The 144179-nt window shown below is 39.4% G+C and overlaps 1 protein-coding gene and 1 pseudogene across 1 annotated transcript; both read left to right on the forward strand.

The window, feature by feature from the left end:
* The first annotated feature begins 936 nt into the window (after window positions 1–936).
* LOC124606859 (TGF-beta-activated kinase 1 and MAP3K7-binding protein 1-like) lies at window positions 937–101349 on the forward strand. The gene is made up of 8 exons (XM_047138940.1): window positions 937–1077; window positions 45058–45164; window positions 50198–50435; window positions 65029–65161; window positions 96060–96300; window positions 97358–97514; window positions 100080–100179; window positions 100764–101349. Exons 2-8 carry the CDS (start codon window positions 45086–45088, stop codon window positions 101244–101246), a joined length of 1431 nt encoding a protein of 476 aa, XP_046994896.1. The 5' UTR covers window positions 937–1077; window positions 45058–45085; the 3' UTR covers window positions 101247–101349.
* Window positions 101350–117517: 16168 nt separating this feature from the next.
* On the forward strand, window positions 117518–117637 carry LOC124608913 (annotated as a pseudogene).
* Window positions 117638–144179: the final 26542 nt, after the last annotated feature.

Raw genomic sequence — 144179 nt, forward strand, 5'->3', positions numbered from 1 at the left:
CCCCCATTTAACTGTGCCCCTCCTAGACCCTACATCATAGCCATTCTCGACATTCTGGAGAATGTTCTTTTGCTGTCTGTTATTAAAGTAAGAGGTGAACCGATGCTGGGAAACAGTTTTATTGCTTTTGATGGTTTATTATTACGTTTGTGTGATTTTCCCTTAAGCTAAAGTTGTCGTGGCTAATTCGATACGTTAAATAATGTTGGTACCAGTATTATATTCCATATAGATTTCCACATTCACGGAATAGGCTGAAAGTGTAGCGAACCAAACTCTGCTTTGTTGGTTTGATATACGACGTATTTCTGTAAAAGGTCGGCACACCTGGTGTTTACTAGCAATTTATTGTTCTTAAAGGAAAACGACATTATTCAGTAAATGTCTACGTTACAAGAGAATCGTAAGTAAACTGTCCTGTCGTGCACCGTTTCGTATCTCCTAATGTCCTTAGGAAACTAAATACTCACAAATGCGTTGTAATTTTTTAGTTACTGTCGATTTTATGGCACTACCTACATTCCCTATCATAAAAAAATGATGTTACAAATCAATCTAAACATTAGGTTCGCCCTCATTCGATCTCGTATTCTGAAGCGTTGCTTGCTGGCCACTTGGAGCGCTGCTATCGCTTGGGTAACAAAAACGAGACAGGTTGCGACTGTTTGTTAGACTGTGGATTGTACTTCATTTGATCCAAAGAGAAACGAGCCGACGAGATAGTAGAAGATTGACAATATGCATTTTTGAAAAATGTACATTAGCAACATAATGTTACTCCTATAGGTGAAGAAATTAATGCATGAGAAAGTTTAAAGCTGTCGTGTAACCAACATTGGACGTCAGATTGCTGACTATGCATGTAAACTGAATTTTTTGCGCAACCTAGAAAATACTCGTCTGTGTTAATATAGGAATTTGTAACAAAATTGTGTTGGCAATCTTGATGGGTGGCTGCTATTGCCTGCAATTGTTTTCACATGTTTACATTGTGTAATGTGTTTGTAAATAAAAGTATAATGTGACAGAGTATGTTGTCTGCAACTTTTGCCCCTTCCGTGTAATTCGTTGCTGATGGTAAGTCATTTTCATGCTTGCCGTTATTTAAAAAAACTTTTATGTAGGGTGCAATTGCGAAGTCACAATTGCAGTATATTCATATGGAAAATGAGAAGAAAAGGCCTCACAAGATCTATAAAAGATTCTGTTAATCCTTTCTGTTTTAAATGTTAATTATATTTTTTTTCATTGCTTGACTGGTGAAAGTTCTTGGTAGCATGACAGGCATAAACGATAGATAGTTTACCGAGAACAAAATATAGTAGTTGCACGCTTTACCCCGATATGAGAGCCTAGCAAATATGAATTTCCAGTTTGAGCCGACGCTTTTCTGCCTAGTTTTACAATTGCGATATTTCATTGAAAACTGGTTTCACAGTGCATCTGAAACAATAATTTTACTATGTCTGGCCGATCAAGACTCTTGACCGAAATAGATATATAAATAAATCAATTGAAGTACTTGGATTGTAGTGAAGGGATTGGCATAGACCATACGAAAACTTAATTTGCTAATTATATGTGCAAAATAAACAGTTATTTTGCTATCGTTAATTAGACGGATCTGTTCCAATACAGTAGGCGTTCGTCAACACCAGCGAAAATATAAAGCGCTTGATTTAACAGATGAATAGCAAAGAATATTTTGAATTGACAGTGCAAAATCATTAATTATATTTAATATTCCCAAAACTTTGATAGCTTCTATGTATAATTTTACTCAGATATGTTTTGAATGCCGTGTAACTACAGCAAGTTTCGTCATATTGCTTTTATTTTATTTAACTTTTCCGTATCTTCAGCTGTACATATTGACACTGTAAAGGCTTTCTAATGCTGTTACTAGACTTGTCATTTGATCAGACTTTTAAAACGAAAACATTTTATTGCCCAACAGACTTTTGAGCCCCATTAACAGTCTGCCTAATGACAATTTGCTGTTGACTAATCCAATGCTCTTTGTAACTGTGCTGCAGACAGGTGGTTTGGTAGTGGGTAGTTTATCCAATATGTTATTATCTTGTCATGTGGTATGAAATTTCTTTCTTAGGAGGTCTATATTTTACATTCAGCATTCCGTTCTCTACCTTGCTTTACGTGTCTTATTGTGTCTAAAATTATAATAGCTTCCTAAACTGAAAGTTCATCAGCAGAAAGGGAAAAATGTAAGCAGTGATTTTAAATTCAAAGACGTCACCATAGAATAGAATGATGCTGTATGTATATGAAAGGAGTAGGTACTCCCTCATTGAAACAAACATGAGAGCCATAGATATATAAAGCACTGCATTAGAGCCATTGTAACTCATCATTCATTGTAAGCGCAGTTTACTCTCCCAATGAAACTTACAATGTAATGCAATAGAAACAAAATGTTTACCGCATATTACAGGTAGAAGTTTTGGACTTCCTTGTCTCAGCAATATTGAATGTGACATGTAATACCGTTTCAAGATTTTGTTCACAATTCTGAGACACAGTAAATGTTTGTTGTAGGCCAATACAGGACTGACCAAAAATTTACATTCCACAACTAGTACAAAATCTAATTTTAACTGCTTAATGAAATTGAATTATGTTTCCAAGTTCTTATAAGCAGTGCATAAAAGTGCTTCAAGAATTGCCATCTTCCAGTTGCCATCAAATTCTGAACATCTTTCTTCAGAAGGCAAATGTCAGCTGCATGGAAAAGCCTGAGCTGATATGAATCCAACTGAACTTGATTTGGACCAGCTGAAACTGGCATTGTGAAATTGCATGAACCCTCGTCACATGCTGGATGCCTTCAGTGGGGCTGATGTTCTCCTTGAGCAGCAACATCATGTTTAGTAAAAAATTTTCTCATTCTGGAATCTTGTTTAGTACTTATGGAAAGCATACCTAGCAACATGTTATTGAATTTACTTAACAACAGCTGATTCTGATTTCACAGATGTATGCTATTGAATGGACTGCTTTCATATTTTCTTGTTTGGACTGCTTTCATATTTTCTTGTTGTTTCATTTTTATATCACATTAAAAAAAATATTTATTTATTTTTAGTTTCCTAAAGCTTTTTCTTTCATTTCCAGCCTGCCTTGAAGTGAAACCCCTATCACTTATTGATATGCAGGTGGCACAACGTTCTCCTCCTCCTTTTTTGTATACATTTGGTGGTAGAAAAGCTACTATTTAGTTAGTTAGTTATGTGTTCCATTGATCAAGTTCACGGTAACTGTTATGATGTGTAATGTGTCAAGAGTATAAGAAATGCACACATGGATCAAGGTCTTTTAATTTTTTTGTTACCTATCCAATTCCCTTAAATGGCAAAATTCGTATATTATACATATAGATTTATTTATTCCTATTCAAAAATTCCTCTACAGTATAGAAGGAGCTGTGAAGGAGATATGATTTCAATTTATTTGTAAAACTATTACTGCTGTCTGTCAGACATTTTATTTCATATGGTAATTTATCAAAAAGTTGTACAGCGGCATATTTTACCCCTTTCTGTGTCAAAGATAGTTTAAGTAGAAGATAGTGTAAGTCTTTCTTTCCTATGTTATTACAATCATGAATGTCATGTTGTTTTTAAAACTGGTCCATGTTGTTGAGAACAAATTTCCTTTTAGACAGATGCCTACAAGATGTGTGATTATGAGCCCCACACGTTATTCTAACCATTCTCTTTTGATGAGTGAACACTTTTTGCCTAAGTGTTGAGATATGACATCAGAGAGTGAAAATATTCAAAGTATGTTAGCTTGCTAATTTCTATATCCTCAAAATTGGCAATTATTCTGATTGTAAAAGTTGCTGAACCTAGTTGCTTTGGGAGATCCAAGATATGAATTTTCCAATTAAGATTCTCATCTATATGTTCATACAAGAACTTAGTATGCTCTACCCTGGCTATCGACTTCTGTTGATGTGTTATATTTATTGAAGGAACTGTACTCCTTGTAGTAGAAAATTGGATGTACCATGTTTTTTCAAAGTCCAGAGCAAGCTCATTCACAGAAAACTAATCAATAATTTTTCCAAAGTCATTATTTGTGTCATTTTCTATTGGAGTTTCTTTGACTGAATTAATAATGATGTTTGTATCATCAGCAGTTAGAAGACAAAGAAGAAGAACTGCTATTATCATCTTATATTTTAAACTAAGCATGTATGCAACTTTACCCAGATGACTATCAGTTTTAACCTGTTCAATATGAGAATTAGCATTAACTGAAAGTTACATCTACAAGTCCGAGTATTCTGATGAATTATAGATAAGTTGGTTAATAAGGCACTTCTTTTACTTTGTTCCTAAATATCTGAGGATTTTAAATTGCCTGTCTGATGTCTATCAACAGCTAGCTAAAATGCATAATCTGATGGAAAATAAATTTATTTGGATTAAAGGACATGGAACTGACTGGACCAATGCTGTATTTCGGCAGGTGGACTGGCTGTGGTGGCAGTTGTGTTGGATGGGGTGAGCAGAGGGAGGCAGGGAGAGGGACTGGAGATGAGTGGCTAAGAGGGAGGCAGCCAGTTTGCAAGCTAGGAGTGTGGGAGGGAGTTGTAGCAGCTATATGGGTCTGGCATGTAGTGCATGATTGTAGTGGCCGGTGGGGAGCGATGCACACTGAAGGGGGTGTGGGGGCATGAATTGGGAGGGTCTAACAGGATGGAGGAAGGGGAAACTGTTGGGTGGGGGGTGCAGTAGATTACATGAGATCAGGCCAGGACAATTACAAAAGTGGAGGATGTGTTGTAAAAATAACTTCCATCTACACAGTTCAGAGAAACTGGTGGTGGAGTGAAAGATCCAGATGGTCTGGTTGTAAAGCAGCCATTGAAACTGAGCATGTTGTGCTCAGCTGCATCTTGTATTACCAGGTCATCAGTTTTGTTCTTGGCAACAATTTGGAAATGGCCGGTCATCCTGCTGGACAGCTGGTTGGTTGTCATACTTTGCAGTGTTCTCAGCAGCTGCTTTAACAAGTGGCCTTTCCTCTGTGGAGTGGGATAAGCCTGTGACAGGACTGGCCCAGCTTCTGATGGAGTAAGATAAACCTGCAACAGGTCTGGTGTAGAAGGTCCTGAGTGGGTGGATTGGGCAGATCTTACACCTCACACCCATGTGGCAAGAGTTTGGGAGTGGATGTGGCATAGGGATGGATTAGGATGTTGTGTAGGTTGGGTGGGCAGCAGAACACCACTTTAGAAGGGTTGAGAAGGATCTTGAGTAGAACGTCCGTCATTTCAGGGCAGGATGAGAAGCAATCAAAGCTCTGGTGAAGGATATGTTACAGTTTTACCAGTCCAGGGTGATACTGGGTGACAAGGGATCACTCCTTTGTTGCTGATTCTTGGCAGTGGTGGGAAGGTTGGGGGTGTGTGAGGCTATGGCACAGGACTAGGTTTGGGGGTATTGCCTGTATGTGAAGGCCTGGGCAAGGGAGTTCTCATCACTGCATATATACCGTACACTGCTCGCTAGGCTGTATTGGAGGGATTTTGTGATGTGCATGGGATGGCAGCTGTTGAAATGCGGGTACTGTTGGTGGTTACCAGTATATGCTCAATGAGGCGATAAGAATTCATCATGTTGTTGCAGTTGACTCTCAGACTTGGTGTCTAGTTGTAAACCACCAAAACTTTCCAAATCTACTTGCGTCCAGGATCCATTGTAAGCAGTCCTGTATTTGTCTTCACAACCAGAGCTTCTCTGAATCATTGTGTCCTGAAAGAACACTTTGGCTGTTTTTAAAAAGGTCATTCAATTTTGCATAATTCCCTGTTGAACAGCAACGATTTGGTAAGGCCTTGGATTCTATCCTGTGGTTAGAAAAGCATTTACTTAGTCTTTTGGTAACTCTGCAGTAGTCTTCTTTTTATCAAACCAAAGTGTTTACCACTTTACAAGTAAGGGTGTCCTCATATTAGAAATACAATTTTGATGCTATCTGATCTCTTAATGATGTGAATGACATAGTGGAAGTATAAGAACACTGCATAGTTCTTATGCTGTTCTGAGCTTGAGTCACAGATTTAAAAAAGAAATAAAGGAATGAAGATCCATTCATTCCTTTCTTCCCTTCCAGTGTAAGTGTAAAAATATTACACCACTGCTGAATATAACAATGTAGGAAAAGATAGATAACTACTTATCGTAAAAAAGACATGTCAAGTCGCAGACAGGCATGATTAAAAAGAGACTCGCATATAGCTTTCAGCCACAGCCTTCGACAGTAAAAAAAAAACACACACACACACACACACACACACACACACACACACACACACACACACACACACACACACACACACACACACACACGCATGCACAACTGCCAACTCCAGCATCTCGGGCCGGAATGCAACATCACATGGAATGCAAGCAGCAATTTGGAGGGAGTGGGGATGTTTGATGAATTTTGAAACTGTAAAATGATAATTGACACTTGTAATAAATATCATTAGTGCTGATATTGGATAGGGTTTTCTGATAATTTATCCATACTGCTTCATTTTCTACTATCTTTTTACTTTCTTACCTACTTTTTTGCTGTCTTGGATAAAACGTAAAGGCTTTTAGTTTGTGGACCTGGCCTTCCATACTAATTATTTTAATTTTATTTGTAATTTCTTTTCTTTTTCAGAGATATTTTGTTAAATATTTACATTAAAACCTTTTAATACTACTTGAAATTTGTCATATGTTGAGGAGGTATCAGTATTTGGTTACCCAAATGATGAGTTGAATTTGCTGCTAAATATTTTACGGTGTATCCCACATGCAACAGGAAGTTCAGGGTACTTTTATTTATATAGCTCATGGTGTCTTTTAATTGATAATTATTCTGGAAGGTAAATTCTGCCTCTCTTTCCCTTGTCGTAGTGGTCCTTTCTTCCCTTAAAGCACCTATGAAGTTTATAATGCTTGCCTCTTTTTCTATGGATAGTTTCCAAGGCTGATTAGCATGCATGCCTCTTTTGTCCTTGAGAGATATTCCAGTATCTTCATACTCGATTGTACAGTCTGAACTTTGCTATCCCATGAAAGCAATGCCGGCCTTTTGGCAAGCAGGAATTTCACTCATGGTATCATTTCATTTGATTCTTATGGTGCAGAAAGTTCAAGCTCTGACACTGAAATTGTCATGCCTTGACCTTCTGTGAGCAAATAATGTCACAGAAATGAAGCTGGTTAAATAAGAAGATTGTTCATTTCAGTTACCCAAAAAATTAAAGTTCTTGATAAGCTCTTCTTGTTTCTGGCACTTGAGTTGTTTGAAACATTCCAACAGTGAACATTTGCAGTGACTGCCAAACTCAGAAGACATAAGGTCTCTTCAAACATTACACATTCTATTATAACTTTTTCTCTTTTCAGCTAATTGATTAAAAAATGGCTTCTCACCTTCATCTTGCAGTAATGAGTCACTATTAATGTAAGAAACAACACTGAGTAAGAAACTTGACCAATCACATCAACAGTTGCAACCCAATAGGTGTAATGTAAACAGTGGAAGCAACATTGGACTTGTCCCATTCTTTCCAGGAGAAGACCAACACAGAACTTTTTTCTGTTGCCATTAAAAGTGACTTGCCACATCATTTGACAGTCTTATTAATTGCCTTGTAGTACCAACAGCTGGCTGTCAGAATGTGTTATAATTCATAATTCATTTCCTAATTAAATGGACTTGCCCCGGTTTTTACTTGGAGTCTTCAATTTCTTTTTGATTCAGTAATTGTGTTGCAATTTGTCTTAAACTGTAGGTACATAAAATTGTTTATACTATTGTAACAATTTACTATCAAAAAGATTTTGGGATAGTTTTTGAAAATATTTTTATTGTCTCTCTCTCAAATATGACGAGAGTTTTTCCAGGGCTTTTGGTCCTGCATATGGTGGCTTTGATTTGTATTCCATGGTGTTGTGTATGGGCACAAGGAAGAGGTTCCATTTCTTTGTGTCATGGTTGTGTTGTTCCTTATCTTGATTTATAGGTAGCATACTTGAAGTTTGTCCATCATAGGAGTTTGTATAGGTATATGCTGGATAGTGCTAATATCCTGTTACCTTTTAATGATTTTCTACAGAGAAAGCCAAATAGGACCTGTAAAGTGTTGTCCTAATAGAAGCTAACATGAAAATTATTCTGTTGGTATTGTGTGATTTTGAATTATATAGGAAGAATGAAAATATTATATCGTTAGTTCCACTTCCATACATGATGGGATCATAGCTCCACAATATAAAGCACAAAAGGACCTGCTGAACCTTCTGCACAAACTCAGAATAACAGAACATACAAAATTTCAGTCTATTAAGTTTGACTCTTTGTTTTCTACTAGTCCTTTATTTCATAAATGAGCTGTTCACAGGGAAAATTAACATACATTCCTGCTGCTATGTAACATTTTCACTTTTTTCAAAGGAAGAAAACTACACACTTTTGAGACTGTTGTACGTGCAACAATTTCTGTACATCAGTCTTCATCAAATGAGAAATGCCCCCACTAATAAAGATTTATTTATTTGTTTATTATTGTTATTATTATTCTTTCTTTCTTTTATCAGACGTTATGTCTGGTCAAAAATGGAAAGTGACGCGGACCTTGATCAAGCGTGATTTTCTTTTAACTGTACGGTATATGTTATATTGCATTTAGGAACTTCCGCGTGATTGAACATGTATCAATAATTACGGATTTCTGTAGTTGTATATATAAGTTTGGATGTAGCTGTATTGCATTGATGTACTGGTGGATATTGTGTGGTATCACTCCTGTGGTTGATAGTATAATTGGTATAATGTCAACTTTATCCTGATGCCACATGTCCTTGACTTCCTCAACCAGTTGGATGTATTTTTCAATTTTTTCTCCTGTTTTCTTTTCACTGCCTTGTGTCCCAGTGGGAAAAGTGTCTCAAGAGCCAGGGTCAATACTTCTAACATATAGGTACTCGTTTCTGTAATTATGCCTCTGGCTCGTTTCTTTTTGAATGCCCCAAATACATTGTTTGTGATTCCCTGTTCTTACATGTCAGAATTCTAAGGAGACAAATGAAATTTTTGCTTGATGGTCTCTGTATGCCATGCTGAAAACATTAGAACTTTGTGTCACACCAATCTGGAGCATGTTAACATTGCCCTACACTTAAAACTTATAGTTCTAAGTTTATGTGTTCCCAAACTCATTCGGATTTGCCTGAAACAGAAATGCATCACTGAATTCACAGTGTAAGGACAAACTATAGTTACTCAAGACAACTGACAACTGTAACTCACCAATATGATATGCTTTGGACATAACATTGTTGCTTAAAGTGTGCAGGAGGCTCTTTATTCTGATTTTACAGCAGTTTAGATTTGGAACAGCATTGTAGCATCAGAACCATGGCAACCAAAGTTGGAATCATCAGACACATGAACACAGTGGAAATTGTCTGGTTTGTTGGTGATGGGTCCCTGGTGAAGAAAAGTTTCGAGATGTGCGCTACTGCAACCAAATATGTGACTTCAAAGCTGCAAGTGATCCAGAATACATTTTGCTGGGTGATAATGTCCATCCACATTGAGATGATGGGATGGATCAATTTCTTGCAGGTGCTGCTATCCACTACAGTACTGGCAAGCTGGGTCTCAGTATCTGAATTCTATAAAGCATATCTGGAATGCATGTGGTAGAAAAACTGTGACCCACCAGCCGGGACTGTTCCAGACCTCCAGATCTATTTCTCACTTTTGTACGGTACTATGTGCCAATAGATTTCTTGGGGCCACCTTATAGAGAGCATACACTTATTAATAGGTTCAAAGAAAACTTGAGAGTCTGTGTACCATTGATATGTTGGTATAAAAAAACACGTTTAAAGTTAGTAATGGACATAAAACATCATCCAAAATTGTGTTAAAAATGCTTTCTCTGAAAATTATTTTCAACAGCTAGTTCACATGCCTACTCCAACTGTAAATGGTTGTGAGAACATACTTTATATCTTAGCAACAAATAATCCTAGGCAGATAGGAAGCATCATGACAGACACAGAGATTAGTGACAACAAGGTCATTGTAGTGAGACTGAATACCATAAAAACCAGAGGATATCTACTTTAAAAAGCAGATACAACTTCACTTGATGTTTTCCTAAGAGACAGACTCCATTCCTTCGAAACAAACTATGTAAGCGTAGACCACATGTGGCTTAAATGCTAAGAAATAGTGTCATTGGCAAAATGGTGTGGATGGCAATTGGGAGATTTATACCAAATAAACTAATTAAAGGTGGAACTGATCCCCCAAGGTTGGTTGAGTAGTTACTTATCATTTGCATGATAAATTGTAATGATGTGGGGTCAGTCATTTCACATTCACATCAAAAAGTAAAATATAAATATGGCTAAATGCAGAAGTTATGTCTTTTATAAGTAAGATATACAGATGTGAAATAGTGATTCCTATCCACCATATTTTACACATTACAATAACAGAAATTCTTCTGCGGGATAGAAGGAGTTATCAAAGAGAAACGTTGTCAGTTTGTTTTCATATTTTACTGTATGCTTTCTGTCAGACATTTTATACCACTGGGTAAGTCATTGAAAAATTTAGTGCAGCATTGTGCACCTCTTTTTTATGCTGGAGAAAACTTTGGTGTGGAGTAATGAATGACATTTTTCTTCTGATGCTGTAATTATGTACATCATTGTTCCTTTTGAACTGCAGTGGATTATTTACAACAGACTCCATGGTGGAATAAATATACTGTGAAGCAGTTGTCAAAATGCCTGCCTCCTTAAACTGTTGTCTACAACACGATTGTGTGTGAACACCACATATTATTCCTACAGCACATTTTTGAGCAATGAAGTCATTCTTCCTTAAAGATGAACAAAATCAGGAAAAGTATAGATTGCTACTCACTATAAAGATGACATGTGTTGCAGACAGGCGCAACAAAAATTATAATTAAAAGTGAAATGTTTTCCAGTGTTAATTCACAAGCATACACTTTAATGTGTTATTCACTACAAAATCTACTTGTCTTAATATTTTGAACTTGTATTCTGTCTTAATGTATGATACGCTAAACAGGTTAAATAGAAGCAATGAAAAAAGTGTGCAAAATGTAAAAGAATGCAAAATCGCCAAGACTGACAATGTTTTGCAGAAGGTCAAAGTTCTATGTGAACTTCAAAGTGAGATATTTTTAACTGTTTCCATACTGAATCTTTGTCTCGAAATGTGGCAGAAAATCCAGAGAGCCTGGTTGTATGTAAAGTACACCAATGGCAAGGCACGATCACTGCCTTCACTACACAATAGCAATGGTAATGTTACCGATGACATGCCACTAACGTGGAGTTACTGAACGTGGTTTTCTGAAGTTACTTTTACCCAAGAAGACTAGGTAAATATTCCAGATTTTGAATTAAGAACGGCTGAGAAACTTAGAAGTCAGTACCCTCGGCTAGTGAAGCAACTTAAATCACTTAATAAAGGTATGTCTTCCAGGCCAGATTGTATACCACTTAGGTTCCTTTCACAGTGTGCCAAATAATAGTTCCACACTTAGCAATCATATACAACACTGGCTTGATGAAAGGACTGCACCTGAAAACTGGAAAGTTGCACAGGCCACACCAATACTCTGGAAAGGGAATGGGAGTAATCTACTGAGTTACAGTCCCATGTCACTGATGTCAATTTACAGTAGGATTTTGGGACACGTGCAGGGTGTCCATAATTCAAGTTCCAGTTCCAAAATAGTGTAGAAAGAGCACCACTGCCCAGAATGATTTCAATTTGTGCATCATATTATTGATGCAGAACAAAACACATCTTTCAGATAACCCCACAGCCAGAAGTCACACAGATTAAGATCAGGTGATCTGGACAGCTAGGCTGTAGGGAAATGGCAGCTGATAATTTTAGCATTTCTGAAATGCCTCTGCATTGTCCACTCCACTGGCTGTGCAATCTGTGGAGGAGTGCCATCCTGCAAATAAATGATCCTGCTCAAACAACCATGCTGTTCAAGGATTAGAATGTGTTTACCAGTGATGATACAGGTGAGAGGACCCACAGAACCCATCTTCTCAAAAAAATGCGGTCCTAAGATAAACAATGCTGTCAACCTGCACCACACAGTCACTATTGCAGACTGAAGTGGTACCAGTTGATGTGCATGTGGATTTTCTGTTGCCCATACTCTGAAATTCTGTGCTTAAACATGTCCTTCAAGACGAAAATGGACGTTTTCTGTCCACAGAATGTACCATGACCGTGAATGCAAATGTCATGTGATTAAGCCCTACCCTGTTCTGTAACTTTCCCGAATTCCTACTCAGGAAATGTGCTTTCATTTGTGGATTGTGCTTTAGTTCTCAATGCTTGTGTAAAACACACTGCATATATGCAATTTCCTGTAGTTGATAACTGAAAATTATTGTAATGTAGAGACGTGGCACTACATCGCATGGGTAGCACTAAGTGTAGCTATGGCCAGGTCAAGGTATATAAAAAAGGAGGTAGGCCATTCCAGTCCTTGGTGAACAAAAAATTCCTAGATGTCCTTGCGTGCCGGCGCAGCATGCACAAAACCTGTGCATGTAGCAAAACATGGAAATCATGGTACATACAAGGAAAACAACTCATTTTGTGTCAATATGAGCAAGGATTATTGTAACTGCAGCCTTGGCACAATTCATTAATGTTGTTTGAGAGATGACAAACGTTACTTACCTTGGTTTAACCAAAAGTGAGCACTTGCAATATGAATGAAAGTGCGGGGACGCCACGAGAGAGGAACCTCTTTGACCATCAACTGTGTCCTTGCCAAGCGTATCTTTGTAAGGTGGTCTCAGTCCACATCACTGCAAAGCAACATAACGTGCTTTTGTATTCACATCAAATTTTAAATAAAGAATGATCTAACCTGCACGGTATCATTACTAATTGTCACCCTTATCTTATTCTGTTCCTTGCAAATACATGGACAATTTTATGTGGTGGGCAAGACGCATAAAATAATGTTATTTCTCAAAGTGGTGGCATAGCATAATGGCTAAGACTTATTCTGGTTATGCTAAAGATTGTTGGTTCCAATCTTGACAGGTATTCATCCATTTTTATTTTTAAATGTTTATCAAAATAACTTTGATTATTATTTTTATTCAGTTAATTGGTTTAACTTTTTTTTATTTCTAGTACATCACTTTAATCATCATACTATTTTATTTGCTCTCATTTTTTCTTCATATCATTTGCCGTTTGTTTGTAATCTTTGTAGATATAATTTTGATTATTTTTAGTTATCTATCACAGTATTTAAATATAAGGAAATGCAGATCTGTTGGCTGCAAAATAAAAGACAAAATAATCCCTTTATACTGGCTGTGCAGTTTTGTCAAAGATGTGTTTTTTGTTACAAGAAGTTCATCTCTTTGGATGGTCATCATCTTGCAGACACTTAAAACAGAAACTTGTATTGCGCTGTGGACAAAACAACACACGCAAAGATTTAAATGAAAGAAGGGATTATGAATAAAACAAAATACAAGCAACATGAGGAATAGAATGCAATAACATGGATGAAAATATGAAATGATAAAATGGAAATTAAAACAAAGTTAATATATAAAAAATAATTAAAACCACATAGATATAGATTCCAAATGAAAAAGAGCAAACAAAAAATTTAATATGATGATTAAAATGTTGTGGCAAATTATTAAAAATAAAAAATTACATTCCAACTATTTAATTCAATAGTAATAATAATAATAATAATAATAATTTAAAAGAATAGGCCTCCGGTATGTTCTGCCAGTCGTAAAAGGCGACGAAAAGAACAAACCACTAATAGGGCTAACCCCCCCTTTTAGTGTGATTACTTGGTTCAGGACAGAACTAAAGAAGCCTCGGACAAGCGCCGTCATGGTCGGGGACGACGCTTGAACCCTATGCCCGCCCACAATGGTAACGACACTGCTAGCCAACTGGAAAATGATTTAAATCCAAATAGAGGTGTTTTGCAGGATATGCTTCCTGCAACCACCCTAGAAGGAAAACAAAGACAGAGGATGAGATGGTCAGATGAAGTTAATCGACACCTCATGTTCTGTTATTACCAAGCAACAAACCTAGGAACCAACACAACTGGATACAGATAACAAGTATACACAACATTTATTACCAGATACCCGGAATTAAAATTTTTAACAGAACAACGACTAGCTGATCAGATCCGTGTAATAATAAAAAATAACAGGATACCCAAGTCAGAATTAGAAAACATCAAACAACAAGTACAACAAATACTGGAACAAAATAATGTGCAATCAGAAGAAGAAGAAAATACAGTAATGGACTCAAAAAACATCCCAGAGCAAACAAACAAAGACCAACACGCGTCAATTAAACAATCAGAGGAAAACGAAATCTTAAGACAGCCACCAGAACGAGCACAAATAGAACACGAAGAGACACACGTGTTAGATATAGAAGAGAAATTTCAGCTGACATATATAGAATACAAAGACACAAATACAGACATCAGACCATTTTTGCATAGACCGCCAAATAACCCACAAGTCGAAACAACAATAAAATCTATCAACACAATCGTACACAACAAAATAAATGAAAATACAACTATGGAAGAGTTACAACTACTGGTTTATATAGGAGCACTCACTACACTAAATATACACACTAGGCAGAGATCAGAACAAACCAACACACAGAAGAAACCCACAAAACCAGCATGGCAACACAGGCTACAGATCAGAATAGAAAAACTGAGAAAAGACATCGGACAGCTAACACAATTTATAAGAAATGAAATATCAGACAAAAAACGAAAAAGGTTAGGTAAAATCTCACAACAAGAAGCAATAGAGCAATTAGATGAAAAGAAGCAGAAATTACAAGCATTGGCCAGACGACTTAGAAGATACAAAAAAAGTGAAAATAGAAGGAAACAAAACCAAACATTCAACACAAACCAAAAGAGATTTTACCAAACAATAGATAACACACACATTAAAATAGACAATCCACCAAACATAACAGACATGGAACACTTCTGGAGCAACATATGGTCAAACCCGGTACAACATAAGAGGCATGCACGGTGGATACAAGCAGAAACAGACACATACAAGATGATACCACAAATGCCTGAAGTGATAGTTTTGCAACATGAAGTCACCCGAGCAATTAATTCTACACACAATTGGAAAGCCCCTGGAAATGATAAAATAGCAAATTACTGGCTAAAGAAGTTCACCTCAACACATTCACATATAACTAAATTATTTAACATATCTAAAAAGAAAGATGATGAAACTTACCAAACAAAAGCGCTGGCAGGTCGATAGACACACAAACATACACACAAAATTCTAGCTTTCGCAACCAATGGTTGCCTCGTCAGGAAAGAGGGAAGGAGAAGGAAAGACAAAAGGATATGGGTTTTAAGGGAGAGGGTAAGGAGTCATTCCAATCCCGGGAGCGGAAAGACTTACCTTAGGGGGAAAAAAGGACAGGTATACACTCGCACACACACACACATATCCATCCACACATACACAGACACAAGCAGACATTTTACAAATGTCTGCTTGTGTCTGTGTATGTGTGGATGGATATGTGTGTGTGTGTGCGAGTGTATACCTGTCCTTTTTTCCCCCTAAGGTAAGTCTTTCCGCTCCCGGGATTGGAATGACTCCTTACCCTCTCCCTTAAAACCCATATCCTTTTGTCTTTCCTTCTCCTTCCCTCTTTCCTGACGAGGCAACCATTGGTTGCGAAAGCTAGAATTTTGTGTGTATGTTTGTGTTTGTTTGTGTGTCTATCGACCTGCCAGCGCTTTTGTTTGGTAAGTTTCATCATCTTTCTTTTTAGATATATTTTTCCCACGTGGAATGTTTCCCTCTATTATATTCATATCTTAAATTATTTAACAGTTACATTGCAGACCCATACACATTCCCTGATACACTTGCACACGGAATAACCTATCTGAAACCTAAAGATCAAGCAGACACAGCAAACCCAGCTAAATATCGCCCCATAACATGCCTACCAACAATCTACAGAATATTAACTTCAGTCATTACACAGAAATTAATGACACATACAACACAGAACAAAATTATAAATGAAGAACAAAAAGGCTGTTGCAAAGGAGCACGAGGATGTAAAGAGCAACTGATAATAGATACAGAGGTGACATATCAAGCTAAAACGAAACAAAGATCGCTACACTACACATACATTGATTACCAAAAAGCCTTTGATAGTGTACCCCACTCATGGTTACTACAGATATTGGAAATATACAAAGTAGATCCTAAATTGATACAGTTTCTAAACATAGTAATGAAAAACTGGAAAACCACACTTAATATTCAAACAAATTCAGATAACATCACATCACAGCCAATACAGATTAAGCGTGGAATATACCAAGGAGACTCATTAAGTCCTTTCTGGTTCTGTCTTGCTCTGAACCCACTATCCAACATGCTAAATAATACAAATTATGGATATAATATTACTGGAACATACCCACACAAAATCACACATTTGCTATACATGGATGATCTAAAACTACTGGCAGCAACCAATCAACAACTCAACCAATTACTAAAGATAACAGAAGTATTCAGCAATGATATAAATATGGCTTTTGGAACAGACAAATGTAAGAAAAATAGCATAGTCAAGGGAAAACACACTAAACAAGAAGATTACATATTGAATAACCACAGTGACTCCATAGAAGCGATGGAAAAAACAGATGCCTATAAATATCTAGGATACAGACAAAAAATAGGAATAGATAATACAAATATTAAAGAAGAACTAAAAGAAAAATATAGACAAAGGCTAACAAAAATACTGAAAACAGAATTGACAGCAAGAAACAAGACAAAAGCTATAAATACTTATGCTATACCTATATTGACCTACTCATTTGGAGTAGTGAAATGGAGTAACACAGACCTAGAAGCACTCAATACACTTACACGTTCACAATGCCACAAATATAGAATACATCACATACATTCAGCAACAGAAAGATTCACATTAAGCAGAAAGGATGGAGGAAGGGGATTCATCGACATAAAAAACCTACATTATGGACAGGTAGACAATTTAAGAAAATTCTTTCTAGAACGAGCAGAAACTAGCAAAATACACAAAGCAATCACTCATATAAATACATCGGCTACACCACTGCAATTTCATAACCACCGTTACAACCCTTTAGATCACGTAACATCAACAGATACGAAGAAAGTAAATTGGAAAAAGAAAACACTACATGGCAAGCACCCGTATCATCTAACACAGCCACACATCGATCAAGACGCATCCAATACATGGCTAAGAAAAGGCAATATATACAGTGAGACGGAAGGATTCATGATTGCAATACAGGATCAAACAATAAACACCAGATATTACAGCAAGCATATTATTAAAGATCCCAATACCACAACAGATAAATGCAGACTTTGCAAACAACAAATAGAAACAATAGATCACATCACAAGTGGATGTACAATACTAGCAAATACAGAATACCCCAGAAGACATGACAATGTAGCAAAAATAATACATCAACAGCTTGCATTACAACATAAACTTATAAAGCAACACGTTCCCACATACAAGTATGCACCACAAAATGTACTGGAGAATGATGAATACAAATTATACTGGAACAGAACCATTACAACAGATAAAACAACACCACATAACAAACCTGACATCATACTCACCAATAAAAAGAAGAAATTAACACAACTAATCGAAATATCCATACCCAATACAACAAATATACAAAAGAAAACAGGAGAAAAAATTGAAAAATACATCCAACTGGCTGAGGAAGTCAAGGACATGTGGCATCAGAATAAAGTTGACATTATACCAATTATACTATCAACTACAGGAGTCATACCACACAATATCCACCAGTACATAAATACAATACAGCTACATCCAAACTTATATATACAATTACAGAAATCCGTAATTATTGATACATGTTCTATCACCCGAAAGTTCCTAAATGCAATATAACATATACCGTACAGTTAAAAGGAAGTGACGCTTGACCAAGGTCCGTGTCACGTCCCATTTTTAACCAGACTTAACGTCTGAGAAAGTAAAGAAATAATAATGGTAGTTATTTTAATAAATATATAAAAATAAAATTGAAAAAACACGTGAGAAGCTTCGAACCAACAATGTTCATTATGTCAATGACGCATCTTAATAAAATACTATACCAACATTACGTGTAAATGGTGTTGGTTAAATATAAGTGTGAGGAATGCCATAAGCTGTGAAAGTTAAAGAAAATTTATTAACAGATGTGAGAACGGTGTGCAATGACTCTTTAATCTTGGATATTCTTTCAGATGATGAGCTGAAATCAGTCTGCAAATTTAAATACTTGGGGTCGTACATACAGAGGGACGGAGGACTGGAAAGCGAGATACAACACTGAATAAATTGCGGTTGGAACAACTGGAGGAAAATGAGTGGAGTGTTGTGTGAGCACTGGGTTGAAAGGAAAAGTGTACAAGTTGGTGGTAAGGCCTGCTATGATGTGCGGGGCAGAGACATGCCCAATCACAGTAGCCCAGGAAAGGAAGATGGAAGTGGCGGAAATGAGGATGCTGAGGTGGATGTGTGGGGTAACAAGGAAGGACAGGATTAGAAATGAATTTGTTAGAGGAGCTGTGAAAGTGGGACCCATGGGGAAAAAGATACAAGAGAGCAGACTAAGGTGGTACGGACACTTACAGAGAAAAGGGGGAGAGTATATCAGAAACAGAGTTGAAGATATAAAGATTGAAGGAGTGAGAAGGAGAGGAAGACTGAAGACAAGGTGGAAGGATAAGATATCCGGGGACCTAAGGGAGAAAGGATGGAAGAAGGAAGAGGCAATGGATAGAGTACTATGGAGGAGAAGGATCCAGAAGAGCAACGGCAACTCTATGTGACGTGGGACAAGGTGACAATAAAGAAGGAGAAGAAGAAGATTCTTTCAGATTTGCTGAAATGCGTTGCAGGCTATATTGAATTTAAATCCCAAAACATTGATAAATCGTTGGGTTTTCCAGCAGGGAAAAGTGAAGTAGGTGTGTCTAATACAGACTGAATATCAGTTATATCTCATGGATTTCTTCACCACCTGCTAACAGCATGTAAAAACAGTGTGTTGTACTTCGAAACAGAATTTAACAGAATTTGCTGCTTTTCGTGGAAACGGAGTGTGCAAATGAACAAACAAAAACAAAATGTAAAATATCTGTGCACTGTTTTGAAACAAAAGTTTCCTGAGGTTGATGTCACAGGTAGTTTTGGTCTTTACATGCAATTGAGGTCATCTATATAAATTAGGAATCTGAATCAAGAAGCTATGTTGGAAGCCTTGAAGAAATGTGTCACAATGGGAAGCAGCTATGGATTACATTTTCGTCTGGTGTATGAATGGCAGTAGCATTCTGGAATGGAGTACATTAACATCTGTTTCTTCGTCAAAGCAGTGAATTATTTACATTTTAACTATCATTTATTTAATCCTAAGGTGTAATAATCTGTCATGCTACTTGATTTGACTTTTTTAACTTTGTACTGCGCCTAACTACTGGTGGAAAATGAACAAGTAATATGCCACAGCATCTATATCTATGGTGTGTCACATTTGCCATGTAACCAAACTGCAGCACTGCTCTCCACATCCTCACTGTGATGTCAGGGGCTCCAGCCATAAAATCTGTTTTCACCAAAATGGCTGCTCCTGCACTGAACAACTTGTATGGAATAGTGGTAATTTTACTCAGGGCTACTGCATAGTGTTATGATTGTAGTTCAGTATCACTTTCATCTAACTTAACTATGTAAGCAGCACACCTTAGGAAATTTGTCAGGTGACATGGATGTTTTGTGTTCAATATTTAATTGGTGTTCGGAGTGACATTTCATGATGCCGATTGGAGCTGTAAACTGTAGTGCTGTCCGGCTCATCCAGAGCCTATCTATTATTAGTGAAAATCATATCAAAATCCTTGTAGTAGTTCCTGATATAAGCCTCCACATATACGCAGAAAAATGGGATTGGGGCTGTATAAAATGAATAGAAGAAGAAACGTATAGATGTGCAGATTCTGGTAATAACGGTTTAGTGTGGTGCAGTGGCCTAGTGCAAGTCTTTCAATTAGATGCCACTTCATGGGAAACATTGATTTGATCAATGGAGATACATGGGCAGTATAAACGTACAGAGGTCAGAATGGAAAATGGCAATAGGCCACACAACAACGAGCATAGAACCATCGGCACTGTTGGGAGCAGTGAAAATGAAATGAATGCTCTTGATTGTGCAGCAACAGCCTCCACTGTGAGATACGTCATTCACTACTAGATGGCAGTGGCGTTGTTCTCATAGCAGTGGTTGACTTTAAATCATCATTGCTCATAAATATTTATAAATTATATGTAGAAACCTTTCCTGTATCTCAGTTTACTGATCAGTAAAAACCTTGTCAAAATCGCTACAGTAGTTCCCGATATTAGCCTGAATATACAGCCAGCAGTGAGCAGGGGTGTTCAATTTATGTATGTAGAGAAAAGAAGAAAATTCTCCACATATGGCTTGGGATATTCTTAAACAAGGTTAAGGTTTTTCTCAGTGATTTCTAATATAGAAAGGTGAGCTGTATTTTATTTTGCTGTTTCCATAGAAGAGGCAGTTGCTTTCTGGAGAGGTATCTGGTATGACATTAATCAGAATTGCTTAATGGAACAACCAGCCTTGTATGATGAGAGTTTCTTCTAAGTAGCTGCTGTCTGTGAGTAGTGCATCTTTGATCTGGCAACAAGAGAATTCTGCTCTCAGCCCTGCCAAGATCGTAACAGAAGTGATATTGTTTCTATTTGAGAAATTCCACTAGGATCCAAGCTGGAGGACCTCACTTAGTTCTGGGTGGAATATTGCAAAATGCCACTCAAAAGAAATAATAAATGTACTGTATTCACTTCACCCACCAACTACAATTACAAACAGGGGATACCTCATAATCCATAACATTATCATTTTATCTTTAATGGAAATGTGTGTGACTGTGACTTTGTCTAATGATTCAATACTGACAGTTAGATGCTGATTATAGTTATATTATACTTTTACATTTAAGGAACCACAGGACAGATTATGGACTCACACGGACTTACATCACAAATTACCAGAGCATCATAAATGCTAAAGAATATGCTTGATCAGCATCATAATAACGTGTGCAGGATGAAACTGATATTTCACAACATATTATTCTACAGAAGGTATCAGAAATGTTGACCCAAGTGTTCAGAAATGTTGATGTAAGTTTAAGCAAAGTGACAGATCGAGGTACTTAAAGATGGAGAGGACCAGCCCACTGTTTTTTCGAAGTTGAACAGATTGCGGCTTGTATTGCAGAAGTACAGTACAAAGACCATAGATAATGACCAATAAAGTGGGTAAATGCCTCATACAAGCTACAGAAGTGGTTTTTGTACTTCCCTATGCACCTGTAGAAAACATTTGTGTCGAGATAACTGCTCCATTAGTGCTGCTTTCACGGTATATAAATGAGCAGGCTGGTGCAATTGAGTAAACAAGTGATCACAGGAAATTCTCTAAGAAACAATGATCCTTTGAAAACTTAGTAATAGAGAGGCAGAATATAAAGAAAAGTTAAAAGATATTTGTGCTTAGCGTGAGTGACAAGAAACAGATTTCAAATTACTGGAGTGGTCAACATGAAAATTTCATCTCAGTACTGACAATACTGAGCATCAGTGGACCAAGTTCAAGAGTATTGTACAATATGCCTTAGTTAGGCATGTGCTGAGCAAAGTTTTGAGGGATGGGAAAGATCCACCATGTTTGACAGCCATTTCAAAAAGCTGCTACGAAAGCAAAGAGTACTTTACTGCTAATCTAAATATACACAAAGTGTCGTAGACAAACAAAAACTAAATGAAGATATTTGTGCTTAGCATGGGTGACAAGAGAAACCTGTGTGAAGCATTCAATGAATTTGAAAGTAAAATTCTATGTACCAATTTAACAGAAGATCCTAAGAAGTTTTAGTCTTATGTTAATTCAGTAAAATGATTGAAGCCACATATCCAGATGCTCTGCGATCATAATGGCACCAACACAGAGGCCAAAATAATAAACGTCTTTCTCCAAAACTGTTCCACTTAGTAAGATTGCAGTGTAGTTCCTGCTTTAAATCATTGCACTAAAGTCAAAACGACAATTATTGAAATAAATGATCTTAGGTTAGGAAAGCAAATGAAGTCACTCAACAGATGAAAGGCCACTGGACCTGAAGCCACTATAATTCTACATAGGGTGTGAGAAGAAACTGGCTCCTCTTCTAGAAGCAGTGTGCCATACTTCCTAGTGATTGGAAAAAGCATAGGTCATTTTCACTTGCAAGATTGGTTGATGAACAGATGCACAAGACTATAAGTTTACATCTCTGATGTCAGTCTGTTGTAGAATTTTGGAACATGTTTTATGTCCATGTATTATGGTACTTCTGGAGACTGAATATCCCCTTTGTAGGAATCAACACGGGTTATGAAAACATCATTCATGTGAAACCCAGCTCACTATGTTTGTCCGCAAGACCCAGAAGGCAGTAGCTATCATTACCAAGGTTGATGCAGTGTTCTGACTTCCAGGTGTTTGATACAGTTTTGCACTGCCACCTATTGAACAAAATATGAGTGACTGGAGTGAAGAATTTCTTGCAAACAAAACACAGCATTTCATCCTACATAAAGAGAAATCTTCAGACATAAAAGTAATGTTGGATGTACCCCAAGGAAGTGTTAAAGGAACATTAATTTTCACAATTTGTCATGGTTGATTTGAACATTGACCCTGATTTGGCTGTAAATAAAAAATTTGCAGAGAAAAAAATTATTTTATGCATCTTAAAACTACAGGTTTTTACTATTTTTCGACATACCATTTAAATTTAAGCATTTGTTACAGAATTTCACTAATTTATTAAGTTTGGTGCATAAGTTTGTAGCATTTTTGTTCCCACGTTGGTATTCCATTTGCTATGAGTTTATTTATCGATAGTCAGTTTTTATTTGCAGTTCACTGTTGCTATTTAAGTTTACATATTGTCATTTTGTCATTTGGAGGTAGTGACTGGAGCAGTGGACACTAGAAAATGGAGTGCCAAGTGCAGAAATCAAAACGTTTCTGATGTATTCTTCGTTTGAGTTCAGTAGAGGGGTGACTGCAGTGGAGGCAGCCACAAACATTTGTGCTGTGTATGGGGATAATGTCATTGGGCAGAGCATGACAAGAAAATGGTTTTCTTGTTCTAAGGCGGATAATTTTGACATTAGTGACACTATGTTCGGGGAGACCTTTGAGGTTTGATGAAGATTGTTTAAGCACTTTAATTCACATCAGTGTGCTCAAGAATTGGCAAATATGGTGAACTGAGATCTTTCCACCATTGTGCGCAATTTGCTTGCAATGGGAAAGGTTCAAAAATTGCATGTATGGGTACCACAAGCTCTAAGCCAAAATCACAAAAATCAGCAGGTGGCCAAATGTGCATCTCTGCTTGCTCATCTCCAATTGACTTGTGAACAACACTAACCATCAATCCTGGTGAGTAGACATCATGTCTTTATGTTAAAATAAGGAAAAGAAAGGAATTGTTGAGCCCAAACATAGCAGCAACTCCCTGTACAAGACCTGCACACATTCACAAGAGATAACATCATGCATCTGGTAGAGCAGTGATGCTGTATTTGTTTATTTGTCCATATAAATCTCTTTTTCAGTACATATATTGTACACAGGATATTGGACCTTTTTATCTATTGATTTTTCAAATGTCAAACATATATTATTTAAATTTTTATAACAGATTGGATCTGTACAGTTAATAATTACAATTTTTTTAAAATGCTGTGTGTTTATAACTTATTTCTACAATTAAAGAAACAAATTACATTTTTTCTTGCATAAGATACTAAGAGATTGAATAGAAGCAGTTTTTCCGAAGGTAGGCTGTCACAGACATTTTAAAGCTCTGTAGTTCAGGAAGAGATTATATATGTCTCGGTAATCTGTTGTATAGTTTTGTTCCTGCATGATATACACCTTTTTGGCACAATGTGACCGAGCGAGGTGGCGCAGTGGTTAGCACACTGGACTCGCATTCGGGAGGACGACGGTTCAATCCCGTCTCCAGCCATCCTGATTTAGGTTTTCCGTGATTTCCCTAAATCGTTTCAGGCAAATGCCGGGATGGTTCCTTTGAAAGGGCACGGCCGATTTCCTTCCCAATCCTTCCCTAACCTGAGCTTGCGCTCCGTCTCTAATGACCTCGTTGTCGACGGGACGTTAAACACTAACCACCACCACCACCTTGGCACAATGTGGTGTTACACTAATTAATATATATGCCGCTGTCTGACCTGGTACTGTAATCAAGGACACTTTTGTTTTGAGGAAAAAGGTTTTCTTTTCTCGGTATACTTTTTTTGATAGGCATGACTACCTCCAGTATGTAAATGCAGGGAGTGGGTAGGAACTTACTTAAAGATTTGCATGGTTTTCTGCTGCTCACTTGTTTCATTATTATTATAATTGCCTTTTGTTACCTGAAAACTGTTATTGCCTGGTTTATATTTCCCCAGAAAATGATAACATACTTCAGTACTGAATGTACACAAGCACAGTATACAGCCCTAACTGTTTCTGCACTAGTATTGTTGCAAAGAATTCCTTAGGGATGTGATATGAGTGCTCCATTTAAGATTTTCCTGGCTACGAATCCAAAGAAATTTAGTTTCATTGAGAGCACTAGTATTTGGTTATCTATACATATTATGGGTTGTGCCACATTTTTATTTTGATTGGTATGGAAATTCATGAGTACCGTTTTTTGGTGGTTAACTATTAGCCTGTTTCTGGTAAACTATTCAGACACTCCTTTTGTAATATCTTTTGCAGATGCAGTAAGATTTTCTTCTGTATTCCCTTCAGTCAATAGACTGGTGTCATCTGCAAACAGTACTGGTTCAGGATCCCTAACGTATGATGGGAAATCATTAATGTACGCAATAAAATAAAAAAAAGGGGGGAGCCCTGTGGAACACCATGACTTATTCCACATGGTTCTGCAAGGTGTACCTGGAGTTCATTTCGTTCCATGTACTTAATTTCAGTCACCTGAGAGCGATATTCCAAATATGATTTAATCCATTGATTTGGTGCACCTCTTACACCATACCGTTCAAGCTTCCTCTGGAGCATAGAATGATCAATCACATACGTATTGTTCCCCGAGGTGTAACCATCACTGCTGACATTTATTGTCAACAACTGAGATGTCTTGCAGATGCAGTCCAAGAACATTAACCAGGGAGACTGTCTAAAGTGATGCTAATCCAGGATAATGCCCTCCCGCATTCCGCTAGACTGATGAAAAATACTATACAGGAGTTGGGTTGGAAAGTCATTCTGCACCCAACTTATTCATCTGATCTTATGCCCTCAGATTTGTACTTTTTCCACTCTCTCTCAAACAACCTTCAAGGAAGTTTTCTAGATAAAAATGTGCCCTGGACATGGCTTGAAGAATTCTTCGGCTCAAAACCATGTGATTTCTACAGTTGCACAATTGAAAAGTTACTGCAGCATTGGCAAACTGTTGTAAATAGTGAAGGAGAATATATTATTGATGATGAAAGTCTTTGTTATATGTATATGTTGTGTTTATTAAACTTATGGAAAATTCTGCTGTCTGGGAACATAGTCAATCTTTCACAGCATTTTGAAGGTCATCACTGAGGTGCTGTGACACAAGCCGCTTCTTTGTGTGAGCAAAGAAAGGAAAATCACTTGGCACCAAATCTGGGCTGTATGGATTGGACACAGTCACGTCCATAAAATATATAGGAGTATGTAGACAGAGTGATTTAAAGTAGGATGACCGCATAAAACTAATTGCTGGCAAAGCAGATAACAAATTGAGAGTCATTGAAGGATCCTGAGGAAGTGTAGTCCACCCACAAAGGAGGCAGTTTACGAAACCCTCATTCAACCACTACTTGAATATTGCTCGTCAGTCTGAGATCTGTAGAAGATCGTTTTAATAGAGGAATTAGAGAAGATCCAAAGCAGAGCAGCCCATTTCTTTACAGGTTCATTTAGTAACTGCAAAAGCATCATGGAGATTTATTTATTTATTTACACATCAAATTCTGTAAGACCAAATCGACGAGCAAACCTCCAAGGTCATGGAATGTGTCAGTACATGAAATTATGACATAAAAGTAATAACAGATAAAAATAAAATGTTTATGAACCTGAAAAAAGTCAAGCCATAAGTTTAAGAAAACACAATCAAGAATACAACAAAAATCAGTTTAATTTTTCAAGGAACTCTGCACAAGAGTTAAGGAAGTCCGATCCAAATGCAGGTTTGATTCCTGCCAAGTATTAACTGGGTAAAAGCTGCTTATTCTTGGGAATAAGCTAATATTGTTAATAAGAAACAAGAGTAAGGAATATATATATTGAGCAACCAATGTCAAAATACCCAGACTTGTGAACAGGGGTCAACAAGAGGTTTGTGAACTTACACCATTTATTGCCCGAACTGCCCATTTCTGAGCCAAAAATATCCTTTTAGAATGAGAGGAGCTACCCCAAAATATAATACCATACAACATAAGACAATGAAAATAAGCAAAGTAGACCAATTTTCATGTTGAATGATCACTCACTTTAGATACCGTTTGTATTGTAAGAATGGCAGCATTAAGTCTTTGAACAAGATCCTGAATGTGGGCTTTCCATGACAGTTTACTATCTATCCGAACACCTAGAAATTTGAACCATACAGTTTCACTAATCATATGCCCAGTCTGTGATATTAAAACGTCAGGTTTTGTTGAATTGTGTGTTAGAAACTGTAAAAACTGAGTCTTACTGTGATCTAGTATTAGTTTATTTTCTACAAGCCATGAACTTATGTCATGAACTGCACTGTTTGAAAGCGAGCCAGTGTTGCGCGCAACATCCTGTACTACCAAGCTAGTGTCATCAGCAAGCAGAAATATTTTGAAGTTACCTGTAATACTAGAGGGCATATCATTTATATAAATAAGGAACAGGAGTGGCCCCAACACTGATCACAGGGGCAACCCCCCCTCACCCTACACCACTCGGACCCCACATCACAGCCATTCTCAAGACTGCGAATAATGACCCTTTGCTGTCTTTTGCTAAAGTAAAAGGTGAACCAATTGTGAGCTACTCCCTGTACTCCATAATGGTCCAGCTTCTGGAGCAATATTTTGTGATCAACACAATCAAACATCATAGTTTAATCAAAAAATATGCCTAACATTCGAAACTTTTTGTTTAACCCATCCAGTACCTCACAGAGAAAACTGCACATTTGATAGCAAATCGTGATATAAAATGATCAATTATCCTTACATACACCGCCTTTTCAATAACTTTAGCAAACACTGATGGCATAGAAATAGGTCTAAAATTGTCTACATTGCCCCTTTCTCCTTTTTTATAAAGCGGCTTTACTACTGAGTACTTTTATCATTCAGGAAACTGACCATTCCTAAAGGAAAAATTACAAATATGGCTAAATACAGGGCTAACACGTGCAGCACAGTACTTTAATATGCTGCTAGGCACTCCGTTGTATGCATGAGAGTCCTTAGTCTTCAGTGATGTAGTTATTGACTCAGTTTCCCCTTTGTCTGTATCACAGAGCAGAATTTCAGGCATCAATCTTGGAAAAGCAATTGCCAAGAGAGTTATATGATTCCCTGTAGAAACTAAATTTTTATTTAATTCACCAGGAATGCTCAGAAAATGATTGTCAAACGCTGTACATATATCTGATTATCAGTGACAGAAATATTTTTACTACGAATTGACTTTATATCGTCGACCTTGTGCTGCTGACCAGACACTTCCTTCACAATTGACCATATGGTTTTAATTTTATCCTGTGATTTAGCTATTCTACTTGCACACCACATGCTCTTTGCCTTCCTAATAACATTTTAAGCACCTTACATTACTGTTTGCAATGGGCTGCTGTAGCTTGATTGTGACTACTTCTAACATTATGATACAATTACTGCTTTGTTCTACATGACATCCTTATCCCACTAATCAGCCACCCGGGCTGTCTTTTACTGCTAGTACCCCATTTAGATCATTCTAATGGAAAGCAACTCTCAAAGAGCATGAGAAAAGAGTTGAGGAAAGCAGAAAATAGTTGAGGAAAGCATTACATTTTTCATCTATGTTATCGGCGCTATAAACATCCTGCCACTCTTGTTCCTTGATGAGGTTTAAAAAACTCTCTATTACTGTTGGATTAACTTTCCTACATAGTTTGTAATTATACGTGACATTTGTTTCAGTTCAAAAGCCTTTTAGTGTTAAAATTTGTGCATCATGGACTGAAAGGCCATTCATCCTTTTACTAACATACTGCCCCTCTAGTAGCTGTGCTACTGTTCCCCTGCACCCTAGTTGAAAAAATCACAGTCTGCATCAGTTCATATGAATTTAGGAGATCTACCAACATCCTTTTGCTTGCACCATCATATACAAAATGCATACTGATGTCAGTCACCACATATAATTAATTTCTGGTACCTCCTACAAAGCGAATCAAGAACCCTCTCTAGCTTGAGGAGAAATGCTCTGAAGTCAAACTTAGTGGACCTATGAAGAACAACAATTAGAAGTTTAGTTTCACTAAATTTAACTGCACCAGCACAGCATTCAAATATCTGTTCAGTGCAGTGCCGTAATATGTCTAAAATGGAATACTGTTTTTTACATACATGGCCACTTCCCCACCCCACAAGGAACTCCTTTAAAAATAGCCAGCTAATCTGTATCCTGGTAAAGGAAGCCTCTGAATTGTCAAATTATTTAAGTGGTGCTCCGATATACCAATAATTTCAGAGTCAACACCTATAAGCAGTTCACTAACTTTATCTCTTATATTTTGATGAGGTATGCTAATTCCTTCTCGACTTGGAACCATGACGTCCTCTGAAGGTGAGACCTTAGTTAGAGGGACTTCCTTTAAGCAGGTATACCTATCAGCTGACTTCAATCTAAAAAAGGTGCAGCTCTAACACCAGCTACTACTGGAATTTTTCCATGTGTGGTCCACCACCACCCACTACACAGTCACCTACAAGCTTTGCCAGCCTCCCCTTCCAACACCTATTTAGGTGCAGGCCATGCCTAGTGAAACCCAATCTACTGATAGACTCAGCTGGCACCACTGAAATGTGACACGTGCCCTCTGACATTAGTGCCCTCTCCAGCACCATGTTAACACACCTAATAGCCACATTAAGATGAGGCTGGTCATGGTGCTAAAAAAGTTGCATGAAATTCACATTAGTGCCACTAGTTTGAGTAGCTCTCTTTACCAGGTCACCACCTACATCATATTCCCCGTCCCTGTCCTGCTCCACCCACTATCACTACCTGATCCTCCTTCATAAAATTCCTACATAACTCCCCTATGCTGTCAGTCACCTGAGCCAACCCTGCACTAGGCTTCACAATACTGGCGACCTGCTACTCACTGTCCAACACTTCCTGCAATTGCTGGCCCACGCCTCTACCGTGCGAACTACCTAACAGCAGAACCTCCTTCTTTGTGCTAGACTTTGCAACTGACCTAGGCCTCCTAACTGTTGAGGACTGCTGCATGTTCCCTATATCTACAGCCAACTGCAGTAGCAGAACTGCAAGACAGGCATTATGCATTATGATATGGTTTACTGTTAAAGTTCTGAGGAGTCAACTGAGATATTGCTTCCTCCAACGTGAAAATACCATGAGGATAAAATTAGAGAGTTTGAGCTTGCGTGGAACCTTACCAACAATCATTCTTTCTGTTAACAATAAAAGGGGACAGTGAGAGTGGCACACACCATAAGGTGGGTTGTGGTGTGTAGATGTAGATGTAAATTTAAGCAATGGTCACTGTTCCTCTACCATACACAGGTTGGCAATATGTGTGTGAAAGGATAGTTTTAGTTCCAGTGAAAAGCAAGGAAAGAGGTGATACATTTTCAGTGCCAAAATAGGGACCATTTAGTATTCTTAACAGTTTGTGAGTGGTTTGGTGATAATTCATTGCAAACATTACAGTGTCGTTTGTCAAGATAACTAGGACTTGTTTCTTCAGTTTTCCCACCCACTCCTCCTGGGAGATTGCATTGAACATAATATGCTGTTGGATTCTGTGAATACCACGTCCTGCAGAGCAGAACTACAGTGAGCTTTATTGTTACATAGAATGTGTGTGTTTTGTGCAGATGGATAGGAATGCACTTCAGTGTTGGAACGCTGTTGTTCTTGGCTGTTGACCTTACCTTCTCCACTCTGTTTCTGTGGACTTTATACTATTGTAAGTTGGTACTGATTTGACTTTTGATAGCTACTATGTCCATGAATTTTTCAATGCGAACGACCAGTGTTGTAAAGAAGCCTCATTAACAGATGCTCAGCAGGGGGAACTGGGTGCTTTTAGCCAGTTGGACATGTTAAAAGCCACATTAGTGTGCTTATATGTCTTTGTCCATTTTGCTAAGAAGACATTCACTCTCATGGTGGAGTAAAGAATTCTGCTCTTGTATGATGGGTAGGATGGTGTTACTATAAAAATTCAGATGTAGACTGACAGCAGAAAAGCTAACAGCATTTCAAGTTACAAGAATGAATTAATTAAAAAAGTAGACTGAAGTCATGACACGATTTTCTGAATTTAACCAAGGATTTTGTTTCACTGAGGCAGTCAATAAGAGGGTTAAGACACTGGAAAACATGAGGAAGAATGGAGTTCATGTCCATGGATATAAGTATTTAGCATTTAGTAGTTTCTGTTTCCTTCAAAAAGACCCCAGTGTTGTGCCCTGTCCTTGTGTCCCATCTCTACAACTTTTGTGCTAATCTGGTGCTGACCCATAAACTTCTTTCCTGTTTAGTTCATCAGCCATCTCAGTATGAGTCCATTGGATTGGTTTCATGCCTATGATGGATTGATGTTTGTTACTGTCACACTGAATGGGGGATGACTTTAAAACTCTCCCAGTTAAGTGGCCCAGTGCTTCACATTCTGATACCATGCAGGAAATGTTGAGAAGGGACACTCAGGCCTCAGTTCCAGTAAAGCTGGTATTGGTAATTTTAACCATTCACGTCAAGTTGACAACTTACTGCAGTTGCACTTTAGAGACACTTTTCATTTTAAAATGCCAATGAGGTTATTGTGCCTCTGATGAAATACTTGGTTATTAAATTTGAAATTTCTGAAAGTGAGGACATACAGAGGCTTAAAATGTCAATTTAAGTACCCCAGTGGTAGGATCTTGAGGTGGAAGTAGGCAATTTAGTTCTGCAATGGTTTTTCAATAAGTAATGCCCCACATTTTTTAAATGCTTCACATTTGATGTTTGTTCTTTGTGCCAGTGAAGTTTCAAACCATTCTGGCGGATGGCAGACCCATATTACATTGTTGAAATGACGACTACATATGACTCACGTTACAAGCTATGTGCAGTTATTGAATTCTTGTGTGCAGAAATAGAAACTGTAGTGAACATCCATAAATGTTTGTGTGCAGTGCATGGCGATGCTGCAGTTGATAGGTGTACAGTTGGAAGATAGGTAAAGAAAGTTACAGCCTCAGGAAATGCAGAAACAGAGCTCCATGATCAGCCACACTTGGGACATCCTGTCACAGCCACTGCTCCAGACATGCTGAATCGTGCAGATGCCATTATTCATGCCCACCGGTGCATCACAGCTCGACAATTGACTCTACAGTTCTGTCAGCATTGGAAGTGTATCTTCAATGATTGAGACTCTTGGATATTCAAAGAAGTGCTCATGGTGGGTTCCGTGAATGCTCACAGCGGACCATAAGATTAAAAGAAAGACCATTTCATCTGATTTGATGCAGTGTTTTGAGACTGACAGAGAGGCCTTGCTGTCATGGATTGTTACGAGGGACGAAAGTTGGGTGCACCACTTTGCGCTGGAAACAGAAAAGCAGTCCATGGAGTGGCATCAGCCTCATTCACCACAAAAGAAGAAATTCAAGACAACCCCTTCTGCCAGAAAAGTCATGATGACAGTCTTCTGGGATTGTGATGGCGTCATTCTCATGGATGTGATGTCTTGAGAGATTGCCCTTCAGCCAGTCTACTGCTTTTAAGCTGAACTGTGTTCATATTTGTGGGCATGAGGACTGATTAAAGGATTAGATATCTCAGCTACCAAAATTTCCTGACTTAATATAAGTACAAAAGTAATCAATTTTTGACAATATAATTTTATTGGAGAGATAAAAAAATCTACTCACCAAGTGGTGGCAGGAGAACACAAGCGCACACACACACACACACACACACACACACACACACACACACAGAAAGGTTTAACTTAGCAAACCTTGGGAGCCAGTGGCTCCTTCTTCCAGAAGAAGAATTGAAGGGGAACAAAGAGGGGTGAAGGGAAAGGGCTGGAGAGGTTTAGGAAAATGATTACATTTCAGAAAGGTCACCCAGTCTGGTAAGTTTTCCCTGACCAGGGTTCTGGGCAACTTTTCTGAACTTTACCTCTTTTTCTAATCCTCTCCAGTCCTTTTCCTTCACCACTGTTTCTTCCCTCTCAACTCTTCTGCTGAAAGAAGGAGCCACTGGCTCCCTAAGCTTGTTAAGTTAAACATTTTTCTGTGTGTGTTCTCCTGCCATCGCTTAGTGAGTAGATTCTTTTCTCTCTCCAATTACATTACATTGTCAATGTGACACACGGGCTATCAGGTCAATGTAAAATGATAGAAAATTGTTCAGGACATTCATGATACAGTTCTCCATTTACAGTCAGCAAGGGAAGGTGTACTTGCACATGTTGGTGGCCAAAGAGACAAGTGAACTGATCACTGAGATAGGCCATACACCTGCATCACCACTTTTGAGGAGAAAGATGGTACATCAGTCTGAAAATGAATAACCAGAGGTACAAAATAAGATTCTGCTGAACATCCTACCAACCAACCAGATGGAAAGCAGTTACCATAAGAAGACTGTCGATAGAGCACTGTGCCACTACCTTCTTCAGTGATGGGGCCAAGGGCCAACTACTCTGGGGCACTTCTGATGCGCTAGTCTGTGTGTGTTACATTTAGCCAGATGATTTTAGATATAGGTGAGACAAGATTGTAGGTTTGAAAGAAGACCTGCCTTCTATTTTAAGTGATGGAGAGTGAGTGTGATGCAAAATGCAGTATAGTCAAGGGTGGCTTTCAAAGTGGGAGATCCTGCTCTGAACAAATATTTGTTCTGTGTAACATAATAGAATTCAAGTATTCACTACACCTATACTTTGTCGATTTCAAAAAAGCATTTGACCGTACACACTGAGAATCATTGTGGAATATTGTAAACCTCTATGGACCACCCCATTGATGTTTCCCGAAACTCATATCTACATTTGAGCTGCCGTATGGGAACAAAAGATGGGAATACCCCTTTCTCTAGTATTCTGACAGGTGTCAGACAGGGATACATTTTGCCACCATTCCTTTTCATACTAATCATAAACTTCATAATGAGAAAAACATCGTCAACTCCAACATGGACATATGCTCACATTAGCGTCTGAGCTTATGGACTTGGCTTTTGCTGATGACATTGTTCTTCTGACAGAGACACCCCAAAGTTTATAACTAATGAGCACCACGCTGAATGGAATGGCCAGTTCTGTAGGGCTAAAAGTAATTAGTGAACAAGCAAAAACAATGTGCATAAAAAGTGAAAATGTATCTGTTGTATAGTGACCATAGCCTGACTATGTACACTGCCAGTCCGATGTCTTCGCCCTGCAGCCTTTCCTACCTGCTTCACATGTTATGAGCTCTGTATTATGTGGAAACAGCCCATTACAGGTGCCACTAAATGGCGCCAGCCACACTTCTGAGCAGCATATGTGTCAGGAAACCGGCAGCACTGCTGTTGAGGAAGCACATATCACATGGTTATGGATGTACTTCCGTCTTCTGGTTACTTAAGGTCAAGCACAGCCTCCAGCGGGCAGTCAGATGCTCATTCAGTTCTGGGCCAGGATCTGGCTACACTTGCAGTTCATAAATTGGAACTCGCCGAGACCAGCCAGGAAGCTCCGGTTTGCTCCTCTCTGTCTCTGTACAACCCCACTAACGCCATTGGTGCAAACCCCATGGATGCCGGCTTGCAGACATTCAGGGTGAGGCTTCCTGCAGATCCAGTATCTCGCCAGTCAACTTTGTTTCTGTTATTCTCAAATGATCATAAACAATCTTTCAGATGTTCCTAGAACTAACTTGCTTGTGAACTTGTGCTATGGAAAATGGTGCTCTTACTTCAATGTGAAAAATCATCATTTACTACAGCATGCAGAAGTAGGACCGAAAAGTGTCGACTCAGATTATAGTGCAACAGAAGGTGTTACAAGATGTTGAACGATTTCTACATCTCAGCAGCCTTGGATATAGACATCACCAGAAAATTGGAAAAGTTTCAGCAGTATTCCAACGAGAGTGACTCATATGGTAATTATGTAGTGTACACAAAGCTTTGGCTGTACTCCTTTATCATCCTACAGACAGCTATATACGCATGTGTACCTGGAAAATGTTGGCAAAATCAGCACATGAGCTCAATGTTTGTCACCAATGATGCATGGTGATAATTTTGAAGATCAACTATCATGACCATGTTTCAGATGATGAAGTGTTGAAAGAAGTGATCTACACAGCCTATATAAAAACATTGCTGAAAGAAGAATGAAGCTTGTTGGACATCATCTCTGCATAAAGGACGGAAGAGTACCCAAGTCAGCACTGTTGTGGAAACCAATGGATGGATACAGATGGATAACACCTGGAAATGAACTTTTGCAAATGAAATTCTATACATTGATGTGAAATGGGAGGCAGCTGAAAACTTGGCAGCTGATTGAGAACACTGGTGGAAACTTGTTGCCTTATATGCCACCTTGGACAGGAGGAAATAAATCCAAACAGGTACTGATGGAAATGGAGAGTATTATACCATGAAGCACCATTCTGATTCTTATCAAACGTTGTGGAGATGGTCATTGCATAATAATTAAATTATTAAATTTTCATTCCATTCAGAAAAGATGTCCATTGCCATCAGTATGAGTTTTGACCGTCCAAACTAACTCTACTATTTGTTGTGATATGAAAGCAAACAGCCTCCAGTTATTAGTTGCTGAAGATTGCTGGCTGGAGGCTGGTATGTAGGTGTATGCCTTTCTGTCACATCCCAGACATGCTGTAAGGGTGACAGATCAGGGGACTGAACAGGCCTGTCAAGGACCTATACATTCCTCGAGGCATTTGTGATATGAACAGCAGGGCAGGGTCTCACATTATCCATCTGGGCTGTGCCATTTGGTATTGTGCTCATAAAGTGTATAACAGGTGTACCATTCTTGCCACATACTGATGAACATTCAGCTTTCTTTCAACAATTACTAAATCAGTTCTGAGTTGTCAAGTCAAATAGCTCCCTAGACCGTGGTTCCCAGATTTGGAGAGGTATGGGTCCCAAGAAATGCCACTTCCTGTGACCTTTTAGCCACATCGCCATGGTCACATTAGTAGCAATCTGACCACCAAAACAGAAGTGAGACTTGTTGCTAAGTACTACAGAATCTCACGCAATGATCCTGTTGTCTCCAGCTCTACACCATGCAAATTTCTGTTGCCTGTGATATTGTACAAATGGTCGACGATTCATGGGAACTTGAGATCTCAGCCCAACTTTCAAGTATTTGTTCTCAAGGGTGTGTGGTGATGTGCCTGTAACTTTTTCTTGGGTTTTAGCTGTTTGCATCCACCTGTTCATGAGAGCCAGTCAAATGATTCTACCTTCTTCTCATGGTGTACTCCTTCTGGAAGAACCTTTGCCTATTCTTCTTATCACTCTCTTGTCATGAGCTATATCACCACCATTTGTTCAGTAGTCATTGTACTGCAATGAACTGTTTGTGTGGTCAGTCGATACGACGACCCCATGTACCTCATACAGTGATTTGACCTTTCTCAAAGTTTGGAAGGTGGCGATTAGCTGCACATGCATGTTCTCTCGGCCTGCTGTGTTGTGAACTCTACCTTATAATTTTCAATAATGTTAAGCGCATCCAGTAGCCATGAAGTATTCATACCATTGAGCAACTGTAGGGATGACTTATTTTCTGTACTGAAAATAAACTCACAGTAGGGTGAAATCTTAATCAACATGTCCAACAGACATGAAAAGACTGGAGTATTAGCTTAATAGCATTCTATCAAGACGTTCATGGTGTAATACTTTCTGTCAGTGTGAGAGAAGAGATTGTGATACACTACTCAGTAGCTGGCTATACTTTTACCAGTAAACAGCCAGCCACATATACCTGTGGTATTGTTTTTCGCACTTAAATTATGTCTGTAAGCCTCAATTGAAATCGTAGCTACTTAATTTTAAAAGGGAGCTGGGGGGGGGGGGGGGGGGGGAGAATTGTACTGAGCATCAAGTTTTCAATATCTAGGAACAGTAATCTAGCTGCCTAACTTCTTGTTGATGAAGTCTCTACTGTTGCTCAAAATTCAGAATGAGGAACAACATTTTTATCTTTTTTCCTTTGCTTTGGTGCTACTGAGGGAGTGACAGTGGCATAATCATGGGATACATTTTTGTTGAAAAAGTAGACATGGTATACATTAAATTCTAGTTTCATATTACATCTCTTCTTAACAGTAGCAATTACAAGGAGGAAAAATAATGTTCACATGAAAGCTTTTATTGACAGAAAGCCACACTACACAGCTGTTTAATGAATTAAAATGGTTCTCTCATCTGAGGCCAGTCACGATAAAGGTAGTGAGCACTGAAGCCTTTCCATTGTGCTAGAAGCCAGTGAATGAGGTGACACAGTAGTTAAAACTCATATTTGGAGGGGTAGTGTTCAAATACACATTTGTTTTTAGGTTTCCCAAATCAGTTGAGATGAATGTTAGGGCAATTCTTTCAACAAGGCCATGGCCAAGCCTTATCCCCTCCTCCTTCCTCCCACCTCCCCCCCCCCCCCTCCACACACACAAACACACACACACACACACACACATGGTCCTCAGTTGGTAAATGTGTTTGAGACGTGTAAATTACTTTCATCGTTTATGTCACTCTGTGTCCCAATAAACTGTGTCTCTTTCATGACCATTTGTTTCCTTTTGTTCCTACCTAAAACATCTACTTACTCCTTACATTTGCACCTATAATATTTAAGTATATAGTAATTCTGCAGTTAACTTTGAAGCAGAGATACTAAAAACTGTCAGAAAATGCTTTGAGAAATAAATGTGGTATGCAGCTGTAGAATACCCACAGTCAGTATTTTATGTAATGTTTCAAGGAAAGCAACTTCTGCAACAACAGGTGCATACAACCATGGTTGTTGGCTGCATTGACCCAGGCTCAGCCACTGGTTGTTCACTCGCCACCATTCCCACCATATGATGAATCCACGGAAGATTGGGATGCTTACGAGAACATCTTCTCTAACATTTTGTGGTGTTCTGGGTTGTTGACAAGGTGGTCTGTAAGGCTCTTTTCTCATAATGGATACCCTTTCATATGTGCCACTGACTGTGCCAATTGGCTCCTCTGTATGAACCATCGTCACTTTATTTTTGTAATGATATCTGTAGTTTGCTGTCCTCCTATCACCTGAAGCATATGCATCTGATCGTTGCACATGCTGTCACAAACAACCACAGCAGTCACATCGAGCTTTGGTGCATGAGCTCTTTGGCCTCAGTCATAAGTGTTGGTTCATCATGTCTAAGTCCCAGGATCTTATGCAAACACCATGGTCAGAGATAAAATCATTTGTTCAGCCCCATGTAAGGAGGTGTGTCAATGTGCCCTTCAGTTTTAGGACCCTGTGTTAGAAGAGATTTTGAATTCTGCACAGTCGTTCAAAACCTTCTGTGCTGCAGGCCATCATTTAGAGTCTTGGAGTGATGTCACCATTGTCGACAGCATGTAGCCCTGGCGCACGGAGCATAGTACACTGTGGGGGCAGAGGAGGTAGCCGCAGTATAAACAAGCCAGTTGGACCAATGTAGACAAACACGTCATCGGCAGCAAGAACAGTTTATGCCATTTTCTTCATGCCCCTCTTGTTTTGTACAGCATGGACAGACGGCTTGCCCCAGGTGTGGGCCTCTTACCGTAAATGTAACGGAAGGGTCACATAGCAGCAATATATCGATCTCCATAACCCCCCTCTCAGGAGTCATAGCAGGAATCAATGGATGTTGATATTCCTACTGTTCCATTGTTGTGTAGGATGTGGGGGCCATCATGCGCCTACTCAACTCACATACGGGTGCCAGACACTAGGGTCCCCACCATTGGCAAGTGTCAGTTGGTAAACTATAATGAACAGAAGACTCTTATTCTCGGCCAGTTCACAACTGACAAAGGTGACAAGTCAGTTGTATGTGTGTTATGTATTTGGGGGTCAATGGTGTAAATACCGAACGACATAGGAGACAATCTGTATAGCCCTATTAGACTGTTTGCAGATGATGCTGTTGTTTACTGTCTTGTAAAGTTATCAGAGGACCAAAATGAATTGCAAAATGATTTAGATAAGATATCTGTATGGTGCAAAAAGTGGAAATTGACCCTGAATAAAGAAAAGTGTGAAGTTATTCACATGAGTACTAAAAAAAATCTGCTAAATTTCGATTATGCGATAAGTCACACAAATCTTAAGGCTGTAAATTCAGCTAAATACTTAGGGATTACAACTACAAATAACCTAAATTTTAACAATCACATAGATAATGTTGTGGGTGGAGCAAACCAAAGAATTCATTGGCAGAACACTTAGAAGAAGCAACAGGTCTACTATAGAGACTGCGTGCATCACACTTGTCTGCCCTATTCTGGAGTATTGCTGTGCGGTGTGGGATCTGCATCATTTGGGACTGATGGATGACATAGAAAAAGTTCAAAGACGGGTGGCTCGGTTTTGTAATATCACGAAATAGGGGAGATAGTGCCACAGGCATGATATGTGAATTGGAGTGGCAGTCATTAAAACAAAGGCATTTTTCAGTGTGACGGGATCTTCTCATGAAATTTCAATCACCAGTTTTCTCCTCCGATTGTGAAAACATTCTGTTGGCACCCACCTACATAGGGAGAAATGATCATCACAATAAAATAAGAGAAATTAAAGTGCTTGTTTTTCCTGTGCACCATTCGAGAATGGAACAGTAGAGAAACAGGTTGAAGGTGGTTCATTGAACCCTCTGCCAGGCACTTTATTGTGAATAGCAGAGTAATCATGTAGATGTAGATTTGTTTGTGTTAGATGCCATTGTTACTTTTGGTTTTTTCTACTGCAGGTGTGGTTCATCTGGTGTCAGACCAAGCGCATTTTCGTAAATTGGACTCCTTGTATTCTGAGTTCTTGGTTCTATTTGCCCCAGGGTTAGGTTGTGCAAACAGTTTCACGGCATGCATCACCCTCTAACCCTCCATCCACCCTCGCTTTTTTCGGTCACAGTCAGTGCCAGTAGCTTTGTATGGCCAGGTTAAGGCAGAACTGGATTGCTTAAAGTCACTGGGAATGATTAGACTGATTTCGTCAGGTGAATGGGCTATGTCCATGATTATCGTAAATAAGCTGCCTGATAAACTTTAGCTCTGTGTGGACTTTGAGGTCACTATTAATGGACAGGAAATCATAGAAACTTACCCCCTGCCTCACTTGAAGGAGTTGCACGTGAAGCTGGCTGTGGTGAACTCTCTTTTGAAAATCAATTTGGCTGAAGCCTACCTTCAGATTGTAGTGGACGAGGCATCAAAACAGCTGCTTGTGGCTAATGCACGTATTGGTCAATATCAGTATCAGTGGCTAATGTTTGTGGTCACTAGTGTGCCTGCTGTGTTTCAATGTTTTGTAGAAGAGGTTACAATGGTTGTCCTTCATTGCATTAACTATCTTGATGGTATCATAAAAATATGTGGTCCATGGAGGATCACCTATGTAACTTCTATTTTTTGTTTACTGTTCTACAGGCCGTGGGCCTCAAATGTAATCCCACTAAGTCTCACTTTCTCCACCCTTCCATAGTTTATTAGGGTGATTAAATTTCCCATAAGTGCATGTACTCCATGCAACAACATGTCGCTGCCATTGTGGCTTTGCCCTGTCTGTCACATCTCTCAGAGCTTCAGGCACTCTTTGGCAAAGAAGCACAGTATCACAAGTCTGTCCCCAGAGCGGCTGCTATTGCCCACCCTTTGGTCTGCAACCTGTGAGCATACTTTCATGCAGCTTAAGGACAGTCTTCATTCCGCTCTGTGTCTTGCAACATTTCAACCTGGCAAGCATCTGGTCCTGGCCACAGACATGTCCCAGTACGGAATGGGAGTGGTCTTGGCCCTTCATCCTTCAGATGGCTCTGCAAAGCCTATTACTTTTGCATTGAAAACACTCAACACAGCTCAGCAAAATTATTCTCAAATGAAAAAGGAAGCTCTTGCTGTTTCATTTAATTACCTACCATCAGCCCTTAGTTTCTCTGTTTAGCCTGTCAGTGCCCTTACTGGAAAAAGCCACTCGTCATCTTCAGCATCATGCCCTGTTCTCGTCCCAGTACAATTATGAGATCATTTTTTTGTCTCATGTCTCAACGTGCGAACACAAATGCTCTGTTCCGGGTCCCCATGGACTCTGACACCTCGTTTGATCAGGAGGAACTGCTTGGACAGTGCTCCTCAGTGTGTAGTGCAGCCTTTCGAGAACTTTTGTATGCACAATGGCATTCACCATGTTGCAGCACCTCCCTTCCATCCATAGTCAAATGGCATGGTGGTATTCCTTGTCTGAACATTTAAGATGCAGATGCACAAGTACATAGAGGATTTTCCAGCCAAGGAGGCTCTCACATTTTTTTAAGCTCATACAGAATGATGCCAACTGGGACCAAGAGTCCCACTGAGCTCCTTCACACGCTGTCAGCTGCATATGCTGCTCAGCCTCTTGCCATCAGGCAGGTGTCCGCCAAAGGTGCTGGTTTTGTTGACATTTGTGTGTTCTTGCACTGTAATGACTCTTGGCATGCCATCAGAACCAGTTCTGTCCCAGGATGGGTGAAGGTCCCCTTCTTGGGCTGTGAGCCTGACACCTCATTCTTCGTCAACCTTGGCTGGTCCGGGGATCAAGCATGCCTGGTTGTGCCTGCCTACCCCAGCAGTCAGGGCTTTATTGGCACTGACAGTGAGTTTGCTTCCTGTGGCAGTGTCAGTGCCTTCCATTGCACTGAGCAAGTGCTACTGTCAGAGGGTGTGGAAGCTGGATCTCCATCACCAGAGCCTCTCCTCTTGAGTCTGCCGTCATTACTGCCCTGTTGGTGCCCCCTTGTTGTGGGCTCTGACGTCTGGATGGCTCCGGCTCCTTTGTGTCTGATCCTGTCCACTGGCCATCCTGGTGTTTGCAGACAAAGGTGTTGCCCTCATCCTTCTCAATTTTGTCCATACCTACCACCCACACTGTACATAGGTTGGACCACTAAGGCAAGTTTAGTGCATGTTGACATTCAAGCAGTGCATCCACAACTACCTGAGGCAGCTGCTAGGGGCAGCCAGGTCACTGACCACCATCACCAGGTCTGCCATGTGCGCACAGCATTACACTCGTGACTCTTGATGTGGATAGTGTCTTTATAAGAGCATGTAAGGACCTCTGGGCCCTCAATTGTTAAATGTGTTTGAGACGTGTAATTTACTTTCATTGTTGATGTCACTGTGCACTCAATAAATTATTTCTCTTTCATGGCTGTGTGTTTTCTTATGTTCCTAGCTAGAACATCTATTTAGCCTTTTCATTTGCGCCTATGATACTTAACTCTTTAGTAATTCTGCAGTTAACTTTGAAGCAGAAATTCTAAAGACTGACAGAAAATGCTTTGAGAGATAAATATGGTATGCAACTGGAGAGCACCTATATTCAGTATTTTATGTTATATTTCAGTAAATACTTTATCTTAATCATTGTTACACTGAGGTTCTCCATCACTGTAAAACATTCTGTAACACAACAATAATTGTATCCATTAAATTGTTTTTTCTTGGTTCTGAGAAAAAAATCTGTGACCCTTTGGAGTAATTGATCCTCTTTAGCAAGAACAAATGATATGGTTTTTAAAATATTTATTGTAACAGCCTCTGTTGCAATTGGTGACACTTGATAACTAGTTTTCAATCACATTTAATGATCATAATATGTGCCATAAGCTAAATGTGAGATGACATGCTCGTGTTGCAATAAAATCTTCTGAAGTGTCTTCCCAGGTCAGTTTGCAGTGAGTTCATGATGTTTTGGAAGGCATGTAAGTACTCTCCTTCCATCTTTGGATGAAGTACCAGTGTCTCACAATCTGTCTCATTATGTAGTAACTGGCAATGGTTGACCTTTAAATCTCCACTGTGGTTGCTCCACAACAATTAAACCATCAAGTGGCAATTTGTTTACATTGCTGGCAGCTCTGTGCCCATTACTGCCCCATGAAAGGCAACATGTTGCCCCTGTATTAATGTTTCCAATGCTAGTTGTCAGTTATTACTGATGGTGAAACCCTTATCACCAATCACAAGATTTGTTATCACGCTTATTTCCTTTTCAGACTGAGTTTTACATTGTGTATATGTTCAGTGCGACATACGGAGACCCAGCATTGTGTCTGACCAAAATAAGACTTGCCACAGACCATGGACTGTGGTAGGTCCCAGATATACAATGCCCAAGATTATCTTGTATGCTCCTCAAAGAATTTCTTATTTTTGCACTTGTTTAGAAGATGGGCCTGATTCATGTTTTGTTTAGAGTTTTACCGTTTCTTTTGGAGGCTTCACCAGCAAATGATAGGAAGGTAATTCTCTGGTGTGTTCCTTAGTTCTTGTCTCTATGTCTTCTAATATCTTCCTTACTGTAACTGCCGGAAGGAAAGGTCTTTTCCACATGTTCAAGCTCAGCAAGTAGGTTTTCATCGTCATATATAGTCTTCATTCGACCTGTGCATCAGCATCAACAGACACAAAACTCACTGTAGTGTATGATGGTAGCTTGAAGATCTGCGTGAATGGGTTTTGTACATATCCATTGCCCAGAAGGCCATGGGGTTTCTTCTGCACATGGACCTTCACAAACACTAGACAACTGTTCTCATCAACCTTCATGATGAATCTGATGTTTTTATGGATATTATTAAAGTGGTTGAGGAATTTCTCGAGAAAGACCTCCGATGCTGCTGCACCACGAGTGTGTCATTGTTATATCTGTAGACATACTGTGATAGATGTTTCAGTGTATTTAAAGTGATTTCTTCAAATAGCTCCATACAGAAGTTGTTATAAAAATGAACCTGTTGGGATTCCATCAACTTGGTCATAGCTGTTCCTATCATGAAAGAAGTATGTGTTGGTTAAGCACAGTCTTGGCAGTGGTGGTGCAGGGGGCCAGGATTATATGTGATGGAGCCAGTACACCTGATTAAAACCTCTACTTCCATTAGGTATAGGAAGGGATGATATCACGATGTTGTTGAGGGCACGGAGACGTGGAGACAAGAGTGAAGAAAAAGACTGGCACAGCCTCGACAAAGAACTGGCAAAGGTTTAAACAAGAAAGGACTCAACCTCTCTTTTGACATGCCAATATAAGAAATCTTTTGGGCTGTGTGGAAGACAACTTTGGGCTTTGCACACCTAGGGTCTATCACATTCCCTTGGAATGCAACAATTCTTACACTGAAAATATAATGTAACTGGATAGATAAAAAATTTATTCACCAAGCAGTGGCAGGAGAACAAACACATGAAAGGTATTACGAGTGCAAGCTGTTGAAGCCATTGGCTCCTTCTTCTGGCAGAAGGGTTGAAGGGGGAGGAAGAGGTGCGAAGGAAAAGGACTGGTGTGGTTTAGGAAACTGGTAGAGTTTCGACATTGGACAGATATAGTGCTGTACCTCCTTATGTTGCACTGAACATATGCATACTGTAAGACTTACCCAGGGAGGTAAGTTTGCCCTGATTGAGCACAGCGTAATGGTGTAGCACATATTAAATTTTGAAAAGATGTCTTTTCAACTGTCCAGCAAGTGGTTGTAGTTTGAAAAGATGTCTGTTACCTGTCCAGCATGTGGATACTGGGACAGTGTTATTGAGATGGCAATGAAATATGTGAGACAACAGATCTCATGAATTATGAGAGGAGTTTTTCCGTCAGTGCATCTTCACAACCTACATTGTAAACAATGAGATGGGTGCAACATGCTGCCTTTCTGGAGCAGCAGTGGACCATGAGCTGCCAGCTGTGTAAGCACATGGCCAAGTGATGGCTAAATTGTTGTGAGTGGCCATTTGAGGGATTTAAAAATCAACTACCATCAATTACTAACTAAGGAGTCAGACTGTAAGACATTGGCACTTCATCAGAAGATGGAAGGAGGGTATCTGTTTCTGAAACATTGTAAACACACCGTGAAATGAAGTGGTAAGAAACCCATGAAGATAGACTTGTGTGGAAACCTTCATTTACACATCAGGGTCTTGTTCATTAAGAAGATAACCAGGCAATAGAACAGTCATCTGAAACATGTTGATATCATTGTGGTGCTCTTTTTGTCTGATGGTTTGCTGTTTCAGAGTTCAGTGGACATGCTCTGTGTATTCATCATTTTTATTTGAGGTTAAAAATATTAAAAAATGAAGTATGTGGTTTCTTTGTGTTACAGAATTCTTTGTTGCTTAAGTAAAACCATTATGCCAACAAGAGAAGAACTGCCAAGATCAGAGCCTTTTCGTAGCTGGACTGATGATTTACCAGTGTGCCGACTTTCAGGTAAAATACTGAATTTGCGGTGTATTGTGCAAAAATTATACTTATTAGTTAAAAGATGTATTGGTTTTTCTGTAGTAACCATTATAGTGGATAACCTGTGAGCAAAATACGTCTTCCCTCTGTTATTTGTGCTGTGATTTGGAATGCTAGCATTCCAATGAAGGCTTAACTCATAATAATAATAATGCATCTCTAGCATAATCTAGAGTGATTTTTAAAGTCCAGCAGACTTTGTCTTGAGAATAACACCAAATAACTGCATGGCATCCATGCTGTCAACTTGTACTCTTACAAGTAGATATAGTATGTGGTAGTATAACAGGTCTCTGGACAAATGAAAGAGTGATTTCAGGTGTGCCGCAGGGGAGTGTTGTAGGACCGTTGCTATTCACAATATACATAAATGACCTTGTGAATAACATTGGAAGTTCACTGAGGCTTTTTCCAGATGATGCTGTGGTATATCGAAAGGTTGTAACAATGGAAAATTGTACTGAAATGCAGGAGGATCTGCAGTGAATTGACGCATGGTGCAGGGAATGGCAATTGAATCTCAATGTAGACAAGTGTAATGTGCTGCGAATACATAGAAAGGAAGATCCTTTATCATTTATCTACAATATAGCAGGTCAGCAACTGGAAGCAGTTAATTCCATAAATTAAAGCAGATGCCAAACTGAGATTCGTTGGAAGAATCCTAAGGAAATGCAATCCGAAAACAAGGGAAGTAGGTTACAGTACACTTGTTCACCCACTGCCTGAATACTGCTCACCAGTGTGGGATCCGTACCAGATAGGGTTGATAGAAGAGATAGAGAAGATCCAACGGAGAGCAACACTCTTCAGTACAGGATCATTTAGTAATTGCAAAAGCGTTACGGAGATGATAGATAAACTCCAGGAGAGACGCTCAGTAGCTTGGTACGGGCTTTTGTTGAAGTTTTGAGAACATACCTTCACCGAGGAGTCAAGCAGTATATTGCTCCCTCCTACGTATATCTCGCAAAGAGACCATGAGGATAAAATCAGAGAGATTAGAGCCCACACAGAGGCATACCGACAGTCCTTCTTTCGACGAGCTATACGAGACTGGGATAGAAGGGAGAACTGATAGAGGTACTCAAGGTACCCTCCGCCACACACCGTCAGGTGGCTTGCGGAGTATGGATGTAGATGTAGATGTAGATAATGGTTATAGTAACAAAAATGGTCACCATGTTTGGATATGCAGCATATATAAGTTAAATGAAGCATCCCAATATGTAAGTTTATGAGGAACAAGCTAAAATAGGTGATGTATCTCTTTAGCAACCTTTCTTGGGCTATGGCTATTGTTGTCATGTAAGATACTTTACAACTGTCTAGAAATATTACATCCGTATGGAATTGCTGAAGTAAGTCAGTCAGTCAGTCAAGCAAAAATTGGTCTGTTAGATTTAGTAGTGGCATTGAGAGTGTTACATGTAAGAAGACCACTATTAAGAGTTACAATAATTATTGACTATTAACTCTTATTCCTTGCTGTACAAGATATTAATATATTTAATGTTATCCATTTTAGAGAGTTGAGATGGCAGTTCTTATATTTTAACAGTAATAACTGATAGCATTGAACTGTATAAATGCAGAGTCTCACAGTGATAACATTGAATAAATTGTTCTCGGGTTTCCAACTGCGTCAATTGCTTAAAACTACATGAGCTTTCGGCCAAGCACTCCTTGGCCATTGTCAAGTGGTATGACTGCCAGTGGGCTGTTGGTGCACCCTTATATACGCTAACTGCCGGCTATGACGTCACTGGTGCCCGTGACATTGCCATATATGGGCATTTTTGAGTCAGCGTTTGATGTGCCCTCTTCAACCGCGCGATTGCTGGATCCCACCTTCTCTATTCAGGGTGTTTGCAGTAATTTTTATTTCAATAGCTTCCTTTATTTAACTGTCTCAGAAGCCATTAGTGCGAGCCACGACAGAGGTATCGTCAAATTTTATGTGGTGGCTGTTTTCTAATGCTTGCTCAGCTAATGCAGATTTCTCTGGAAAGCTTAGGCAATAATACCTCTCACATTCTTTCCTGCGTTGATCCACAGTGCGCACTGTTTGTCCGATCTACTTCTGGCCACACTCACAAGGTATTTCGTAGACTCCAGATGTTCTGAGACCTGCTGCATCTTTAACTGGTCTCGGTAATTGACGGATTTTCGTTGGAGGCCTGAAGATTGATTTGATCTTGTGTCTTTTCAACAGATGGCTTATCTTGCCCAACACAGAGCCACAGAATGGCAACAAAGCAAGTTTCTTTTCCTGCTCTTCATCAGTGGTCTTATTCTGATGCTTTCATCATTATGTAATGCTCGAAGGCTGTTGCGCTCAGCCCTGGTCATGTTGGATGCTGGTAACTTCACCTTTGTGCACCTCTGTGCGCTACTGAACAAAGATACTTATCGGAAGCTCCCACGCGACCCGACATCAAGAATAGTAAGAAAAACATCAGAACTTCTTAAGTGATCTTCAGTGGAAGACAGTGTGGTTAAGAATCTTCTCCCACAGGTGCCTAGACCACCTACTGCTTATGGTTTACTGAAGATACACAAGGATGGGATGCCACTTCGCCTAATTGTGTCCACAATACGTTCTCCGGCATACAAGCTGGTGAAGTACTTGGCCAAGCTCCTCGCTCCACATGTGGGACACTGCGAACATCATATAAAAAACTCAGCAGAATTTATCAGCAGAATCAACCGTCTACACCTTAGTGAGGATGATATTGTGGTCAGTTTTGAGTTAGTGGCGCTGTTTACGAATGTGCCTATCAAAGACGCTTTGGACCTAATTTCCCAGTACTTTGTAAGTGACGTGGTCAGGCTATTTAAGGACACTCTTACGTCCTCCTATTTTGTGTACAACGGCCAGTATTATGATCAGACAGATGGCGTAGCAATGGGTAGCCCGTTGGCTCCAGCTGTTGCAAACCTCTTCATGGAGAATTTTGAGGATATTGCCATAGATACTGCGGATTGAAGCCGAAGTGTTTCTTTCAATATGTTGAAGACACATTCGTCATTTGGCCACACGGACAAGAGAAACTAGACGAGTTTTTGGAACACCTCAGTGGCATCAACAGTAATATCCAGTTCACCATGGAGGTGGAAAAAGATAATGCACTGCATTTCCTCGACATCCTTGTCCACTGTAAATGATATGGGTGCTTTGGCCACAGCATCTACAAAAAACCCACCCACACAGACCTGTACCTGCACGCCACCAGCCATCATCATCCAGCACAGAAGCACACAGTATTACAAACATTGGTGTAACGTGCAAGAGTAATATCAGACGATGATAACCTGCCCCATGAACCGTGCCACCTACGCAGGGTTTTCAGGAATAACGGCTAGAGCGCCCATCAAGTGAAAGAAGTGATTTCCGGGAAATATCAGAGTATGACCACTGTTGAAGAGCAGGAAAAGAAACTTGCTTTGTTGCCATTCTGTGGCTCTGTGTTGGGCAAGATAAGCCACCTGTTGAAAAGACACAAGATCAAATCAGTCTTCAGGCCTCCAACGAAAATCCGTCAATTACTGAGACCAGTTAAAGACGCAGTAGGTCTCAGAACACCAGTCTATGAAATACCTTGTGAGTGTGGCCAGAAGTATATCAGACAAACAGTGCGCACTGTGGAACAACGTAGGAAAGAACATGAGAGGAATTATTGCCTACACTATCCAGAGAAATCTGCATTAGCTGAGCATGCGTTATAAAACGGTCACCACATAAAATTTGACAAGACCTCTGTCATGGCTTGCACTAACAGCTTCTTGGACAGTTTAATAAGGGAAGCTATTGAAATAAAAATTACTGCAAACACCCTGAATATAGACAGTGGCTTGCAGCTCAGCGCTGCGTGGGATCAAACTATTGCACGGTTGAAGAGGGCACATCGAATGCTGACTCAAAACATGCCCAATATGGCAATGTCACGGGCACCAGTGACGTCACAGCTGGCAGCTAGCATATGTAAGGGCGCACCAACAGCCCACTGGCGGTCATACCACTTTACAATGGCCAAGGAGTGTTTGGCTGAAAGCTCGTGTAGTTTTAAGCAATTGACGCGGTTGGAAACCCGAGAACATTTTATTCAGCATTGAACTGTTCTTATGTCCTACACTCAACTCAACAACCCGTTTTGGAAGACAATACTCTGATCACCAGGTTATCAAACTCAGCTCGTGAAGTTAAAACACTAAAAGTATACCAACACAGTTGTGGAGTTCATAAAAAACGGCAGGATAAAAATATATTGGACTGTGGGTCCTCATCTTACATTCAAATCTTTGACTTCTGCCTGTAGTTGGTCCATTTCCACACCATGCCATACACCAGACTGCATACTCCTGATTCACAGTGGGCTCCAAGAATGTCAATTTAACGCTTCTGCAGTCAGAAAGTTTTCAGTAGTGCTGAACCACAGTTAAAAAATATTTTTGAAGGAATACACTGCCATTTGGCTGTATATTTCCTGTGTACAATCTACATTTTGGCCTTCACACTGATCTTAGATCATTAGATCTTAGATCATTAACGTATTTTGTTGTGCAACATGCAGGATGACATATTATTTCATGCCATTATTGAGTATCTGTCATCCTACACAGTACACAGCAAAATGTTGTTTGTAATCTAAGAACATTGTACTCGATAATGGCATGAAATCTGAAATCTAGACTGTACACAGTAAATATACAATCAAATAGTGGTGTATATATAAATATAAAAAAAAGAAATGTTGCAGTGTGTGTTGGACATAAAACAATTGAACACTACTAGTTATTACTGAGATGATAATAAATCTGACTTTTCTGTATCATAAGTAGTACTCTAATCTTGCAAACAATATTTAATTTTTGTTTCTGTCTTTAACAAAATCTTTTGTTAAATAATGTGTCTGGTGTTCATGACAAAATGTACAGCTGTTCCATCTATGTCTTTAAAATGGAACCGGTTCACAGTTGAGAAATATTTATGATTTCAGGTGTTGGATTTTCAACAAACCAGATATACAGAGAAGATGGCTACCGTCAAGAAGAACATCCATTTGAAGACCGTAGTTTCCGCTGGCGTGTGGATGATTCAACCTCATTATATGGAGTATTTGACGGACATGAAGGTGTGCAGGCTGCAACATTCGCTCTTCAGAGAATGGCTGCTGAAATATTATTTGGAGAGTTACCAGGAAAAACCACAGATGAAGAAGTGAAAGAGTTTCTGAGGTTTGTAAGACTACCACATTTACTTTAAAACACTACAGTAATTACAGTAAGTGAAATGTATCTGTTGCCCTCCCCCGCATTATCATCAGCTTTAGTACCTAACTAACTTTTCTTGGAACAAGTGCTACCCACAACTCCTTCTTAGAAAAGAAAGCTAACTATCCACAGTGAGGGTACACTCCTGTTACAAAACATGCATTACTCCTCTCCATTGTGCCACTTGCTTGATGTGCACACTGCAACGCCATTTAAAATAAAACAAGTTCCCACTATACTTACTGTTCGTAAACCACTTCATTGCTGCACTCCTTAATTCTGAACTGGCAGAAATTGGACAACTTCAGGCTGTTAATGCTTTGTGTCTAACCACTCTAATAATAATAATAATAATGACAATAGTAAAACTGTGTGCAGCACTGTAGTAGCTCTTATGTAGTTACTGCTGTGTTGTGCTGTCAATTAATTCATTTATCTGTTTCAAAGCGAGTAATGAATCAATTTCTGGACTACTGCAGGCACTGACTACAACTTGGTGAAGACATTTTCTTGAGCTATTTAGCATTTGTTAAGTATATGTCTCACTTCTATCATTAGCGATGTATGGGACATAGCACAACATGTGTGTGTAGTGGGTGGACTATATAAGGAACCTGTAACCTTCACTGCATTAATGCTATTATTTGAGAAAAAGTAATAATTGATGACTTATAGTCAGTAATAGAGTCTTACAAAATTGTGATAGTAGTACTGATCTTTTGAAAATAATTTAGTTTTGTGACTGAAACAGAATCGAATTGTTTAGTTTTTACCCCTCTGAAAATTTAATTTTACCGCTCAGGGAGTAATTACCCCCAGGTTGGGAACCACAGCCTTAGTGGGAGTAGTCAACTGTAGGGTCCGCTTCTGTCAGTTCTGTCACTCATTTTAAAAATCTGATTCTTCAAAACAATAAAACAACAAAGCTTTTTATGAGATACGCCAGTAACACTCATAAAAGAACCACTTTGGATTCCATTAAAAAAGATTTATGTATTGTTTCTTAGCTAACACTTGATTGATTTCAGGTTTTTTCCACATTTAAAACTGATATCTACTTCAACAGATTCTGCAAATTCCTCCTAACAATTGAACGAGCAAATTTTATAGTAGTTTGGCAGAAGACAAATAGCATTACTATGCCTTGCCGTTCCCTCCCCCCCTCTCCCCCATCCCAACCCCAACACACACACACACACACACACACACACACACACACACACACAGAGAGAGAGAGAGAGAGAGAGAGAGAGAGAGAGAGAGAGAGAGAGAGAGATCTGTATAGTACATAAACTGCAGTGGTGGATCCTGTAGTGTGCTTACAGTGCATTAACTTAAAGATTTGGTTAGAATTCACTAGCCAAGTCTTACACATGTTGTGAAAGAGTGCTAGCCTATACAGTCAGAATATACAGAAACCAAATACTTTAATATATGGTATGAAATATGTGTATTACTGATGATAAACTCCTGCTGTCATCAAAGTGGTTAAAAAGAATAATGGGAAGACTAAAACAGAAATGAAATTATATTATAATACTCGTATTAGTGCCAATATTTTTATGTGGCATGTGGTGAAGGTAAAAATAAAACGGTATGGCCTGAGAACACAGATTGTTAATGAAAGAGGTATTGTATCAAATGATACCATATTGAAACGGCAGTACATGTGTCAAATGTGGAAGAGGGGCTTGCCAAAGAAAATAGTTGGTTGGATAATGCCAACAAAAATTTGTGAGCAGCAAAAAGAAATGTAAGCTCCATTTGTTTTGATGCAGCAATTTGGAAATCACTTCATTGATCATTTGAGTATCTCATTTATATCTCTTGTCTCTCTTTTTCTGAGATGTAAGCACTGCAGTGCTGCCATTGTGATGAGAAAATCAGTTTGTTGTAGGTAATACAGGACTGCAGGCTGCTCTGGACTGAATCACAGACTATTTATTAATAAGATCTTCTGCCATGTAGACCTGTACCTCTTCTTTGACAATATAATCCCAGAAGTAGGAGGCAGTGGAGATGACTTTTGTTCTGTTGTCTAGCGCCATTTTATGTCTTTTACTGAAGCAGTGTTAGGCTGCTGCATATTTCTGTGTGTTCACAGCAGCCTTGTAGGATGCATAACTTCAATATATGATTACTCTTATTATTGTAACCATCACTTAGGGCTAAAAATGTTTATTGAGCACAGTTAAACTTCTCTAACAACAACTTATAATTGTCTGTCTGTTCACACAATCAAACAGTGATAGTAGTGGTAGTAGTAGTAGTAGTAGTAGTAGTTGTTGTTGTTCTTGGCAGGAGCTTATATGAGCCAAAATAGAAATTAATGTGTGATAGTTCCTGATTAAGTTTGAATAATGCCCAAGCACTATTTATTCATTGTGTGTGTGTGTGTTTAGTAAATGTACAAACAGAGTTGCATTAAGCCTGGTGGTTGTGAAAATAAGACGTTCATAAATGCAAGTAGTGCATACTTAGATTATCATGGCTGTCGGAGCTCGCTGGAAGAGGTGAGGTTAAAGACAGTAAATGAGAAAGAGATCTCTCACTGGACAGCCTTATATTTGCCTGCCACAGAAATTTACATCACTGGTCGGCAACATCGGGAGTGCTCCAGCCACCAGTGCACTCTCCGGGCATCTACACAGCTGTCTTCCAATATCGTGTCCAGCAGGGTTACTAAATTTATTGACATGAAATCTTGTAGCATTGTGATTTCTAATGCTAAGGTTATCTCTACATGGTAAAGCGAATTTGTTAATCTCACAGGAGCACATAAAAGACGTTAACAGTAATAATTTTAAGAATTCTTCTAATTTCAGAAAAGCACTGATAAAGTATTGGAAGGAAGTCGTTCTTAAGGGAACCACAATCTTGTCTTGTTGGTTGTTTTTGTAGTCCAACTCTAATTAAAATATCCTGCATGTTCCAGATATGATGGTTGCACTTGCTCACTGAAGTACCAAATTGTGGTGTATTATATTTTGTACGGTATTACTTCCTAATCCTACTCCTAATGATCCAACTCCCCAAGACACTATCCAAATTGAACCCTGCCTTAGAACAGTTCCGTCCTCCGTCACAGCGGGACCCACCTCCTCTTCCTCAAAATCACCCTCTCCAAACCTTCCAGGAATTTCTGACTTCCAGTCTTGCCTCTCAATCCTTCTTAAAAAACCTTAATCCTACTCCCAACATCACCACTGCTGAAGCCCAGGCTATCCGTGGTCTGAAGGCTGACCGGTCCATCGTCATCCTTCCGGCGGACAAGGGTTCCACGACCGTGGTACTTGATCGTCAGGAGTATGTGGCTGAGGGACTGCGTCAGCTTTCAGACAACACCACATATAAAGTTTGCCAAGGTAATCCCATTCCTGATGTCCAGGCGGAGCTTCAAGGAATCCTCAGAACCTTAGGCCCCCTACAAAACCTTTCACCTGACTCCATCAACCTCCTGACCCCACCGACACCCCGCACCCCTACCTTCTACCTTCTTCCTAAAATTCACAAACCCAGTCATCCCGGCCACCCCATGGTAGCTGGTTACCAAGCCCCCACAGAATGTATCTCTGCCTACGTAGATCAACATCTTCAACCCATTACATGCAGTCTCCCATCCTTCATCAAAGACACCAACCACTTTCTCGAACGCCTGGAATCCTTACCCAATCCGTTACCCCCAGAAACCATCCTTGTAACCATTGATGCCACTTCCTTATACACAAATATCCCGCACGTCCAGGGCCTCGCTGCGATGGAGCACTTCCTTTCACGCCGATCACCTGCCACCCTACTTAAAACCTCTTTCCTCATTACCTTAGCCAGCTTCATCCTGACCCACAACTTCTTCACTTTTGAAGGCCAGACATACCAACAATTAAAGGGAACAGCCATGGGTACCAGGATGGCCCCCTCGTACACCAACCTATTCATGGGTCACTTAGAGGATGCCTTCTTGGTTACCCAAGCCTGCCAACCCAAAGTTTGGTACAGATTTATTGATGACATCTTCATGATCTGGACTCACAGTGAAGAAGAACTCCAGATTTTCCTCTCCAACCTCAACTCCTTTGGTTCCATCAGATTCACCTGGTCCTACTCCAAATCCCAAGCCACTTTCCTCGATGTTGACCTCCACCTGTCCAATGGCCAGCTTCACACATCCATCCACATCAAACCCACCAACAAGCAACAGTACCTCCATTATGACAGCTGCCACCCATTCCACATCAAACGGTCCCTTCCCTACAGCCTAGGTCTTCGTGGCAAACGAATCTGCTCCAGTCCGGAATCCCTGAACCATTACACCAACAACCTGACAACAGCTTTCGCATCCCGCAACTACCCTCCCGACCTGGTACAGAAGCAAATAACCAGAGCCACTTCCTCATCCTCTCAAACCCAGAACCTCCCACAGAAGAAACACAAAAGTGCCCCACTTGTGACAGGATACTTTCCGGGACTGGATCAGACTCTGAATGTGGCTCTCCAGCAGGGATACGACTTCCTCAAATCCTGCCTTGAAATGAGATCCATCCTTCATGAAATCCTCCCCACTCCACCAAGAGTGTCTTTCCACCGTCCACCTAACCTTCGTAACCTCTTAGTTCATCCCTATGAAATCCCCAAACCACCTTCCCTACCCTCTGGCACCTACCCTTGTAACCGCCCCCGGTGTAAAACCTGTCCCATGCACCCTCCCACCACCACCTACTCCAGTCCTGTAAACCGGAAGGTGTACACGATCAAAGGCAGAGCCACGTGTGAAAGCACCCACGTGATTTACCAACTGACCTGCCTACACTGTGACGCATTCTATGTGGGAATGACCAGTAACAAACTGTCCATTCGCATGAATGGACACAGGCAGACAGTGTTTGTTGGTAATGAGGATCACCCTGTGGCTAAACATGTCTTGGTGCACGGCCAGCACATCTTGGCACAGTGTTACACCGTCCGTGTTATCTGGATACTTCCCACTAACACCAACCTATCCGAACTCCGGAGATGGGAACTTGCTCTTCAATATATCCTCTCTTCCCGTTATCCACCAGGCCTCAATCTCCGCTAATTTCAAGTTGCCGCCACTCATACCTCACCTGTCATTCAACAACATCTTTGCTTCTGCACTTCCACCTCGACTGACATCTCTGCCCAAACTCTTTGCCTTTACAAATGTCTGCTTGTGTCTGTGTATGTGCGGATGGATATGAGTGTGTATATATATATATATATACACACACACACACACACACACACACACACACACACACACACACACACACACACACAAAATTCAAGCTTTCGCTACAAACTTTCCTGATGAGGCAACAGGAAAGAGGGAAAGACGAAAGGATGTGGGTTTTAAGGGAGAGGGTAAGGAGTCATTCCAATCCCGGGATTACAGTTTCGCCTCTTTCTGCAGATGTTAACGATCCTACTTGACGTTTCCCCTTGCAAGCTATGATCTTTGATTGGTTTTTAGGGTTAACCCAAACACCTGTTTCATCACAATTAAATATTTGAGAAGCCATTAGTCTGTGTTTGTCAATTACATTTCTTAGTAACGGAAAAAAAAAAAAAAAAAAAAAAAATCACCAGCTACTTTATTAAAACCCTTGCTCGTGCACCAGATGTTGCTTCAGGCTTGCGAACAGGTAAAGTAGGATGTCTTTTAAGGAACCTGTTGACCCAATCTTTGCCTGCAATTTCATTTTTAAATCTATGAACAATGCCATTTCTTATAGCCAAAAGATAAGCTAGTTTACACAAATCATTGATTGTTAAGCCGAATGACCTAGCCTCCATACTTTTTAAGTACTCGAGTTCCTGTTCTTCTGTAAATACGTTTTTAAACTTTCCAGCCATTTTATCAATTTTGTAGTCAGGGTTTTCCGTTCTTTTTTTAACGTATCTTTCCAGAGTAGTCTGGGGAATGTCAAATTGGTTCGAAGCCTTCAGATACCCACAATGGCTAGAATTAACTGCCTCCACAGCATTGTTCATGGCCTCAGTAGACCATGACTACTTATTTGTTTTTCTCTTATATACTCAAACCAAAATAGATTGGGAGCCTAATAAAATCGGGACAGAATGGGGTACTTCCCCATTCCGCTCCAGTTACATGGTTTAGGTTATGGAGGTAAGGCCACTAAACAAAGATAGGAAAAAAAAAACATTTAATGGCATGAAACTAAATATTATAAACATATTTTAAGCATCTACTAACAATAGTCATATTGTAAATAAGTAGGTATACCTTTTCTTGCTTCCAGTTCTCCAGAAGTTACAAGGCAGGGAGCAAAAATTAGCACAATGAAAACTTCACAATCCAACACTTATGGAAACCAAACAGACATGGCTGCCAAGAATGAGCAGTAACTGTCTGAACTAGTTCTACTTACTGCAGATCATTGGCAGCACCTCCTTGACATGAAAATATGTGCATCTTCATTCTACCCTGGTACCCCCTTCTACCCAGGATTCCTCTACTTCATTTTTACAAATATGTGATGCTACTCTTGAATACATTAGTTTTTCAAGAATTTTGGATAAAGATGTCAGAAGTGAGATTGGGCGGTAGTTGTTAGCATCAGATCTATCCCCTTTTTTTATGCAATGGTTTAACAATAGTGTATTTCAGTCTGTCTGGAAAAATGCCCTGTTTCAGTGAGTTACTACATATGTGGTTGAGAATCCTACTTATTTGTTGGGAACAAGCTTTTAGTACTCTGTTGAAAATGCCATCAATTCCATGTGAGCTTTTACTTTTGAGTGAATTTATTATTTTCTTAATTTCAGTAGGAGAAGTGGGTTGGATTTCAGTTTTATCAGATTGCATAGGTACTGCTTCTTCAATATAATGCCTTGCATTTTCTAATGAATAGCTGGATCCTATTTTCTCTACAACACTTAAAACATGATTATTAAAAATGTTTTCTACTTCTGACTTCTTGTTAACAAACTTTTTGTTGTGTTTGATAGAAATACAGTCTTTCTGTGCTGTTGGTTGTCCTGTTTTCTAATCTCACTCCATATATTTTACTCTTGCTATCTTCCAAATTCCAAACATTGTAGTCCAGTGAACATTGTCAAGAACTTTCTCTAAATCTACAAATTATGCTATAAACATAGGTTTGCGTTTCTTCAGTCTACTTCCTATGATAACCCAGAGTCAGTGTTGTCTTTTGTGTTCCAAACTAATCGTTCCTGAGATCAGATTTTACCAGTGTTTCCAGTGACTTATTAAACTTACGTTTCTGTAACATTCACACCTCTCAGTGCCTCCCTTCTTTATAATTGAGATTATTACATTCTTCTAGACATCTAAGGGTACATCACCAGTCTCATATATTTTATATATCTGACTTTCTGTCCCAAAGATCTCAATAATTCAGAGGGAATGTTGCCTATCTATGGGCATTGTTTTGACTTAGGTCTTTCAGGGCTACATCAAATTCGCCTCACAATTTGATATCTCCCATCTCATCTTCATCTACTTGTCCTTCCCCTTGATAATACTATCTTCAAGTGTGTTTCCTTTGTAAAGCCATTTTTGTACAGGGTGTTTCACAGTTCATTTTACATGCTTGTAGAAGTTGTAGAGGGGATGTAGTAGGTCAAGTTTTATATGGAAAGCCATGTCTAAGAATGTCACCCAACAGCACCACAAAGCATCAAAATCACAGGTGCTGTTACCTGTAAATGCATGTATATACAGGGCGATTCCTTGAGATGATACAAACTTTCTATGATGAAGAAGAAGGATAAATTTATCAGTCTGACGTAAGGGTCCCTGTACAAGAAATGAGTAAGTCAAAAATTATAAGTGAAAACAGTTCTGATACCTCTGACATGGAATACATGTACTGGTACTGTTGCTGCTAAGACTGTTAGGACTATTAGAGGTAGTAGTATGGAACAAAACAAGAAAAAAAGTCACTAAACATGGGCTCTAAAATGCCAACCTTAAAGGTTTTGAGCACTTGTTTGGTAGAGGAGATGTGTTTCACAGTAGCAAAGATGAACAAGTGGTCATAGCTCCTCAGGTATGCTTTTTAGAGCCCATGTTTGCTGGACATATTTTCCTTTTTCTCCTTACCACCTTTGCAAGTTGCCTGTCCTACAGCCTTAGCAACAACTGTATCAGTACATGTATTCCACTATCAGAGCTCTCAGAACAGTTTTTGCTTATAACTTTTGACATTTATTATTCTCCATCATACTAGAATGTTTGCAAGATCATCACAGAATCACCCTGTTTATACATACATTTACAGGCATTGGCACATATAACTTTGATCTTCTGTAATTAGTTAGTTGTTGGTTAGTCAATTAGATGTTCCATGGGATCATTTTGCATGATAGATTGTAATGATGTGGAATGAGTCATCTTACATTCACATAATAAATTAATTTGCACGTACGGTAGGTTGCATTCTGAACACTTTTTTTTTTCTTTAACAAAAAGAAGAAAGCTATACAAATGAGAGTTAGTAATTCCTATTCGCCTCCTTTTACACATTACAGTAACAGAAATTCTTTTATCGAATAGAAGGAGTTGTCAAAATTTTTGTTGCAGCATTGTGCGCTTGTTCTTGTACTAAAGACAATGTTAATTTGGAGTAATGACTGTCATTTTTCCTTTTGGTGTTGTAATTATGTACTTCGTTGTTTATAGTGGATTATTTACAACAAACTTCATGAGGGAATAAATATACTGTGAACCAGTAGTCAGAATGCCCAATGTCTTAAGCAGGTGTCTACAGATGATTGTGGGTGAGCACGACATTTTATTCTCACAGTATGTTTCTGCACAGTGAAGACTGAGAAGAATGAATTACCCCAGAATATTATTCCATATGACGTTGTTGAACTAAGTTGTTTTAGAAGTTACGAAAAGTGTTTTTTTTTCCAATTTGAATTTCATCAATATGAATCCCTAAGAATTTTGAAGTTTCCACCATATTTATTATTTTTTCACCATATGTTACACTTATCATTGGTGTAGTGCCTCTAGATATGCAGAACTGACTATGTCATGTCTTTTTAAAATTGATGGTGAGACCATTCAGAGAAAACCAGTCAGTGTTACTTTAAAGAACTCTGTGTACTATTTCTTCCGTTTCTGTATGTGTGCTTGGATTAATTACAAAACTAATGTCATCTGCAAAAAGAAATAATTCTACTTGTTGTATACTAGATGGAAGACAGAAGATCGTTTACTATATATAAGGAACGGTAATGGACCCAAGATTGAACTTGGGGGGAACCTTGTATATGATTTTTCCCCAGTCAGAATTATGTCCTTGGACTATTTTGCTTGAGTAACTAAGTACAACCTTCTGCATTCTTTTGGTTAGATATGACATTATCCATTGGTTGGCTATACTATCAATCCCATAAAACGTTAGTTTATCTAGGTGAATACCGTGATTCACAGTCAAATGCCTTGCAGAAAATACCACCAGGTGCTATTTTATTATTTAATGCTTGTAAAATCTGGTGAGTGAATGTGTAAAAGGCATTCTCAGTAGAGTAACCCTCCTGAAACACAAACTGTGGTTTGCTAAGAATACTATTGTAGCTAAGTTGAGATACTATTCTACAATACACGATCTTCGAAAAAATTTTGGAGAATGATCTCAGCAGTGAAACAGGTCAGTAGTTATTGGCATCTCTCTTATCACCTTAAGTAGGGATTTAACAATGGCATATTTCGGTCTCTCTGGAGAAATGCCTTTAGTAAATGATGCATTACATATTTCAGATAAGACTGGGCTTATTGCATGGGAACAAATTTTTAGTACTCTATTGGAAATACCATCAAAACCAGATGAACCTTTATTTCTGAGAAAATGTATAATTTTCTTAATTACAGAAGGAGAAATTGGTGATACATTCATATGATTGAATTTTATGAAAGTTACATTTTCAAGATATTGCTGTGGTTTTTCTATTGAACTGTTTGTCCCTATGCTTTCTGCTATATTTAAGAAATGATTGTTGAATGCATTTGGTACCTGTGATGCATCATTCATAGCTGTTCAATTCAGCTCAGTAGTGACATTGTCTTGTTTTGTGGCTGGTTGTCCTGCCACTCTTTTCACTACATTCCATATAGTTTTAAGTCTGTTGTTGGAAATACTGATTTCTGAAATTATGTGCATGTTCTTTTGCTTTTAATAACTTTTCTTAGTAATTTTGAGTAGATTTTGTAGTGTTCAACTACTACAGGATCCCTACTTGTTCTTCCCAAAAGATGCACTTCCCTTTTCCATTCACAAGAGACTTTAATCCATCTAGTGACCCAGGTTTTTTACATGGCTGTTTAGTGTCCTTTCTGATTTGCTTTTGCTGAAATCTGTTACAAATAATGATATAATTTATCATGGAGTAGATTATGTTAGCATTTAGTTCATTACCAATTACATCCCTTATAATCTCCTGTAAACCATTCTTAGAAACATTTGTCCCAGACTCATTAATTATTCTAACTGATTTCCACTGAGTGATATTCATACTGTAAGGCTGTGCATCATGATCAGGGAGAGCATTTGTTACTGGGTGAACAGTTATTTTCTTAGTATGAGCTTCATCAAAGACAACATTATAAATTAGGGTCATACTGTCTTTCACCACCTGTGTTATAAAGTTAATTACTGAGCCCAAATTGTAGATCCAAATAAGGTTTCGAGACCATTTTTCCTATCAGAATCCTTCAGAAAATCTACACTGAAGTCACCACAGACTGCTTGCTGCTGTCTGACAGAGAGCACAGTAAGGAACCCAGATCCCTCATAAATAGTTTAAAATTTCCCAGTGGGGAACTGTATACAGTTACAATCAAAAGTGAACTATTTTGCAGCATTAGTTCACAAGCACACACTTCTATGTGCTGATCTTGACAAAATATTGTCTCAGTGTTTTTGAACTTGTGTTTTATCTTCACATATGTAACAACTCCTCCTTTTCCTGTGTTATTTCTGCATGCATAATCTGCAATAGTATAATCTTTTACATGTAACTTATCCAACCCTGTTATTATATGGTGCTCAGACAGGTACAGGTTGTCTGTCTTTTCAGAGCTCTCTAAATTTTCCAGACAAGAAACTCTTTTGTCTGATGACTCAATCCTCTAGTATTTTGATGAAATAGGCTAACATTACTTTTCTGTGCATTATTGAGCATTTTGCAGAGCTCTTCTGTTATTTTCACTTCTTTCAAAACAGGGTACCTGAATCCTTATTCTAACCTAATAAAGGCGCCCCTCTGACACCAGTAACCACAGGGATCTTGCTATGTGTGATGGTGGCCCCAGCCAACCCATCTTTCCATTTCCTTTTCAGGTGTGGGCCATGTCTAGTATATTCCCATCTCCCAGGTGTAACAACTGGCACTGCAGTCTTATGAGGTTTCATTTCAGTCAGCAGCAGCCTGCTCAACTTCGTGTTCACACAACTCACAGTGGTGTCATTGGATGACATGGGATGTAGGCCATGTCTAGTATATTCCCATCTCCCAGGTGTAGCAACTGGCACTGCAGTCTTACGAGGTTTCATTTCAGTCAGCAGCAGCCTGCTCAACTTCGTGTTCACACAACTCACAGTGGTGTCATTGGATGACATGGGGTGTAGGCCATGTCTAGTATATTCCCATCTCCCAGGTGTAGCAACTGGCACTGCAGTCTTACGAGGTTTCATTTCAGTCAGCAGCAGCCTGCTCAACTTCGTGTTCACACAACTCACAGTGGTGTCATTGGATGACATGGGGTGTAGGCCATGTCTAGTATATTCCCATCTCCCAGGTGTAGCAACTGGCACTGCAGTCTTATGAGGTTTCATTTCAGTCAGCAGCAGCCTGCTCAACTTCATGTTCACACAACTCACAGTGGTGTCATTGGATGACATGGGGTCCTATATAAAACTTGAACTACTAAGTCCCCTCTACAACCTCTGGAAGTGTGTAACATGAATTGTGAAGCACCCTGTATATTCCTGTTACCTTCTGTTGGGTTGTTTTGGGGAAGGAGATCAGACAGCGAGGTCATCGGTCTCATCGGATTAGGGAAGGATGGGGAAGGAAGTCGGCCGTGCCCTTTGAAAGGAACCATCCCGGCATTTGCCTGGAGCGATTTAGGGAAATCACGTAAAACCTAAATCAGGATGCCCAGACGCGGGATTGAACTGCCGTCCTCCCGAATGTGAGTCCAGTGTCTAACCACTGCGCCACCTCGCTTGGTGTTACCTTCTGTCTCTCCTTCTTTGGATAGAATTGACTTGCCATCTAAGCTCTATGTTTTCTTACAGCTGATTTTCTTTTCTCAAGGATGTCATTAATTCTCATGCAGGTGGCATCTATTGTTGGATTTCTGTTCAAACCATTTATGATTTACCATTTTGCACTTTCTGTCACATTTGTTAGATGTCTGTAATCCCTTTTGCTTGCTTCATTCGTTGAACATTTACATGTTCTTGTTTCATTAGCTAAGTTCAATATGATTAGATTAGATTAGTACTTGTTCCATAGATCATGAATACGACACTTCGTAATGATGTGGAACGTGTCGGGTTAATAAAAGGTGTCTATACAAGATATAACATTACACAAAAGATTACATGACACTTAATATTTTTATTTTTATTTTTATTTTTTTTTTTTTTTTTTTGGGAGAGGGGAGGGGGGGGGGAATTACCCACTTACTATATCCAAAAATTCATCTAATGAGTGGAAGGAGTTGCCATTCAGAAATTCTTTTAATTTCCTTTTTAATGCTATATGACTATCTGTCAGACTTTTGATGCTATTAGGTAAGTGACCAAAGTTTTGTGGCAGCATAATTTACCCCTTTCTGAGCCAAAGTTAGATTTAACCTTGCGTAGTGAAGATCATCCTTTCTCGTAATGTTGTTGCCATGTACACTGCTATTACTTTTGAATTTGTTCGGATTGTTAATAACAAATTTCGTAAGTGAATATATATATTGTGAGGCTACAGTGAAGATCCCTAGCTCTTTAAATAAGTGTCTGCAGGATGATCTTGGAAGAGCTCTAGCAATTATTCTGATTACACGCTTTTGTGCAATGAACACTCTTTTACTCAGTGATGAGTTACCCCAGAATATGATGCCATATGAAAGCAGAGAATGAAAATAGGCATGGTAAGCTAATTTACTGAGATGTATATCACCAAAATTTAGTAGCTGAACTCAAACGTTTCAGCAGATCTTCAGTGTATTTTTTCCAGTTCAACCCCTCATCAATGCATACACCTAGAAATTTTGAATATTCTACCTTAGCTAGTGATTTCTGATCAAAATCTATATTTATTAATGGTGTCATTCCATTTACTCTGTGGAACTGTATATACTGTGTTTTGTCAAAGTTGTTGAATGTTATCCATGGAATTCTACTGGACCATGTCTTTTTGTGTATTGGAACCTCTTATACCTTTACTGTATCATCTCTGAGAGCTATCCATTTGTCTTCTATTGTGTTCCTTTCCCCTGTTTCAGTAAGTAGTTGCCAAATGCTCCATTTGAAACTCTGCTGTAGCAATATAGATCACAGAGTTGACATTTCTTAATCAATAGTGTTTTCTGTCTCTACAGCAGAGAATGTGGCAATTTTGGCATGGTCAATATTTTATTTCAGCCTTATCACAGTATAATGTAGGATATCCATTACACTTAGTTTGGGTTCTGGCTGCAATTATACACTGAAGACACACTGACAACCAGATGCATATATAGTCTGTTCTCCAAGAGGGAGCTCAGACACACGAGAACAATTGTATGTTTTTGATAAGGATAGAAGCTGAAGCAGTGAATTAAAATTTGTGCCACAGCCAAACCTGAACCTGCATCTCCAGCTTTCTGGGCAGATGTGCTTAGTTAGCAGGAGACCTGGGTTCAAGTCCCAGCCATGGCACAAATTCATTGCTTCAGCTTCTGTCCTGATCGAAGATGAAGTTGAGACTAATATGTCTCCAGGAAAATGTAATTCCATATCAATTATAAGTTTCTTTGCATTCTAAAACGGACTAATAATCAATGCAGCCTGTCAGTGTGTGATCTGAAAATGTTATGCGGCTACCTCAGAGAAGTATTATGGAACTTACATAATCGAAACTGATTGCAAACAAATGAGCCATTTGTATTTTGTGTTGTAACTTAGCGATGATTGCGTTTTCAGTGCAGTGAATGTATTGTGTGCCACGTGGACTGCACCTTTCGAAATATAAGGAACATATCGGTGTGCTATTTGTGCTCAGAGAAATGCAATGATTGTGTGGTAGTTATGGATTAAAGAGAGAGAAACAAAGTAAACACAAAATTTTATGAGCGCTGTTCTTCCACAAATTTTGGTTGATTTCCTGTGAATAATGAAAGCTTTTTAGTGAACAATTTGCATTTAATTTGCTCCATCTTTTTTAAAATAATTTTTATCCAAGAGTAAAGCACGTAATTTTAAAAGTGTTTGCATTAGATGTTGTAAATGCTAGAATGAATAACAGTAAATATGCAACATCCACTGTTTTGTACCATTTGTTACAGGCAAGCATTTTTTGCAGTTGAAAAGGGTTACTTCGACTCCATAGATGAACGTTTAGCTGTCCGAACAAGTTTACAGTATGAAATTCCAGAAGGAATGTCATCTTATGAGGCCTACCAGAAATTTCCACATGTGGTTTGTACTTAATATTAGCTCATTGATTACTGTACATAAATGACCTTGTGGATAACATCGGAAGTTCACTGAGGCTTTTTGCGGATGATGCTGTGGTATATCGAGAGGTTGTAACAATGGAAAATTGTACCGAAATGCAGGAGGATCTGCTACGAATTGACGCATGGTGCAGGGAATGGCAATTGAATCTCAATGTAGATAAGTGTAATGTGCTGTGAATACATAGAAAGGAAGATCCTTTATCATTGATCTACAATATAGCAGGTCAGCAACTGGAAGCAGTTAATTCCATAAATTATCTGGGAGTAGGCATTAGGAGTGATTTAAAATGGAATGATCATATAAAGTTGATCGTCGGTAAAGCTGATGCTAGATTGAGATTCATTGGAAGAATCCTAAGGAAATGCAATACGAAAACAAAGGAAGTAGGTTACAGTACACTTGTTCGCCCATTACTTGAATACTGCTCAGCAGTGTGGGATCCGTACCAGATAGGGTTGATAGAAGAGATAGAGAAGATCCAAAGGAGGGCAGTGCGCTTTGTTACAGGATCATTTAGTAATCGCGAAAGCGTTACGGAGATGATAGATAAACTCCAGTGGAAAACTCTGCAGGAGAGGCGCTCAGTAGCTCGGTACGGGCTTTTGTTGAAGTTTCGAGAACATATCTTCACCGAGGAGTCAAGCAGTATATTGCTCCCTCCTACGTATATCTCGCGAAGAGACCATGAGGATAAAATCAGAGAGATCAGAGCCCACACAGAGGCATACCAACAATCTTTCTTTTCACGAACAATACGAGACTGGTATAGAAGGGATAACAGATAGAGGTACTCAAAATGCCCTCTGCCACACACCGTCGGGTGGCTTGCGGAGTATGGATGTAGATGTAGATGTAGATGTAGAAGTTACTTTATTTATATATGTATTTTGAAAATCAATTACAAAGAGCATGAGGAAGGCTTGCACAGTCAAGTGCTAAGCAGACAAGTCACAACGAACTTTTACATCTGCAAACAGAATGTCAAAATAAACTACTTATACAAAATTTGAGTGTTTAGAGGTGATACAAAGAAACACGTCAGTATGTGACAAGAATGTAACATGCACCATTTCCCTGCTAGGGGCCCTGAAGGTTTTGATGTTAGCAGTGTTAGGATATGATGTTCAAACTGCCTTGTGATGAATATTGTAAGAGGGATGTTGCTGAAAATATTGTAACTTTACATCGATTTAATCAGAGCATCCAGGGAAAAGTTAGGGAATTATTTTATGTTCTGGAAAACTCAGGGAATTTTAGCGTTTTGTGTAGAAACCAAGGGAAAGGCTTGATACCTGATTTGATTTTGGCCAGATGCATTTGCTAGCCATCTGCATGTCTCGATGTAGTGCTGTGCTCATCCCACCTCATTTCTCCACCATGAACACCTTCTGTCCCATCCGCTTCACGTGGTCCTCCTCAACCCAAAATGCCACCTTCCAGCACATTGACCTCCACCTCTCTGATGGCTTCATACACACCTCTGTCTATATAAAACCTACTAACCACCAATGTTATCTGTATTTAAACAGCTGTCACACCCTCCACAGCAAGAAATCGCTCACATGCAGCCTGTACACCTGAGGGCAACGTATCTGCAGCGAGGAGAACTCCCTTACCCAGTATGCTGAATGTCTTATTAGTAGTATACTTCTTAAATTCCATGTATGCTTTTCTATTTAAGATGTGTAATCTTGCTTTTTGTAACTTTAAAGTGCAAATTCAGGCAGTTTGTAGCACAGTTGTTATTCATTTGTTAGTTTTGAAGGGCCAGCAATTGTTTGTTTCAGCCCAGTCAGTCAGTCACATCCCAAGTGTCACGTGTACCACCTGCAATAACAGGAAGTTACATACTTAGCTTTTTCTATGTTTTCTAGTAGTGCTGGAATTGATAGGATGTATGCATGTTGTGTGTACAGCAGAGTCCCGGTAATCCGAACGTTTGGTTAATCCAAACATGAAAAATGTTAGTCTAACTATGTAAAACTGTGCGTTAAACTGCTGTACATACACACTGTTTTAATTTACACAGTGCAGTAAACATGTATTAGAAAAATTGGCAAGAAAACATTAGGTTTAAACAATGCATAACAATGAAAGAAAAGCTGTCAAATTTACTAAAATACGGTGGACATTTTATCCCTAACCTCAGTGATTGTTTTTTGGCGTAATGAAGACAGTCTGTTATATGATGCATAGTTGCGCCATCATCTCATAAACATCAAAATAACAGGGGTAGCCTTGGGCTGTTGCTCCAAATAATGTGGCCCAAGGTCAAGGGTTTCTGCTGTGACACTGTGTGGCACCAGCTCTCCTTTGTTGTTTTCAGGCTCATTGTCACTTCCATCACAGCAGTGCACTTCTTCCTGGTCTTGACTCACAGCAGCAACTAACTCACCGTCAGTAAGGTTCTCCACATAAGAAGCCCCATCTGCTGCCACCTACTCATCTACGTCTCCTTCATCTACATCTACATCTACATTTATACTCCGCAAGCCACCCAACGGTGTGTGGCGGAGGGCACTTCACGTGCCACTGTCATTACCTCCCTTTCCTGTTCCAGTCGCGTATGGTTCGAGGGAAGAACGACTGTCTGAAAGCCTCCGTGCGCGCTCTAATCTCTCTAATTTTACATTCGTGATCTCCTCGGGAGGTATAAGTAGGGGGAAGCAATATATTCGATACCTCATCCAAAAACGCACCCTCTCGAAACCTGGCGAGCAAGCTACACCGCGATGCAGAGCGGCTCTCTTGCAGAGTCTGCCACTTGAGTATATTAAACACCTCCGTAACGCTATCACGGTTACCAAATAACCCTGTGATGAAACGCGCCGCTCTTTTTTGGATCTTCTCTATCTCCTCCGTCAGACCGATCTGGTACGGATCCCACACTGATGAGCAATACTCAAGTATAGGTCGAACGAGTGTTTTGTAAGCCACCTCCTTTGTTGATGGACTACATTTTCTAAGCACTCTCCCAATGAATCTCAACCTGGTACCCGCCTTACCAACAATTAATTTTATATGATCATTCCACTTCAAATCGTTCCGCACGCATACTCCCAGATATTTTACAGAAGTAACTGCTACCAGTGTTTGTTCCGCTATCATATAATCATACAATAAGGGATCCTTCTTTCTATGTATTCGCAATACATTACATTTGTCTATGTTAAGAGTCAGTTGCCACTCCCTGCACCAAGTGCCTATCCGCTGCAGATCTTCCTGCATTTCGCTACAATTTTCTAATGCTTCACTAGCTTCTTCACATCCAGGGATGTATCATTTGTAGTAGATTTTCCTCTTCATTTTCAACTAGGTTGTCCTGAAATTCAAGAGATGTCCACAGTGTTCTCCAGATTTTTGCAAAGTATTTTCTGAAATATTCTGCCATGCCTCAGTGGCCCAATAAACAACATCCCTCACATTGGTCTTTTTTATTTTGTCCACCAAAGGAATGCTATCATCATGGATCAGCATTTTTAAAAATTGTTTTCTTTAAATCAGTTTTAATGTTTGCAGTATGCTCTGGGCCATTGGCTGTAGAAGTGATGTAACATTTGGAGGCAATAACTTCACCACAATTTCTCCATCACATAATTCCTCAGTGCTGGGGTGAGATGGCGCGTTATCAGTCAAAAGGATTGCACGGGGAGACAAATGACTTTCCTTACAAAACGGTCAAACAGAGGAAACAAACTGGGTGTGTAATCATTTTTTGAAGAGCTTACCATACAGCCATACTTTTTTCTGGTTGCGATAATATACGGGCAGGGTCTTCATGTTGCTCTGGGCCTAGCAGAATTGCCGATCAGCATTAAAGGGAGCTTGTGATTACCAGCAGTGTTGCTGCACGGTAATGAAGTCACACGATCTTTGCACATTTTAAAACCAGTAGCATGGTCTTCTGCTTTTGATGCCAGGCTTTTTGTTGGCAACGCCCTAAAATCAAGGCCAGTCTCATCAGCATTATAAATTTCCCTCTCTTATCATTTTTTCAAACTCACCCAGGTATTCCTTTGCTGCTTCATGGTCAAAAGAGAGCTTCTCTCCAGTAATTGTTAGCTGACGGATTCCATGATGTTTTTTGAATCTGTCCAACCAACCTGTACTCACACTAAAAGGATCATCGCCATTCATTAACTTGTTCAGGTAAACAGCCTTCTCCTGAACCACTGCTCCACTCAGAGGAGTTCCCCTATCTCTTTCCTGCCTGCCGAATTTCGAGTGTTTTTCCTGAAGAAATTGCACAGGACTGTTCAAGCTTCATTCAGTTGTTCTTCCAATCACAAATTGTTGCTGTACCAACACCCAGTTCTGTTGCCAGTTTAGATACATTCCCACCATTGTCTATCTGTTTCAGAGCATTTAGTTTTTGTTTGAGAGTTAACGTTGTATGTTTCCATTTAATCATGACGAAAATACATACACCACTACACCTGAATGAATACAATACAATGCAACTGTTACATGTGCCAGGGGCTATAACACTACCTTGGAGAACGCCAGAAATCACTTCTGTTTTACTCGATGACTTTCCCTCAGTTACTACGAACTGTGACCTCTCTGATAGGAAATCACAAATCCAGTAACATAACTGAGATGATATTCCATAAGCATGCAATATCACTACAAGCCGCTTGTGTGGTACAATGTCAGAAGCCTTCCAGAAATCCAGAAATATGGAATCGATCTGAAATCCCTTGTCAATAGCACTCAACACTTCATGTGAATAAAGAGCTAGTTGTGCTTCACAAGAACGATGTTTTCTCAACCCATGTTGACTGTCTGTCAATAGACAGTTTTCTTCAAGGTAATTCATAATGTTTAAACACAATATATGTTCCAAAACCCGATGATGCGTGTTGTGGAGGAGCTGGTCTAGTTTGTGAACAGCTGAGGGCACTTTCAGCTATGGCCACCTTTCTTAGGCTATTGCTGCAGGGTGTAGCTGTGGTGGAGCGTCTGGCATGTCACATGGGATACCTCTGGTGTCACTTGTTTTGCCCATGGGCTCTGCTGCTGAGGCACCTCCCAGCAGGCTTGATGTGGATGGTCCGCCCTCACCACAGGCTGAGTGGTGGGTGGTAATGCATTTGCATCCCTAGAGGTGGAGGGTCAGTGTGGAGGCCAGCTGTCTGGCCTCGCCCATTCACACAGTGAGTAGACAGGTTGCCACTCCTCCAGCAGAGTCTGAGCAGGCACACTGGGGAAGGGGTTGGGTAGTTATTGGGAGATCCAGTGCTAGGTGCTTTATGGGGCCTCTTAGGGAAATAGCATTCAAGGCTGGAAAGAAAGTCAGTGTGCACTCAGTACGTCTGCTTGGGGGCCTTGTCAGAGATGTGGAGCAGGCCTTGCCTATGGGTGTCAAGCTGGCGGGGTGCAATTGTCTGCAAGTTGTGGTTCACGTCAACACTAATAATACCTGTTGCTTGGGTTCTGAGACCATCCTCAGTTCATGTGTTCAACTGACAGAATTGCTGAAGCCTGCTGGCGTGGTGTGCAGGGTGCAAATGAGCTTGAAATTTGCAGCATTGTTCCCAGAGTTGATTGGGGGTCCTTTGGTTTGGAACCGAGTGGGAGGTCTCGGCTGAAGACTTCGTCAGCTCTATGAAAGTTTTGGCAATACGTACAGTGTGCCAGAAACTGCAAGGCTGGGTGCACCTTGTAATGTAGGGTAGCTCAGCAAAGGACAAGCATATTAGCCATCACAGGTAAGAAGTATATGCTAGAACTTGGGAAATCTAATCCCTTCACATTGTGGGATTGTGCTTCCTGGTAATGGACAATCAGAAACATTTAAGACTCTAGTTGAAGTAAAATGTCTTTTTGTTCAGAATATGGTTTGATTTTGTCACTGGAGAACTCCTTTATAGATGAGCTACACTTTTCTGGAATTTTTCCAATAAACCGAAGTTGACCTTTCCCTGCAACAGAACTTACGTGCATGTTCCATTTCACATCACTCTGCAAGAGGACAGTATCTGGAAAAAGTGGGTATCTTGAAGGAAAAAAAAAAAAAAAAAACACCACAGTTCTCATCCTCCGTTTGTGTTAACATGTGAACGTTTTGATGTCCAATTTAAAAACAACTCCAGTAAACATTATGAGCAAGTTCATAGTGTGAAGTGATTATGAAGTAAAGTATAACTACAGGGAAGCTATTAGAACTGAAGATAAACTTGCATTATTCCGCAATTAACAATTTTTTATTCCATTTTGAAGTTTGTTAACATTTCTGAACATTTAAAATTTCAGATAGCATAATGTGAAGGACAACCAAACAATTTAAAATCAGAGATGGTAAAATAGTCTATAATAAAATTAAGTGAAAGTCCAAATCTGCAATAGCTGTTTATTGTGTTTTCAGTGTATGACGTCTGGTTTCATACCATGGAGGTATATTTTCAGGTCATATAAAACTAATACTTCATGTGCCATGAATTCCAAGTCCAAATGCATTCCTCGGTAAAACCTTGGATGAAACAGCAGCTGGAGATCTGATCTGAACCATGCATGATCACCAGTACATCTCCAAAACACAGTGATGGTTTTATTTTGTCATACGTGGACTGTCATGTGGTGTCTGGGCTCACCTGTTGACTGTGTTCTGGAGATGTATTAATGATCGTGCATGGTTCAGATGGGATGGCCATCTGCAGTTTCATCTAAGGTTTTACCAAGGAGTGACATGTTTTCACACACACACCTGTACCTTGTAATTCATAGCACATGAAGTATTAGTTTTGTATGACCTGAAGATATATCTCCAGGGCATGAAACAGCTCATCATACAGTGAAAAACACAATAAACAGCTATTGCAGATTTGAACTTTCAATCCATTTTAATATAGGTTATTCTACCATCTCCACTTTTAACCCAACCCTTTTGGTGAGCTTGGAGAAATTTGAGTGACCGTTGTGACCATTAACCTGTTCATAATGAAGCTAAAGAAAAATCACATGTGGTTTTCATATCTCCACAAATTGCAGAACAGTTTTTCTATTTTTACTTCTGTGTTCATTTCTGAGACAACTTCACAGTTTCATCCAACTTTTTCTAATGCACATGTTAGATATGAATGTTTTTAAGGGCGCACAGCTTCCAGTTATTCATACAAAAGTATTGGTTACAGTTACGGAATGAATGACCAAACTGTTCAGAGAATTGTGAATGATAGCATACTTGGATCATCAGTCTTCTGACTGGTTGGTTGCAGCATGCCCATAATTTTCTCCTATACCTTTGTCTTCATCTCATGATATTACTTACACTTAATATCCTTATTTATCTGCTGTATACAGGGTGGGCCAAAAGTCACTGCTCATCGTAACCTAACTGAATACAAGAGATCAGTTCGAATTCAGATGTAACTAAACACTATACTGAAGCTACAGGATTATTTATAACAATTTTTCTCTTAATTTGTTTAACATTGACTCCCTAAATTGAAGCCTCCAATCAGGATTGTCTTCCAGTAGTCCTTGTATGAGACGAAAATATATAATGTTTGAATTTGCTGTTAAGTAAAATTCTCCGCTCAGAAGTTCTGGAAATATCCTATCTGAGAGATATCCCACAGGTAGATTCCTTAGGACTCTGAATAACCACTTGTAAAACTTTAATCTTAGTTTCATCACTTATTGATGATGGTCTACCTGACCTGTAGCAATCTGGTGCACATCCACTTTTCTCAGAACATTTCTGTAAATTGTAGGCAGCCTTCCTTGTAGATGGAACATGTTGAAATTATTGTTCCACTCATTTGTAGCATTATACCACAGTTTTAAAGCAAAACTCTGTCTTCATTAGAAAACACCTTCACAACAGGTCAGAATCGACAGTTAACAATGTCACTTATGTTTGATTTAATAGCTGTGCACTTTGGTCTTTGTGTCAATAATTATCTGAAAGAAAATGTAGCTGTCCAGCTCCGGTGTTTATATCTATAATTATCACAAACAAACAGTATTATCTATTATCTTAATGTCTTCAATGGGTTACAGTGAATAATCACTTTTGGCCCGCCCAGTAAATTTCAGTCTCTGTCTTCCACTAGAGTGTTTGCCCCCTGTTGCTCTCTCTGGTACATGGAAGCTACTTTCTGATATTATAACACATGTTGTGTCCTCCTGTCCCTTTTTCTAGGTAGTATTTTCCACATATTACTTTCCTTGACAGTTCTGCGGAGAACCTTTTCTTTTCTATTAGTTATTAGTCCATGTAATTTTCAGCACCCCACTGCAAAACTGCAACTCAAACATATTAGTTGCCTTCTGTTAGGGTTTTTCCACAGCCTATGAGCTACTTTGAAACTATGCCCATGAGTTACTTTGAAACTATGCTGAGCACCAGAAGTACAACTTCGTAAATTTATTTCTTGAATTATTCTTTAATTTTGACACTAGCATATTGCTTTTGATGAAGAATGCTCTCTTTGCCTGCACTAATCTGCTTCATATGCCCTCCCCACTTTGTCCACCATGCATTAGTTTGCTTCCAAGGTAGCAGCACTCCTTCACTGTTTCTGCTAAGTGGTCCCCAACCCGTGATGGTAAATTTATCACTAATTCCATTTCTACCTGTCCTCAATATTTTAATCTGTCTTTTGTGTACTATCTATATTTTGTACTCACTAGACTGTCCTTTCCATTCAACGTGTTCTGTAAATTTTCTTAACTCTAACTGAGAATAATAATGTCATCAACGAATCTTATCATTGATATCTTTTCACCCTGAATGTTAATGCCACTTCTAGAACTTGGTTTTAATTCCTTCATTGCTTCTTCTATGTATACACAGTGAGGCAACTAGGACAGCTCACCTTAAATATGAGGGTTGGAACTTAAATAGTGGCAACTATTTATTCACAATCGATACAAAAGAGTTACATGTTTGCAACTGTTACTGTCCTTCAAAGTAGTCACCAGAATTGTGTAGAACCCATTGCCAGTGATGTGGAAGGTGTAGTATACCATTAGCAGAGCCTGTTCTGTGGATGATGCGAATGGAGCAGTCTACTGCCTGTCAAATTTCTGGAACAGTTCTGAAGCAAATGGAATCAAATCAAAGTCACAAGGACTTAAGTCCAGGGAGTATGGTGGATGGTACAGTACTTCCCAGTCCCATCGACCAAACAGAGCAGCCATAGCTTGTGCCGTATGTGCCCGCGCATTGTCATTGCAAAATGATGGGTGGGTTGCACAGAAAGTGTCGCCGATTCTTTCGCAAAGCTGGTCGCAGGTGATGCTATAAAAATGAACAGTAATACTGTGCATTGATGGTCTGCTGTGGAGGAATGCAATGCGTTAGGATAACACCATCACAGTCGTACACCAGAATCACCATTCTGGGGCTCTGACGCAACCCATAATGACGCCATTCATTGGATTGGCATCTCAGTTTTGGCTCGTACGATGTGGCCCATGTCTCATCCAGTGTTACGATATGGCGTAAGAAAGCCTCTTCTTCGCACTCATAGTGCTCCAAGTGCATCTGAGTAGCATTGTAATGCATCCATTTCTGCATTTCCATCAACTCATGCAGAACCCATCATGATGCAATTTTTCGCATGCCCAGGTGTTCCTTCAGGATGCGAAGCACAGCCATATATGCTAATCTGGTCTCGTGGGCGAGCGAATCATATGGCGTCAATCATTGTCATCTAATGTGGCAACAGCACGCACTTCTTCAGAGATGCTCAGACAACCTGTCCGATGCATGTCTGCCACAGTTTGCTGACCTTCATTGAAGCCTTTTACCCAATGTGCCACTCTTCTGTACAGCAATGCCGATTCTCTGCATGCCTCTTGAAGACCTTGATGACACTGTCATGCTGTATGACCTCTTTACACATTCAGTCTTCAAAATGGTCCAAATGGCTCTGAGCACTATGGGACTTAACATCTGAGGTCATCAGTCCCCTAGAACTTAGAACTACTTAAACCTAACTAGCCTAAGGACATCACCCACATCCATGCCCGAGGCAGTATTCGAACCTGCGACTGTAGCGGTCTCACGGTTCCGGACTGAAGCGCCTAGAACCGCTCGGCCACCCCGACCGGCATTCAATCTTCATCCAACTGCATTGTTCCTGTTCCGAAAACATAGTGACACCATTATGTTAGACCTCTTGCTCACAAGTGACTGTGTTTCCCTCGATTGTGCACATGCCAGTGACATGGGATGGGTGAGTCCATTTGCTCGGAGGTAAGGTAGGTATGTAAACAATGTGTGCTGTCAGTAACAATAGTAGATTCCATTGCATAGTGTCTCCACAGCAGTGTTGCATGTATTTAAGTTCTAACCTACGTATATTCAGAACACATAAATAAATCGATGTGCTATCTTTGCTAAGTTTTCATGGGCATTGTGACAGATCTGATGTTCACAAGTAATTTTTAATGTTTATAGATGTTAAATTATGCCACCAACTTTTAAAAAAATGAAACTGTGTGAATTTTTCTGTGGCCCTGAACAGAGCCTTCATTGACATAAAGCGTGTGGAACGTGATTAGGTAGTAACAAAATAACAGTACCATAAACCACTGTCTTGCTGCCAGGAGAAGTAGTTACACAGATGTCTCTCCTACTGCATAAAAAGTAAGAAAACACTTACGTCAGTTATTATTTGTCTATTTATTATTATGGTTATTGTATCAAATGCTCAACATGTTTACCTGTAGTAGTGATACATGCTATAAAAAGACTCTGGCACCTGCACACTAATTTCATCTAGACTGTAGTGTAAGCCCATTGTATTGGAATTTTGCATCTTTGTGAGTCATTGGCATTTCCTTGTTTTAATTCTACTCTCACATAAAAGTCCTGATGTGTGAAGCCTGATGAAGGTGCAGATTTTGTGTTTCCCAAAAGACTGTTCCAGTGATCTCTAAATGTTTTGTTAAGAAAGTCTAAATATCTGTGCAGAAAGGGTGAGACATCCATGATGTTGGCACCACATGGATTGCCTTATGTCCAATGAGGAATCTTCCAACAACTACAGCAACATCCATCTTAGGAACTGTAGGTATTTAAGTTCCATCGATAAAACGGGAACAAATTATGTGATTCTTGAAAAGCCTGTACAACATGCTGACTGGTCAAGATGATTGTTTATTCACATCTCACATATAGCATGGTGTTTCAGTTGCCCTTTTGTGTCCTGGGGTTTGTAAACAGTGCTTCATGCAATAAACTGTTGCGCGAAAGCACTGCATCACTTTGCACTATTTATTGATATCATTCAGGGAGCTGTGCTCAGTTTTTAAAGTAATTTCCATCAAGCTGATGGAGTGAATTATGGAAAGGACGAAATGTCATGGAATGCACAGAACACTCTCCTGGCTAATTCTACTTGCACATTGAAGCTGCCTCATAGTTATGTGGATTGTGTGTTATCACTTCTAAAATGTTAGTTGCATTTCTTTCATCAGTTACTGTTCTTTTTCATTGGTGTTATTTTATTCTTTGTGCTTCCAGTCCCTTGCTCTTTTCCTTCCTTCCCCCCCTCTTTTTTTTTTTAAATTTTTTTTTTTTTAATTTAGAATAAAAGAAAAAGTTTGCAAAGACAGATCAGGAGGACTTCGTGTTTTCAGTATGCCTTTCACTATACAACCTCATGAATGTTCTAACAGTTATGTGACATTCTTCCATAAACAGAACACATATCCACTTTTCTGACTGTATCATATATTTTGAAAGACTGACTAGCTTCAGGGGCATTTTGTGTGATCACCATGACAGGAGAGGACAAGCTGATGGGCACAGCTAAATAAATACATGAACTGTACCTGAGCTGTGTGGTAGCTTACATTTGACACAGTAAAGCAGATGTTTGTGGATCCTATTCTCCTGACAATGGGGCAGTGGGCTGCAGAACTGTTATCTTCTTATTCTTATCTTATCCTGGATTTATTTGGGGTAGCCTCTCTCACATGCCTCACACTGTATGCAGGTGAAGTAGCAGAGGAGAAAGATTGCCTTCCTGCCTTGTGCTCTCTATAATTTGAGCATATATTTCTTGGTCTAACATTTTTATTATTCCCTGTTCATTTTTGTACATGTCATACATTACCTATTTTCCCCATATAGTTTATACCAATTTGGTTAGGACTTCAAACATATTGCTATGCTGTGCAGTGTAAAACACTTCTCTGTGTCAAAAATCATATGACATTGTCTTGATTTTTCTTAAGTCTTGCTTCCATTATCAGTCATGTTAGCAAAACTACCTGTCTTGGTGCCTTTACCATTCAGAAAGCCAAACTGATTGTTATTCAACAGCTCCTCAATATTTCCTTCAAAGAGGTATGTGCTTTGATGGGTGGTAGTATTGGTGATTCTTAACAAAAAACTGAAAGGATTATAAGTCCTTTTTTTTAACTGTATCCGAGTGCCAGTTGCATGTCCTTCTTCACCAGAACTCACATGTGAATACAACCAGAGTGACATAGGCTGCAAGTTGTGTCTTTGCTGACCATTTCATGTTTGCAGACTGAATTTTTCACAGCATTCTTCTCGCTTGTATTTTATATATGTGTGCTTCAATACAGGACTGTATGAATGAGCTCAGATCAGCAATACAGCAGCTGTCTACAAGAGCTGCAAAATGCACTGCAGTTGACAGTGGCCTTTTTAAACATATTTTTCAAGGAAATATACACAATTAAACGAAACATATCTAAAAACAAAGATGATGTGACTTACCAAATGAAAGTGCTGGCAGGTCGACAGACACACAAACAAACACAAACGTACACACAAAATTCAAGCTTTCGCAACAAACTGTTGCCTCATCAGGAAAGAAGGAAGGAGAGGGAAAGACGAAAGGATGTGGGTTTTAAGGGAGAGAGTAAGGAGTCATTCCAATCCCGGGAGCGGAAAGACTTACCTTAGGGGGAAAAAAGGACGGGTATACACTCGCGCACACACACACATATCCATCCACACATATACAGACACAAGCAGACATATATACAATATGTCTGCTTGTGTCTGTATATGTGTGGATGGATATGTGTGTGTGTGCGAGTGTATACCCGTCCTTTTTTCCCCCTAAGGTAAGTCTTTCCGCTCCCGGGATTGGAATGACTCCTTACTCTCTCCCTTAAAACCCACATCCTTTCGTCTTTCCCTCTCCTTCCTTCTTTCCTGATGAGGCAACAGTTTGTTGTGAAAGCTTGAATTTTGTGTGTATGTTTGTGTTTGTTTGTGTGTCTGTCGACCTGCCAGCACTTTCATTTGGTAAGTCACATCATCTTTGTTTTTAGATATATTTTTCCTACGTGGAATGTTTCCCTCTATTATAACCAATTAAACAAAACGTTAGACATGCAGTTTCATTTACTATCACCTATGTTTGTCCTGCTCCCCATTGTTTTTATTTGTTTCCTTGGAAACTGTTGTATGTTCATATGAAATTGTTTGTTCAGAATCACTAGTACTGTCACTTCTCAGAGCATGTACCTCATCTCCTGATTCTCTCTGTATTAATTTGGTAGGCAACTGGGAAGTTGCAATAGATCCTGCATTTATCTACACTTGCTGTGTTCAAGACTGAGTGGATGGTATTCTGCCAAAAGCCCATTGGTGTGACTGAAGAAATATTCAGAAAAAATGTTAGGCTTCTAGACTTAACAGAACTATCACATCACTGATATTCAATAAATGGCAAATATATAACCATTATTGAACTGCAAGTCTGCATCCTCGGTTCTATAACTGTAAAAAGTAATTTTTCTATTGTATGTATGGCAATAGTAATTGTGAACTATAGTTTTACTAGAGTTGATACATTTGCAAATAATTTTCAAGGGACAAAAATAAGGAATGTGATATCTTAGCTACCAGATAAAATAAATGGTAAAAGGGTAATAAGGCCATACAGTCAAGTGAGGATGAGGCATTTCTGTTACTTGGAAGCAAATGTGACGTTTCTACCATTCCTGCATCATGAGTAAGGTATCATAGTCTTCAATTAGGGATTGTCACAAGCATGGTAACTGGTTGAATATGTTTTTATTGATGACATATCACTTTTTAGTATTCAAGAAAACTTTCAAAATTAAAGAAAAGACTCCAGAAAATGTAGTTTAGGCTGGATGTGTTCTCAACAGCTATAAGCCAGTCAACTTGCTGTTGCCATAGGGCGACGGTGACGCTGAAGAGTTAGAATCAATTCCTAAAAATGACATTGTCCGTTGCAGCATGTAAGAGCTAGAGCTTTGATGCATGGCTTCATCCTTCACGGTATGAAACAACTAATAATTTGGACATCAGTTGATTATCACTGCAGCAGAAAGAATTGACCACTAATAGGTCCTTTTAGATTGTGTTTTGTTGGCAGACACACCTGTTATGGTTGCTGGGAATTTACTGAAAAGGTTCTATCCCCAGTGTTTGTTGTGTTTACACAAACCAGCTTTTTCTGAACTGTTAATATTTGCAGGTTGTACTCAGTCCCAGATCTACGATATTTCTGAACGAGAGCAAAAACTTGATAGTGGCACCTCTCCTCCCCTCGAGTCTTTGAGATCAGTTAAAAAAAAAAAAAAAAAAAAAAAAAAGTACAGTGCCACACCTCTTCACACAGCATTCTTTTACTGCATGTCAATGTATTTCGCTCTGTAGAATTGAAATGAGTATATTTTGTAATGGAAGGCGTAAAAGCTATATCCAGGACAGTGGAAATGAAAATGCCCTGTGGTGCCTTTCCCGCTCCCAGTCAACCAGTCAGTCTGACTAGACAACTGGCACTTAGTAGTGTAGCCTTCTGGCAAAAATTTTCTGGCAAAATTTCATTTTCTTGAATACACCGAGAAGATGGTATGTAATCTTTCTTACCTGTTATTCCTGTCAAGTCTTTTATTTCCAGTCTGGTAGTCTGAATCTATGGATTTCACTAATAATTATAACAATGCTGATAATTCTCACACCCAGTCAACTACATAAACAAAGAGTGATTGGCATTCACCCATTCTGGTTTATTTGGCTCATCTCATATAGCCCTTCCCCTTTTGTCTGCAGGCCCTTAGATGTGGCGGGGTTCACTTAGCAAAGACATCTCATACGCTATGCATGCATTCAAAAATCAACTTATGATTCGTTCAGAAATCAACTTAGAATGTGTTCAAAAATGTTCAAAATCCAACAGGAATGTGTTACAAAATCATATGAATAATCAATAGACCAATGGACCTGGATGCTAGGTGCTTTGTGGAACAAGGTTATTTTCTTCAAGAAAACGAATTTGGCACCCCCCTGAAATTGCCACCTGGGGCAGATACCCCGGTTTGCACCCCCTAGATCTGGGCCTAGTTGTACCATATCCATACCATTACTTGTCATATTTCTAACGACTATGAGCAAGCTGCATAGTATCCTGATTATTTTGAAGTTTTGTTTTCAGTTTTCTTTGAGCTGTTTGTTTCATGACTGCCTGAAATTTTCGTTAGCTTTTGAGTACATTGTGAGCCCTACTTGATTCTCATTAATCTATGCATATGATGATAAGGCTGATAGAATGCTGATCTTTTGATACTGCTCCATTAAGTTAGTTATCAAGAAGGGCATTGAAAAAGACAGTGATTATAGGAACTGAAACAATAAATCACTTAGAAGGGAGGCTCAAGAATAATATGCTAACTGCCTCTTCTGAATAACATTAGAATAAAATTGATTCACAGAATTGATCCAGAATGTCATAATTGAGCATAATTTTTATGGATTTAATGCAGAATATCTACATCTACATCTACATCTATACTCTCCAAACCACTGTGAAGTGCAGTTATTGGGGTTTCTTCCCATTGCATTCTTGTTTGGAGCACTGGAAGAATGATTACTTGAATTCCTCTGAGCATGCTACAATTATTCTAATCTTGTACTCAAGATCCCTATGTGATTGATACGTAGGGAGTTGTCGTATATTCCTAGAGTCATCATTTAAAGCCAGTTCTTGAAACTTTGTTAGTAGACTTTCTCAGGATAGTTTATCTTCAAGAGTCTTCCAGTTCAGTGCCTTCAGCATCTCTGAGATACTTTCCCATGGGCAAAACAAAACTGCAACCATTCATGCATCCTTCGCTATATATGTTCAATATCCCCTATTAGTCCTGTTTGGCACAGGCCCCACACGCTTGAGCAGTATTCTCGACTAGGTCCTGTGAGTGATTTGTAAGCAGTCTCCTTTGTGGACTGATTGCACTTTCCCAGTATTCTACCACTAAACCAAAGTCCACCATCTGCTTTATTGACGACAGATCCTACGTGGCCGTTCCATTTCATATCCCCATTAAAGTGTTATACCCAGATACTTGTATGAGTTGGCCAATTCTAGCTGTAACTCATTTATATTATAGTCATAGAATACTACATGTTTTCATTTTGTGAAGTGCACAGTTTTACATTTCCAAAGAATTTAAATCAAGTTGCCAATCTTTGCACCAGTTTTAAATCTTATCAAGATCTTAGTGAATATTTATGCAGCTTCTTTCAGACAGTACTTCATTATAGACAACTCCTTGTCCACAAGATGACTGACATACAACATGAACAGCAAGGGTCTCAACACATTTCCCTGGGGCATAACCAGTGTTATCGACATCTGATGATGACTGTCCATACAAGATAACATGCCATGTCCTCCCTACCAAGAAGTCCTCAGTCCAGTCACAATAAGCATAGGTGTGGTAGTGACTCAAATGTTTTTTGGAAATCAAGAAATACTGCATCTACTTGACTGCCTTGATCTAAAGCTTTCCGTATGTCACATGAGAAAAGTATGAGTTGAGTTTCACATAGTCAGTGTTTTCGATCTGGTTGGCAGGGAGGAGGTCATTCTGTTTGAGATACCTCGTTATGTTTGAGATCAGAATATGTTCCAAGTTGATGTCGAGGATATTGGATGGTAGTTTTACGGATCACTTTTACTACCGTTCTTTTAGGTGGGTGTGACCTGTAGTTTCGTCCCACAACTGGGCACAGTATTTTGTTTGAGGTATCTGCAATAGATTATAGTTAGAAGAGGGGCTAACTCTGCTGCAAATTCATTATAGAATCTGATAGGGATTCCAATGGTCCCTGGAGTTCCGTTCAGTTTTAATAATTTCAGCATTGTCTCAACATGACTTATTTCATTCATCATTTCAGAGATGCGAGGATTAAATCACGGTAGTTCTCCTGCTTTTTTCTATACAAAAAAATGTTTGAAGTCGGAGTTAAGCATTTCAGTTTTTGTGTTGTTATCCTCAATTTCATTTTCTGTCTTATTTTCTAGGGTCTGGACACTAACTTTCTTGCTACTAACAGCCTTTACATATTACCAAAATTTCTTTGGGTTTTGTGAAAGATCATTGACAACTCGTTTTATTCAGCATTTCTCTACCTATAGTCCTTTGTTTTTTTACACCTGTTATATCCAAAAAATCAACTCGAAAATAAGAACTAACACATAAAAAACATCATTAACTACCACCACCACCACCACCACCACCACCACCACCACATAATAATAATAATAATAATAATAATAATAATAATGCCTACAAATTCAGGGACGGGAGAAGGAACTTCATTAAATCTTGTTTATGTGCATATAGACTGACCAACAAAATTGCAACTCTAGAAAGGACGGAAAATAATGAAATTGTACTTATTTGTGGTGTATGGGGTTCAGAATTCAGTACATGAATGTGACACCTCTGGCAGCAACAATGGCTCCCCTCGGCAGAATTCATCAATCACAGGGCTGGCAAGTGGTGGTATGCCAGTCTCTCAGTGACCCACGACCCGGTGTTCTCATTGGATGAGATATGGAGAGTGTACTGGCTGGGACAGCAGTCGAATACTCTCTGTATCAAAGTAGGACAGGAAAGTACAGGTAACATGCAATTCTGTGTTATCTCGTTGAAAGAAAATGTCATAGGGCATGCTTTCCATTATATTTTGCGTACATTCCAAACTCAGTAGCACCATTTGAGAGCTTATATCTATTTTGTGCATTCTACGATACGGCTGGGGTCTATGCTTGTTGTGAGGAGACACAAGGAGAATTGTCTGCTGTCCATATACAGCTGGAAGCTGTGTTGGCTACCATCGTTATGCTTCTAGCTAACGCTCAAAGTTGCAGTGACATTGGGGCACTGGTGATGCGACCTGTGATACCTTTGGTGCCATTCAAATCCCCCAGTGACCCGAGTGTCACTGCATCTTCTGATATGCAACTTCTGATTGGTCTGTCCTCATTCGAGAATGGGTGCAGACAATGGTGGGCCCGCGTGTCACTGGGTGGAAGATGAAAGAGGGAGCAGGTCATGTGGCTGGCTCCCTACACCTTTTAACATATGTGAGGTGCTGCCCAGTGTTGATGATAACTCTGAGCCAGTATGGGATGCCTCTCCTATTCGGCTAGTGGCTGATTTTCCTGTCCAGTCTGAACAAGTACAGAGGGTTGGTATTCTTGTCATTGGGAGCTCCAATGTTAGATGGATGATGGAGCTCCCTCCCCCAGGGAACTAGCAGACAAGGCAGGAAAGAATGCCCTTGGGTACTCGGTTTGTTTGTCGGGGGGGTCTCATCCGTGAGATTGAGGAGGCCCTACCGGTGGCTGTTGAACGCACTGGATGCAATTGGCTGCATATAGTGGCACATGTTAGCACAAATAGTGCCTGCTGCTTGGGTTCACAGGGCATCCTTGGCTCCTTTTGGCAGATAGCTGATTTGGTGAAGTCAACTAACATCACATGTGGGGTGCATGCTAAGCCGTCTATTTGTAGCATTGTACACAGTGTTGATCACAGTCCTCTGGTTTGTAGCAGAGTGGAATGTCTAAACCAGTGGCTCAGATGACTCTGTGATGTATTGAATGTGAAACCACTATCGGGTGCAGAATTCTACGATCACCTTAATAGGTCAGGTGTGCACTGCACTGCACACAGGAAGCAGCTACTAGGGTAGCGGAGAATGTGTGGTGTGCATCTGAGGTGTTTATAGGTTAGAGGAACCCTTCCTTGGGATCAAAGATGATTTGCCTGATAAATTAGCCACAGTGTCCTCAGAGGATGTTTGTCTGGAGTTAGAGAACCAACTCCTAAGGGTAACGTCTTAGACCTCCTGGCAACAAACAGACCTGAACTCATTGAATCAGTTAAGTAGATGAAGGTATCAGTGATCATAAGGCTGTGATAGTAACTCTGACACAGGGTCTTACAAAGAATGTTAAGAAAGGTAGCAAGAGTGACAGGATACAAATTTCAGAGTATCTGAGCAGTCTGCATCAGATATTCAGTGATGGGGACAAAGATGTGGAGAACAAATGGAAAAAATTCAAAGTCATCATGCAATAAGTCCAAGACAGGTATGCTCCAAGTAAGGTCTTAAGGGATGGGAAAGACCCACCATGATTTAATAGCCATGCAAACAAAAATGAACAAAGTGGAAATAGGTGTAAGGAGGGCAATGAGAGAAGCATTGAGTGACTTTGAAAGTAAAACTTTGTCAACCGACCAGAGTAAAATTCCCAAGAGATTTTTGTCATATGTAAAATCAGTAAGTGGGTCAAAATCATCTGTTCATTCACTCAGTGACCATACTGGCACCGAAACGGAAGATAACACAGAGAATGTCAATGTACTGAATTCAGTCTTATGAAATTGTTTCACCATGGAGAATAGTAACACAGTCTCTTCTTTCAATCGTTGTATGAACTTTGAAATGGCAGAAATTGAGATAAATGATCATGAAATAGAAAAACAACCACAGTCAGTTAGTAGTGGAAAGTCATCAGGGCCAGATGAGATACCTATAAGATTTTACAAAGGTTATGTGAAAGACCTTGCACCCCTTCTAGCAATTATGACGTTTTTGGAGAATGAAAATCTCCTCTATAAAAATCAGCATGGATTCCACGAACAGAGATGCTGCAAAACTCAGCTTGCTGTGTTGCTCCATGAGATCCACAGCACCACAGACAATGGCACTCGGGTTGATGCCATGTTTCTTGACTTTAGGAAGGCATTTGGCACTTTCCCCACTGCCGTTCAGTAAAAAAAAGAAGAAGAAGAAGAAGAGTTTATCGAGTATCAGAGCAGATTTGCGACTGGATTCAAGACTTCCTTGCAGACAGAACTCCGTGCATCGCTCTTAATGGAACAAAATTGACAGATGTAAAGGTAATTTCCGGATTATCCCAAGGAAATGTGATAGGCCTATTACTGTTTACAATATATATATGATCTAGTGAAAAGCATTGGATGCTCTTTAAGGCTTTTTGCAGATGACGCGGTTGTCTGTAACGAAGTAGCAATGCCAGAAGATACTAGCAATTCGCAGAATGAACTCGAGTGAATTGATGAATGGTGTAGGCTTGGCAGTTGACACTGAATGTAAATAAATATAACAATCGTACATACATAGGGAAAGAAATTATTATTCTACAGCCACACTATTAATGACAAACCTCGGAAACAGTATCTACCATAAAATATCTAGGAGTAACTATCCAGAGTGATGTTAAGTGGAATGAACAGCCACCCAGTGTGGCCGAGCGGTTCTAGGCGCTTCAGTCCTGGTCGCAAGTTTGAATACTGCTTTGGGCATGGAGGTGTGTGATGTCCTTAGGTTAGTTAGGTTTAAGTAGTTCTAAGTTCTAGGGGACTGATGACCTCAGATGTTAAGTCCCATAATTCATCAATGAAGGAAGTGTCTTATAAGGCACTTGTTCAACCGATTCTTGAGTATTGTCCATCTGTCTGGGATCTCTACCACATAGGACTGATAGAAGAGATAGAAAAAATCCAACTAAGAGCAGCGCGTTTCATCATAGAATCATTTAGCCAGCACAAGAGCGTTACGGAGATGTTCAGCAAACTCCATTGGCAGACATTATAAGAGAGGCAATGTACATCACATAGAGATATACTATTGGAATTTTGAGAGAGAACTATCTGGGAAGAGTCGGGCAACATATTACTTCCCCCCCCCCCCCCCTCCCCCCCTCCCCATGTAAGTCTTGTATAATGATCATGAGGGGAAAATTTGAGAAATTAGAGCCAATACAGAGGCTTACCGACAACCATTCTTCCCACTCACTATTTGTGAGTGGAACAGGGTTGGAGAGCTCAGTTAGTGGTATGAAAAGTACACTCCGCCACACACCATTAGGTGTAGATCTAGATGAGGTGTAAGGGAGTGAAATAGGGGATGAAAATTTGTATGAAATTATTTCATTATGAAAGAACTTTCAAAGCTAAATTTATAACAAATTGTATTTGGCTTCTCTGTTAGGGGAAAAAAAAAAAAAAAAAAAAAAAAAAAAAAAAAGGATTCACTGCTTTTGGAAATTCAATCGAAAAGGGGATGAAAATTTTTAAGAAAGTATTTTGTAATATTAAAATTTTTAAAGCTAAATCTATGAAAATTGATATTCCACTTCTCAATTTGATATAAAGAAATATGTAATAGAGGATGAAAGTTTCTATGGAAATATCACCACAAGAATGCAAAGGGCACAATTAACAAAAGCCTTGGACTCCAGTTACCAAAATTGGTATTTGGTCAGAAGCACTTTCAGAAAAGACCTGCTTCTATGGCCTTAATTATCACATTAAGTTTGGAAGGTGTTGCAATTTGTGAAAGTAAAAATTTGATTAAATAAAAAATAAAAAATCATGCAGACCAGCAGACTATACAGGCTATGCAAGTGAAGCAGTGGGTGCTAAGCTAGTTAAATAATAAACATTTGGTGCTCTGTTTGGTGCTATGTTTCCCCTCATAGGGAACTGGAGTTCAACATAGTGTTGCGTCCCAAACATGGGTTTTGTTTGAGGTGGAATGACATGGTTCGTAACAATGGCTTCGATGGCTAGCTGTAACGAGAGGGAGACTTCTGACCTAGCTAAGATGTTACAATCTCTGGTGTGAGAGGTAAAAGGCTGGAAGGTAACTGAAGTAGCTCTCCAGAAACATTTAACAATCTGAGATTTAGTCAGAAATAAAATGAGTAAAACCCAACTGCTCTGGATATGCTTCCACTAAATGGCCAAGTCTTATAGAGAGACGATGAATGACAAACACCGTTCCATCTGTTCTAAGAAATGTGACCCACATGACTAAACTCAGAGTCCCATGGCTACTGCATGTCTGCCCATCAGCTCCCGTTGCTAACTCTGCAATGAACTCTGTTTTGTCCCAGCTGCATGCCTGCAGCACGTCACATCAGACTGCCCCAACTTCTCTCTAGCACTATCTTACTGATCTGCGTCGGAACATCCTACTGCCGAGTTTTGTTCATTTTACCCCTTTGACCCCACCATCTATTGCCATGACATTATGCTGAGGGCCACTTGCCTTCTTATTAGCTGTAAATGTGCACTATTCTTCAGTGCTTCTTCAGAGCCTGGGTGAAGAGGTAGAGACGCCTCTTTTAATATGGTCACACACTGCATCCTAAGCCCTGCATTGGCTTCTCATGATGTAGTGCTGTCCCCACCAGAAAGCCCTTTTTCTTTCTTCTTCTCATCCTATGCTCTCTCTCTAACCAGAAGTGCTGTTTGCTTATTAACTTTAATTCCAGTCCTTATCAAGGAACCTGTTGTCAGAAGTACTTGTAGTTCTCTTTGCATTTATAGCTTACAGCTTTTGGCTAAGTGTCAAGCACAACTGCCTATCAGCCTGGCATCGGCCAGCCTGCTTCCAAGTCTGTGGCTCCTCTTGCCACACCTAAAGACATTAATGTTGCCTCTTTTGTTATTAATAGTTGCCCATCTTGTAATTAACAATGTGATTTAGATTTGGCTGTACTCATGGATATAACACCTTCGCCACCAGCAGAATTGGTGCTAATATTCAGAGTAGTGTCAATTGTGAGTCTTTTTTATTTACCTTTGATAAATAAGGCTACAGACTTTACATTAGTTTTGCTTCTTTTACGTATCTTGGTTGAAATACATTTACATCGACACATTGACATTAACAAATTTACATTAAAACATTGATATTTGACACTAACATCTTGATATTAAACATTAACACTGACACCGACATTTCATTTCATACTTTACATTTATTAATGCATGGGTACATTTACTTCAATTATTTCGTCAACTTGTACTGTTACTGTTATTTTAACAATTACATTTTACTTCCATGCTTTACAATTTCTTTTCATCTTAACATCTGTTTATAAATGATATTGACTGATCTTGGTCCTTTGCATAACTACATCTTCAGCCTCTCTACTGAGCTATCTCTGAGCCAAACTGATTTTGAGATACTGATTCACAATAGTGTTTCATATGCATATCTTTCCACAACAATCAGTGTCCTCAAAATATTTCCATATACTCTAAAAACATTCTTTATAACATTTGAACTCTACAACAACATATTACTATAACTAGTATGATTAATGTCATGGTGACATATGTACTGCCTAAATAATGTGTAAGATATGTGGATTATTTCAAACCTTCCTCCTGTATCTCGGCCATTCTCTGGACATTGTCTAGTCATTTGCCTGTGATTTTTAAATCGTCCAGTTGTGTTACTACATGTTCTAAAGGTAAAACTAAGTTCAACGCTGAAACGTTTTTCTTTTGCTCATTTACAATATAAAAATCAAATTCTAAATTTGTTTATGGTATTATGTCCTTTTTGTTATGTTACTGGTAATCCTTCTTCTTTTGGAGCTACGTATAAACTTTCATTACTGTTTAGATGTATCAAAATGCTTTGATTCAGTGAAACTATTCTTCGCATGCAATCTTCTGGAATTTCTCTCATTGGTTACAATAACTTGCTTCGCACTCCTCATGAGCAGAATGGATAACAATGCAAAGGACTTTCTGCACAGTCATGTTTTATTACTTAATTCTTTGCAGTTCAGCTACTCCAATGAAAGTTTTGTGTATTGCCTTTTGGACTCATCTATCAGCAAGAACTCGTTTTCTGGCTGTATGTACACATACTTTCCTTTCATTTCAGAAATCTCTCGGTAGTGCAAGTATTTTATACAAATTAAAATTATTGTTATCTATAAGTGGAATGTTGAATACATATCCTAATGTACTTCTGGAAATGAAAACATCTAAGTTAATTGTCCTTAATAGTAAATAACCTGATGATTAAGCTAGAGGAACAGGAAACTTTACATCTTTTAGTTCATCGCATATTAAACTTAAATACTTTACAATCTGGACAGGATTGATTACGTGAGGCTGTAGTATGCTCTTTTGTGCGTTCAGAGTGGTATTTATCATCTGCCTATATTCTTCCTTGATCTGGCCAAATACTGCTGGAAATCTGTTCTGTTATTGTCACAAAGGAAGCTATCGTTTTAAATCCCATGTTGGTTTCTTTCACATATGCTTTCATGAAACACTCTAGTCTTTCCCTAGTCATCTTTAAGCCACGTTCATTTGAGTCTAACATATAAACAGTCCTGTTCACTCCTACCAATGCAGCCTTTACCACTGCCACTTTCTCTTTTGTCAACCTCAGTAGCCCTCCTGAGTTTCTTTCAACAACATCTATTCTTTTCTTGTAATAGTTGCATCTGCTTCATCTAACATGCCAAAAAGCATTTTACTTAGCTGGCCTATGAAGTTAAAGACTCCACTTTTTCTCCTTGTCTCATGCGTTGTCAGTTGCTGTACTAGTTGTTGCAGACCTGCGATTCTCTCTACGTGATGTATTATGTGTTGATCTAATAAACGACACTGTATTAAACCTACATTTAATTGATGTAATGTGTGTCTGCTTCTTTGCCTGCTGTCTTACCATATTGTTCTCCTTTCTGAAACCTTTATGTTATGGAATCCAAATTTACATACGTCACAGTTCTCCAAGTAGTGCTGTACATCTCTGCTTGTCCTACTTTATCATAGTGTAGCCCTGAAGAAGTTGGAAACTGTGTCACTTGAAAGTCATTCAGTACATATTCTGATGCATATATGGTGTATGTTGCTGTCACTGTGAGGAGCTGGACAATTCTCCACCTGAGTGCCGTACCTGAAATTTAAAAGAACTGTTTCAGTCTGTTTGCACATACCATTGTTTCTTTTAATTTGTATGGATAAATTCGGAGTATCAACCTTTATTACTTCACATGGCCCTTGTCATTGTGAATATAGCTTTCTAGATTACCCTGTCTTACCGATTCATCGTGAGGTAACACTATGTCTCCTACCTTGAATTCTTTTATATTTTGTTCCATATCATACTGTTTTTTGCTAGTTTTCTTACATTTTACTATTGATTCTCTTGCTATTCTGTGTTGCTGTTGAATTTTCACCTTTAAACTAGTGACATATGATTCATAATCATAACTTACCTGCGTTGATTTTGTTGCAATACTCCTGGCATATTTACTTTCCTCCCATACAGTAATTCAAATGGGGTGTACCCTGTGCTGCTTTGTGGTGTACTATTAAATATGAAAATTGCATATGGTACCCACTTGTCCCATGAACTTTGTCACAGGTATGTGACAATGTGTCTTGGATATTCAGCATGTGTTCCATGTTTTCTTTCTAAAGCACTTTTAGATTCTGGGTGGTAAGCTTAATATTTAACACTTTACACAATCTTTTAAAAACATCACTTAAGATATTTGACCCTTGGTTTGTTAAATGAACTGATGGAATTCCAAATCTTAATATTATGTGTTCTACAAATCCTTCGGCTACTGTTTCGGTATCTCACCTTTCAATTTCTAGAGTAGACCCTGCTAGAGTAAATTTGCTTAATTTTTCCTGAAATGGTAACATGTACCTCTTATCTGAGTACCTACAATGTCCATAGTACATTTCCCAAACATAGTCTCAGCTGTGTCAGTAATTTCTAAAGGCATTCTTGTTTTTGCTTGTGTGTGCCTATTTTTCTGGCAGGATGGCACTTCCGAATATAATCTTAAATATCGTGCTTCATCCCGCACCACTGCTTGTAAGTGTTTATTATTTCTAATGTCCTATGCATTCTGTGGTGCACTCCCAAGGGATTTCTTTCAATATGTTCATTCTCCTCAAAACTAATTTCCTCTTTGCTATCTGTTTCCTTTTCTATTTCTGGCGACAGTTGTGCTTGTCACACATTCACGGGATTACCTTCCCCACTCATTCTTACTACAGACATCTCCTCTGTCTCCACATGCTGTTTCGTATTTATCTTCCTTCCACTCTGGCCTTATTCTGCTCAGAGCATCTGCATTACTGTTTAACCTTCTTGATTTCAGTTGTATTCTTCGAGTTTCAGTCTCCACTTCAGGAGTCTCGAACTCGGATCCATTACAGTGAATATCCAAGTTAATGTCTTAAGGTCGGTTACCACTGTGAACCTTTGTACATATATCACAGGCAGAACTATTTCACTGTATATGCTATAGCCAACAATTCCTTTTCAGTAGTGCTATAGTTTAGTTCCGCATAGTCTAACTTGACCTTATGCACTGTTAGGAAGTCTCTGCATATCAATGCATCATATGGAATGTCTAATCCTGACCCACACACATGAAACTTCTGACCAACTTTTCAAGCACTTTCAAGACTTAAATGTATTTTCACTGTACCTATTGTACTTACTGCTTCACTTGTTACGCCTTTCAACCAAAGCCTTTCTGCTTCATTGACTCTAATTTCTCTCTTAACTGGCATACTTGTTCTCTTTAACAAACACAACTGTGGTTCTGTATCTCTCAATAACTGTACACAATATAATACGAGACCATCATCCTCTGTTGCACAGTCTATTACCCTAACTGTGGGCTTGCTTACTGCGATAGTGCCCAAATGTGCGACCTTGCTGCCCTTTAATTTCCCTGTACCACTAAGCCTCTTTTATTTGATACTTGCACCCTGTCTTTTCTTCAGGCAGGGCACTATGTGACAGTCCTTAGCATAATGACCTTGCTGCTTACACTTGAAACATGCTACATCTTGTACTCGCATGCACAGGTTGCCACAATTACGCGGTAGGTTGCATTGTGGACACCTCCATTCCTGTAAACCTCCATTGGTTTCTCTGCAATTTCCCCAAAATTCTCTGACATCTATAGGAGTTACTTTCCTCAGTCTTGCCTGACATTCAGTGTCAGTGTGACCTTGCTGGTCACACCTGTAACAAAAATTGGTAAACTCTTTACTGGTCATTATTTGTACTCTCCCCTCCGGCATATTCTTTCTACATTTACTTGCAATATGACCTCTCCAACTGCATGTAAAACATTCCAAGTTCTTAATTTCTTTTGAGCCCTTTACCATTCTCCTTCTACAGTTAAACATTAGCCTTCGTGTCAGGCCACTCTCTTTCATTGATGATATCAACTTTCCTCTTACAGTGCTAAGTCCAATGCCACTGCCAAACCGATTTCATCTCCTTGGCTTCAAAATATTGTTTGAATTCTGTTATTACTTAGACCCTGAATGAATCAAGCTCTCCCAATGAATCTACCAACTCTGTGGCACCTTTCACATTATCCCGACTTGTGACCCGACTTTCGGCTTCCTGGAAATCTTTTTGCATTTCATCAATTCTGCTTACCCACAATGAGATTGGTTCACCTCATCTTTGCCTTGCTTGAAATATTTTACACACATAGTAGTCTATAGTTTGTTTACTTGCATAATTTTCTTCCAGGACACACTTTACTTCTTCCCATGTACCAGTTCTTTCGCACACTTGCAGTCTTGACCTGGCCTCACTGATTATTTTAGCTTTAAAAAATTTCAGTAATGTTTCATGATCCTTTGTCTTAACTAGATTGAATGCCACATCCACATTCTCGATAAACTCCCTAAGGTCTCTCTTGTTTCCTTCAAACATTTTTGAAATGATACACAAAGCCGCCTTAACTGACATTCTACCACTATTGGTGGATGAAGAAATTTCATTACTTTGGGGCAGTTTATCAAATTTAACAGTCTTAATACTTTAAAGATACAATATAATTATAAAAAGTTTTGATAGGTACTGCTTTTTTTGTAGTGCATAGTGTTGTACAGTGCTGTGTCGCTCGGTGCTCATGTGTTGTCCGTGTGCCTGCGATGTTACGATGTGTTGGCTGGTGTCCTGCATGGTTGCACCAATCCCATAGCTTGTCTTGGCTGCCATTGCTACTATGCCCGCTTCTCTTGCATCTGCCACTACAGAGCCTGGACCCTTGGTTTCAAACCCACAAACCTCTGGCTGCTCAGGCCCCCTGTGCCTTATGGATCTGCACTATGCTGTCGTAGCCCTGCACTGCTCGGACTTCTTCTTGGACTCTGCTGTTGTTGAAAATTGCGAGTTGCCACAACTTTGTGCAGGTTTCCACAGTCACTGTAGCAATGCCTACTGTTTTCCATCAGTGGATCCTACCTCCTAAATGCCTAAGTGCCTGTGTGGTACCCCACACATTGTGCCAAAATTTGTTTATGTCACAGAGTGACATGGTTTGTAACAATGCCTTAGCGTTGAGAGGGACACTTTTGGCCTAGCTAAGATGTTACAGTCTCTGGCGTCAAAGGTAAAAGGCTGGGAGGTAACTGAAGTAACTCTCCAGAAATGTTTAACAATCTGAGATTTATTCAGAAATACAATGAGTAAATCCTCTGGACGAGATGCTTCCACTAAGCGGTCAAGTCTGGTATAGAGATGGTGGATGACAAACACTGTTCTGTATGTTCTAAGAAATGTGACCCACATGACTCAACTCAGAATCTCATGGCTACTGCCTATTTGCCCATCAGCTCCTGATGCTAACTCTAAAATGAATTCTGGTTCACCCAGCTGCCTGCCTGCGGCACCTCACGTCATACACCCTCAACTTCTCTCTAGCACTCTCCTACTGATCTCTTCTCCCTCGAAGCATCCTGCTGCCAATTTTTGTTCAATTTTCCCCTTTGACCCCACCACTTATTGCCATGCTGGAATGTTGATTGGCTTCTCATGATGTGGTGCTGTCACCACTAGAAGGCCATCTTTCTTCCTCCCTCTTGTCCCTCACTCTCTCTCTCTAACCAGAATTGCTGTTTGCCTATCAGCTTTAATTCCAATCCTAATCAAGGACCGCATTGCCAGAAGTACACACAGCCCTATTTGTGCATTTATAGTGTATAGGTTTTAGCTTGTTGTCAAGCATGTCACTGTGGTCAGCCAGCCTGCTTCCAGGTCTGTGGCTCCTCTTGCCATGCCTAAAGACATTACTGTTGCCTGTTTTGTTATTAACAGTTGCCCATTTTGTTATTAGCAATGCAGTTCAGACTTGGCTTTACTCATGGATGTAACAGTAGGGGTCTACAGCTTCCAAACGTGGCTGTGGTAATATCTGCTATCCAAGTTATCTGCTTTAGAAACCTGAATTGATTGTGTTGTGTACCCAGTGGCACACCATACCATTCTGCCAAGTGCTGGGCCTGTATGATGATGACAAATGCCATCTGACAACATTTGTTCTTCTTGTAGCCTCCACACATGGATGCATTTGGTCACTGTGATGTTGTACACAGAACTGGAACTTGTCTGAAAAGACAATGTGGGGCTCTTCCTGCTTGCAGTGTTTCATTGAGCTCACTACTGTCAGTGTGCCTGTCTCTGCTGCCATGTAAGGAAAGCCGCAGGACTGGTCACTGTGTTGACAGTCTGTGGTGCTTCAGAAATTGTTGCACTGTCCATATGGATACATGCCGAGCTGCAAAACAGCCCATTTCCTGAGTCAAGGTACGTGTTGTGGCTGAGCAAACAGTATGGCTGTGTTCTTGGTGCTAGTTGTGCAGGGCCACTGAAATCCTGCACAATGTCGAGTATGACCCTCCTAAACCCACTGATTCCATATTCTTATGACAGTCATGGAGTCCTGACCAATGTGAGCAACAGTATCATGGAATGATAAATCACAATCTCAATAGAGCACAATCCTGCTACTCTCCAATTCTAATTTGTGCTGGTATGCACTTTTCCTCCTTATGTGAGATATAACACAATCTTGTCCCAAACAACCAGCATTCAGATGTGATTTCTGAATGAGAATGACAATGAGATTCTTTCATTGTATAAAGAATGTAGATAGCATTACTCCTCTCTACTTTGTAAGGTTGTGATGAAATGCTAATCATTTGCATATCCAAGCATTGTAGTGTAACCTGATGGTCAAAGGTGGTCATGTTCTGTATTAACTTGGTGTAACATAAGTGAGTGGGGGCAGAGGGGGGGGTGGGGGGGGGGGGTGGGGGGGGGGGGTGGGAGGGAGATGCTGCAAAACAATATATGGACACATGGTGGCCAAAATCTGCAACAAAGTATGAAAATTGTCATTGGCTGTGGATGATGAGTGGTGCTTTGTTGGTATCTGTGAAAGTGGGGTGAACTCCTCAGAGCAAGAGGGTCACTGACTTTGTCAAGGGCCAGAACAAATTAAGACTGTCTTTGAACTGACTTATTTTGATGGTAGACTTTGCCTGAAATGTGTCAAAATGTATTGAGTTTCGTAATTGTCAGTATGTTATTAAAAAATGGGTCTGATGTTTGTTTGACTTGAGTTGTTCAGATGTAGAAGAATCATTGAAGAAAGGAGTAAACTGATTATTTCAGCAGTGCTAAATAGTGAAGAGATTTCTTTCAGCACCATCCTGCAGGAAGATGAAGTCCAATGAAATCATTTTCACATATGGCTGTAGTACAGAATAGCTGGACCGCAGGAACTTTCAGGATGATGACCATAATTATGCACAAGAATTAGCAAAAAGATAACATTGACTTTGAGTGACGGATCCAACATGGATGTAAATGCATAAATATTATTATTTTGATGGGTAATATAACTTTATTCTTAATTCCTATTGGACTCAAAATAAATGTAATTTTTGTTGTCTTCACTGTATCTTATAGGTAGACAAGTTAAATGCCCTCAACTGTGAAATATCATCTGGGACAACAGCACTTATTGCACTTGTGCACGCTGGCAAACTTTATGTGGCGAATGTAGGAGATAGCCGTGCTCTGTTATGCCGAACAGATGGCAATGGTGTGCTGCGTGTTGTACAACTGAGTGCTGACCACGATTTGCGGAATGAAGACGAATTGTTGCGACTTAAAAGGCTGGGACTTGATGTTGACCGCATAAGACAAGGTTTGTTTGAATTTAAACTCAACCTTCTTCTTATACTGTCATAATACATAAAAGTGATACCTCGGACAAAATAAAAATATGCCATCTCCTGCACTGTGCTTAGGAGAGTTCTTCTGTACTGTTGAATGAGGAAATAATGACTGTTTATATAGCCCATACATGGCGTATCACCTCTTCTCTAGTGCTTGTTTTATATTTGAAACATGTATGAAAAGAATATAACCATTTTACAGTATATCTCAACAGGGCCCTTTTAATCTATTCACAAGCATTTCATTGATGTTTCACAGATTCCTCATGTAAGATTACTGAGATTTTTCTGAACTCCGTAGACTGACCTGGCTGACAACTTCACTGTCATGCTTCAGAATTACTTTAAAATTTTCGTTTTTCTTGATGACAGGAGTCTCAGATTTCATTATTTAACTTTTGTTTTTATTTGCATCTTTTTTTCCACTAATTTATCTCCTATCTTAATCTTCTTGCTTATCAAGCTCTCATTATCAGTGGTGATGTGGAATTCAAATGTCAGGTGTTGTTTTCTGTACTATATGTATGTTCTGATCTCCCCCCCCCCCCCCCCCTCCATCTCTCTCTCTCTCTCTCTCTCTCTCTCTCTCTCTGTCTGTGTGTGTGTGTGTGTGTGTGTGTGTGTGTGTGTGTGTTGCAGTTTCTCCTTGTCTGGCAGTTGGCGAACAGATGCCGCTAGCATAACACAAGGTTTTGTTAGTATAGCATCTGTTTTCATTTTGAATGTATTTTATTAAGAAGGTAGCTTACAGTTTTTCTGCTCATTTGTGAAAATGGTGGATATTACATTTCTTCTGTGATGGGGTCATATCATCATAGAGCACTACATTTTTGCCTTGTAGTTGACTCTTTTAGTAGACAAGAAGGACAATTAAATTGGGGACTTCTTCCTAAATATATCTTCAATGTTTGCTGTGTTATGACGGCGTGTCATAAACCTTCGGTCAATTTCTATTTTCAAAAATGTGTGTTTATTACTGGTATTTTGTTACACATTAGAGTTACTGCAGTGTGAAACTGTATTTAGGATCCCGTTTGGGTAACCAAGAAAATACACGATGCCTGGGTAATTATCTAGTGAAAGGTGGCTACAAGGAATTTGAAGAGTTGGCCTGTGCAGTGGCAGAACCAGTGATAGCTGTGCCAGAAATCCATGGAGGAATAGTTCTGGATGAATCATGCAGGTATGTTTAATTTGATTCACTTATATCAGTTTTTTCTGATAATGTTGCCCCTTAAGGCAGAAGACTCAGCAAGCTAAAGGCATGAAAGTGCAGAACCAATGGAAAAGAGGGGGCTTGCACAGGATAGACTAGTAAGGACAACTGCATCAAACAAGTCTGTGGGCTGAAGACTACAAAAACAAGGGACTAAACCATTGGGAAGTTCTAAGGAGCTTATGTAAAATGGCTGTAGGAAAAATGTGAGGAAGTTGAAAAGGAAATGGTCATCAACAGGACAGATTCAACATACAGAAAAGTCTAAATAGTGTGAAATTTAAAGGAAAGGTCAACTTCAAGAATGCAAAAGCAGCGGTGAGAGCAAATAGGTGGAAAAGGGAGGGGGGGAGGAGTTTTATATTTTATTACTGATGTGATATAAGAAGAAATGGGTATCAGTTTGTTCGGAGAACATATTTGACCCAGTAGTGTAGGTGGAGTTTCACTGAGTGTTGGAGGACTTGCAATGAAACAAGGCAGAAGGTATAGATAATACTCTTTCTGAATTTCTAAAATCATTGGGGGAAGTGGCAGCCAAATGATTACACAAGTTAGAGTGAAGAATGTATTATGCTAGAGACAAAGTACCAAACTTGAGAAAATATAATGTAATTGGATAGATAAAAAATCTACTCATCAAGTGGTGGGAGAACACACTCATAAAAGAAGGTTATAATTATGCAAGTGTTTGGAGCCAGTGGCTCCTTCTTCCAGCAGAAGGGTTGAAGGGGAAGGAAAAGGGGGAACTTCTCTTTCTTTCTCTTCACACCTCTTCCTTCCCCTTCAACCTTTCTGCCAGAAGAAGGAGCCACTGGCTGCGAAAGCTTGCATAATTATAATCTCCTTTTATGTGTGTGTCTGCTGCCACATGGTGAGTGGATTTTTTTATCCATCCAATTACATTATATTGCAAATATTGACTGTTTTTGGTGTTATAAACTTTGAGAAAAAACTTCATCCAAAGAGTCACAAAGCTAGGCAGATAAATACAAAAACTGTCACTCAGTCAACACCTTATGAACCCAACTTGCTGACAAAAATAACATATAGAAGAATGAAAAAGAAATTAAGGATCTGTTATATGATGATTGGTTTAGCTTTAAAGACATTGTACTTGGTAATAGTGGAGACAGGACTTAAGAAAAATCAAGATGTCTTCATAGGATTTATTAATGTATTAGTGTTTGATATTGGAGAATTGTGGAAGATGCTTGAAATTTTCAGAAAATTTGATATTAGCTGTGGAGAAAGATGGGTAATGTACAGTATATATAGAAATCAAGAGGGAACAATAAGAATGGAAGACCAAGAGAGAATTGTGTGAATTAAAAAGGGCAGAAGGTGGCAATGCAGCCTTTCTCCCCTTCTGTGCAACCTATACATTGAAGAATTAATGACAGAAATAAACTAAAGGTTGAGGAGTGGGGTTAGAATTCAAGGTGAAAGGGTATCAGTGACAACACTTGCATGTGAAATTGCAATCCTCCATAAAAATGAGGAAGAATTACAGCACCTGTTAATTGGGATGAACATTCTAAAGAACATAGAATATTGAATAAGATGAAACCAAAGAAAGATAAAAATAATGAGTAGTAGTAGTTATGAGGTTAACATTATGTTGCAACACATCCTTCGGTCCCGTAATCCTTCTAGTCTTGATCTCTGCTAGCCCCTGTCCCACACTCACCTGAAACCAAAGAAAGATAAAAATAATGAGTAGTAGTAGTTATGAGGTTAACATTATGTTGCAACACATCCTTCGGTCCCGTAATCCTTCTAGTCTTGATCTCTGCTAGCCCCTGCCCCACACTCACCTTCACCTGTGCTCCGTGGCTCTAACCTCACTCATCGTACACCCACACCCTGTTCCCCCATCTCCCCTTCCTCTGTTCTACCTCCCTCTCCAAATCCACTTCTCAACATCATAGTGTGTTTGAATGCATTTTTCCCTGTTTGTATACATCTTTCCCCTGCCTGTGACCAACACAAGCTCACTGGTGCCAATCCTGTCCTTGCAACTCTTGCCTCTCCTTCCCAGTTGTCAGCCACTCTTCCCAAACCCTCCAATCGACATAACCTGTCCCCTGAGTTGAGCTGCAGTGCTGACATGGTGTAACCTAGCCACCGATGCATATGCTTTGGAAAGCTAGCAAAGTTTTCAGTCTTGTTTATGTGGTTTTTGATGACACAGTGCCTCTGTTATTTATTGTACTTTCATCAGCACATTTTAATATGAATAAAATTAACAATTTTACTTTTAATATGACTGGGAGGGTTTGGTTGATATCTTAATTGGATTTAAATTTTGTGCATTTTTATTATTTTAATCATTTTGACTTTATTTTTTCCTTTGTGATTCTCTGTTTCCTACAATTAGAGTACCACTTAATTGCAATTTGAGTAATACTTTTCAGTAATACATAAGAGTAGATGTCACTTTTATTTCTGTTTATTCTTAGTTGTGAGGCTTTGTGTAAAGATTTTTATTTGCTCTACATTTAATTGAAATAATTGTGTTATCTGTTCAAGGTTTCTTCTGTTGATGTCAGATGGCTTATATAAATCCCTTGAAGAAGCAACAGGAACGGATCAAGTTAATAAAGAAATTGCTCAAATGGCTGTTGAACAGGTATATTATCAACATTTACTGTGATCTTGTACATATTCAAATTCAGTTATTTTTTGCTTATTTTTGTTAGTCTTTAAATTATTAAATCATGTGTGTAATAAAGTTAATGTTAAATAAAACTGAGAAGGCACAAAGAGCGGTGCCAACAGTATTGATTTAACTGAATATCTACATCTACAAATATACTCTGCCACCCACTGCCAGATGTAAATGTAGACTACTCTGATATATCATGTGTGTTTGCATAGATTCCCATATGCACATGCACTTAATTCCAGGAAATACTTCAAGGGAATGAAAGAAACAAATGTTAATGTTAATTAAAGTGAGGGGTTTTCAGCATTTTATGTACATTTTTGGAAAAGCTTTGTCATTAAGGAAACATGTCACTTAAGCTGTATATAGCCGTATCAATATCATATGTTCCCACTCATTGTAAATACAATATGTAATTGCATCTGTCAACATTGTTCAGGATAGTCTAATACCACACTGGAGAAAAATGCTTATTGCTATCCCCTTATATTAATTGTAAATAATTAGTTATCGTTTTCTAAAACATTTATGATTTTTTTTTTTCACAGTTCCGTATTCAGTCAACACTGACTGGTGTAGCACAGGCAGTTGTGGACAAGATTGTCAGAATTCACCATGATGTTTATATGAGTGGCTCTACAGCTTCAAATGGACAGTCAAGAGTTGGTGGCAAGAGAGATGATATCACACTACTTGTCAGAAACTTTAATTTTCCTCTTCCAAATGCATTAAGTTCACCAACAAATGCTGTTGTTCGTTTCAATCCAGTTGTTACTACAGTACCGATGCCCTCATTTGGCGTGTGTGAGGAAACAACAACAAATGAAAATTCACTAACTGATGCAACAGAGACAACAGATGACCAGCAGAATGATACCTCCACCACCGAATCATCTGATGTATTTCCTCCAACTCGAAATCCACCAGACAGGAGACGACGTATAAAGCCATATGTTGACTTCTCTGATTTTTATAAAAATGTTGAAAAAGCACGTCAGGAAGGTGCTCTACCACCAGACATAGAGCTATAATTTCTTATTGTCATCCTACAAGTCACATACACATTATAAAATATTTTTGTAGAACATTTACCTGAATGTATATTACATGTATTAAATGGATATGTTCACTTTATAGTGTTCAAGCATAGCACCAAATACCCTCATATAATAGATAACAGATAACGTTATAAATACTGTGTACTTGGTGCTCCACAGCTTAATGAGTATTTGTTAAAAGACATCATGCTGTACACAGTGAGCTGGATGTAAAAATAATTAGTTGTCAGACAGTTTACTGGACATGTAGCCCATTACCAGTGGTATATTAGGTATGTTCGTGTCAAATAACATACTTGTCAAGTATGAAATCCTTGTGATGTTAAAATTGATGTGGATATTTGTGGTACAAAAGTTGTTCTGCATATGTATTATAGCTGTCAAATGACAAGTGGCAACACTTCTTGGTCTTAGTGGACACTACTGTCTTAGTGATGAAAACATGGAACTGGTGATCAGGCATGACCAAGAGGTGTGGCGTATTAGTGTTTTACAAAAATAACATGTACACCTGACAGCCTGTGTCCCACAGATATCCACATCATTTTTAACATAATAAAGATGTTTTACTTGACGCACATGTCAGTTGATATAGATGTACGCAATATATGCAACTGTTGGGCTATGTACCCGATAATGGTCTGGAAACTAAATATTTTTTGATGCAGCTCATGGTTGTGAGGAAAATGTGTTTTAAAAATATGTATATGCAGTCCTAAAATAATCAACCATCACTTGTCTTGAAGCTGAAAAATTTGTGTTCCTCAAAGTGGAGGACAGTTTTTCAATCCTGCATTATTGCACCATCCATCTCACGACTGAAGCATCTCCAGCTGACAGCCTTCCAGTAGTGAAACTAAGATTATTTTATGTCCCTGGTACTTGTCACACAAACTGCAAGTCATATTTGCGTATTTGGATGGCACTCTATAGCCTGTTTTATAGGAGGACAATGCATGTGCTATTGACTCGCTCCCTGTCCAACATGTTATCAACAGTGAAATATTAATTTGTGCTGCTCTGTCAGTGACTTTCACAATATGTACCATATTCCTGGCATAAAACAATTCCTAACTGAGCAGTGTGTGTATAATGTAGTATATCGATCATCCATTTGTCACAGTGAAAACATGACAACAGCCTTTATTTACAGACATTTTTATTTGAAACAGATTTCATGAAGCCAACAAACAGTCTGCAGAAATGAGAAGCAGTACCATCAGCTGACTGAGCACTTTCATCCAAGTCCACTTGAGTTCAATTGTCTCATGTGTTAAAGCTGGTAGTAACTTTGGGCACCTGGAGATAATATGAAATGTGGTTGAGCAGTGGGAGACTAGCTTAAGTAGTGTGGAATAATGCTCAAAATGTCCATGATATTGACACAGATATCTCATGGGTATCATCACATACAGTGCTATGGTGGGTTGATTGGGAGAGACAAATAGTTCATTCTGCGAGGAGTTCGCATGAGAATTGCAGCCGAAAGATGATCATGATACACTGGGAAATATAACAGTTGTCTCTACAGGTGTCAAAAAATTGTCTTTGATTGATTATTTCAATTAAAAAGTTATCTTTCTGTGAAACAAGAATTTCTGAAGGACATCAGTGTTGCTCTTTTGTGACACATTTTCACATGAAAATTCAGGAGATAATTGTATCAAATGGATGTTTGGAGCATGTTTCATGCAGAATACTGTAGGTGAGTCATACTAACAAAGTGACTCCAATCACACTGGGAGAAGGACACCATCAGTAGCTGTGGAGAATTGGAAAGTTGCTCTTTGTGCAGAAACACCATAATTCAGTTTGCTTGCAAATAATTTACTTGTATATCTACAAACATACTCCTCAAGCCACAGTACGGTGCCTGATGGAGGGCTCGCTTTACTGCGTCTAGTCATTTCCTTACCTGTTCCACTCACAGACAGAGCGAGGGTAAAATGACTGTGTATATATCTCTGTACGGGCCCTAATTTCTCATATCTTATCTTTGTGGTGCCTATGGGAAATGTACGTTGGCAGCAACAGGATCGTTCTGCAGTCAGCTTCAAAGCCAGTTGTCTGAACTTTCCCAGAAGCGTTCTTCAAAATGAGTGTCGTCTTCCCTCCAGGGATTCCCACTTGAATTCCTGAAACAAATCCACAACAATTGTTTGCTGATCAGACCTACCAGTAACAAATCTATCAGCTTGCCTCTGGATTGCTTCGAAGTCTTGTTTCAACCTGACCTGGTGCGGATCCCAAACACTTAATCAGTACTCAAGAATAGGTCACACTAGTATCTTCTGTGTAGCCACCTTTATAGATGAACCATGCTTTCCTAAAATTCTCACCATAAACTGAAGTCAACAATTTGCCTTCCTTACCACAATTCTCACATGCTTGTTACATTTCATATCGCTTTCCAACGTTATGCCCAGATATTGACTGTGTCAAGTAGGACACTACTAACACTGTAGACGAACATTACGGGTTTGTTTTCACTACTCATCTGCATTAAATTACATTTTTTACATTTACCACTCATCACACCAACTAGATATTTTGTCTATGTTATCTTGTATCAATGTACAGTCACTTATCTCTGACATCTTCCTGTACACCACAGCATCAAGAGCAAAAAACCACAGATTGCTGCCCACCCTGTCTGTCTGATCATTTATGTGTATAGGAAATACACACTTGCTTGGGACACTCCTGATGTTACCCCTGTCTGATTAACAATTGCCATCAAGGACATCATACAGGGTTCTACTACTTAAGAAGTCTTCGATCCAGTAACATATCTGGGAGCCTATTCTGTATGCATGTACCTTTGTTAACAGTCTGCAGTGGAGTACCTTGTCAAATGCTTTTCATCAACCTAGAAATATGGAATCTGCCTGTTGCCCTTCATTTTTAGTTCACAGTATATCATGTGAGACAAGAGCAAATTGGGTTTTGCACGAGTGATGCTTTCTAAAACCAAGCTGATTCGTGGACACGAGCTTTACTGATCTCTAGGAAATTTAATATAGTCTTGGAAATTTATTATATTCGGATTCAGAATATGCTCCAGAATTCTGCAACAAACTGATGTTAAGCATATTGGTCTATAACTTTTGTTCTTTTACACTTCTTGTATACAGGAGTCACCTGCAGTTTTTTCCAGTCACTTGACACACTTTGCACTGGTCAAGAGATTCATGATAAATTAAATCTAAGTTAGGGGCCAATGATGTAGAGTAGCCTTTGTAAAACTGGACTGGGATTCCTTCTGGACCTGGCAACTTATTTGTCTTCAACTATTTTAGTTGTTTTTCTGTGTCAGCGATGCGTTTTGCTATGTCATCCATATGGGACTCTGTGTGATAGTCAAATGTGATGTATGATTTTCCTGTGTGGATGATTTCTTAAATGTGGAATTTAAAATTTCAGCCTTCCTTTTGCTATCTTCTACTGCCAAACCAGACTAGTCAATGAGTGACTGGATGGAAGCCTTAGACCCACTTAGAGATGTTACGTAGGACCAGAATTTTTTCAGATTCTCCACCAGATCTTTAGCCAAGGTATGACAGCGGTAGCCATTGCTTCACACTTAGATCTTTTTACAGATGCACGAATCTGTACTTATCTCCTGTCATAATTTGTGCATCCTCTTTTGAACTGAGAGTGCAACAGCCTTTGCTTCCTCACCATTTCCCAGATTTCATGATCAAATCACGGTGGTTTTTGTCCGTCCTTAACCCACTTATTGGGCACGTAATGTGATTAGGTGTATTCATTGTAGAGTTCAGGAAGTCTTCTGGGATGGCTATATTTAATAAGTGGTGCAAAGTGAAGTAGTTTTATGACATGAATGGCCTTAATTGCAGTGAGTGGGTGCCTTAGCTTAGGACTGGACCTTGTCTTAAAAGACGGCAATTCTTGCATCCAACAGACCAACTGTTATACCACATGAAGTGAGGAACAATCAGAAACACTACTCTCACATCTGGATACAATGCAAAATTCTCAGATTTGAAGCCCATTACAAACCACGGGAACCCTCTGAAGAAACATACTGAACATCAAAAAGTGGGTCATTGTCAGCTTTCTTGAATTTAGAGACGCTGCTTCTCACTCAAGTAGCTCCTCCACTGGGATCACGGGGATGAGTGCACCCCGTTCCAGTCATCCCACCATATAAACATCTCTGGCAGTACTGGGTATCAAACCTGGTCCTCTGCATGGCAGCCAGACACACTGACCACTGAGCAGTGGAGTCATTTACTCATATTGTTAGGACAGTCCCCACAATTTGCATATTTGTAACCATTGGTGATACAGCATTGCTTGTAAGCAGTGGAGGTTGCTATGATGACCTGTAGATGTGTGGTTCTTGGTGTGCTTATATGTCTAATAATAATGTGCAGTGGACCACAACCTCTCATGTCACAAAGTTATACAAAGTTTTGTGAAGCAGCGTATTAACAAATTACTTTGTTTGCAAAATGTTTGATTATGACAGATATCAGCAATCGGTACTATGTTTTGTAAGATGGGTTTAAAAATTGCCCAAAATCTGCTGATAGGTTGTTCAGATTGGATGTTATTCTGTTCAAAAAAACCTCATTACTTTTGAGCTCAGGATATGTTCTAAGATTTTACAACAAATGGCTGTCTACAGTAACTGGGCTGTAGTTTTGCAGATCACACTTACTACCATTTATGTAGATGGGTGTGACCTGTGCTTCTTTCTAACTATAGGGCACTGTTTTTGTTTATGGGAGGTTTAAAAGAGGTATTAACTCAGCTGCAAATTTGGTATAAAATCTGATAGGCTTTCCATCAGGTCTTGGAACCTTGTTCAATTTTAATGATTACAAATCTTTCTCAGCATTGCTGACACTAATATCTGTAACACCCATCTTTGCAGTGATGCAAGAATTAAATTGGTATTTTCCTTTGTAAAAGAACGTTTGTAATAGGGTTCAGCATTTCTGCTTTTGCTTTGCTGCCTTCAATTTCAGTTCCTGTCTCTCCCATGAGTGTCTTTACACGAACTATGACACCAAAAACGTTCTTCACAACGAGTTGCTTTAGGTTTTGTGAGAAATCTTTTGATAATATTCTGCTACAGAAGTTGTTGAAGGCTTCATTTGTTGATGGCTAAATGTCTTTCAGCCATCATCCCTCTATCTATAGCTCTACACTTTGTTTTTCACCTGCTGTTTCTTTAAAAATTTCTTTACTCTGACTATATACCATCAAGGATCCTTCCCATCATGAACTATTCTACTAGGCACGTACCTATCAATTGCATGATCACCTTATTCTTTTAAACCTGAGCCACAGTTCTTCTACATGTTTCTCTCTAGAGCTAAATGTTTCAACCTCGTTGTTGAGATACAACACTACTGACACTTTATTTAATTTGCTCAGCATATAAACCCTTCCACTTGTTTTAGTTGTCCTTTGTAATCCCGTAATCATTGTTGCTACAACTGCTTCATAGTCACTGATACTAGTTTTAGTGTGGGAATCTTTAAAGAAGTTGGGTCTATTTGTTGCCTGTTGCCATTAGATGTAATTTACCTCAAGCATGAGTGGGCTTTCTTTGTAGTTTTCGACTTTCAACCACCCTCACAGGAAAAAATCCGCAGAGTGTAAGGTTTAGGTGATTAGTCACCTAACTACTAGAATGTGCAGCAGCCCCATCATGGAACTACTTCAAATAATGTTGGAAGCTAGTTTTCAAGAAAGTCTAGAAACAGGGCCCTGTAAGATGATGCGCTTACACAACTGGCCCAATAAACTGATTATTTTTCATACAACACCACACTTAATGGAGAAGCAGTCTTGAAACTTCACAACTTTAACTTCAGTGTCAATCAATAAGTAAACCCATAGCAACTGGAGTACCAACACTCGAAATGAAAACTTATCTCTATAACCAGAAGAATATCCCGGAGGAAGTTTGCTATTTCACTCAAGACACTAGAATTTTTTTCTCGTGAACTTTTGTTTCACCTAGTTTGCATCCACCAACAAACATGAAAGTAGCAGCAATCAATGCTGGTGCAAAAAATACAGTATGCACAGTTGTTGAAAGGGAAGTAAATAGAACATGATGCGACAGTTATGTGGAGAACACAGTATTACTCCACAGCAGTCGACTTCATAAGAGCTACATTTATAATGGTCAATGAGTGGAAAAGGGTGAAAATATTGCACTATTTACATAAAGATCTACACTGATATTGGGGGGAAATGATTTTCCAAACCAGATATTATTGCCACAATTTGCAGCTTGCAATCTTTGATTTACGTGTGACACACTTAAGCTTTCTAAAATTCTAAAAAATATGCTTTTAATTATACTGATATACCCTGAAATTAGATGGAACAAGTGTATGAATGAGAGTATTGCTGCTGATGGTATAGTACGAATTACATTTTCATACCATTTGTTTTCATAGCATACGTTCAAAAAATGTACAGTTCGAACGATCTGCTCCAGCTTCATGTGCGTAGCAATAAGTATCTATGGCTCGACAAATAGTACAGCAGAGCAGTAATTTTGTTTATGGGCCACTGCTTAGATTTATGATTAAATTTATAGCATAAACTACAGCCACTTCCCAGTCACCTGACTCCTATCACCAGTCTGGCAAGAACTACATTTTCTATGAGACCTTTTTCCACATTTCCCAACATAACATCCCTAAGAAGCACTTTGTGCCACACAACATCGATAGTATGCACCATCTTCGATCAAAACATTAATATGAAATGCACTTGACATGCAATATTGGTACAAAATGCACTCTGCCATGTGACATTTGTACAACGCATCCTCTGCCATGCAACTTTGATACGAAACACCATCTGCCACCTACCATCAGTATGAAGCACCCTGGACCACGTAAAATTGGTAAAAGGCGCCTATGTCATACACCCCCCCATGAACCATGGACCTTGCCGTTGGTGGGGAGGCTTGCGTGCCTCAGCGATACAGATGGCCGTACCGTAGGTGCAACCACAACGGAGGGGTATATGTTGAGAGGCCAGACAAACATGTGGTTCCTGAAGAGGGGCAGCAGCCTTTTCAGTAGTCGCAGGGGCAACAGTCTGGATGATTGACTGATCTGGCCTTGTAACATTAACCAAAACGGCCTTGCTGTGCTGGTACTGTGAACGGCTGAAAGCAAGGGGAAACTACAGCCGTAATTTTTCCCGAGGACATGCAGCTTTACTGTATGATTAAATGATGATGGCGTCCTCTTGGGTAAAATATTCCGGAGGTAAAATAGTCCCCCATTCGGATCTCCGGGCGGGGACTACTCAAGAGGACGTCGTTATCAGGAGAAAGAAAACAGGCGTTCTACGGATTGGAGCGTGGAATGTCGGATCCCTTAATCGGGCAGGTAGGTTAGAAAATTTAAAAAGGGAAATGGATAAGTTAAAGTTAGATATAGTGGGAATTAGTGAAGTTCGGTGGCAGGAGGAACAAGACTTTTGGTCAGGTGATTACAGGGTTATAAATACAAAATCAAATAGGGGTAATGCAGGAGTAGGTTTAATAATGAATAAAAAAATAGGAGTGCGGGTTAGCTACTACAAACAGCATAGTGAACGCATTATTGTGGCCAAGATAGACACAAAGCCCACGCCTGCTACAGTAGTACAAGTTTATATGCCAACTAGCTCTGCAGATGATGAAGAAATAGATGAAATGTATGACGAGATAAAAGCAATTATTCAGGTAGTGAAGGGAGACGAAAATTTAATAGTCATGGGTGACTGGAATTCGTCAGTAGGAAAAGGGAGAGAAGGAAACATAGTAGGTGAATATGGGTTGGGGGGAAGAAATGAAAGAGGAAGCCGCCTTGTAGAATTTTGCACAGAGCATAACTTAATCATAGCTAACACTTAGTTCAAGAATCATAAAAGAAGGTTGTATACCTGGAAGAATCCTGGAGATACTAAAAGGTATCAGATAGATTATATAATGGTAAGACAGAGATTTAGGAACCAGGTTTTAAATTGTAAGACATTTCCAGGGCCAGATGTGGATTCTGACCACAATCTATTGGTTATGAACTGCAGATTGAAACTGAAGAAACTGCAAAAAGGTGGGAATCTAAGGAGATGGGACCTGGATAAACTGAAAGAACCAGAGGTTGTAGAGAGTTTCAGGGAGAGCATAAGGGAACAATTGACAGGAATGGGGGAAAGAAATACAGTAGAAGAAGAATGGGTAGCTCTGAGAGATGAAGTAGTGAAGGCAGCAGACGACCTAGTAGGTAAAAAGGCGAGGGCTAATAGAAATCCTTGGGTAACAGAAGAAATATTGAATTTAATTGATGAAAGGAGAAAATATAAAAATGCAGTAAATGAAGCAGGCAAAAAGGAATACAAACGTCTCAAAAATGAGATCGACAGGAAGTGCAAAATGGCTAAGCAGGGATGGCTAGAGGACAAATGTAAGGATGTAGAGGCTTGTCTCCCTAGGGGTAAGATAGATACTGCCTACAGGAAAATTAAAGAGACCTTTGGAGAGAAGAGAACCACTTGTATGAATATCAAGAGCTCAGATGGCAACGCATTTCTAAGCAAAGAAGGGAAGGCAGAAAGGTGGAAGGAGTATATAGAGGGTTTATACAAGGGCGATGTACTTGAGGACAATATTATGGAAATGGAAAAGGATGTAGATGAAGACGAAATGGGAGATAAGATACTGCGTGAAGAGTTTGACAGAGCACTGAAAGACCTGAGTCGAAACAAGGCCCCGGGAGTAGACAACATTCCATTAGAACTACTGATGGCCTTGGGAGAGCCAGTCATGACAGAACTCTACCATCTGGTGAGCAAGATGTATGAGACAGGCGAAATACCCTCAGACTTCAAGAAGAATATAATAATTCCAATCCCAAAGAAAGCAGGTGTTGACAGATGTGAAAATTACCAAACTATCAGTTTAATAAGTCACAGCTGCAAAATACTAACGCGAATTCTTTACAGGCGAATGGAAAAACTGGTAGAAGCAGACCTCGGGGAAGATCAGTTTGGATTCCGTATAAATGTTGGAACACTTGAGGCAATACTAACCTTACGACTTATGTTAGAAGAAAGATTAAGAAAAGGCAAACCTACGTTTCTAGCATTTGTAGACTTAGAGAAAGCTTTTGACAATGTTAACTGGAATACTCTCTTTCAAATTCTGAAGGTGGCAGGTATAAAATACAGGGAGCGAAAGGCTATTTACAATTTGTACAGAAATCAGATGGCAGTTATAAGAGTCGAGGGGCATGAAAGGGAAGCAGTGGTTGGGAAAGGAGTGAGACAGGGTTGTAGCCTCTCCCCGATGTTATTCAATCTGTATATTGAGCAAGCAGTAAAGGAAGCAAAAGAAAAATTCGGAGTAGGTATTAAAATTCATGGAGAAGAAGTAAAAACTTTGAGGTTCGCCGATGACATTGTAATTCTGTCAGAGACAGCAGAGGACTTGGAAGAGCAGTTGAACGGAATGGACAGTGTCTTGAAAGGAGGATATAAGATAAACATCAACAAAAGCAAAACGAGGATAATGGAATGTAGTCAAATTAAATCGGGTGATGCTGAGGGAATTAGATTAGGAAATGAGACACTTAAAGTAGTAAAGGAGTTTTGCTATTTAGGGAGTAAAATAACTGATGACGGTCGAAGTAGAGAGGATATAAAATGCAGACTGACAATGGAAAGGAAATCGTTTCTGAAGAAGAGAAATTTGTTAACATCGAGTATAGATTTAAGTGTCAGGAAGTCGTTTCTGAAAGTATTTGTATGGAGTGTAGCCATGTATGGAAGTGTAACATGGACGATAACTAGTTTGGACAAGAAGAGAATAGAAGCTTTCGAAATGTGGTGCTACAGAAGAATGCTGAAGATAAGGTGGGTAGATCACGTAACTAATGAGGAGGTATTGAATAGAATTGGGGAGAAGAGAAGTTTGTGGCACAACTTGACTAGAAGAAGGGATCGGTTGGTAGGACATGTTCTGAGGCATCAAGGGATCACCAATTTAGTATTGGAGGGCAGCGTGGAGGGCAAAAATCGTAGAGGGAGACCGAGAGATGAATATACTAAACAGATTCAGGAGGATGTAGGTTGCAGTAGGTACTGGGAGATGAAGAAGCTTGCACAGGATAGAGTAGCATGGAGAGCTGCATCAAACCAGTCTCAGGACTGAAGACAACAACAACAACATGTCATACAATGTTGCGACAGTGCAGCTTGTGCCACACAACACTGGTACAGTGCAGCCAGTGTCACACAACATTGGTATGAAGCACCCTTTTGCATGTAGCATTGGTATATGCACCCAGTGACATGCAACAATAATGTGTGTGAATGATTCCGAGGAGTTGTGCCATTCATAACTAGACACAATATTCATCATTTTCACAGCAGCATTGGACAATTTGCATGAAAAACCGGGTGGTCTAATTAAAGTGCAGCTACTCAGAAAGGTCCAATGTAGGCTATAATTATCATATGGCAGCAAAACTTGGTAGCTGTTCTAATGTGTTAATGCAGGACAGGTTCACACTGGAAAGAATTGATTCCCGTTTTGGCCACCAGGTACGAACCTGTGCTGTGAATGCAAGAAAGAAGAAGAGAAATGTTTCCAAATGTAATGGATTAGAAAAGGGACATGGGCAGAAAAGGTCAGACAAATGAGAAAGTCATAATGTCGATTTTATTCACTGTCACTTACAAAATTTGTGCAATACAAGCACTGGAGACATTGAAGAGATGCTGAATCCATAAAATGACGTGATCAACAGTTGCTTGCAGTAGGTCCAGTGGAATCTGAGCACCGTTTTCCTGTATACTAGCCTTCAGTTCAGGTAGAGACTGAACGTATCCTTGGTAAACGAGTCCTTTTAGATATTCCCAGAGCCAGAAGTTTCTTGGATTCAGATCAGGTGATCTTGCAGGCCATGCATCTGGAAAACGTCTGGAGATAACACGTTCATGGAAGATTATGTTAAGCAGATCTTTCACTCGTTGAGCAACATGAGGTGTAGCCCCATCTTGCATGAAAACAGTGGTTTCTACACAGTTGCACTCTTCCAAGGCAGGTAGCATATGCTGCACAACGAGGTCTCAATAATGTGCAGAAGTTACAGTACATGTGACTGGCCCTCTGGGTGTATTCTCTTCAAGAAAGAATGGACCTAGAATAAATGTTCTTGTGAATCCACATGACACAGCCACATAAATTGAGTGCAATGGCTCTTCATGCACAACATACAGTTTAACAGTATTGCGCATATGGGAGTTCTGTGTGTTCACTACATCCTGTAGGGTAAAATGTACCATATCACTCCATAGAATGTTACCCTGCCACAAGCCATCAATGTTGATCCATGCCAGAAACTGAAGAGCAAATTCATAATGTTGCTACAGATCATGAGGTTTCAGTTGCTGCACTGACTGTATCTTGTACAGATACCAATGTCAAATAGACCACAAAACTTTCCATACTGTTGACCACGGGATGGACAGTTCAAGTGACACTGCATGAGCACTATAGTTCAATTCTTTTATCTTGGCGGCTCGTGCATGCCCGCCCAGACGCTGGAGATTGCTGCGTTGCCAGTTGCACACGACGCACGCGCCAATAGAAGCAGCGCCATAGTATAGCATAGTTCGCAAGCTTACGTGTAGGGGGGAGCGCGCAGTTCATGAAGTAAAGCCACCACGGCCGCATTAACCCTTTCGCTGCTACAAAGACGTGCTCCCTGCATTCCGCGCTGTGGGCGATTTTGTCACTGCACTGCTCGCCTGTGCAGACACATTGTGTTCCGACTGCTTTGACACTCTTTATCATTCGTTTCCACAAAAACTATTTGGCTCAAAAATTAGATTTTTACCTATCTTCTTGACTGATACCTTCCCCCCATAAATGACTTAATTTTGTTTCGATGTTCAACGCAGTTATTATGCAGCATTAAATATAGTAAACCTTTGCACGAAATTTTGAAGAGTTTGCAGAGGTAAAAGTCCATAGAGTATACTTTCCGTATGGTCGATTTTAGTTGCCACAATGTTGAGAGTGAAATGTGGACAAGATACCTATATATTTCATTTAATTTAAGTACCACATAAGTGTCGTATGTAATATTGAGAAATATTCCGTCTTTCGCGACTGTAACAAAAGTTTTACTTACATTGGGCACGTTTGGCTTTATATTGAAGCACTTCAATCAATCAAAAGGAAGTAGACAAAATACATTAAACAAAACTGTGGACTTACAAAAACATTAGGACTTGAATATACCGTCTGTCAGTGAAGTGCTCAGAGCTATGTCAAATATAATTTTGTGTGTGGCACACACAAACAGCATTTATTTGCTAAAACACTGATGAGACAACACAAACGTTGAATATTGTGCTACCGCAGCACAAAACTACGAAAGGTGACTTGGCAATGGAGGACACAAAATACAGTCCTCTTATGATGCTTCAAAAGAGAGAAACGCGTCTGGTCTAAATAAGTCGCTTATTACAGTTGCAGAAGAGGGATATATTTCAATACCATTGGTAAAACTGCGACTGTGGAACAAAAACAAGAAATAGAACATGAATACCATTGTGTATGTGCCATACCTTTCACCGATGGAAGTGCTTTAAAATAAAGCCAAACGTGCCGTGTGTATATAAAACTTTTATTACAGTCGTGAAAGACGGAATATTTCTCAATATTACATACGACACCTATGTGGTACTTAAATTAAATGAGATATTGTTATACAGTAAATATTATATGAAATTTAGGTATCTTGTCCACATTTCATTCTCAACATTGTGGCAACTAAAATCGACCATACGGAAAGTATACGCTATGGACTTTTACCTCCGCAAACTCTTCAGAATTTCGTGCAATAGTTTACTACATTTAATGCTGCACATCAAAACAAAATTAAGTCATTTATGGGGGGAAGGTACCAGGCAAGAAGACGTGTAAAAATCAAATTTTTTGGCCAAATAGTTTTTGTGAAATTGAATAATAAGTGTGTCAAAGCAGTGGGAACACCATGTGTCTGCACAGGCGAGAAGTGCAGTGATGACAAAATCGCGCACAGCGTGGAATGCGGGGAGCACGTGTCTGCAGCAGCGAAAAAGTTAATGAAGAGGCAAAGCACTAGAAATTTCATTCAAACGAATAAAATTCGAGAAGTAAGGCACTCCAATATTGTTTTTAAATAAAGAAAATATTAAGCACCGCACAAGGTTTGAACTCGTAACCTTTCGCTAGGCAGTCCAACACCTTAACCGCTCCGCTACCTCAGTGCCTCGAGCAGTTTAACTCCATAAGGCCTCTAACACCACACGCAACTACTTATAAACACTGTTCGTATGACTGAATTACTCGCGCTTCGTCGAAGTACAATAGGAAATAAACAATTACCACTGTTCTTTATTGCGAAAAAGCAGTTCGTGAGATTGAAACAAACACCTTTCCTTGCTATCGCCTGAATTAGGAGTCTTATTGCTTGTTTGGTTTAATTAATTAATAGAATATGAAGCAACTGGTATAAAGAATGCTTTTTCCAAACTTTCTGTAAAAGAAAGTCTGCTATCAAGACATTGCTTTTGTTCTATTACTTTATTTATGACTGAACGTTTCTAAAACTGAAGCCACTCGTCCGTGCTCTGCACTGCTGTCGAGATCTGGCAACATCGTTCTCTGTTCATTGGCTCACTGTGTTTTGTGACGTCATATGCGCAGAACGAACCTAAACTCGGCCGCCAAGATATATGACGCACACTTTAGTACTCCTTGGGAGCATGGTCAACAGCATGGAAAGTTTTGTGGGGAGCATGTGCTGCATGGTCAGTTGCAGCAACGGCAACCTTGTCAATAACTTCCACTGGGATACGGCGCCTTCCTCATCCAGGTGCCAACCAAGCTCATCAGTGTTTTTGATTTTCATTGTCATCATCTTTCAACTGTTTAATGAGATCAAGCTTGTCCTCAGATATTTCAGATGGTGTCACTTAATGGAGCACTGTAATTACTGATGTTCATATAAACAGTTTGTTGACAGCACGTGGCCTTTCTTCTCGATATCCATACTGTTCACTCACGTTAAGTTTATCAAATGACATCATGGATGTCATACCATCATCCAAACAGTTCAGCACTGGATTTGCACTTGGTGTCCACAATTGGAACTAATATATTTTCCAGCAAAAATCAGTACCACATTAATGCATTTGCATATCTATCAAGTTTCATTGCCATACAATAATAACAGTCCACAATGGACCTCCATATGTAGCTGCATTTTTATAATAAGCACCTGGTGTTTAGAAATATACATAAAAACCTTCTTTGTGAATCAGTCTATAACTATATCAGAATCCCTACAGTAGTTCCTGAGAACAGCCAGATCATACAAACAGAAGCTGCTGTGAGGGACTTCAGTTTATATGTGTAGAGACAGACAATAGACAGAAAAAGATAGATTTTGCAACATATACATAAGTATAGATACACAAGTGGAAGATAATGGGGAAACAGCAAGAACAGTACATTTAGTTTGTAAGTAAACGTTATGATTTAGAATTATGACGTGAATTTTTATTTTACGCACATTTCTCGCTCGTGTACACAGGAAAAACAAGAAGTCATTTTATATACATAGGCCACTGAGGAGATGTGTAGTATACATTGCAATTCTTTCTTAAATTTATGGAACTTTTTATTGAGAAATTACTGTTTTCCTTATTAACAGTATCTCTGGTAGTGCATGGCATAGTTGCAGTGTTGTACAACTTCCAATAATTTTACACTTCATATATCCCCTTTTTCCTTTGGTTCAGGAAGCCTAATGTACAGGGTGTTTCAAAAAGAATGACCTGATTTTGTATTGTAATAATTACAAAACATGGGATGTGCCGGCAAGAAAATTTGTGTTGTTTGAATGGACGTGGTCTAGGGTTTCAGGATATCACCTTTTAGATGTCAGACAATGCTTCTTCTCAGTTCGCAATCAGTCAGAAGTAAGATGGTGTCCACTCAACAGAAGGCGTTTGTAATGCTGCAGTTTGCAAAGAGAGTGATTTCGATTGAGCATGCTTTTTGTCAGCATTTTGGTATCAATATGACTGCACCCAAAGCATTCATCACTGGTATCAGCAATGTGAAGAGAAAAGATGCTTGTGCAAAAGTAAAAGTCCAAGTCGAACTCACACTTCTGATAACGTAGTGGAAAGAATACAGCAAGCTTTTAAGCAGAGTCCACAAAAGTTTGCCCAACATGCAAGCAGAGAATTGGCAACTCTGTCACAAAGGCACAACAACATATATCAGTTTCTCAATGACACACTGTATCAACGGTGAACAGGATGCACGGGACCCCGAGACACTGTCCTGCATTATTGTCCTCTAAGATTGCCAAACATTACTGTATGCAATTTTTTCTCGTGAGGATATGTGAAGGAGGGTGAATAGAAGTAGTGAAGAACAGAATAATAGCTATGATAACGTCTGTAAAAGCAGATACATTGTGGAAAGCCTATAATAAATTTAGCTATTGTCTAGATGTTTTTCATGCTGTTACCAGTGGACATGTAGAGCATTTGTAATACCATAGCTAAAACTTTAAGATTTTGTGAGTATTTTGGATTTCATCCCATGTTTGTAGTATATTTTTATCAATAAATATGGAGTTTTGAAATCAGATCGTTCTTTTTGAAACACCCTATACATCACGAAATGTGCTACAGCCAACTACCTTCAAGCATCCAATATCATATTGCCTCATAATGGACACAAAAACGCTGCTGGGCTTGAAGCAAACACAGGGGATTTGCACTCCTATGGCGACTCACCTAGCAGACAGCATGGCTCATTGTGCTTCGAGCAGGGACGAGTGGAGGTTTGTCTGTACCAACAGATAGAATACTCGCATGTTACATCACAGGGTGCTGTAGCTGGTGTGCATATTCTCTGACTACATACAGTTCCAAATGCCCCATTAGATAGCATCACTGTACAATGGATGTTTTCCTGAGCTTTCTCTTCTTCCGCAATGTTTATTTGTTACCCAAGCCATTAGGGTATGCCATTCTGCCACCCACAATATTACAATATTAATTTTTCATTAGGAACCATAACAATTTTTTTTCATTCAAACATTTGTTTTGAAGGTAGAATTTGGAGGAATCATTTTCTCATCAGCGTGAATGCATTATTTTTGTGTTGTCTTGTCCTATGCAATGCCAATGGCATTGCCATGTTGGTAACACCAGTTCTCATGTGATCACCAAAGTTAAGCAATGTTTGGCCCACCTAGTACTTGGATGGGTGACCACCCGGGGAACACTGGGTGCCATTGGTATTAACTCTCGCAATATCAAGCCATTTTCAGTAATGTGTGTTCCCAAGGGGGGTACTTTGTGCCCACCATAAAAAATTTAAAAAACAAATAAAATTCATTAATTGTTCTTGAATTATATTAACAACATACTTTTGAAAGATCTATTGAGCATAATCAGGATCCAGAGCCTGAATATTTCTTTTAAAACTGTTTTCAAAAATGCGTTTTATACCTTTCAGTTATTTCATCATTTAAGTTTACTAAGTCTAATTATCTGGAGAAAAATTAGTAGTAAAAATCGTTATAGTACTATTGAAGTACACTTTACTATAATTAAAAAATATTACAAAAATTTGAGGTAATATACGAATAGCTTAGGTACAAAACATAGATTTGCGAGAAGAATTATTCACAACTTTCTTTGGAATCTACTTCACACTTTGAGCATACAACAGTTTTTATACTGTACCACATGTGTATCTTTTACAATAGTTGCAGATTATTGTTGTTTTCTTCACTTTGTTGTATTTTTCTGCTTTTGAACAGCTTTTACCAACACACAAATGACATCTACCTTTATCTCTATGAGCTTCCTTTGCACCTAAGTTCTGCTTGATTTTCTGTCTGAGAATACCCACCATACTTGAAACTACAGGCTTTGGGAGTCCTGAAGTATTTGTAGCTCTTTCTTCAATGTGTGGTTTCGTGAGCTGTAGTCCCAGTTCTTGAAGAAAAAGTCATCACCTGTTAGGGTTTTTCTTATTCCACTCTGGGAAGTTCAACAAGAAGAGTGTATAATTATTTACCACTACTATGTCCACAAGAGTATAGAAAACAGTTCAGTATTTCCTACCCTTCGATCTATTGTGTCAATGCCACCTTTAGTGTCTTTATAATATAAATTTATAACTGTTTTCTTCTTAGTGTTAGTAGGTGAACCAACTGTAGCATCATAATGTTGAGATGATAGAAGCAACAGATTACTTTTGAGTTTTTCATGAGGGGTACAAGAAACAATTGTGATTGTAAAATTTCCAGTACTAGTAACACGGAAAGCAAATTTACTAGAATATAATTCTCGTCTTGAGATATGTTTCACTTCTTGAGGTATATGTTTCCTATTAGTTTGTAGTGTTCCCATGATAGTTAGCTTTTGATTCATCCATAGATCTTTGGCCAAATCAGTTGAAGTGTGATATCTGTCTGTGGTGACATTTCCCCTGAATTATGTATAGGAACCACCAGGTGTTTGACCAGGACTGCAGCAGCATTTGATTGTTGTGTACCATCATTTTTTTTCCCAGCATAAGGCTCCACGCTTATAACACATCTGGTTTTAGCATTTGTGAGCATGTGCATAACTATACCGTATTTACCAGGTTTTCCCTTCATGAAGCACTTGAAGGGACACATGCCATGGAACAATGACAACATTTCATCAATAACAGTGTGCATCCCAACAGAATAATATTTTGGCAGTAATTCATTCATTTTATCAAAAACTTCTCATATTGCAGCAACCTTATTACGCTTCCTGCTATCATTTCGTGACTCTCTCTCATCAAACCTTACTATTTTAGTAAGATGCTGGAATCTGGTTTGGCTCATAGTAGCAGTATAAACAAACCTTCCTGAAGTGTAGGACCATAAGTGTGTAACAGATGACTTACTGTCATTTTCCAATAATAAGTAGCCCTATATATGCCATGAATTCAAGTCTGTCTGTCTTGGATATTTTCTGCCCCAATGCCCCTTCAGTGGTATGCTTTATTATGATGTTGACAATTTCTGGAGACAAAAACTTTTCAAATGATTCTCTTATTGTTCCTATGTTACCTTCATCTCGTATGCCTTCTCTTTACATCCCTATGTTTTGTGCTACTGGTCTTTTGATGTGAGGAGGTATGGAGCTACAAATTTTTCCACTGCTTGTAATATACTTGTCACAAATCTCGCAGGCTGTGTCATCATCAGTTTCAGCTGCACAGAGTTCACCTTCAGCATCTGTAGGTACTTTATCACTGTACACATCCTTGCAAACAACACATCCCTCCTCATTTTCACTCACTATGTTGTCAGTTTCATCAAATTCAATTTGAGAATCTGTAGATTTTTCCAAAATCTGTGATATTTCTGTGTCCATAAGTCACTGTTGATACATTTTCGATTACAGTTGTATCTAACACTGGACTAAGTGTCACTAAACAGGAAACAATAAAGAACCAAAGGCAAATGACCCATTGTTGAGACCATTGTTGCTGTCAATCCAGAGAAATATAATGTCCATGTGTTCGAAGGTCATGTAATTTGTGGAGTAAGGTGACCTTTGTGGGAAGTCACTTCTACTACCCCCCTTAAATTTAAATTTTCCGACTAAGCTTAAAGGAAAGATGTAAAACAATCATAGAATCAACAAGGAAAATAAATATTTTCCATAAAATTTTAAAAACTATACTACCTGAGTAGATTTTAATATTTTCAAAAGGTGGGCATAAAGTAACCTTCCCCCTGGTATTGTGAGGGTTAAGGACTAAATAGCCGAACTGGCATCTGATTGAAAGACTTGCACCAGGCTGTGCTGCGACAGGACATTTATGTGTTTATTTATCCTGTATAATATGTATTTTTCTTTCATATCAGTTGTACAAACTTCTGAACTGATTTGATCCATGGGGCAAATAATAAATAAATAAATTTTATATTCCTGTCAGTCATAAATACAGTTTAGACTGAATGTTTGCTCATTTGGGGAAGTGGCTAGAATACTGTGATTGTTATCGTTACTGCAACTGTATTGTTTATGTGTATCACGTTTACGAATATTATTTCTAAGAACTGTGATTAAAGCTCTGTTGTGTTTCAGGGTGATTGAGTGTTTTAGTTGTTGATACTGCAGTTTTCTGTGTGTTGCTGTACATGATACTTTCTGGACTGTGAGAACTAGGTCACCACATAGTTTGTAGGTTATGGAGTGTGAGTGGAAATAAATAGCGTAAATAATTTACAAGGTACAGATTTTTTCCCACAATTCTCTTGAGGAGAAGCATTCTGTAAGGAGCCTAAGAGGACCGTTATCAGTTTGATATATTGCTAAAATACTAATCCTGGAAATCAACAGATTAAGAGAGCTTTTAAAACAGATATTTATAAAAAAAAAAGATTGGTTATGGGATTGTAAAGCTAAAAATGCCTTATTCTGTTTCCCATGCATGTCGTTTTGGTGGAAACCATTGGAAGAAAGTGAGAGTTACGGACATAAATAATCTGAATACCAAAGTGAAGAAACATGAATCTTCAGCTTGTTGCATACAAAATTGTTTAAAACTGACACATTTTCGAACTGTCAACCTAGCTGAACAATGGTATAGTGTGTATTGGAGAAAATTTCAGAGTATAACGAAGAAGTTAGGCAAATGGGTACTGGCTATGAATTAACTATTTTAATAATTTATATTGGTTTCTGTGGTTTCTTTGAATTGACCTTAAGGAGCCATGAGAAACTGAGTAATCAAACCTGGTGTTTTCAGAGGAGCACTGAACTGGCTGCAGCACTAAAAGTTCATTTGGATAAGGCAATTGTTTTCAAAGGATTGTCCCAAACTATTCAAAATGAACTTTTGCAAATTATATTGGGAGTATGCCAGGCAGAAATTTCAAAGCAAACAGGGGAATCAGAATTTTTAGTTGTTGCAGCAAATTAAGCTAGTGATATAGAAAATGTATTTCAGATGAACTGTTATATATCATTACATTTTAAGAGGTAAACCAAATGAAAGATTATGTAGTTTCCTGTTTACTTCCAAACATGGCATTCAGATGCTATCAGCGAGTTTTCTAGAAGAATTAGACAAGCAAAAAGTAAGTAACATTCCCCAAAACTTGATTGCAGAAATCTAAGATGGGGCATCCATTATGGCTGGCTTCTGTGGTGGAGTATAATCTATAGTGCATAAACTCTGTCCTAAAACAGAATATGAGATTACAATGCCCATCAAGTTAATGGTATAATGAACAAGGTGACATCAATCAGCTGCAATGTGAAAATATCTTTTTAAGTTTGCGGGAAATTTGTTGATTCTTTTCTAAACGTCCACAGTGGGCATGGTGGTGACAACGTGGTGACAATGCATTTGCATCTTAAATGTTGGGAAGCCTGACATTTAGAAAAGAATTTTCTCCCTTGTCAGCATCTCATATAAAAAAGCAACATTGAAACATAAGTGCAACACCCATCTTCAGATACCACCAACCAGCAGTACTCATTACATTACATTAATACTTTTCCGAATATAACATTTTGTTATGATGTGGAGTGGGTCAGTTTAACATAAGCTTTCATTACACAATATAATTTCTTCCCCAGTTACTACTTCATACCTAAAAATTCATCTACTGAGTAGGAGTTGTCATTCAGAAATTTTTTTGATTTATTTCTGAATGTTGGTTGTCTATCTGTCAGACTTTTAATACTATTTGGCAAATGACCAAAGATTTTTGTGGCAGCAGAATTCACCCCCTTCTCTGCTAAACTCATATTTAACCCAAAGTAGTGGAGATCATTCTTTCTTCTAGTGTTGTAGCAATGCACTTCACTATTATTTTTGAATTGAGATGGGTTATAAATAAAAAATTTCGTAAGTGAATGTATGTTTTGCAAAGGTACTGTGAATATCCCAAGTTCCTTAAATAAATATCTGCAAGGTGATCTTGGGTGGGCCCCAGCTGTTATTATGATTACACGTTTTTGTGCAACGAATACTTCTTCTTTCAACAATGAGTTCTGCAAAATATGATGCCATGTTAAAGCAATAAGTGAAAATAGGCATAGTAGGCCAATTTACTGATAGGTTTATCACCAAAATTTGCAATAACACTAATAGCATAAATGACTGAACGTAACTGTTTCAGCAGATCATCAGTATGTTTCCTCCAGTTCGATTTCTCATCAATGCGCAACCCAGAAATATTGAATGTTCTTCCATAGTAACAGACTTCTGTTCAAAGCCTGTATTTATAAATGGTGTTATGCCATTTACTGTACAGAATTGTGTATGCTGTGTTTTCTCAATATTTAGTGAGAGTCCATTTGCAATGAACCAATTAATAATTTTCTGAAAAACAATGTTTACAATTGCCTCAGTTAATTCTTGTCGATGAATGTGATTACTGTACTTGTATCATCAGCAAAAAGAAATAGCTTTTCATCTTCATGAATATAAAGTAGCAAGTGGGACTACTCAGCTGGTGTTCTACGGTTCGGAGGAGTGCCCGATCCCTTAATTGGGCAGGCAGGTTAGAAAATTTAAAAAGGGAAATGAATAGGTTAAAGTTAGATATAGTGAGAATTAGTGAAGTTTGGTGGTAGAAGGAACAAGACTTCCACTAGGTGAATATAGGGTTATAAATACAAAATCAAATAGGGGTAATGCAGGAGTAGGTTTAATAATGAATAAAAAAACAAAAGCAAAGATGAACTACTATGAACAGCATAGTGAACGCATCATTGTAGCCAAGATAGACACGAAGCCCATGCCTATCACAGTAGTACAAGTTTATATGCCAACTAGCTCTGCAGATGATGAAGAGATTGAAGAAATGTATGATGAGATAAAAGAAATTATTCAGATAGTGAAGGGAGACAAAAATTTTACAGTCCTGGGGGACTGGAATTCAATAGTAGGAAAAGTAGGAGAAGGAAAAGTAGTAGATGAATGTGGAATTGAATTGAATTGAATTTTATTTAATCCTGTAAGATTACATTGTGTACAGCAAATGTACGTGTAATATAGGACATGTCAAATTAGTAACATATATTATCACTTATTTTTCTACCCATTTAATTACATTGTTACATCATTGATAATGAATAACAATATATACAAATTTAATGGCACAACTATTCTGCAACACTGTGAAACTGGTGGTAAGGAATGAAAGAGGAAGCTGCCTGGTAGGGTTTTGCACAGAGCATAACTTAATTATAGCAAACATTTGGTTGAAGAATCATGAAAGAAGCTTGTATATGTGGAAGAGGCCTAGAGACACTGGAAGGTTTCAGATAAATTATATAATGGTGAGACAGAGATTTAGAAACCAGATTTTAAATTGTAAGACAACTCCAGAGGCAGATGTGGACTCTGACCACAATCTCTTGGTTATGGACTGTAGATTAAAAACTGAAGAAACTGCAAAAAGATGGGAATTTAAGGAGATGGGACCTAGATAAACTGATAGAACCAGAGGTTTTAGAGAGTTTCAGAGAGAGCATTAGGGAATGGTTGACAAGAACAGTGGAAGGAAAAATAGTAGAAGAAGAATGGGTAGCTTTGAGAGATGAAATACTGAAACCAGCAGAGGATCAAGTAGGTAAAACGATGAGGGCTAGTAGAAATCCTTGCGTAACAGAAGAGATATTGAATTTAATTGATGAAAGAGGAAAATAGAGCAAGCGAAAAGGAATACAAACGTCTGAAAAATGGCTAAGGAGGGATGGCTAGAGGATATAGAGGCAGATTTATTTTGGTGGCTTTTTCTTTTATTTTTATTTATTGGGTTTTGAAATTATTATTCAATTTTGTATTATTCTGGATTTGGCAAATTGAATCTTCAATTAAATAAAAAAATACTTACTTGAAAAATCATGTAAAAATATTTTTTAAATATTGAAATCGCAATTTAAATATCACCATCATATATAAATATAGAGCTAGGATCCTCTACCGGGATTGTCTGTTGGCGAGTATAATTTTGGGACATGATTTAAGCCTAAAAGCAATACGATTTCGTTTTGTAAAAAGTGAAACTTTATATGCAGGTTCTATTCTGAAAGCAAACCGAACGTATTGCACTGATTGGCGCCATTAAGGCTAGGCGCCAATTGAGACGGGTATAGCACGTGAGACGTGACACGACACTACAGCGTGACGCGCACGTTCCGCACATGTCGCGCGGGTCCAACGCATATTGAGACGCATACACGCACCGGTTGACGATGCTCTGCACTGACAGAAACGAAGCGCGCACTCTGTGATCTTTCTCAAAAGATTTTACAGAAAGTACTCAAAAAAAATATTTCATTTTTACCTTGCTTGTAGCGTTGTATGTTAGCTTCGCGGCGAAGTGCCCATCATCTCGCTAATGGCCATTCTTATTATGGTATACACATTTTAGTAAATACGCAACATTCGAGAAGTTTGCAATGACAAATAGGGGTCGCTATGATTTTGCGTTTGGTGCGTATTACACCATACGTTGCTGCGTATGTTGAATTTTTGTTTAGACTTGGGAGGAGAGGTCTATCTGCCTCCGATCTCGAGAAAATGGATTCTATGTAGCGTGCTTACTTCCGATCTCACGTCCGCGAGAATGAAATACTCGAACATCTCTCATATCTCCTAAACCGCTCAAGACATCGAAACGAAAGTTTGGCAGATGATAGCACACAAGGAGGAGAGGATTTTGCCATTTCGTAAACACACGGAAATTGCTTATCTATGGCGATATATCAGTACTTCCCTTTTTATTTTTTTCACTCCAGTGACTGTAATTTTTTAAGAGTTATCGACAGCTTTCGAAACAAGAGTTTCCTATTATGAAAATAAACATGAAATTTCTTCTCTTATGTTACTGCAAACCGACACTATGAGGTTTTCCGTAAGCAATTGAGCTCTGTGATTGCCAACTGGAAGTACAATTAAACCTGTCAACAAGAGAAAAGGTAAACAACTCACACAAAAATAAATTGCCATTTCTGTTGGAATTTTGGTTGAATCCACATAACCTGTCATATTTTTAACACTGAGCGACTGGAATGGAAACTTACCAAAGGATTTTATTTCTTCTCTTGATCTAAGCAGTATTAACCCTTTATAGGATACTGGTTAAGCATACTCATACCCACCTCTTTGTACAGAAGCATCTGTTTACATAGACCTTTATTGTAACAAATCACTTCCTTTAACGATCTCTGGTAGAAATACGCACCACTTTTTGAATTCCTGCCTCACCAGCTTCTAAACATGTAAAAAGAAGTTAAAGTGGTACGCATTCTTGCCAAAGAGTGTCTCTGGTAGTAATGTTGTCGAGGGAAGTAAACAGTCGTCAATTAGGCCTACGTGTTCTGCAAGACAGAAACATTTCAGATTTGTGCATTCCAAGGTAAGGCAACAACTCTATGCTTAATTCTGCGTATATTGTAGTATAAATTATTCACTTTTGTTATGTGCTGAAATAATTATTACGATACATAGCTTATGCTTTGCGCGAGCTGGAAAGAATAGCCGAAAATGGGTCATTTGAAAACTAAGATTTCTCCTCCTAATGAAATTGTCGATTGCAATTATGTTTTGTTAATTCATTGAAGAGTATTTTCTTAGGTGTTGGGTACAATATCGTTCTCAAAATAGCAGCTAAGATGTTACTGTGTTATAATCATATATGGGTCGACAAAAGATAGGTTACACACGATTTCAGTAACGAATTTGAAAGTTTCCCTTTATTTATTTACTAGTTGGAACACCATCAAAAATGTGTTAGTGTTTACTGAAGGGGTTATTTCTTAGGTAACAGTTCCATTTTGTTGTAGGCCTGATCATGGCTCTAAACAGAAGATGTGTGACAGAGGAGGAAATTTTAGAGGAGCTAAATAGAGTGATGGACGACACGTCTGACGATTCAGAAGAAGGTGGGGATGAAGATGCAGATGATTGCCTACTAGTTCAAGCACACACATCCACAACATCCACCAATGATGCCCGGTTGTCATCTGACAACAATGAAACTTACTTTTCAGTTGTTGACGACACAGAAAGTGAAAATGGAAACTGACCATGCTGTAAGTGGAACTTTCTCATGGTGCAGAGCAGGGCACGTACCCCAACTGTTCTGCAACACTGTTTTCCCAATGCCTTTTGGCATATGGAACATGGCTGAAGTGAATGTGAGTAGCCCAGTGACAATTTTGAACCTAATTCTGACTGACGAGTTCTTGGAGCAGATCACTGCTCAGTTAAATTTGTATGCTACACAGAAAAATAGCCAATTAAATTTAACTGTGGATGAACTGAGAGCATTCTTAGGAATACTTGTTTTTATGGGATTCAATCCATTACCTAGTGTTAGACTGTACTGGAGTAATGATAGAAACTTTTATAACAGTAGAGTTGCACAAGTGATGCCTGTAAAACGTTTCTTGAAAATTATGAGATTTTTGCACCAAAATGATAATTCCAAAATGCCAAAAAGGGTGAAATTGGTTTTGACCAATTATACAAGATAAGACCTATGTTGGATCACCTCAACAGTTGTTTCAAGAAGTTGTTTCATCCTATCAGATATTTGTCAGTTAATGAATCTATCGTAGGATTCAAAGGAAGAAGTTCCTTGAAACACTATATGCCAAACAAACCAATTAAAAGAGGTTTTAAAATCTGGGTGATTGTATGTGCTGGTGGGGTACTGTCTAGGACTATTAGTGTATGAAGGCAAAGAAGAGGGCGGCAACAGTAACAAATCCTTAGGTGAACATGTCATAGAAAAACTTGCAGCTCCTTATGAAGATCTAGGATACTGCTTGTTCTTTGATAATTTTTTCAAATATTGTGATGAAAAATCTGCTGAGAAAAAATTTGTTTGCTTGTGCCACAACCAGACAAACGCAAAAGTTCTTTCCTAAAGATACATTAGCTGCTGACAAAACTGAAAAAGGGGAGAATCTGATATGATGGCTGGAGACATAGGAGTATCAAAATAGAAAGACAGGGGAAAGAAATGTGTTACTGTAATTAGCATGATGCATAATGCTGAATCCAAATGTTTTGTTCTGAGAACGAATAACAAGGGTGTTACGGAAAGCATACCTTGTCCAGAATCAATCGGGGATTACAGGTTATATATGGGAGTGGTGGATCGTTTTGACCAGCTTCTCTGTACCTACAACATATCATGGAAATCCTGATGATGGTGGCTAAAATTATTTTATTATTATATTGATGCAAGCATTGTAAACAGTTACATCCTCTACAAAGATACAGTCAGGAAATGTCTGTCTGACACAAAACCTTCGAGTCACTTGAAATACAGGTCACAGTTAGCAACTGAAATGATTGGTTCCTTCTCTGCACGAATCAAAAAAGGCCCAGTAATTAAGATTGGAAGAGGAAGGAAGGGAAATGCTCCTGATGGCCGAGCAACTGTAGTCGACACAATTCGTCTAACAAATGTAGGGTAGCATCTACCAGCAAAGGGTTTTACCTTTCGAAAATGTGCCCATTGCAGTACTACAAAGAAACAAAAACGCTCCATCACAGTTTGCATAAGATGCAATGTAGCCCTGTGTTTGCCATGCTTCATACCTTTCCACATGCCCAATTCGTAATTATGAGTAAAACTCCATTCAGTTAGTTTTGTCTGTGATTTTGTTCTTAACAACAACAATTATTCCCATATCATCCTTCAGCTATTTATAATAGCTGTTCATGATGTAGATGATGTAGATTTCTCAGTTACTTACATTCATTTTGATATATCTGTATTTATAGTTTTGCACATAAATATATATGTGAATCAAATATTGTAACATGTATTGATGTGTTTAAGAAATAAAATATAAGAAATATGGTATTAATTCTCATTTATTTCATAATATTTCTGAAACACAATAAGTGGTAGGAATACTCACCAGAGAACAATGTATGAAATCTAGTATCACAAATGTTCTCTGGTAAGTATACTTACCACCCCATAGGACGCCATGCACTTAGATAATAAAGAAAAAAAGTGTGTTATATCACTAACCTCTTGTCTTGGATATGAAATAAAAGCATTTCAAGTTTATTTTTGGAAGTGCATAGTTAAGGGTTAAAATAATGACGAGCATTCCTTCAGTTGGAATGATAGGCACATGCCAGATGCTGGTTACTCACCTATGGCTTGCCAAACTGACAATGTGTGATCGTGAATAAAATAGTTGTTCCTGAGAAAAATAAACAATTGATCTGTCACGCAACACAATGGTCAGTGTATTGTCAGCAGCGGAGGATAATTCACGTGACAAGAATGCAGAAGCTAGTCATGTGTGCCTTGTGACCTGGAGTTAGAAAAACATTGTCATGAAGGTAGATCTGCCTTTGTCAGCAGTACATTTCAACAAATTAAATATATCTAATCAGCACACACTTTTAGGATATTCCTACTTTCGTAATAATGCCGACCATTTCTTCATTTGCATAGCATGTTGTTTAATTAGTTTGTTAATGCTGTTTTTGTGCATGCAACAATTGAAATGCTTATTCTCATCAATGCGAGCCAATTAAAACATTGTTATTTGTGACTGCTTTTCGATTGTTGCTAGCTTGCAGTGGAAATGTGATGTCCACACGTACATACACTACTGGCCATTAAAATTGCGACACCAAGAAGAAATGTGGTTGATAAACGGATATTCATTGGACAATTATATTGTACTAGAACTGACATGTGATTACATTTTCACGCAATTTGGGTGCATAGATCCTGAGAAATCAGCACCCAGAACAACCATCTCTGGCCATAATAACAGCCTTGATATGCCTGGGCATTGAGTCAAACAGAGCTGGGATGGTGTGTACAGGTACAGCTGCCCATGCAGCTTCAACACAATACCACAAATTATCATGAGTAGTGCTTGATGTATTGTGATGAGCCAGTTGCTCGGCCACCATGGACTAGACATTTTCAGTTGGTGAGAGATCTGGAGAATGTGCTGGCCAGGGCAGCAGTCGAACATTTTCTGTATCCAGAAAGGCCCGTACAGGACCTGCAACATGCGGTCGTGCATTATCCTGCTGAAATGTAGGGTTTCACAATGATCGAATGAAGGGTAGTGCCACGGGTCTTAACACGTCTGAAATGTAGCGTCCACCATTCAAAGTGCCGTCAATGCGAAAAAGAGGTGACCGAGACGTGTAACCAATGGCACCCCATACCATCACGCCAGGTGATACCCCAGTCTGGCGATGACGAGTACACGCTTCCAATGCGCGTTCACCGCGATGTTGCCAAACACGGATGCCACCATCATGATGCTATAAACAGAACCTGGATTCATCCGAAATAATGACGTTTTGCCATTCGTGCACCCAGGTTCGTCATTGAGTACACCATCGCAGGGACTCGTGTCTGTCATGCAGCTTCAAGGGTAACCGCAGCCATGGTCTCCATGCTGATAGTCCATGCTGCTGCAAACATCGTCGAACTGTTCGTGCAGATGGTTGTTGGCTTGCAAACGACCCCATCTGTTGACTCAGGGATCGAGACGTGGCTGCACGATCCGTTAGAGCCATGCGGATAAGATGCCTGTCATCTCGACTGCTAGTGATATGAGACCGTTTGGATCCAGCATGGCGTTCCGTATTACCCTCCTGAACCCACCGATTCCATATTCTGCTAAAAGTCATTGGATCTCGACCAACGCGAGCAGCAATGTCGCAATACGATAAACCGCAATCGCGATGGCTACAATCTGACCTTTATCAAAGTCGGAAACGTGATGGTACGCATTTCTCCTCCTTACACGAGGCACCACAACAACGTTTCACCAGGCAGCGCCGGTCAACTGCTGTTTGTGTATGAGAAATCGGTTGGAAACTTTCCTCATGTCAGCACGTTGTAGGTGTCGCCACCGGCGCCAACCTTGTGTGAATGCTCTGAAAAGCTAATCATTTGCATATTACAGCATTTTCTTCCTGTCGGTTAAATTTCGCGTCTGTAGCACGTCATCTTCGTGGTGTAGCAATTTTAATGGCCATTAGTGTAATATAATGTCTCTTTTTACATCCATATCCAAGTAACGATAGTGAAATGTACTTCACATCTTGGATGCTTTTTACCAGAAGCAAAAAGGGGCCATATCTGTGGAAGTTACTTTTTTTTTCGACTTTTTGCAACAGATCGTAGAGATACGTCAGCATAACAGGCAGCAAGTAGATAGCTTTGTTTTACCTTCCTGCCTAGCTTCTAAATAACGTGATTTTTTAATATTCCTTAGTTCCTTATTCACTACCCTCACGATGAATCGTCGCTCCCTTCTTACGATCTGAAAACACTGTAGAGGCAGAAGATATAATACCAGTGGCTAATGGCTCACCAGTTGCTGAACTGTGCACTGTTCTTGACAAAAGAAGAAACAAAACAAAAGAACTGTACAGATATTTGTAACTCAAAACTATTGTCTACTAACGAAAATAGATGGAGCGCTTAAACGGAGAAAAGAGAAACACTACTCGGTGATAATAAAATTCAATATACCGTATGACTGTATTTTTCGGACCGGCAATACTTCCACTGCCCATATGCGCCATGCCGAAGTGAGCATAAGACAAGACCGCCTTCCCGCGCCCCTCTTCACCCCTCCCGTAGTGCTAGCGCGGTGCGAGAAACTGTGCCGCAACCACAATGCCTCACGACCCGGCGCAGACGCGTGTCGCGTTCCAGTCGCGTCTCGTCCCAATTTGCGCGCTCCCATTTGAACCAGTGAAGTCACAAAAACGCGCGCTGCGCTGCGCCGCGCCACATGCGCTGTACGCGTCTCAATTTGCGCCTAGCCTAATAGGCAATCATTCACTAACAGACATCCTCACTCAAGGTAAGCCACATTTGATTCTCAAATTCGTGAAAAAAGCTGAGGAAAAAAAAAAAGTATGCTTAGTTGTAATAACAAACACAATGAAATTAAATAGTTATTGTTACGCAAAATGAGTATAAATAACAATCTCTACATAACATTGAGCAAGCAATAATTTTTTTTGACCATACCAGACAATGGCCGCCCAGGGAGAAAGAACAAAAATTGCGAGTCTTTGTTCGTTTAAATTACATAGATAATACAATTATAAAGATATTAATTTCATTGTAATCGCAGTGTCTACTAAGCAGCGATAAAATCGTTCAGTGCTACTGTGCGAAAACACAGAGTCACGAAATCCGCTAACAGTTACTTGAACATTACACTGCTTCCTAAATTTTTAAAAGTTTGTCACGTCTTTGTAAAAAGTTTTAAAAATTTACATCGCTTCATTAAATTTTAGTCTTTAGATTGTCCTTTGTTTTCATAATTTTGTTCGTTTGAGCTGGAGCTCGTTCTAGCTTTGCCAGGAATGTAATTTGCCTTCCCATTCGGGGGCGATCCTGCCGGAACCTGGCGAAACGACAAGAAAGCGTGGGCATCCAGTTTCTTTTTCGCATGCAATTTTTTCTCATAACACATTGACCAAATCAGAACATTTAGTACAATTATTCAGGATGAAAAAATTACATAGTTAGAAAAAACATTAAGGTAGGAAATTAGCACTTTCGACAGTTATTGGTCGTTGTGATTTTAGTTTGAGTTTTGAAATGTTCATACTAAACACTCAGGCATCATCGTATGGGTTTTGTTACAGAAATACGTGTGGTTTTTGAAACGGTTTACAATAAGCGCTCAGTTAAACATTATTCATTCTTGCTCGACGGTTGTAAAAGCGACGCATTGTAGGCGAAGTCAGTCGTGCTGCAGCATTCGCCATTACTGTGGTGCAAAGCGGTCACGGCTATGTGCTCGCGATGTTGACAAATCTGCTTACGTGTGAGCCACGACGATCTGCGATGGAGCAAGAAGATTGCTGACTTCTGGACCGGTTGTGCCCGACGGGATCCAGTCAACTGAGGATACACGGATTACATGAAACATTTGTAGATTGGGGTCAGTAACATAATTTTTAATACACATTGTATAAAGAGTCATCCCGTGAAGTGCAAATTTACGTGCACTACTTCACCACTGACAGTTCTGTTTGTCATTGACAACTTATTACTGCCGGCCGGAGTGGCCGAGCGGTTCTAGGCGCTTCAGTCTGGAACCGCGCGACCGCTACGGTTGCAGGTTCGAATCATGCTTCGGGCATGGATGTGTGTGATGTCCTTACGTTAGTTAGGTTTAAGTAGTTCTAAGTTCTCGGGGACTGATGACCTCAGATGTTAAGTCCCATAGGGCTCAGAGCCCTTTGAACCATTTGAACTTATTACTCATCCCCTGTCAGTACGTGTCATGTTACTTACAAATGTGCTCAAAGAAAAATTCCACAGCTTATGTACTCTGTTGTAGGTACTAACTGTATGATTTACAGAGTGTTTGTGTTCTATAACTTTCTAACGGTTTCCTCTTACAATTCTTTGCGGCATTAATTTCGTTGTGTGACTGTTTCCGGTAGTGAAGCCTAGCTTTACAGTGTTTTTTCAGTATGTAATGCGAGTTTACTCATTACTACTGGAGCTAAGGACATCACTGACTGTTTTTACTTCACACAAACTGCTGTGTACCGTTGAAACTAGACGAGAGAATTAGTGCAGAATACGAATCTGCTTATGGCACAATGTTGCCATTTCACGTCTATCGGACTAAAATCTCAATAGTTTTATTACTTCACTTTCTGTTTATGTTTGCAAACTACATGCTAGGCATAAACAGAAAATTATTTTGTACTACAAATCATTACATTTGTACGAAACTTAAAATCTACTGATAGAAAACTTTATCATCTGTAGGACTTCTGCCTTCCTTTTTTTGCTTAGAATTGCACAGCAAAAGAAATGGAGTAATTGCATCCATGAAAATGTTACTAAGATTACATCAAAATAAGTTACTTGTTACTTTTCTTTTCATAATATTAATGAAATGGCTTTACTTAAAAGATTATTCCTGAACTTCTTCTACTAATGTGAAAGATTGTTGTTCAGCAAAAGGTTTACTTAAGATCTACTTATGCACACAAAGAAAATAAATTTGTCTTAAGAATGCTATGTACACTGTGAAATGTCTTACATACTCACATATTTACAAATTCTCATAATATTTACACAGCACAGTATCTAATGCAGTAATAAAGACACCTGCGCAGTGATCATAAGGCCTTTGCAGCATCCCTGAATATGGAAGTAAACAGGAATATAAAAAAAGGGATGAAGACACCTGCGCAGTGATCATAAGGCCGTTGCAGCATCCCTGAATATCGAAGTAAAAAGGATTATAAAAAAAGGGAGGAAGGTTTATCTGTTTAGCAAGAGTAATAGGAGGCAGATTTCAGACTACCTAACAGATCAAAATGAAAATTTTTGTTCCGACACTGACAATGTTGAGTGTTTATGGAAAAAGTTCAAGGCAATCGTAAAATGCGTCTTAGATAGGTACGTGCCGAGTAAAACTGTGAGGGACGGGAAAAACCCACCGTGGTTCAACAACAAAGTTAGGAAACTACTGCGAAAGCAAAGAGAGCTTCACTGCAAATTTAAACGCAGCTAAAACCTCTCAGACAAACAGAAGCTAAACAATGTCAAAGTTAGCGTAAGGAGGGCTATGTGTGAAGCGTTCAGTGACTTCGAAAGTAAAATTCTATGTACCGACTTGACAGAAAATCCTAGGAAGTTCTGGTCTTACATTAGATCAGTAAGTGGATCGCAACAGCATATCCAGACACTCTGGGATGATAATGGCATTGAAACAGAGGATGACACGCGTAAAGCGAAAATACTAAACACCTTTTTCCAAAGCTGTTTCACAGAGGAAGACCGCACTGCAGTTCCTTCTCTCAATCCTCGCACGAACGAAAAAATGGCTGACATCGAAATAAGTGTCCAAGGAATAGAAAAGCAACTGAAATCACTCAACAGAGGAAAGTCCACTGGACCTGGCGGGATACCAATTCCATTCTACACAGAGTACGCGAAAGAACTTGCCCCCCCCCCCCCCCCCCTTCTAACAGCCGTGTACCGCAAGTCTCTAGAGGAACGGAAGGTTCCAAATCATTGGAAAAGAGCACAGGTGGTTCCAGTTTTCATGAAGGGTCGTCGAGCAGATACGCAAAACTATAGGCCCATATCTCTGAGATCGATCTGTTGTAGAATTTTAGAACATGTTTTTTGCTCGCGTATCATGTCATTTCTGGAAACCCAGAATCTACTCTGTAGGAATCAACATGGATTCCGGAAACAGCGATCGTGTGAGACCCAACTCGCTTTATTTGTTCATGAGACCCAGAAAATATTAGATACAGGCTCCCAGGTAGACGCCATTTTCCTTGACTTCAGGAAGGCGTTCGATACAGTTCCGCACTGTCGCCTGATAAACAAAGTAAGAGCCTACGGAATATCAGACCAGCTGTGTGGCTGGATTGAAGAGTTTTTAGCAAACAGAACACAGCATGTTGTTCTCAATGGAGAGACGTCTGCAGACGTTAAAGTAACCCCTGGCGTACCACAGGGGAGTGTTATGGGACCATTGCTTTTCACAATATATATAAATGACCTCGTAGATAGTGTCGAAAGTTCCATGCGGCTTTTCGCGGATGAGGCTGTAGTATACAGAGAAGTTGCAGCATTAGAAAATTGCTGCGAAATGCAGGAAGATCTGCAACGGATAGGCACTTGGTGCAGGGAGTGGCAACTGACCCTTAACATACACAAATGTAATGTATTGCGAAGACATAGAAAGCAGGATCCTTTGTTGTATGATTATATGATAGCGGAACAAACACTGGTAGCAGTTAGTTCTGTAAAATATCTGGGAGTATGCGTACGGCACGATTTGAAGTGGAATGATCATATAAATTAATTGTTGGTAAGGCGGGATTCACTGGGAGAGTCCTTAGAAAATGTAGTCCATCAACAAAGGAGGTGGCTTACAAAAACTCATTCGACCTATACTTGAGTATTGCTCATCAGTGTGGGATCCGTACCAGGTCGGGTTGACAGAGGAGATGGAGAAGATCCAAAGAAGAGCGGCGCGTTTCGTCACAGGGTTATTTGGTAAGCGTGATAGCGTTACGGAGATGACTAGCAAACTCAAGTGGCAGACTCTTCAAGAGAGGCGCTCTGCATTGCGGTGTAGCTTGCTATCCAGGTTTCGAGAGGGTGCGTTTCCGGATGAGGTATCGAATATATTGCTTCCCCCTGCTTATACCTCCCGAGGAGATCACGAATGTAAAATTAGAGAAATTCGAGCGCGCACGGATTCTTTCCGGCAGTCATTCTTCCCGCGAACCATACGCGAGTGGAACAGGAAAGGGAGGTAATGACAGTGGCACGTAAAGTGCCCTCCGTCACACACCGTTGGGTGGCTTGCAGAGTATAAATGTAGATTGAGACCAAACAGTAGTACTGTAAACTGATATCTCCTATCTGCAAAAATGAATGCTGTATGTTTCCTAGAACATTCTGAAATCTCCACCTGCCATTATGAAGTTTTCGTGTCAGCTGATGTGAGATACCTTACACCGTAAAATCTTTGACTTTGGTGCTCTAAATTCTCTGGCCTCGTCTGTACGGGTATGATAATTTCGTTTCTATTTCTTGCACCTAGCACAAGATGTACACTTCCTCCTGGTTTAGCCACCGCAAGCAGTGAAGTACTGTATGGTGACATCGATGGTTCTATAATATCCCATTCTAACATGTGACGGATTTCATTTGATACGGCTTCTCTGTTGGCCCACGGGACAGAGTAGGTAGAATGGCAAAATGTTTCGTGAGGCTTTACTTGCATATCCTTTAATTATACCGAGCTTTTCATAAAAAATAGATATATATTTGTTTAAAAGGTCAATCAGTTCGTTTTGTTATGCAGTGTTTCAATAAACTGATTCATAAACTTTGCTTGTATTTCTTGCCTGCAAGACTGTACATCTAATTGCTGTTTACTGGGCTGTGTTTGATCTGGCAACATAGGAAATTGACTGTCACTTAAAATTACCTCTGGTTGTATGTATTTGATTCGGACTCCTTGACATAACTTACTGTGAACCGGCTTGCTTTTAATGACTGGTAGGGCTATCCCTTTCCCATTCACTTTTAATACGCATTTGCCACAAGAAAGGTCAATTACTGCATCTCTTTCTTGTAAGAAATCTACTCCGCATATGCAGCTCACTAATAAACCTTCACAAACCAGGAATGTGCTCTCTATAGCTCCATTACCTACCTCAACTGATACATGAGTCTGCATACGTACTCCCTTTGAGTTATTTCCAGACGCACCAATGAACCTACAATTGTCTACCGGCAGCGTATGTAGTGTCTGAAGTTGACAAATCTTATTATAGAATTCTAAAGCCATACAATTTGTAGACGCACGGATGTCGACAGAACTGTGGTTGGTATTCCACCTACTAATGCGTGAAATGCAGCTTGGATTGTTTCCTTTTCTGTTAGTTTACACAAACGGTTTTCTTCGCAAAGTTCATCACTCAGATTTTTGTCCTGATTATATCCCATTAAATACACGCCCCCTGTTTCTTCCGCGATCGTCATATGAGGGCTGTATTAGGTCTCATTTAGTTTAACGCCTCTGAAGTGCTGGACATAGTATTGCCCACCACTTCTATAATTCTTACTGGTGGCTGTTGCCTCCAGTTTTTTACAGAACTATTGTGTTCAGCGGTGGTGCAGAAGCGCCAGCTGATTGTGTATTGGTTCCTGTATTAACATGCCATTTACTGTGTGACTGCTGTTGTATTGGTTGCCAGTGGTTTGGCTGATTATTGTTATTACTATTGTACTTATTGTACGCTGGATGATATCTATCGTTTTGCCTACTCCTCTTATTAAAAGGAGGAGAATTTCTTCCATCCCTTTGTCCTAGTTTATTATTACTATTGTAAGACTGAGGCATACTTTTCCCATTTTTGTTGCCATTACCGTTTTTATTGTGATATTGGTAATAGTTATTACTGTTGTTATTCGATACTTGAGCATGAATCTAGCGATGACATGAAAAGTTCTACGTTTGAATCTGGTACACGAAGTAGTTTTTCTTTTATTGAGACTTGTAATTTTGATTTTAAAAGCCATATGACTTCTTGTTTGTGCATTTCGTCTTATTTATATACTTCTCAAAATATATACGCAATGTACCTGCTTTACTATTGTACATCTCGGGATTATCTACCTCACGCCTTAAACGTTCTTGTGTTTTTGCTAATACTTTATAGAAAACCTTTCTCGAATTCCTCGTAAGTATGGCAATAATCTATTACTTCAATTGTCTATAAGGTTCCATCACCTTGAATAAGCGTAGTGACAAACTGTATTTTCTATTTGTCATTCCATGATTTTGGTAGTATACCATGAAAGCTTTTGATAAAAATGACTGGGTGTGGTATTTGGCCTTCCGGTGTATAACTTTGGAATTGTCTGTATTTTAGAAAATCTCTTCCACAACTACACTCCTGGAAATGGAAAAAAGAACACATTGACACCGGTGTGTCAGACCCACCATACTTGCTCCGGACACTGCGAGAGGGCTGTACAAGCAATGATCACACGCACGGCACAGCGGACACACCAGGAACCGCGGTGTTGGCCGTCGAATGGCGCTAGCTGCGCAGCATTTGTGCACCGCCGCCGTCAGTGTCAGCCAGTTTGCCGTGGCATACGGAGCTGCATCGCAGTCTTTAACACTGGTAGCATGCCGCGACAGCGTGGACGTGAACCGTATGTGCAGTTGACGGACTTTGAACGAGGGCGTATAGTGGGCATGCGGGAGGCCGGGTGGACGTACCGCCGAATTGCTCAACACGTGGGGCGTGAGGTCTCCACAGTACATCGATGTTGTCGCCAGTGGTCGGCGGAAGGTGCACGTGCCCGTCGACCTGGGACCGGACCGCAGCGACGCACGGATGCATGCCAAGACCGTAGGATCCTACGCAGTGCCGTAGGGGACCGCACCGCCACTTCCCAGCAAATTAGGGACACTGTTGCTCCTGGGGTATCGGCGAGGACCATTCGCAACCGTCTCCATGAAGCTGGGCTACGGTCCCGCACACCGTTAGGCCGTCTTCCGCTCACGCCCCAACATCGTGCAGCCCGCCTCCAGTGGTGTCGCGACAGGCGTGAATGGAGGGACGAATGGAGACGTGTCGTCTTCAGCGATGAGAGTCACTTCTGCCTTGGTGCCAATGATGGTCGTATGCGTGTTTGGCGCCGTGCAGGTGAGCGCCACAATCAGGACTGCATATGACTGAGGCACACAGGGCCAACACCCGGCATCATGGTGTGGGGAGCGATCTCCTACACTGGCCGTACACCACTGATGATCGTCGAGGGGACACTGAATAGTGCACGGTACATCCAAACCGTCATCGAACCCATCGTTCTACCATTCCTAGACCGGCAAGGGAACTTGCTGTTCCAACAGGACAATGCACGTCCGCATGTATCCCGTGCCACCCAACGTGCTCTAGAAGGTGTAAGTCAACTACCCCGGCCAGCAAGATCTCCGGATCTGTCCCCCATTGAGCATGTTTGGGACTGGATGAAGCGTCGTCTCACGCGGTCTGCACGTCCAGCATGAACGCTGGTCCAACTGAGGCGCCAGGTGGAAATGGCATGGCAAGCCGTTCCACAGGACTACATCCAGCATCTCTACGATCATCTCCATGTGAGAATAGCAGCCTGCATTGCTGCGAAAGGTGGATATACACTGTACTAGTGCCGACATTGTGCATGCTCTGTTGCCTGTGTCTATGTGCCTGTGGTTCTGTCAGTGTGATCATGTGATGTATCTGACCCCAGGAATGTGTCAATAAAGTTTCCCCTTCCTGGGACAATGAATTCACGGTGTTCTTATTTCAATTTCCAGGAGTGTATGTTAGAAAGAGAACTGGCCGCCCCCTATCACGAGCTACATGCACGGAATGCGGACTAGGCACTGTTGCCGAACAGCTGATAGGTGTCGCTGCTCGAGATGTCACAGTTCTGCGTCTCTGGCAACTTATTGATACGTAAATCAGACTCGCCTGCTGCGTTTTTTTTATCGCTGCAAGCTCCTTTTTTTTTAACGTGTCTACTTCTTGTGTAAGTGTCTGTTTCCACTCAGAAACCTGTTCGGTGTTTCCACCTAACATATTTGCTGCAGACAAAGCTTCGTGTGTTGCTTTCTTTACGGTTACAGGCAGTTCGTTCCGTAAACATTCTTGAAATTGGTTATCTTTCATGTTCAACCAGTTTACAAAGTCAAGAGTATACGGATGCTTTTCTCTACCAACTTCGCTTCTACAGATTTCTCTTGTTCCATTGCGAGTGTTTGTACCTGTGTAGCTATTTGCTGCACAGAATTTTCTATGTACGTAGCTATTTGCTGCACAGAATTTTCTATGTACTTTGTGCTACCTGCTTGATAACATCATTGACAGTTTCGAGCATGTACTTGTATGTTTTTCGCACTTCGTCAAATTCATCACTAATATTTTTGAAGTTAGTTTCAATTTTACTGAATTTTCTATGAAGGTCGTCACGAATTTGTGTGCCAACATTTTCTTCTATCTGATGGGCTATGACGTTCAAATTTTCGTTTACTAATGTGGTTATATTATTTTGAATTGCAGTGGCCGCAGTTTGAAGTTTTCTATTTAAACTGTCAGTCTGATTCTGACGTTTTGCGTCTAAACTGTCAGTCACATTTTGAAGTTTTGCATCTACTGTCTGTTACATTTTTCTGGACTTCTATGAAGTGTGCATTTTGTGCATGAACAGCGCGATCTAACCTTGCATGTGTTCTTTGAAAAATGTGAACAGTTCCGCGAAATTAGTAGGTACTGAATCACTCTGGGTGGGTTCTTCAGTATATTCGGCCGTAGGTGCATTTGACCCGCCGATAATTCATTATTTTGAGTTTCGTGACTCGTCATATTTTGCTCGTCACTGTCTACGTGTGACTCTACTCCGGGCGGTGTAGCCATTTTAATGTTTCTACCAACTTTGCCCATGAATTTAAAGAAAATACACCTCACTGAATTTAATAAAATTGACCGTTATTTCTCCTCAAGTTATAAACAGCAAATGTTATTTAATAAGAATTACTGTTAATGGATAGCGATTTACGATAAAACAATCTAGCGACGATTCTCAGTCGTTCTAGAAAGTGGCCATCTTGCCAAAATTATGTTTTGCAAAATTCTCCAAAAAATATGCAAGCTATTGTGAGCACCTTTTTTAAAAATTTAACGCTCCCTAATTAACTTTTACACACCACGGCAAAGGAAAACGGTAATGTCCTTACCTTGTTTCTTACTGCACTTCAGCAACGTCTTGAGGTGTGGTTTTTTCTTTTAAGGATCGTGCTCCATGTCTCGTATTACCCAGCTTGTTGAAATTGTCTCGTATCTCATTACAGTGGTTTTTCATGTAACAGAAATATACAAAATTTTTTTCGATACCAAAATTACAATAATACATATACATAAATATGTAAGTACATAAACAGGCCCTTTCACAGTCGCCATTTTTAATGATGGTATTTTATTTTATTTTTATTTATTGGGTTTTGAAATAATTATTTAATTTTATATTATCCTGGCTTTGGCTAGTTGAATCTTCAATTAAATCAAGATAAATTATGTACCTGAAAAATCATGTAAAAATATTTTTTAAATATTGAAATTGGAGTGTAAATATCAACACAGTCACGAAATCTGCTAACGCTTGGGAAAACATTACAACATGTCACTAGGGGTAAGATAGACACTGCCTACAGGAACATTAAAGAGACCTTCGGAGAAAAGAGAACCACTTGTATGAATACCAAGAGCTCAGATGGAAAACCAGTTCGAAGCAAAGAAGGGAAAGCAGAAAGGTGGAAGGAGCATACAGAGGATCTATACAAGGGCGATGTAATTGAGGGCAATAAACTGGAGGTGGAAGAGGACCTAGATGAAGGTGAAATGGGAGATATGATACTACATTAATAATTTGACAGAGCACTGAAAAATCTAAGTCGAAACAAACCCCGGGAGTAGACAACATTCCATTAGCACTACTAATAGCCTTGGGAGAGCCAACCCTGACAAAACTCTACCATCTGGTGAGCAAGATTTATTTATTTATTTATGCGTGTCCAGAACATAACATATTAAATATAATTTATCATACATAGCATATCACACATATATGTTACAATTATTACAGAGAATATGTGCATATTTATATGCCATGTGCTGCCCAGAATTCAGCTGCACAGACCGCCTTATTATTGGCGATAATCAGATCGTCCATGGACACAGGTTCCGACAGCTTCCTGCAGTTGAGTAGGTGCTGATGGCCTTGGGGCTCACCACACTCACGTGTATCCCCATTTCTTCATGTTCTCCTTGCACCGAGATACTCCAGTTCTCAGTCTATTGAGTACCTTCCATGTCGTGTATGGGAGATGATGACCTGTAGCAAGTTCTTCCTTGGGGTTGTCCCAATATTTCTCTGATGATGAGCTACGCCAGAGTTGTATCCTATGGTCTGCAGGTGATGTCTGAATTGGTTGCATTGTCTGGAGAAAACTTTTTCTCGACTTGAGTCTTGGTGTTTGAAGTTCGCATCCAAACAGGAGGTGTCTCTGATCCGTCTCCTGCTTCTTTCTTACCACTTCAGCTGCTGTTCTCCTTCGGATGTCTGGAGGTGCTATGCCCATGAGGCGGTAGATTTTGTCAACAGGTTGCCCGCAAGCAGCCGGTTACAATTCGTCCTGTTTCATTTAGGGCAATATTTACCTTTTTGGCATGGCTGGAGTTCTGCCATACAGGTGCTGCATATTCAGCAGCGGAGAAGCACAGAGCGAGGGAAGATGTGCGGATGACTTGTGGGTGTGCTCTCCAGTTGTTGCCAGTCAGTTTCCTAATAATGTTGTTCCTCGCACTGGCTTTCATTTTTGTATCTTTACAGTAGTCCTTGAAGGTGAGGGACCTGTCCAACTTCACTCTGAGGTACTTTGGGGTGTCACAGCGGGTCAGCTGTTGACCTCTCCAGGTTACTCTCAGTTTTCTCCGTGTCTCTCTGTTCCGTAAGTGGATTGCACACACTTGTGTTTTGGAGGGGTTTGGCTTCAGGTAGTTGCTATCGTAGTAGTTAGATGATGCCTCAAGACTTATTGTGAGTTTTTCTTCCACCTCCCCGAAAGCTCTACCTTGTGCGGCAAGTGCTGTGTCATCTGCATAAATGAAAGATCGTGTGGCAGGATTAACTGGCTGGTCATTAGTGTAAATATTAAACAGCAGTGGGGCTAGCACACTTCCTTGGGGGATACCATTTCTCTGTGTCCTCCACCAGCTCCTCTTGTTTTGTAGAGTAACAAAGAAAAGTCTGTTTTGTGGCAGGCATCTTATAAACTGTGTTAGGTGGAAGTCTTTCGTGATGGCATAGATCTTTGTTAACATTTTCCTGTGATTAATGGTGTCGTATGCAGCAGTAAGATCCACAGAGGCGACACTGGTGATCTGCCCGCGTTCATATCCATCCTCTATGTGTTGTATCAGGTGCAAGATCTGTCCACAACACGACCTGGCAGTGCGGAACCCAGATTGTTCTCTGATCAGTGTTTGATCGACTTGGTCCGAGATTCGATTGAGGATCATTCTCTCTAAAACTTTGTATAGATGACATAAGAGTGACATGGGTCGGAAATTTTTGGCATCTGTTGGCTGTTTCCCCGGTTTCAGTAGGGCCACAACTTTGGTTTTTCTCCACATCTTTGGTATTTGCAATTTTGAGACACAGGTGTTCATCATATCTAGAATCCACTTCTTGGTTGCTGGTACAAACATTTTTATCTGTTCCGTCCTCAAGTCATCTAACCTCGCAGCTTTATTGTTTTTCATTGAGCATATTGCGGTTTCTAATTCTTCCAATGAGAATGGTGTGCCAATATAGTTATTCTCCTCAGTAATTCTTTGGATCTTTGGAGTTACTGATTTTTTATTAACTTTGCCATTCAGCAGTAACAGATGTGCTATCTGGTTAGGTTTTATATCAGAGATGGCCGAGGGAATAGCAGTTGGGTCGTTTCCAAGGTTCTTCAGCAATTGCCATGCCTTTCTACCATTTTGTTTCTTATCCAGCTGTGTCATAAGATCGCACCATTTTTCTTCTAGCTGATATGGTTAGTATAAGTTCTTCACCAACCTGTATTGTTTCTTCAGCAAATGGGTCATCTTCAAAAAAGGTGTTCATATTTATTCATAAGTGTTTTTGTATCTTTCTCTAGTCCTGGTATGTAAGTTGTTCTACCTCCGCGAGGTATATACCTACAAGAGACAGCTTTCACCAGCTTTGTAAAACTAGCATATTTATCTCGAGAAGGATATAGTTCAAAGATTTTGGAATCAAGTTCTTTAGTAAATTTATCCCACTGTGCTCATTTGAAGGTAAATCTTTTCTTGCAGGGGGTATAGCTGGGTTTGATGGCTATTTCTATAGTACAAATAATTGCTCGGTGTTATGTCCTTGGAAATGGGTCTCCCATTTCTTTCTTCACTTGGTGGGCAACATTTTCACTTGAAAAGAAATTATCTGGGTTATATCCACGGCCCTACCTTCCACTCCTGAAGAAGTATTGTAGCTTTGCATCATGTATTAACTTCAGGCCCGTGCTTTCTACCCAGTTTTCAAGGTCTTCTCCACTTTCGTCTGTTTCTCTGTAGCCCCATGATACACTGTGGCAGTTAAAATCTCCCATGACCAACTTCACTGGTTGTAAATTGAAATTATCAGGTTCTTTGAAACGGAATACATAGTT

This window comes from Schistocerca americana, chromosome 3, assembly GCF_021461395.2.
Source record: "Schistocerca americana isolate TAMUIC-IGC-003095 chromosome 3, iqSchAmer2.1, whole genome shotgun sequence".
Classification (NCBI taxonomy): domain Eukaryota; kingdom Metazoa; phylum Arthropoda; class Insecta; order Orthoptera; family Acrididae; genus Schistocerca; species Schistocerca americana.

Coding starts and splice junctions, on each gene's coding strand:
- LOC124606859 (XM_047138940.1), top strand. CDS start 45,086: ATGCCAACAAGAGAAGAACTGCCAAGATCAGAGCCTTTTCGTAGCTGG. Junction 50,436..65,028: donor GAAGTGAAAGAGTTTCTGAG/GTTTGTAAGACT, acceptor CATTTGTTACAG/GCAAGCATTTTTTGCAGTTG. Junction 100,180..100,763: donor CTCAAATGGCTGTTGAACAG/GTATATTATCAA, acceptor TTTTTTTCACAG/TTCCGTATTCAGTCAACACT.